The 144,179-nt window shown below is 39.9% G+C and overlaps 4 protein-coding genes and 2 long non-coding RNA genes across 7 annotated transcripts; 5 read left to right on the top strand and 1 right to left on the bottom strand.

The window, feature by feature from the left end:
• The first annotated feature begins 18,126 nt into the window (after positions 1-18,126).
• LOC146753717 (uncharacterized) lies at positions 18,127-21,838 on the top strand. Its single transcript, XM_085528746.1, has 4 exons — positions 18,127-18,840; positions 19,070-19,984; positions 20,302-20,903; positions 21,583-21,838. Exons 1-4 carry the CDS (start codon positions 18,334-18,336, stop codon positions 21,623-21,625), a joined length of 2,067 nt encoding a protein of 688 aa, XP_085384872.1. The 5' UTR covers positions 18,127-18,333; the 3' UTR covers positions 21,626-21,838.
• Positions 21,839-25,175: 3,337 nt separating this feature from the next.
• On the top strand, positions 25,176-28,777 carry LOC146753716 (uncharacterized). Its single transcript, XM_085528880.1, has 4 exons — positions 25,176-25,763; positions 25,993-26,907; positions 27,225-27,826; positions 28,506-28,777. Exons 1-4 carry the CDS (start codon positions 25,257-25,259, stop codon positions 28,546-28,548), a joined length of 2,067 nt encoding a protein of 688 aa, XP_085385006.1. The 5' UTR covers positions 25,176-25,256; the 3' UTR covers positions 28,549-28,777.
• Positions 28,778-31,141: 2,364 nt separating this feature from the next.
• On the top strand, positions 31,142-35,699 carry LOC107306616 (uncharacterized). The gene is made up of 4 exons (XM_032441454.2): positions 31,142-32,685; positions 32,915-33,829; positions 34,147-34,748; positions 35,428-35,699. The coding sequence occupies exons 1-4, from the start codon at positions 32,179-32,181 to the stop codon at positions 35,468-35,470; spliced, it is 2,067 nt and encodes a 688-aa protein (XP_032297345.2). The 5' UTR covers positions 31,142-32,178; the 3' UTR covers positions 35,471-35,699.
• A 981-nt stretch (positions 35,700-36,680) lies between these two features.
• Positions 36,681-50,264, bottom strand: LOC146753715 (uncharacterized). Of its 2 annotated transcripts, none has more exons than XR_014939847.1 (2): positions 50,075-50,264; positions 36,681-39,203 (listed from the first exon to the last, which is right to left on the bottom strand). It is a non-coding gene; the product is annotated as an uncharacterized LOC146753715 (long non-coding RNA). The 2 variants fall into 2 exon arrangements; XR_014939848.1 differs by having other exon boundaries at positions 50,078-50,264.
• Positions 50,265-95,136: 44,872 nt separating this feature from the next.
• LOC107306620 (uncharacterized) lies at positions 95,137-98,703 on the top strand. Its single transcript, XM_085528376.1, has 4 exons — positions 95,137-95,566; positions 95,876-96,004; positions 96,271-97,308; positions 97,630-98,703. Exons 1-4 carry the CDS (start codon positions 95,492-95,494, stop codon positions 98,395-98,397), a joined length of 2,010 nt encoding a protein of 669 aa, XP_085384502.1. The 5' UTR covers positions 95,137-95,491; the 3' UTR covers positions 98,398-98,703.
• Positions 98,704-100,024: 1,321 nt separating this feature from the next.
• LOC107306622 (uncharacterized) lies at positions 100,025-138,218 on the top strand. Its single transcript, XR_001552208.3, has 4 exons — positions 100,025-100,273; positions 121,143-121,240; positions 133,118-133,177; positions 137,904-138,218. It is a non-coding gene; the product is annotated as an uncharacterized LOC107306622 (long non-coding RNA).
• The last annotated feature ends 5,961 nt before the right edge of the window (positions 138,219-144,179 follow it).

Below are 144,179 nucleotides of genomic sequence, written 5' to 3'. Positions count from 1 at the left end.
GCAGCTTTCCAAATATATTTGTGTCAACTTTCATTTTTACATAAGAATCAACTCATGCATATGCACACACCACGAGCATAACACCTTCCATACAATATTATACATATGTATATTACATATGTAAACACAATTATGTATAATTAAAACAAAGATTGTAAAATTGGGGATTTGTAAGAAGGAATCATGATGACCTGACTGAAGGCTTTGTTTGAAATCAAGGCATAATTCTGTGAACTTAAAGCAGTGGTAATATTTCCCCAGTATCTCATTTTCCAGAATCCTTAGCATTTCTAGTGCTGAATGCTCTTCTAAAACAGCACAGTCCACGAAGGAAGGAAGCGATGAAAGAAAGGGCTTTTTTTGTTGTTACATTGGACCAGAACAAAACTGGAAATGTTTAATGGAGTGAATAAAATATCCTAAGAGATGACAAAATGTGACCTATTATCTTGTACGAAATCGTTCATTTCTCCCTCTTGTTAACAACAGACTTACTATAACATTGCTGGAGAACCAGAGCCAATCATTGTCTGATCTTAAATGCTAGGGCCAATTTAACTTCTTCTCAGAAACCCATGGGGGTGAAAGGTCAAGATAAAACTGCTGCCACACAGAAATTGGTGTATTATCCTCTTAGCCTCTGGGTCTACAGATACGTGAGGGGTCTTGACATAGGACTGGCTTACCATAAGGACAATAAAAAACTGCAGGTAAATTTATTTCCAACAGGACAGTCTGTGAGGCAAAGGGAAGTACAGAAAAGTGATTCTGTCTTTTCAGTCTCTTTTTTCCTTCCTGGCAAAGTACATCTCTAGTTCATAGAGTCACAACAAGAACTAAATTAGTCTATGAATTCTGTGCTTCTGGCAAACCTAATGAGGATTCCTGTGAGCAACAGCATCTCTATTTTCTCTGCTTAAAAAGCAAAGACAAACTGAAACAGAATGGGAGGTATAAAATATATTTGTCATTGAGAGAAAAATTATATATACAAATGAGATTTGTATTAATGATTGCTACTTTACAACTGGCATATATATGTACTCCAAGTTAAAGATGAAAAGAATTAAAGAAGTGCATAATCTTTACTAAATATTTCTGCTGAAGTTTATGTATGCAAACTTAGAAACGTCTGCAAAATTTGTAATGTGGCCACCACACATGGATTTAATAGTTCAAACATTCTAGCCTGTATTATTTTTTCTGCTTATATAAAGCAACTTAGCTTACCTTACTGTATGCAGTGTTAATGGATGGAAGACCTCTGAGGATTCCACAAAAAGCCAAGAACTACTTACCGAAAACTCATCAGAGTGAACCCATGTTCATGATGAATTTGTGTAAATGTGTTGCTCTTCAGTCCCACACAAAAACTTCATATCTCCTGCCTTTGGTAAAAATCAAACCTTATAGACCAAACAGACACATTCTACCAAAAGTTTCTGTTGGAAACTTCTCTCCACTTTCTTTATCCATTCCCTTCCCAATGGCCCAGATCAATATGACCGACAATTCCTGTTTCTGATAACTTTAATAGAGAAGAAGGGAATGATGAAAATACTAGGTCAGTTCTTTGTGGCTGCAAGTTAATATGCACCTTGCTTTCAGTGTAACTGGAGATGATGACTCCAGGTGCAAAGTGATGGAGAATCAGGATCAGGTGTCTAGAAGATTTGTAGATGATGGTGCAATCAGCCTGCATTTGTGAGATCATGCGATTTATTTTTGAGTGGTAATTCTTGACAAGCTCTGGGATTCATAACAATCTGACTAGCAAACTTCTGAGTGAAAATCTTGTCTTTCCCAAACAATGTGACTTATAACCCTTAGATGAAGACATGAAAAAGATCATGCAGGGAATTAGTACTATTGTTCGCATTTGATTAAGGATACAAGAAGAGGGGCAGTGAAAAGAACAAGATTTGAATTTTTTAATCTGGTACTGCATTGATTAAGAGGCCAACAGTAATAGTGACAGCAATACATGGTGAAGCATTATATGTTAAATTAAAGAGAGTTTCAGGAGATGCACCTAGTCTACATCAATAATTTTTACTACATTGTTCTTACCTGAATACAGCTGTAGTTCATGAAAAGAAAATCATTTAAATACAAGACATGATAAAAAGTAGCGAATGAATGGAGGTGGACTTAAGCATGTGTTTCTCACAGATGATTTAAGAGAATTTCTTTTTTTTTTTTTTCTCTAGCAGTATGTAAAGACAAGTTCTTTTTCCAGGTATATTTTCTGAAGAAAGTCTTAATGAAAAGTATGTTCTACATTTATGTACATATTTATGTATGTATGCATTTATTTATTTATATATTTTATCATGACAGGGAAGTCCTGGAGCCATGAGCTTTTTATATTCAAAACACTGGTTCAAATACCATCTATAAACATTCCAACAGTTGTAACTGGTGGTATTTATTCTGTAGTTTGTGCTGTAACAGTCAAGATAAATGACTTGGTCCCATAGACTTAGAAGCTGAAATTCAGACAATTCATTTTATCTATTACAAAATTGCTGACTTCAGATTTTTAGAAACAGATAAGCTAGTTTTGTCTTGTATGTCAGCCACACTGTTCACAATATTATCATGACCAATGTGATTCCTTTCTTGTCCAGTACATAACAAGATTCAGAGGAGGCCAACATGGCCTGGTTACTCAAGGATTAAATGGGTAGAAATATTCATTCCCAGTACACTGCCATTGATTCTCAGCACTGCAATGCAATGACACAATCCATCTTTATGGGAACCATTCCTATTGTCTTTATCAAGATCACCTGTTCCTCCAGATGCATAGTAGTATGTCAGTCTCATCTGCACATTAGCTCTATATCAGTTCATTTGGCAAGGTTTTCTGTATGCTTGGAGAGATAGTAGGGAGCAATTAAGGTTTCCTTGTCTCCTGTATGTCCCTTCTGCCATTGTCTAGCTGGGTTAAAATTCTGCACATCTGTAAAGATTCAGACAAGCTCCTACAGTTAATTTTTATGGCTAATAACTGGATTCTGGCATTTCCGAACAGTGCATCATAAGGTTTTTCTTATAGCCCAAAGCAAGTAACAGTACTGTATGAATGACATCCTGACTGCTGACTTAATTATGAAGAAAACTGAGGGATTGTGATATTATAATATTTCATTGGGAAAACCGAATGGGTGCCAGTGTGAGATGATGGTACAGGAGGAAGTATCATCAGTGATCATAGCAGTACTTGTCCATTTCAGGGAATCTGCAAGGTGAGTATAGTTTAAAATAAGTCATTCTCCTTCTTAGCTCCCTGCTCTGCAACACTGTCTTTCATATGCTATATTTCCCTCTGTATTTCAGTGGTTGCTGTAATTCCAAATAATCCAGCAATCCTTCACCTTCAATTTGCAACATCTGGTTTGAGCTACATAAAACCTATTAGAAAGGGAGGAAAGATCAGTCATTGCTCATTCAAAAGCACGCAGCATTGCAGATTACATATTGCTTAAAAACATGAATGTGTCTTAATTCCAGTGGGACAGAAGCTCACTCTGACTTGTAGAAAGCATCCATCACTGCAGTGTACTTAATGAAGCTTTCCGTGTCTCTTATTATCTATTGCTACAGTTAGGATTTTTATTTTATTTATTTATTTATTTTTAACTTACATTTTTAGAATAAGCAAATAAGTGTGTCTTGCCTCAAGTTTCAGAGTGTAAGAAATCTTAGAAACATGCTGTAGAAAGTTTAACATTTAACTTTGTGCTGTGCTAGATCATGGACTTGCCTGCGGGTGAGCCAGGGCTGGCCACTGTTGAAAGCAGGCTGCTGGAATCACTGGGTGCTCAGCTAACTGAATGCTACATTAATGGCACCTGAGCAGCTCAGCTTCTTGTGTTGCCCCTGAAGGTTTCTGCCTCTCTGTCAGTAGCGAACATTCATTTCTCAGTGGGCTCTGTACAATGAAGGAGAGACCCTTCTCTCTTTTTTTTTTTTTTAATTTCCTTAATGCACTTTGAAAAGTTCTGTGCATTGAGGTCATTCTTTATGTGAGCTTATAGTCATTACTCAGCCTCCACAGTGCTACATTTGTGGTTTTGAGGTTGTACAGGTAATTAGGCTTAAAAAAAAATCTAAACTGTTAATTGAATAGCACAATCCCTTCCTTCCTTCACAGACCTCAGAGACTACTCAGCAAGCCTTTATTACTGTAAAAACCTTGCAATATTTGCCTTCAGAGAAAAATAAAATTGCTGCCATTTTTCCTTTGCAAGCAAACTGAAAAGAAAATAACAACAGTCCTAATTCAGCAGCAAGACCCGATATTGCTCTTGCTTCAAAGCAATACTAAAAAATGCTCAGATTGGCAAGGGCACTCTCTAGCCCCTTTGATCCAACTCAAAGCCTCAGGTTCATAAAGAATTTCTCATACTACAGCTGTAAGTACAGAAACAACAATGAAATATCATCTGTATGTGTCTTTTTGCAAATGCTTTTAGCAGCTAAATTCCTCAGGAAGCCCACTTTAAGGATGAAAAGCAGCTTTTGTAATCCATATGGGGACCATATTTGCTATGAGCCATTAACAAAACACAATGTTGGTCTAATAAAAGTGGTTACTGCTGAGTTTTTCAAAACATTCTAAAAAATCTTCGTACATGTTTTTAATTTATTTCAGTGGATATTATCTATTATTTGCCTCGAAAACTCCAATTTATATTCAGGACTATTTTCCTAACCAACAAATTCAAATTGCTGTGAAATGTGTTAATTCCTACATCACATATGAGACAAAACAATGGGGTTTATACTGTTTTCTTCTTTTGTTCCTCAGGAAGATGTTTCAAGGCAGGCAAATATTTTATGTATTAATCCATAAACACAAGAGAAATATAAAATTGTGCCAAGAGGCAGGATTGTTAAATCCATCTATATATGCATATGAGAATTCATATAAACTCAAAATACACATTTTCTGAAATTAAATGATTTTGTAACCTTTTATTTTAAAAATGCTGAAAATAGTTTAAAACCCCAGATCTCTCATCCGTAGCTAAACTTGCCTGCTCAGTAAGGAATGACAGATTAGTTGTGCTCATAAGTCTGTCAAATGTGACCAGGCAACTGAAAAACCATCTAAAGTTTCACATGAAGAATACCTACAGTCTATTAAGAGCCATATAAAACTCTGGGCAATTCCTCTTGCCAGAAATTCCAAGAGCAATGTGACAGAGGCACAGGTATTTTAAATGGGTATTACCTGAGAAAACATTATCACCATGAATCAGCTGAACAGGCCCTTTGACTTTCCTCTGGAATTTCTAGTTGAATAGAATTAAGATAATATTTGTATGTTTTGAAAAATGTACGAGTACAGGAAGCTATGAAGCAAACAAGTCACATAGATCCTAGTCAGTCATGTGAATTACTTTGAAGTTACATTAGTTTCAGTGGCAACTTTGCTCATGTCAGACACATATATATCATTATAGAGGTGAGAATAGTGATTCTGCAGATTTATCTGAGCTGATAGGAGCAGCAGTCTCAGAGTAGAGCTATTCAGATTCTCCTGTTGAAGCTAAAAGTGCAAGTACAAGCTCTGTAGAATACTCTGTGGTCTGCCTTTGATGTAGATTTAAAATCAGAATTACAATACTTCTGTTTGGACATACAGCCATGCTGCAAAAATGCAACAATAAAAGCAGATATCATTTTATCATGTATGTGTTTGCTTGTATCCATCTTAAATTACTTTTCCCAGAAGGCTCCAGGAGGTGGTAGCTAAAACAAATACTAAACATAATTGATACTTGCTGTTAACTACTCGGTAGTGTTGTAGGATTTTAACTGGTTTCATACGGTCACAGTAACAGGTTGCTGAAATACAAAGGCAAACATTTAAAAATGCATCCATTGTGTATCAAACCAAAGGTACTTTTAAAACGTATGTTCTTCAGCATTGTAATGATGACTTTTTTTCTGAAGGAAAACGTTATACTTCTGTTTACACAGAGGTTTGTTATCAGATCCAAAATTAACAGTCGTTATGGATAGTCTCTTTTTGATTATTATAGCTGTATGGTTTCATACAGAATATCCCAAGCTGAAAGAGGCTCAAAAATCTGATTTGGAGCAATTTATAAGTTGGATGTTTTGCTCAGTTACAACAGCAGAATAACATCTGTGCTTGTAAAGGCTGTTGAGTGGACTGCCATTGTATTTAAGACCTTTTCCCTCTGGCTTGCATTTTGTGGTTGGATTGTAGACTGAGGAATAAGAAGGATTGGAGTCACTCTGTAGACAAATGCCATTAATTCATTCAGCTGGTTTCGTCCCTTTTAAGAAATATTAATTATTACAGTGTTCTGAGACTAACTCCTTTCACATCCTGTTAGGCTTGTCAACACTAGAGAAAAGTTTCTTCAAATATAATAACTACAAATTCAGATTAAAATCTTAATCTTGCCAAAATGGCTGATGTTTCAAATTAAGTTTTTGAAATAATTCTGGCTTTAATGTAAAATCATCATGGATTAAATGCTTTCAAAATAACAGTAGAAGTAGAAATGCATATGAAATCTATTAACAAATAAAAAGGCCAATTAAACTGTTATTTTCTACTCTTACTCAAAATAATAACATTTCATTCATTTTTAATTCATATATTGGTAAGATTATCTATTTTTTCTCATCATTTTATCAAGGAAAAAAGTTTTTCTTGCCATCACCACCAGACCAATTAGTGTACTAGAAACAATAAAGTTATACAGCAAAGTATAATTTGTATGATTTATTAGCAGATAAAGGCTTCACTAATAAAAAATGAAAATTATATATATAGGTCTTTTTAAAAATTCCTGTGATGAGTTTAGACTCATCTTAAACTGAGGATCTACTGGTTTGTAATAAACCTGATTTAAATAGTATTGTATTTATCAGAAGTTTAAACATACTCATCAACAACAAGAAGTGTACATGGCTTAATATTATTTTAGAGGGAGAAAAACAGAAAGAAAAATGCTTTCTTATCATTATATTGCCTGAAAGAGAGATTTGCTAAGCAAAGTATTTGCTATCATGGAGACTTCTTTGATGTCAAAATTCAACAATAGAAACTTAACATTGAATTTTAGGTATAATTTTATGTATCTATGTTAAGTATTTCATTATCACAAGTACATATTAATAGAAGTACATCTTTTTCTTACAAATGTAATTTGATAATTTTGTTGGTTTTTTCAACGTACAACAGCAATAGGCATGTTTTAATTGCAAGTTATAAGGAAATGTGGGGAAAAAAATGAAATAAATCATCTAGATAAGGGCAGAAGAAACCAGTAGCTGACTGAGCAATAATTTTGAATCACAAAAAGGACATATTTTACAATAAACACTGTTCTCTGTTGTTAACTGAATAACAATCATAAACAGCTTTTTCTGTGTCAGAGAGATATATATTACAAACAGCTCTGGGAATGGTCAAACGATGCACAGATACAGAAGGCTATATTTTAACAGTGGATTTAGATAAACCCATTCTAATAACTTCTAGCATGTACATACAAAACTAAATCTACTTCAGATCTAACTAAGTTTCACTCCATGTGAAAGTAATTAGAGGATTAGAGTTTAAGTTCTTCCTTTAGAATGTAAACATTATTACTGTCTTTTAGTTTCCTCTTTTTAACAGCCTTCTGAGAATTAAACTGTATGAGCCATTCCAGTAGCCTTAATTTGCAAAATATACAGAGTGAATTGTCTTAACTATGTAGATAATTCTTCATTTTCAACCTACATAGTGATAAAACACAATATAAAAAAGCAAATAATATTTTTAGAGATTTATAAATATCAAATCAAATTGATTAATATCCATTCCACAGAATTCCTCCTCATAGGAAGCCAAGCAGTAAGGAGTTTCAAGGTCTTTGGAGAAGACCACATAACTGTTTTGTGATTTATTTCTCATATTTTTTGATTCAGACAATGCAGTAACCCTAGAAAATGCAAGGTAAGAAACAAAGTACAGATATAATTATCTTTTTTAGTATTATTGAAGACATCACTCAGTCCACAAGGGCAAACTGTGCCTCAGGACTTGGTGAGTTAAGAGGGAAAACTAACTAATTACAGTTTATTTTAGCTTTTGGATTTTAAGCCTCTAAGGTGTTAAACTGCAAACAGAGCTAGAATTTAAAAAAGGATGCCAGTTGTTATCAATGCTTCCTTCCAAATAATACTTACATAAAATCTGGACTCTATCTCACAGAAAACATCCTTTGTGATGGATATTTTCCATTCTATTTTCACTGAAAAGGAAGGCCTGTAGTGGGAACACTATCACGATCTGTAATATGGCCTTGCTTTATTTTCTTCTGCCTCCAGGATACTTACACAGTAATTAGAAAGCAAATCAAGACAAGATTCTCATCCAAATAGAGAACTTTATCATTTGAAGTTTCTGTGCCCCATTAGCAACTATAATTACTATGATCTTATGTGTAGTCTTCACAGAATAACAGAATTGAAGGGGTTGGAAGGGACCTCCAGAGATCATCGAGTCCAATGCCCCTGCCAAAGCAGGTTCCCTGCACCAGGTCATGCAGGTAGTCTTGCCCCTATGTAGTCCAAAACTGCTCAGTCAGCATTAATACAGGTACAAAAATGCTGGAGTACACATGTAGATGTTTCCAGTAGTGGAAATCAGGAGAGTGTCTTGTTGGAGGATTAGCACTTTATTTGGATCATGTGCCTTTGCATCAACTGTAGGCACTAACCTTCTTTGTAAGAGGTTCTTGTCCTAAAGCTTGCTTGACTTCTCTGATGGTAGACAGATCTTGGGAAACAGATTTAGTTAATCCATTTAACTAAATTTTAATCAGTTTAGTTATTAAATTGAGTAGTGGCCAATACCAGAACAGGGAAATCAAGAGAGTTTCTAGTGTAGTTCCTACATTTGGATAAATGGTCTGAGATGTTAATGCTTTCCAAGTACATAGCTTTGTCCTGGAGATCCCCTGCATTTCTGAGCTGACATTCCTCTCCTTGGGGAATTTTGTTCTGCTGAGTAAAAGAAGATGTTAAAATAAATCTGCAATGTTCTAGAGTACTAACTGCACCAACCTCGTCCCCCTCCAGAAAACAGGTGGAAGAAGACACGGAATGAAAGTGACTTTATCTTCTGGTCTCAAGAGAGGCATGTCTGGTTCTTCAGCAATCTGTTACACAGGGGCTTAGGAGATAATTTATATGTATTGGCATGGGCTCAGATATATTCAGAAAGTGCTTCACCTGACATTGCTTCAAGTGCAAGATAAGAAGTATTTTTCTTACTTGCTGTTGCTGCTGTTTCAAGGATGAATAAGACCCTTTAAAGACTGTGTTATATTCCTATATTTTGTAACAACCCGAGAATCCTGTGTTTGTAGTGAAAACAGTTCTGCTTGCTGCCCAATTAAAAACTTGAAGACCTTTATAGATGCTACAAACTTCTCTGCTTGTTTCCACATTTTCAAGCAAACATGCACTGTTCGTATCTGATTGAAGCTCTACTTATGTTATCTGAAAATGTAGTTAAAAATATACAAAAAACTGATGATCTTATTCAGAAATCTTGAAACATATTCTCAAAACGTTGAAACATATTCACTAATATTCCTTTATCAAAATGGAAAGTAACTGCATATTTTTTGCTGCTCAGAGGACTGTGTTAAGTCAATGTATCAAAATGCACAAAATAATTTGCCATACCTTGAGCTTGCCATAACTTAAGTTTCATTTCAAAGCTTTGTGTGGGCTTTTTCAGACACTGAAAATTACAGAATTTTCACAGTACCACGTAAACATGCTGAATTGGCTTCTCTGGTTCTGGTAATAGCTCTGCAAAGTGTGATGACAACAAAATTCACCTGAGGCATAGTGGCTGGCTAGTTGTAATGCCTGTTTTGTGGTGTCTCTGGTGCAATCACTACCACATCTGGACTATATATGATGTCAGGTACATCTACTAGAAATTCAGGCCCGTCTTCAGATTAGTGAGGAGATGAACCCTCAATTGGTTACTATTAGTGCAGAAAGAACACACAGGGCAGAAGGATGGAAGTGTTTGTAAATTAAAAATGTTCAGAAAACTATCCTCCTACTCCAATTATCTTTGAGTAACATTCTCCAAACGATTTAATCTACATTGTGTGTTATCAAAAGATTGATGTTAACTTATGCTTAGCTAATAATCAGTATAAATTGATTCTACATTTGACAGCTCAGACTTCTGTTAGTAAACTGTTTTTTATTAACCTAACTGGTATTAAATTAGGACTTTTAGATGGAAAGAAGAAATTGAAGAAGTAATGAAAGGGAATTCCACAGGCTGAGATACAGTAGCAGGTGTCCAAGGGACACAGATTTCTTAAGTCACTGTCCACACAGACTAAAGGCTGTGCATTTCATTTTATTCAAGCAGTCTGGGACCGTGACCCCAAATTGCTAGAGAATAACGAAGGATGAAAAGTTGAATGGTCTATTAAAACCAGGTGGAAAAAGGGGATAAGGAAACACCCTCAGAAATACCAGCACCTTAGCACCTCATTCCAATCATTTATTGCCTTTTCCAAAAGAAATGCTAAGAGCTTCTGAAAATCTTTAGTGCTCATATAATGTGGATGGTATTTTTCTTGATCTTTGCTTCAGAAATAAGAATATTCCAGTAGCAGTTGGAGGGCATGAGGGGGAAAAATCTTCCCTGTGCTCCCCCTCCTATGTGCCCTAATTCCCATTACTTCTGACCCTCCTGAAGCATTGCCCCAGATAACCCTCCCTTGCTTCATCTAGCAACAGACAGCATCAGCCACAGCTGCAACAGAAGCATGACTGCTGGTGAGACAAATGTGACTATTATGTAGGCAGGGCTCACATTCTTCCCCTGAGGTCTCCTGTTGATGTGCGCTGATTTGTTACAGATTTCAGGGCCTCTCCTCTGCTTACCATTTGTATGGTTGAGTTTTTTGAAAACACGCTAATCACACAGTTGACAGTCTCCTTTATGAACTCAGTGACCGTATTATCTCTATCAAGGGCCTAATGTAGCTTAAAAGCTTTTTTTCCCTCTCTATTGTAGTTTTAATTCCTGCACCACAGGAGCTGAAGGCCTCTCTTCTTCCAGTAATAACTCATTAGCCTCAATCTTGGATTGTCCCCAAATGCTTATAACTTATTTTCCTTTCTCCCCAGTATTTCTTAAAGCCTTCTGGTACAGTTAGCACTTTGCCATCTGCTGCCTTCATGACTCTGCAGTAGGAAGAGACTGGTCTCAGTGATGTTTGCTGAACTGTGATGAAAAGCATATCTGCGTTCCCATTTCTTGCTGTGCTACTCTAACATACTCCATTCTTTCTGCTGATCTATTACTGCCTGTCTTCAGTCACTAAATGTGGTATCTTTTGGGCTAGACACTTAAGTGTACTCATCTCGTTGTCCATTCTCCACTAATTCCTCTCATCTCCATTTTCCTCTCACCAGTGAGTAATAACTTCATTTCTACCTGCTGCTTCCATTCTCTTTGGTTTATTTATCATGTTTTTTTACCATGTCTAAATTGACATATTTTGCTTCAGACCATTGCCTATTAGCATCTTGGCACTAAACCATTACCTTTACAACTTCCTCTCAACTTCTGCAAAGCATTAGAGCTCCAGAAGAGCTGTGACCCAGCAGCTGTGGAGGGGATCTGCTGTCTCTGTCTCAGTATGCAGTTACTACACTAACTTTTTCTAGATAATGCAGAGAACAATGATGGGGAAGGGTGAAGTCTACTAATACATGTGATTAATGCAGATAGTTTCAAAGTCATTTTGTCTTCCTTTGAGCATGTGATTTCTTACGTCTCAGGCAGAAGCAGACAAGGTTAAATTCTGGCTGACCTTTCTGCTCAAGACTGATCTTCACTTTAAAATGACTTGGATTTGGTAGGAGTCACAGTAAAGAAGATGTTGGGCTTGACAAGAGTGCCTTGGTCCTGTTAGTCTGCCCAGAATAATGTTAATTTCTATGACATTGTGCTGTAACATAGAAATGAACCAATTCTGGCTGCTTAGATCCCATTGCTTTCCATCCCAATGGGTGTTATAGCATAATTGTCTTGATCAGTCTCGGTCTGGGACTGTCTATGAACTCCAGACTTTCACTAAACCTAACATGTGATACCATCATCAGCTTTGCAGGTAAGAGTGGAAAAAACACTTCCAAATAAATAAATATATAAATTAGAGCTCCTCAGCTGCTAAATATGATTTAGGGAATACTCTAAGCTTTTTGAGATCTAGTTTGTAAGGCTCTAAGAAAGATAGCGTTGCAGTAGAATAATCACACTGACTTCAGTAATTATACAAAGGGCGAGTCAAGTTTTCACCTTTCCCTGATATGATCCCTCAGTATGTAAGTACTTCCAGTGACCTAACAATAAACTTAGATGTATCTGACAGAGTTATTGCTGGGTGCTGTAAGGACATGCTCATATTTAAAGTTTAAGAAGATCTACAATGTTTACTTCATCCACTGACCTTCTTCTTTCTGTTGGAAGTATTTCTGCTCTGATCAGAGGATAGAGGAAAATTACTTTGAAGATATGAATGGCAGTCTTGGTCGTGTTTTTAATGCTTTAAAGAAAGTGAGAAAGTTTCAAAAAATGGTCCTCTCAGATTGGCCTTGGTCTGTCAGCTCCAAAAGCATTCTTGTTTGTTTAGAATATATTAACTTATTTCTAAATGCAATGCTCCTGCATAGCCAGACTAACACATTTATGGCCAAATGTGCTTTGAAGTCTGAGCACACTGCAGTACATAGTTGGTCACCTTGTAAGTTTTCCTGTTGTGTACAAAGGAAAATAATTTTTATTACTTCTCCACCATTGGTAGTGGATCCAGTTCTAAAGTCATTCAGGATAAGTTACAGAACAGGAGAAGTTTTTCATCAGAAAATTCACAGTTTTTTAATCATTGAGCACAATTAGGTACAATCAGACTTTTAAATGAGTAGTGTTATTTATGATGTCTATTATGATTTTCTCTCAGAAAAGTTAGACGATAATTTCGATAAATTCTGCTTATATGTGCTACAAATATTTAAAAATTAGCAATGTTTTTCAACACCTGAGAAACTATCTTTGTCATCCTATTGAGGAGTATACATTTCTGAAAGGTGTTTTTCTTGAACTTTGCAAATGTTAACTCTTCAGCACAGTTTGTGTTACAGACTCATAAAACTCACCTAAAATATTTGTTGACTACTGTAAATGATGAGAATGTCAGAAATACATTAAAGAGCATAAAGGAGCAAATTTAAGAACATAAGTTGCAAGCAGAAGAACATTTAAGTATCAAATAGAGGCTGCTCATAAACTGAACTTGGAAGGACTTCCATCCCCAAAGAGTTCATTGGACAGTACATAACTGTAAACAACACTGTCAAGCTTAGAAATCCTCTTACAGAATATCACCTCTTTATTTACTTGTGATATTCATAGTCACATATTTGAACATGAGAAAAAATCAACAGTGAACCAATGTGCCATGGACAGGTCTACAGCATGAATTTAAAAGTTAAAAATCACTCAAGATTGACTAAGAAAAACTCCATACAATGAGCACAATCACACTTGTTCTCTAAGTTGCAGAGCATTTCTGCTGGACATCACTGCGCTCTGCTGTCAAAAAATATCTTGGAAGTGGATTTTTTACACAACTGCTGTACTTTCACCACTGCTTGCCAGTGTGGTTTCATGTAACGGAAGTGATTTTTGCTACAGAAATAATGACCATAGGAAGAAAGTTTTTCATGTCAGGATACTCCTTAGCCTTAAATATTGATTATGAATTTTTCTGAGTTACACCTGTGACTGCTAAGGGCATCATAATAGGATGCTGTTAGCATTTACCACCAAGTAAAATAAGGACTCTGAGATATCACTGTTCTCTAGGTCTGAATTTTCTTAGAATGGAGAATATGAATCTGGATCTTGTTATCAGTCTGGGAATCTTTTGACTATCCTTATAATCCTAGATACAGAATGGTGATGATCAAATGATTATGATCCTGTATTCTGTGTACCATTAGACCTGCTGAGATATTTCCAACAAAACCTTTCCATGACAAACCTAAAATTATACAGACTTAACTAAAAGACTTTTGTTTTTTTTTTTTTGACAGACTGTTCTAGATATAAATAATATTGTAAATGTTTGTGTATTTACCTTTGTATTTGAAATTTGAATTTTCCTGAGGCAAACCCGCTATTGCCTCTATATTAATAGCTACTTTAGTAGTAACAGTGCCTTAGGAAAGACTTAACATCAAGTATAGAAAGTAAATATACTTGGTGAAACATAAATTTTAAATTGAGCAAATTTGGAGTTCCAAATTTATAGAAACCTAACCTGGCAAAATCCCACATAACTGTCAGTAATTGATTGAAAGGATTATGTCTTAAATGCTAACAAGATGACATATTTAAAATAATAGAGTAGGAATAGCAGAGAATTCTTGATGGCCTGAAAGGTCTGAAGCAGTTAACAGAACTCAGCAGAGCTAAAGACCAGCCACTTTATCAAGTAAACAAAGATAATGTTTCATTTCAGTCTGAACAGAACAGAATAGAATAGTTCAGGGGGAATGGACCTACAAAGATCATCAATAGTCTTGTTCTGTTGTAACTAGGAAAAGTAAAATCTAAGTTTCTCTTTCCTTCTCCCTCATGAAGTGTCTCTGTTGTCTGATAGTAAGGTTGAGGTCACATATTATTCCTTCACTGGGCAATCGTTTATTTTCTTTTTCCTTTTTCATTCACTCAGAGGAAAGGAATCACCTTTGAGATCTTTGGCCCTCATTCAGACTTTGACTAAATGGTACTCAGGGCTGAAATAGTTCTTGCCTAAAGGCAGAATCAATGAGAACAAGAGCATCTTGGTTCTTAAAGATGAGGAAATGTACTGTGGAGCTGGAAAGGAACACTTTCCATCCTGTGGCACGTTAACCTGGTATCTATTAGGAGGGAAAAAAATTAAAAAATATTAAGAGGAAGGCAAAAAGGAACCAGTATCTATTCTTTAGGAAAAAAAAAAAAAAGAAATGTTAAAAAAAGAAAAGGTAAATGAAAGCAAGAATGCTGCACCAGGGAGAAAAGCCTTTTACCTCAGAGGCTGGACATTTCTGTAACATGCCTTTTACTGGAAAATACCAACATTTCCAAGTCAAATCCTCTGGGTGAATAGAGCTCTTTCTCAAAGGATTAACAAAAACAAAAATGATAAAAACACTACAAAAAAGAAGCAGGATTCCTGTTATATCAGTTATTTTCAGCTTCCGTCCAAGTATTCTAGTTCTACCTATTATTTCAATACTTTTTATTTCAAGTGCTTACATTGTGTTAGAATGCTTTTAAAATTTAAGAATCATCATCTTCTGCATTAATGTTGATGAAGGAGCACCTCAATTTTTCTCTTGTCCAGCCAAAATATTTTGAAACAAGAGCAGGCTTTGATGTGGGAAAATAATACTAAGTTTGACAAGCTCTGTCAAAACTTCCACAATGTTTTTTCAAGTCAACATGTGCTCCCATGTAGTTTCATTTCATTTCTCAGCAGTTAGTTCAAATATTACATCTCTTCCATTTATTTCTTTGTGTTCGTTTCCCTGAAATATAAGATATTAATGACTAAATCTTATCAGTACTGAAATATTACCCTATGGCTTTCATCTAAACAAAGTAAAGTTCTCATGGTCTGTGATTTTTTAATTTCTTTCTTTCTTTTTTTTTTTTTTTAAGCCAATACATTTTAGTGATATACAACAAATAGTGATGTGGCCATCTGTTTTCACACTGGAAAGAAGAGAAGCCATCCAGAGGGACCTGGAGAGGCTGGAGAAGTGGGTCCATCAGATCCTAATGTTTCACTGGACAGAACTTACTCTTCTAACTCCTTATTTCTGCTGCACCTTGAAAGGGGGCAGTCAATGAGGAAACTGACAGTGAAGTTGCTTGAAGCCCTCTTTGTTTCCAGCTTTGCAAATTATTTTCCAGTGAGAGTCTGCAGAGATGCATAGAACTGAATCATAGAGCTGGACAAAGGCTTTACAGTAGATGCCTTTTCTGCATTCCAAGATTTTAGCTTTAGTCAACTGGCTACATACTAGAATATAAAAGTATTTTTTCTGCTGAAATTCAGGTGCAACTGTCACGCTTTTCTGCCCTGTGGAATTTCCCAAAATGCCACGATTTTCCAAGCGGTGTCCAGGGCCCTAAAGCGACCACTTTTGTGGACATTACTGAGGCAGAGGCAGTGAGTCTGACAGCCCGTCTGAAGTGCCTCTGTACCAACGCCCGTGCGTAGTAAACAAGCAAAGGGAGTCGAAGACTGCAGTGCATTGGAGAACTTTGATTTTATTGCCATCACAGAAGCATGGTGGGATGATTTGTGTAAGAGGAATACAATCACTGAGGGCTGTCCATTTTGTAGATGGGATAGGTGAGGTAGGAGGAGCGGGGGAGTTTCCCTCTATGTTAAGGAGCGGATAGCCTGTGAGGAGCTGCCTCTGAGAAACAGTCGGGAACAGGTGAAGCACCTGTGGGTTAAACTTAGGAATGGGACAGATAAAGGACAGATGGTGGTTATGGTCTACCAGAGGCAGTACTTTGCCTAAGTCTTCACTGGCAGCCATAACATTTGCATCCCTGAACATCTATGTGGGGACTGGGGGAGCAAACTGCCCTGCACTGTAAAGGCAGAGCAAGTCTGAAACTGATGCAAGAGACAGAATGTGTACAAGTCCATGGGGATGGATGACATGCATGCCAAGGCCCCAGGGGAGCGGGCTGTTGCAGTTGCCGGGACGCTCTCCATCGTGTTTGAAGAGTCGAGGCTAACAGGAGAAGGCCATGGGGGCTGGAAAAAGGGAATACATCACTCCCATTTATAAGAAGGAGAGGAAGGAGGATGTGTGTCTCGCTCCAATTTTTAGGAGGGAGGCAAGGTTCTTTGATATGTGTATATACCTGGCGTGAGATTAAGAAGCAATGGTTCAAATGTTGATCCAACCAGTTTATTAAAGTCCGAGCCGTTTTTAGGGAGACGGGGAAGGGAAGGTAGGCAATAGGAAAAGTAGGAAATATACGCAAGGAGTCTCTGCAGAAAGCAAAAGAGATAGTCACCACCGTGGGTCCAGCGAGGTACACAGTAAGTCCGTTGACCTCAGGAACTCCTCTGATCACCACGGGGGATGGGAGACAGCCAGGGAGTTCCACAGCAAGACAGCCTCGGGGGGGGGGGGTCTTCCAACGAGGTTTTCCCCTCAGGGAATTCTCCATCAAAGGTGTCTTTGTAAAATGGTTTTAAACCAGCTTTTGTGACATTCCCGGCCCACAGATAAGCCAGCAAGGAGGGGTGCAGCACCCCTGAAGAAAACTGCTTGTCCTGCTTCTGCTTATCTTTGCAATCGCGAGCAGAAACACTATGGCACAATAACACCCACCATTCACCCTCCAAGATAGTTAGCAGTTACCAGTCAGAGTCTTATCATCAGAAAGGCCTCACGAAGCAAGCTTTGAGACAACAAAAGAGAAACAGTTCTGTCCTTTAACACATGGAGAACTGCAGGCTGGTGAGCCTCGCCTTTGTGCCTGGGAAGATCATGGGGCAGATCCTCCAACTTGCCATGCTACGGCACATACGAGATGAAGAGATGATCTGAGACAGCCAGCATGGCTTAGCCAAGGGCACATCTTGCCTGAGCAATCTGGAGGCCTTCTGTGATGGAGTGACGGCATCAGTAGAGAAAGGGAAGACAACTGATGTCATCTATCTACTGCAAGGCAGTTGATATGGTCCCCCGCCACATCCTGGCTGGCTCTATGACCAGGTGAAGGTCAGTAACAAGCAGTGTCCCCAGGGGATAGTCCTGGGTGTGGTGCACTTCAGTGTCATTATCAGTGACATAAATGGTGGCATTCAGTGCACTCTCGGCAAGTTTGCCGATGGCACCACACAGCTTTGCCAGAAGGCTTGGATCCAGTGGTCTGCAGAGGTCCCTTCCAACCCCAGAGATTCTGTGATAGTGTGAGAAGGGAGCCGTGGAGATGCTGACCATGTGGGGGGCTGCCAGGAGGGCGTGTGGGGTCTCCATGGCAACTACCGGGACTTTGTGATGCACGGGCAGCCGCACACGAAGGCCATTGTGACATGGTGGTGTCCTGGTGCCTTTAGGAACCAGAGTCCCAGTGCTGCTCACTCTCAGGCGAGTAGCTCCGTGAGGAGGTAGCTTCCCTGGGTGCTTGTAGCTTTGTCTCCGTGAGCGGATACAGAGATGGCGAAGGAGCAGGACCAGAAGGCCCACTCCCAAGCTGATAAAAGACTGCCGAGTGTGCGGGAACAGCGCCAGGTGCGGGATGTGCTGGGAGGGAGAGGGATACCACGGCACCCGAAGCACCGGGGCAGGGGGCACAGCAGCGGGTGGGGTGCCATGGCGGGCCCTGAGCACCTGTGGCCAGGGCACCGCTCCTCCTGCCCCGGGGCGTTTTCTGGGCACCAGCCGACTCCCAGGACAGCTCTGTGCCCCGAGGCAGAGAGCAGTAGGACCCAGCTCAGCAGGGCTGTCTGTGCCCAGGAACAGCCTCCTCATGGGGGCTTTGCCAGGGACGCTGGTGGTAATGCAGCCACCTGCAACCCAGGCCTCCTTCTCCCTACACAGGTGGGCCGCAGGCCGCAGCAAGCTGTGCTGCCAGGCAGACAGAGCCAGGATTTGTCTGTCCGTGGGATCCAACTGCCACCACTGCCCCACCCAGCACAAGCCTCTGGGAGCCGCCGTGCACAGGTAGGGAGCCCAAGGGAAATGGGAAGGTCTTCTCGAGTGCGGGGAGCGGCCAACCAGCAGGTGGGACCGCTCCCAGCAGGATGAGCCTGCTGCAGCCAGATGGCTGCTGGTGTGTGGTGGGGACTGATGGGGGTGCAGCCGGACTGTGACCATTCTGCTCTAGGGAACGGGGTGGCAGCGGCCGTGAGCTGGGGGCTGACTTTGGGTTTCCCCATGGCTTCTCTTTCAGGCGGACAGACCGGAGCTCAGGCAGGGACTGCCCCGCAGCAGTGGCTCTGGGGAAGGGAGACGGCCTCTGCCAGCCTTGCCGCCTCTCCCACAGGGGGCGCTGTCACTGCCAGCTGCGCCCCAGAATGCAGCCACTGCTCGGGGACAAGTTCACACCTTGTCCACACTGCCACCAATAGCCTCCAGAAGTTTTCCAAGAGGCAGAGCTGCCAGTGCTGTGAGAGCTACCACCAGCAGAGTGGCTGTCCCAGGTCTTCAGGACAACCCTCAGCCCCAGGAAACGGCAGTGAGGGCCGAGGGCTGGCAGGCAGATCTATCTGTCCCTGCACTCCCCCTCAGGCCTGCAGAGAAGACACCCGAGTCCCTCAGGCTGGCGTATCGGATGCGTCCAGCAGCCATAAGATCAGGACCCTGGCTGAAACCAGCACAACCTAGACAACGTGCACCCACCAGCACTGTAAGAACACCGGCACGAAGAACCCAGGTGCTGGCCCCCAAGGCTGGGAAAGTCACCGAGAATGAGACGCAACGTGCTGCCAGTGCTCAGGAGGACAGCGGAGATGCTCACAGGGTCTCTACATCACGCTCCCTGGCAGCAGAGCAGGCAGCAGAGAAGGAAGCAGAGCAGGCAGCAGAGCAGGCAGCAGACAATGGTGCCAAAGATGCCGAAGACAGCAAAGAGAGGGCCCGCTCTGCCAGGAGAGGGGACAGGTTCCTGCCCTGCTCTCTTTGCTGTTCCACCTACAGCGCTGTTGGCAAAGATGAGCAGGATGAGGGGAAAGACACCTCTGGGAGAGACGCTATGTCAGTGGCAGGAAAGGAGCCTGTGAGCACATCATTTCCTGGGGCAGAGGCCCTGCCTCCAGCGTCTTCAGTGCCTGGAAACCTTCAGCATGATGTGAGCAAGATGCAAGTGGTGAGCAGCAGGCATGAAGTGGATGCAGGCTCAGGAGTGTGCACACTGTGGGGAAGTGTGGCAGGCTGAGCCCTGCCACGGCCAGGCAGCTGCCGGAGTGTGTCAGGGACTGTTGCAGGGTACAACCGGGACATGAGGGCACCTCACAGCGAGCAGCTCTCTGGCAGCTTGGCATGAGGGAACAGGGCTGCAGCAAACACTGAACCAAGTGCTGCCCTCAGGCCCCATGCAGGGCCTTGCCATGTCAGCAGGGACAAGTGGGTCGTGTGGGGAAAGGAGCCAACTAACTCAGTGTTTTTGCTTTGCTTCTCTTGCAGGAGGACAGCCTGGAGATCAGGGACACATTCACCCACAGCAGCACGCCAGGGGAGGGGAGACAGCCTCTGCCAACTTGTGGACCATCCCTGTGTGTCCCTGCACCCCCTCTCAAGCCTGCACATGCCACACGCAAATCCTACAATTTGACATACAGAAGGCGTCCTGTAGCCACCAGACCTAGACCCTGCCGGAAACCAGCAAGTCCAAGGCAGAGTGCACCCACCAGCACTGAGGAAACAGCAGCACAAGCAACGCAGTTGCTGGCCCCCCAGGTTGGGAGCAGCCCCACACATCAGACACCACCTGCTCCCAGTGCTCAGGAGGGCAGTAAAGATGCTGTCAAGGCCCCTGAATCACATTCCCAGGAGGCAGAGCAGGCAGCAGAAGGTGGTGCCAGAGCTGCTGGCACTCCTCAGGACATGCTGGTTGAAAAGGATGATGAAGAAAGGGCATGTTCCAGCAAGAGAGGGGGCATGTTCCTGCCCTTCTTTCTTTGCTGCTCCACCTCCACCTCCACCAGTTCTCTGATGGATGAGGTGGAAGACGAGGAAGAGAGCGTAGACATTCCTATTTGGGAGGGATCACATAGTTATTCCTCAACGTAAGTCCGTGACAGGGGGCACAGGCACATAGCAGGGGGGTTGAAACTGGATGATCATTGTGGACCCTGTCAACTCAGGCCATTCTATTAGTCTGTGATTCACTTATAACAACTTGTGAATCACAGTTTGCAATAAATGGCTGTGGATGGTCAGTACACATATGAAACTCTGGATGACATAGCTCAGGGTCTACTTTTCATGAACTCAAAGGTTAAAACAAGTAAATGTTCCTCAGCAAATGTTTTTATTTTATCCTAATTTCTGTAGGGCTTCTTCTTGATCTTTTCTCCTGTGAAAAGTGAAAACACACTGATAGCAGTGTTTTGATATGTCTTTATTATGATGGTTACTTTATGCACGCTACTAATTAAAAGTAGCTAAAGCCTCTTAGTGAGGAAAGTGAGCAAAGATCTAACAACCTTAACTAAGGTACTCTTTGGGCTTTAGTCACATGAAACAACTGACATAGATGTGGTATTGGTGATATTGAGAAATGCCTGTAGGACTTCCCAATAACAAGAGTAAAAAAGTCAGCATTAGTTCTTGTCAAGGAAAGCAATCAAGTTTTCAGGTGTTAACAAATCAAATAGCTCATTTTCTGTTTGCTAGAATCTATGTAATATTGGAAACAGGCTTTTTCTGTGATAGTGTTTTCATTCTGTTCTCTCATTTTTCTAGACATCTTGATGACCAAGAAAACATAGAAGATAACAGGCAGTAGCATCTCTGAGCTGACTAACTGAACATCATTTCACTTCCTCCCTGTGAAGAGGTGGAGAAGCAAAAACAATACAGTGAAGTTCTTCTGCAGTAGAAAAATGTGACATCATATTGTGATTGAAAGAATCTTTGTGGCTAGTTGATAACTAAAACTTCTATGTTTATTACAAAATATGTCAAGGCTTATATGTTAATAAAATCTTGTTAAGATCTTAGTAATCTTGCTAATCTTTGTCGCGTCCTGATCCGGTGACAAATTAAGGCTGACGTGTGAAAGTACCGTGCCTCCGTGCACAGGAAACAGACGGGACTCACACACAGTGTGTAATGCCAAAAGTACAAGTTTAATGCCGTGCCACAAACCCTATATACTGGTACATGTGACCACCCCTATCAGATACTCGTGACCTTCCTGACTCCACCCCTGGTGCACGCTGGCACCACCTACCCAATACCCAAAAATCTTCATTGTTAAAATCATTAGTAAAATCTTCTCATTATTTGTCAGTGAACAACAACTAAATTCCGACGTTATCCGTTAACAGCTAGAAGTTCTAAAATCTGTATCTGCTGCTTTGAACAAATCTAAGAACAATATTATGTATCTATATGAAGTGAATTCTGTGAGGTTACACTACCTAAACACACTACAAACTTATTTCACAAAGATGAATGATTCCTTCCCGTCCTCTTTCCACATTTTCAATGTTTCTTCAAAATATCCATAAAATTGCACATAAGGTTTATAGCCATGAACCTCTTTCTTGCCTTCTTTCTTAATAACTCTTCTCAGAAATGGGCTCTTAAAAGTGCTCCCTATTTTAAAATATTTTATAAAGTATAGGTCCTCATGCAGATTTGGAATTCAAAGAATATGAGAAAGGGGAAATAAAAATGAACAAATGCATTAGTATTAAACTGTTCACGAAAATAAACCAAGGTAGAACAATTTTGCACCCATTAGTTGAACTGCAACACATCCTCATAAACTCTTCAGTCTACTTTTTAGAGAGTATGTTCTGAATATATATGTAAATATAAATGCTAACATGTTTGGGCAACATTTTTAAAGATACGTTTTTTCATTTGTATTTTTTAATTCATGGTCTTATCAGAAACAATGTTTTAGTTCTAGCAATCATAAAAAAGAAAAATTAGGCTGAATAACTATAGTCCTTAAAAATGCAACAGAAAATTCTGGCGACAGCAAGTGCATTCTGAATATGTTTATTTACAACACAACAAAGAGCTCCTGAAAATGCAACACGCTTTCACTGAATTTTCTTTCATTAAGTGATATTGACAGGAATCATCTTGAGATTAAAACAATCCCGTTTCTCTCCAGAAAGCCAACCCAATAGCAAATTATTTGTGGTGCAAATAAGCCAGAGAGGAAAGAAGCTGCATCCTCTGCAATGGTTTTCTAACCATATTCCTACAATGCAGCTCACATCTAATATTTAATTTGCAATAGTGAAATAGCTTACTTGCCTCTGCATGCTGTATTTCTGTTTGTAAAACTGTTTTACTGACAGTGGCACCCAACATCCCATAAAAGGAACCTTGTAAAATCTGCTATTCTCAGCTTGCTCTATGGGGATAGCAGCATTGTTCCTAAAAAGCAAGGGACTTATACAGAGTATCTTGTTTTGTCAAGCTCTTCTTAAAAAGCTTTTCCTTTAAAATTCCTAAAGGAGGAGTTATTGTTGTATTCCATCTACTTGATTTCCGTGTTAAGTTTTACTTTCTCATACTGTATGTTCAACCTTAGTTCTGTTTCAGCAAGTCTGTCTCTATAAAAATGTCAGCGTTGCTCTTTGAGTACCTCAGTAAAATAAGGAAGATGAAGTTATCAATTAGAATAATACTTTTCTGAAATTTAAGTTACATATTGAATTGCATACAAATGAAGTAACAGAAAGGCCTATCAGTGCTAAAGATGTGAGATTAACTACTCCCTCATACTCATTTTTAACGAAGAGTAACAATTGAGTTGACAAACGAATTCCAGGTCTCCTCATATCACTTGTCAATCAAAGTGTAACCCTTTTAATGTTTTTTAATGTGACACCAAGGTGGTAGCATGGTAAAATGGCGATTTATTGAAGCACACACGACCTTATATAACCTACGTCCACTTCGTCTACGCCTACTGTGTTACACGTAGCAAGATTCTTCCAGAATATGGCGAAAGGGCCTGTCACGTCACAGCCCAATAACATCCCCGTATTTCGCCTAATACGACAGTTCTTTGATATGTGTATATACCTGGCGTGAGATTATGAAGCAATGGTTCAAATGTTGATCCAACCAGTTTATTGAAGTCCTAGCCGTTTTTAGGGAGACGGGGAAGGGAAGGTAGGCGATAGGAAAAGTAGGAAATATACGCAAGGAGACTCTGCAGAAAGCAAAAGAGATAGTCACCACAGTGGGTCCAGCGAGGTACACAGTAGGTCCGTTGATCTCAGGAGCTTGAATGATCAACGCGGGGGATGGGAGACAGCCAGGGAGCTCCGCAGCCAACCGGCCTCGGGGGGGGGGGGGGGGGGGAAGGGGGGTTCTCCCAAGGAGGTTTTCCCCTCAGGGAATTCTCCATCAAAGGTGTCTTAAACCAGCTATTGTGACATTCCTGGCCCACAGATAAGCCAGCAAGGAGGGGTGCCTCTGTTGCCAGACCCATGCATTATCGCCTTCTGCAGTGGTCAGCTCCTTTGAGCAGCACCCCTGAAGAAAACTGCTTGTCCTGCTTCTGCTTATCTTTGCAATCGCGAGCAGAAACACTATGGCACAATAACACCCACCATTCACCCTCCAAGATAGTTAGCAGTTACCAGTCAGAGTCTTATCATCAGAAAGGCCTCACGAAGCAAGCTTTGAGACAACAAAAGAGAAACAGTTCTGTCCTTTAACACATGGAGAACTGCAGGCTGGTGAGCCTCGCCTTTGTGCCTGGGAAGATCATGGGGCAGATCCTCCAACTTGCCATGCTACGGCACATACGAGATGAAGAGATGATCTGAGACAGCCAGCATGGCTTAGCCAAGGGCACATCTTGCCTGAGCAATCTGGAGGCCTTCTGTGATGGAGTGACGGCATCAGTAGAGAAAGGGAAGACAACTGATGTCATCTATCTACTGCAAGGCAGTTGATATGGTCCCCCGCCACATCCTGGCTGGCTCTATGACCAGGTGAAGGTCAGTAACAAGCAGTGTCCCCAGGGGATAGTCCTGGGTGTGGTGCACTTCAGTGTCATTATCAGTGACATAAATGGTGGCATTCAGTGCACTCTCGGCAAGTTTGCCGATGGCACCACACAGCTTTGCCAGAAGGCTTGGATCCAGTGGTCTGCAGAGGTCCCTTCCAACCCCAGAGATTCTGTGATAGTGTGAGAAGGGAGCCGTGGAGATGCTGACCATGTGGGGGGCTGCCAGGAGGGCGTGTGGGGTCTCCATGGCAACTACCGGGACTTTGTGATGCACCGGCAGCCGCACACGAAGGCCATTGTGACATGGTGGTGTCCTGGTGCCTTTAGGAACCAGAGTCCCAGTGCTGCTCACTCTCAGGCGAGTAGCTCCGTGAGGAGGTAGCTTCCCTGGGTGCTTGTAGCTTTGTCTCCGTGAGCGGATACAGAGATGGCGAAGGAGCAGGACCAGAAGGCCCACTCCCAAGCTGATAAAAGACTGCCGAGTGTGCGGGAACAGCGCCAGGTGCGGGATGTGCTGGGAGGGAGAGGGATACCACGGCACCCGAAGCACCGGGGCAGGGGGCACAGCAGCGGGTGGGGTGCCATGGCGGGCCCTGAGCACCTGTGGCCAGGGCACCGCTCCTCCTGCCCCGGGGCGTTTTCTGGGCACCAGCCGACTCCCAGGACAGCTCTGTGCCCCGAGGCAGAGAGCAGTAGGACCCAGCTCAGCAGGGCTGTCTGTGCCCAGGAACAGCCTCCTCATGGGGGCTTTGCCAGGGACGCTGGTGGTAATGCAGCCACCTGCAACCCAGGCCTCCTTCTCCCTACACAGGTGGGCCGCAGGCCGCAGCAAGCTGTGCTGCCAGGCAGACAGAGCCAGGATTTGTCTGTCCGTGGGATCCAACTGCCACCACTGCCCCACCCAGCACAAGCCTCTGGGAGCCGCCGTGCACAGGTAGGGAGCCCAAGGGAAATGGGAAGGTCTTCCCGAGTGCGGGGAGCGGCCAACCAGCAGGTGGGACCGCTCCCAGCAGGATGAGCCTGCTGCAGCCAGATGGCTGCTGGTGTGTGGTGGGGACTGATGGGGGTGCAGCCGGACTGTGACCGTTCTGCTCTAGGGAACGGGGTGGCAGCGGCCGTGAGCTGGGTGCTGACTTTGGGTTTCCCCATGGCTTCTCTTTCAGGCGGACAGACCGGAGCTCAGGCAGGGACTGCCCCGCAGCAGTGGCTCTGGGGAAGGGAGACGGCCTCTGCCAGCCTTGCCGCCTCTCCCACAGGGGGCGCTGTCACTGCCAGCTGCGCCCCAGAATGCAGCCACTGCTCGGGGACAAGTTCACACCTTGTCCACACTGCCACCAATAGCCTCCAGAAGTTTTCCAAGAGGCAGAGCTGCCAGTGCTGTGAGAGCTACCACCAGCAGAGTGGCTGTCCCAGGTCTTCAGGACAACCCTCAGCCCCAGGAAACGGCAGTGAGGGCCGAGGGCTGGCAGGCAGATCTATCTGTCCCTGCACTCCCCCTCAGGCCTGCAGAGAAGACACCCGAGTCCCTCAGGCTGGCGTATCGGATGCGTCCAGCAGCCATAAGATCAGGACCCTGGCTGAAACCAGCACAACCTAGACAACGTGCACCCACCAGCACTGTAAGAACACCGGCACGAAGAACCCAGGTGCTGGCCCCCAAGGCTGGGAAAGTCACTGAGAATGAGACGCAACGTGCTGCCAGTGCTCAGGAGGACAGCGGAGATGCTCACAGGGTCTCTACATCACGCTCCCTGGCAGCAGAGCAGGCAGCAGAGAAGGAAGCAGAGCAGGCAGCAGAGCAGGCAGCAGACAATGGTGCCAAAGATGCCGAAGACAGCAAAGAGAGGGCCCGCTCTGCCAGGAGAGGGGACAGGTTCCTGCCCTGCTCTCTTTGCTGTTCCACCTACAGCGCTGTTGGCAAAGATGAGCAGGATGAGGGGAAAGACACCTCTGGGAGAGACGCTATGTCAGTGGCAGGAAAGGAGCCTGTGAGCACATCATTTCCTGGGGCAGAGGCCCTGCCTCCAGCGTCTTCAGTGCCTGGAAACCTTCAGCATGATGTGAGCAAGATGCAAGTGGTGAGCAGCAGGCATGAAGTGGATGCAGGCTCAGGAGTGTGCACACTGTGGGGAAGTGTGGCAGGCTGAGCCCTGCCACGGCCAGGCAGCTGCCGGAGTGTGTCAGGGACTGTTGCAGGGTACAACCGGGACATGAGGGCACCTCACAGCGAGCAGCTCTCTGGCAGCTTGGCATGAGGGAACAGGGCTGCAGCAAACACTGAACCAAGTGCTGCCCTCAGGCCCCATGCAGGGCCTTGCCATGTCAGCAGGGACAAGTGGGTCGTGTGGGGAAAGGAGCCAACTAACTCAGTGTTTTTGCTTTGCTTCTCTTGCAGGAGGACAGCCTGGAGATCAGGGACACATTCACCCACAGCAGCACGCCAGGGGAGGGGAGACAGCCTCTGCCAACTTGTGGACCATCCCTGTGTGTCCCTGCACCCCCTCTCAAGCCTGCACATGCCACACGCAAATCCTACAATTTGACATACAGAAGGCGTCCTGTAGCCACCAGACCTAGACCCTGCCGGAAACCAGCAAGTCCAAGGCAGAGTGCACCCACCAGCACTGAGGAAACAGCAGCACAAGCAACGCAGTTGCTGGCCCCCCAGGTTGGGAGCAGCCCCACACATCAGACACCACCTGCTCCCAGTGCTCAGGAGGGCAGTAAAGATGCTGTCAAGGCCCCTGAATCACATTCCCAGGAGGCAGAGCAGGCAGCAGAAGGTGGTGCCAGAGCTGCTGGCACTCCTCAGGACATGCTGGTTGAAAAGGATGATGAAGAAAGGGCATGTTCCAGCAAGAGAGGGGGCATGTTCCTGCCCTTCTTTCTTTGCTGCTCCACCTCCACCTCCACCAGTTCTCTGATGGATGAGGTGGAAGACGAGGAAGAGAGCGTAGACATTCCTATTTGGGAGGGATCACATAGTTATTCCTCAACGTAAGTCCGTGACAGGGGGCACAGGCACATAGCAGGGGGGTTGAAACTGGATGATCATTGTGGACCCTGTCAACTCAGGCCATTCTATTAGTCTGTGATTCACTTATAACAACTTGTGAATCACAGTTTGCAATAAATGGCTGTGGATGGTCAGTACACATATGAAACTCTGGATGACATAGCTCAGGGTCTACTTTTCATGAACTCAAAGGTTAAAACAAGTAAATGTTCCTCAGCAAATGTTTTTATTTTATCCTAATTTCTGTAGGGCTTCTTCTTGATCTTTTCTCCTGTGAAAAGTGAAAACACACTGATAGCAGTGTTTTGATATGTCTTTATTATGATGGTTACTTTATGCACGCTACTAATTAAAAGTAGCTAAAGCCTCTTAGTGAGGAAAGTGAGCAAAGATCTAACAACCTTAACTAAGGTACTCTTTGGGCTTTAGTCACATGAAACAACTGACATAGATGTGGTATTGGTGATATTGAGAAATGCCTGTAGGACTTCCCAATAACAAGAGTAAAAAAGTCAGCATTAGTTCTTGTCAAGGAAAGCAATCAAGTTTTCAGGTGTTAACAAATCAAATAGCTCATTTTCTGTTTGCTAGAATCTATGTAATATTGGAAACAGGCTTTTTCTGTGATAGTGTTTTCATTCTGTTCTCTCATTTTTCTAGACATCTTGATGACCAAGAAAACATAGAAGATAACAGGCAGTAGCATCTCTGAGCTGACTAACTGAACATCATTTCACTTCCTCCCTGTGAAGAGGTGGAGAAGCAAAAACAATACAGTGAAGTTCTTCTGCAGTAGAAAAATGTGACATCATATTGTGATTGAAAGAATCTTTGTGGCTAGTTGATAACTAAAACTTCTATGTTTATTACAAAATATGTCAAGGCTTATATGTTAATAAAATCTTGTTAAGATCTTAGTAATCTTGCTAATCTTTGTCGCGTCCTGATCCGGTGACAAATTAAGGCTGACGTGTGAAAGTACCGTGCCTCCGTGCACAGGAAACAGACGGGACTCACACACAGTGTGTAATGCCAAAAGTACAAGTTTAATGCCGTGCCACAAACCCTATATACTGGTACATGTGACCACCCCTATCAGATACTCGTGACCTTCCTGACTCCACCCCTGGTGCACGCTGGCACCACCTACCCAATACCCAAAAATCTTCATTGTTAAAATCATTAGTAAAATCTTCTCATTATTTGTCAGTGAACAACAACTAAATTCCGACGTTATCCGTTAACAGCTAGAAGTTCTAAAATCTGTATCTGCTGCTTTGAACAAATCTAAGAACAATATTATGTATCTATATGAAGTGAATTCTGTGAGGTTACACTACCTAAACACACTACAAACTTATTTCACAAAGATGAATGATTCCTTCCCGTCCTCTTTCCACATTTTCAATGTTTCTTCAAAATATCCATAAAATTGCACATAAGGTTTATAGCCATGAACCTCTTTCTTGCCTTCTTTCTTAATAACTCTTCTCAGAAATGGGCTCTTAAAAGTGCTCCCTATTTTAAAATATTTTATAAAGTATAGGTCCTCATGCAGATTTGGAATTCAAAGAATATGAGAAAGGGGAAATAAAAATGAACAAATGCATTAGTATTAAACTGTTCACGAAAATAAACCAAGGTAGAACAATTTTGCACCCATTAGTTGAACTGCAACACATCCTCATAAACTCTTCAGTCTACTTTTTAGAGAGTATGTTCTGAATATATATGTAAATATAAATGCTAACATGTTTGGGCAACATTTTTAAAGATACGTTTTTTCATTTGTATTTTTTAATTCATGGTCTTATCAGAAACAATGTTTTAGTTCTAGCAATCATAAAAAAGAAAAATTAGGCTGAATAACTATAGTCCTTAAAAATGCAACAGAAAATTCTGGCGACAGCAAGTGCATTCTGAATATGTTTATTTACAACACAACAAAGAGCTCCTGAAAATGCAACACGCTTTCACTGAATTTTCTTTCATTAAGTGATATTGACAGGAATCATCTTGAGATTAAAACAATCCCGTTTCTCTCCAGAAAGCCAACCCAATAGCAAATTATTTGTGGTGCAAATAAGCCAGAGAGGAAAGAAGCTGCATCCTCTGCAATGGTTTTCTAACCATATTCCTACAATGCAGCTCACATCTAATATTTAATTTGCAATAGTGAAATAGCTTACTTGCCTCTGCATGCTGTATTTCTGTTTGTAAAACTGTTTTACTGACAGTGGCACCCAACATCCCATAAAAGGAACCTTGTAAAATCTGCTATTCTCAGCTTGCTCTATGGGGATAGCAGCATTGTTCCTAAAAAGCAAGGGACTTATACAGAGTATCTTGTTTTGTCAAGCTCTTCTTAAAAAGCTTTTCCTTTAAAATTCCTAAAGGAGGAGTTATTGTTGTATTCCATCTACTTGATTTCCGTGTTAAGTTTTACTTTCTCATACTGTATGTTCAACCTTAGTTCTGTTTCAGCAAGTCTGTCTCTATAAAAATGTCAGCGTTGCTCTTTGAGTACCTCAGTAAAATAAGGAAGATGAAGTTATCAATTAGAATAATACTTTTCTGAAATTTAAGTTACATATTGAATTGCATACAAATGAAGTAACAGAAAGGCCTATCAGTGCTAAAGATGTGAGATTAACTACTCCCTCATACTCATTTTTAACGAAGAGTAACAATTGAGTTGACAAACGAATTCCAGGTCTCCTCATATCACTTGTCAATCAAAGTGTAACCCTTTTAATGTTTTTTAATGTGACACCAAGGTGGTAGCATGGTAAAATGGCGATTTATTGAAGCACACACGACCTTATATAACCTACGTCCACTTCGTCTACGCCTACTGTGTTACACGTAGCAAGATTCTTCCAGAATATGGCGAAAGGGCCTGTCACGTCACAGCCCAATAACATCCCCGTATTTCGCCTAATACGACAGTTCTTTGATATGTGTATATACCTGGCGTGAGATTATGAAGCAATGGTTCAAATGTTGATCCAACCAGTTTATTGAAGTCCTAGCCGTTTTTAGGGAGACGGGGAAGGGAAGGTAGGCGATAGGAAAAGTAGGAAATATACGCAAGGAGACTCTGCAGAAAGCAAAAGAGATAGTCACCACAGTGGGTCCAGCGAGGTACACAGTAGGTCCGTTGATCTCAGGAGCTTGAATGATCAACGCGGGGGATGGGAGACAGCCAGGGAGCTCCGCAGCCAACCGGCCTCGGGGGGGGGGGGGGGGGGAAGGGGGGTTCTCCCAAGGAGGTTTTCCCCTCAGGGAATTCTCCATCAAAGGTGTCTTAAACCAGCTATTGTGACATTCCTGGCCCACAGATAAGCCAGCAAGGAGGGGTGCCTCTGTTGCCAGACCCATGCATTATCGCCTTCTGCAGTGGTCAGCTCCTTTGAGCAGCACCCCTGAAGAAAACTGCTTGTCCTGCTTCTGCTTATCTTTGCAATCGCGAGCAGAAACACTATGGCACAATAACACCCACCATTCACCCTCCAAGATAGTTAGCAGTTACCAGTCAGAGTCTTATCATCAGAAAGGCCTCACGAAGCAAGCTTTGAGACAACAAAAGAGAAACAGTTCTGTCCTTTAACACATGGAGAACTGCAGGCTGGTGAGCCTCGCCTTTGTGCCTGGGAAGATCATGGGGCAGATCCTCCAACTTGCCATGCTACGGCACATACGAGATGAAGAGATGATCTGAGACAGCCAGCATGGCTTAGCCAAGGGCACATCTTGCCTGAGCAATCTGGAGGCCTTCTGTGATGGAGTGACGGCATCAGTAGAGAAAGGGAAGACAACTGATGTCATCTATCTACTGCAAGGCAGTTGATATGGTCCCCCGCCACATCCTGGCTGGCTCTATGACCAGGTGAAGGTCAGTAACAAGCAGTGTCCCCAGGGGATAGTCCTGGGTGTGGTGCACTTCAGTGTCATTATCAGTGACATAAATGGTGGCATTCAGTGCACTCTCGGCAAGTTTGCCGATGGCACCACACAGCTTTGCCAGAAGGCTTGGATCCAGTGGTCTGCAGAGGTCCCTTCCAACCCCAGAGATTCTGTGATAGTGTGAGAAGGGAGCCGTGGAGATGCTGACCATGTGGGGGGCTGCCAGGAGGGCGTGTGGGGTCTCCATGGCAACTACCGGGACTTTGTGATGCACGGGCAGCCGCACACGAAGGCCATTGTGACATGGTGGTGTCCTGGTGCCTTTAGGAACCAGAGTCCCAGTGCTGCTCACTCTCAGGCGAGTAGCTCCGTGAGGAGGTAGCTTCCCTGGGTGCTTGTAGCTTTGTCTCCGTGAGCGGATACAGAGATGGCGAAGGAGCAGGACCAGAAGGCCCACTCCCAAGCTGATAAAAGACTGCCGAGTGTGCGGGAACAGCGCCAGGTGCGGGATGTGCTGGGAGGGAGAGGGATACCACGGCACCCGAAGCACCGGGGCAGGGGGCACAGCAGCGGGTGGGGTGCCATGGCGGGCCCTGAGCACCTGTGGCCAGGGCACCGCTCCTCCTGCCCCGGGGCGTTTTCTGGGCACCAGCCGACTCCCAGGACAGCTCTGTGCCCCGAGGCAGAGAGCAGTAGGACCCAGCTCAGCAGGGCTGTCTGTGCCCAGGAACAGCCTCCTCATGGGGGCTTTGCCAGGGACGCTGGTGGTAATGCAGCCACCTGCAACCCAGGCCTCCTTCTCCCTACACAGGTGGGCCGCAGGCCGCAGCAAGCTGTGCTGCCAGGCAGACAGAGCCAGGATTTGTCTGTCCGTGGGATCCAACTGCCACCACTGCCCCACCCAGCACAAGCCTCTGGGAGCCGCCGTGCACAGGTAGGGAGCCCAAGGGAAATGGGAAGGTCTTCTCGAGTGCGGGGAGCGGCCAACCAGCAGGTGGGACCGCTCCCAGCAGGATGAGCCTGCTGCAGCCAGATGGCTGCTGGTGTGTGGTGGGGACTGATGGGGGTGCAGCCGGACTGTGACCGTTCTGCTCTAGGGAACGGGGTGGCAGCGGCCGTGAGCTGGGTGCTGACTTTGGGTTTCCCCATGGCTTCTCTTTCAGGCGGACAGACCGGAGCTCAGGCAGGGACTGCCCCGCAGCAGTGGCTCTGGGGAAGGGAGACGGCCTCTGCCAGCCTTGCCGCCTCTCCCACAGGGGGCGCTGTCACTGCCAGCTGCGCCCCAGAATGCAGCCACTGCTCGGGGACAAGTTCACACCTTGTCCACACTGCCACCAATAGCCTCCAGAAGTTTTCCAAGAGGCAGAGCTGCCAGTGCTGTGAGAGCTACCACCAGCAGAGTGGCTGTCCCAGGTCTTCAGGACAACCCTCAGCCCCAGGAAACGGCAGTGAGGGCCGAGGGCTGGCAGGCAGATCTATCTGTCCCTGCACTCCCCCTCAGGCCTGCAGAGAAGACACCCGAGTCCCTCAGGCTGGCGTATCGGATGCGTCCAGCAGCCATAAGATCAGGACCCTGGCTGAAACCAGCACAACCTAGACAACGTGCACCCACCAGCACTGTAAGAACACCGGCACGAAGAACCCAGGTGCTGGCCCCCAAGGCTGGGAAAGTCACCAAGAATGAGACGCAACGTGCTGCCAGTGCTCAGGAGGACAGCGGAGATGCTCACAGGGTCTCTACATCACGCTCCCTGGCAGCAGAGCAGGCAGCAGAGAAGGAAGCAGAGCAGGCAGCAGAGCAGGCAGCAGACAATGGTGCCAAAGATGCCGAAGACAGCAAAGAGAGGGCCCGCTCTGCCAGGAGAGGGGACAGGTTCCTGCCCTGCTCTCTTTGCTGTTCCACCTACAGTGCTGTTGGCAAAGATGAGCAGGATGAGGGGAAAGACACCTCTGGGAGAGACGCTATGTCAGTGGCAGGAAAGGAGCCTGTGAGCACATCATTTCCTGGGGCAGAGGCCCTGCCTCCAGCGTCTTCAGTGCCTGGAAACCTTCAGCATGATGTGAGCAAGATGCAAGTGGTGAGCAGCAGGCATGAAGTGGATGCAGGCTCAGGAGTGTGCACACTGTGGGGAAGTGTGGCAGGCTGAGCCCTGCCACGGCCAGGCAGCTGCCGGAGTGTGTCAGGGACTGTTGCAGGGTACAACCGGGACATGAGGGCACCTCACAGCGAGCAGCTCTCTGGCAGCTTGGCATGAGGGAACAGGGCTGCAGCAAACACTGAACCAAGTGCTGCCCTCAGGCCCCATGCAGGGCCTTGCCATGTCAGCAGGGACAAGTGGGTCGTGTGGGGAAAGGAGCCAACTAACTCAGTGTTTTTGCTTTGCTTCTCTTGCAGGAGGACAGCCTGGAGATCAGGGACACATTCACCCACAGCAGCACGCCAGGGGAGGGGAGACAGCCTCTGCCAACTTGTGGACCATCCCTGTGTGTCCCTGCACCCCCTCTCAAGCCTGCACATGCCACACGCAAATCCTACAATTTGACATACAGAAGGCGTCCTGTAGCCACCAGACCTAGACCCTGCCGGAAACCAGCAAGTCCAAGGCAGAGTGCACCCACCAGCACTGAGGAAACAGCAGCACAAGCAACGCAGTTGCTGGCCCCCCAGGTTGGGAGCAGCCCCACACATCAGACACCACCTGCTCCCAGTGCTCAGGAGGGCAGTAAAGATGCTGTCAAGGCCCCTGAATCACATTCCCAGGAGGCAGAGCAGGCAGCAGAAGGTGGTGCCAGAGCTGCTGGCACTCCTCAGGACATGCTGGTTGAAAAGGATGATGAAGAAAGGGCATGTTCCAGCAAGAGAGGGGGCATGTTCCTGCCCTTCTTTCTTTGCTGCTCCACCTCCACCTCCACCAGTTCTCTGATGGATGAGGTGGAAGACGAGGAAGAGAGCGTAGACATTCCTATTTGGGAGGGATCACATAGTTATTCCTCAACGTAAGTCCGTGACAGGGGGCACAGGCACATAGCAGGGGGGTTGAAACTGGATGATCATTGTGGACCCTGTCAACTCAGGCCATTCTATTAGTCTGTGATTCACTTATAACAACTTGTGAATCACAGTTTGCAATAAATGGCTGTGGATGGTCAGTACACATATGAAACTCTGGATGACATAGCTCAGGGTCTACTTTTCATGAACTCAAAGGTTAAAACAAGTAAATGTTCCTCAGCAAATGTTTTTATTTTATCCTAATTTCTGTAGGGCTTCTTCTTGATCTTTTCTCCTGTGAAAAGTGAAAACACACTGATAGCAGTGTTTTGATATGTCTTTATTATGATGGTTACTTTATGCACGCTACTAATTAAAAGTAGCTAAAGCCTCTTAGTGAGGAAAGTGAGCAAAGATCTAACAACCTTAACTAAGGTACTCTTTGGGCTTTAGTCACATGAAACAACTGACATAGATGTGGTATTGGTGATATTGAGAAATGCCTGTAGGACTTCCCAATAACAAGAGTAAAAAAGTCAGCATTAGTTCTTGTCAAGGAAAGCAATCAAGTTTTCAGGTGTTAACAAATCAAATAGCTCATTTTCTGTTTGCTAGAATCTATGTAATATTGGAAACAGGCTTTTTCTGTGATAGTGTTTTCATTCTGTTCTCTCATTTTTCTAGACATCTTGATGACCAAGAAAACATAGAAGATAACAGGCAGTAGCATCTCTGAGCTGACTAACTGAACATCATTTCACTTCCTCCCTGTGAAGAGGTGGAGAAGCAAAAACAATACAGTGAAGTTCTTCTGCAGTAGAAAAATGTGACATCATATTGTGATTGAAAGAATCTTTGTGGCTAGTTGATAACTAAAACTTCTATGTTTATTACAAAATATGTCAAGGCTTATATGTTAATAAAATCTTGTTAAGATCTTAGTAATCTTGCTAATCTTTGTCGCGTCCTGATCCGGTGACAAATTAAGGCTGACGTGTGAAAGTACCGTGCCTCCGTGCACAGGAAACAGACGGGACTCACACACAGTGTGTAATGCCAAAAGTACAAGTTTAATGCCGTGCCACAAACCCTATATACTGGTACATGTGACCACCCCTATCAGATACTCGTGACCTTCCTGACTCCACCCCTGGTGCACGCTGGCACCACCTACCCAATACCCAAAAATCTTCATTGTTAAAATCATTAGTAAAATCTTCTCATTATTTGTCAGTGAACAACAACTAAATTCCGACGTTATCCGTTAACAGCTAGAAGTTCTAAAATCTGTATCTGCTGCTTTGAACAAATCTAAGAACAATATTATGTATCTATATGAAGTGAATTCTGTGAGGTTACACTACCTAAACACACTACAAACTTATTTCACAAAGATGAATGATTCCTTCCCGTCCTCTTTCCACATTTTCAATGTTTCTTCAAAATATCCATAAAATTGCACATAAGGTTTATAGCCATGAACCTCTTTCTTGCCTTCTTTCTTAATAACTCTTCTCAGAAATGGGCTCTTAAAAGTGCTCCCTATTTTAAAATATTTTATAAAGTATAGGTCCTCATGCAGATTTGGAATTCAAAGAATATGAGAAAGGGGAAATAAAAATGAACAAATGCATTAGTATTAAACTGTTCACGAAAATAAACCAAGGTAGAACAATTTTGCACCCATTAGTTGAACTGCAACACATCCTCATAAACTCTTCAGTCTACTTTTTAGAGAGTATGTTCTGAATATATATGTAAATATAAATGCTAACATGTTTGGGCAACATTTTTAAAGATACGTTTTTTCATTTGTATTTTTTAATTCATGGTCTTATCAGAAACAATGTTTTAGTTCTAGCAATCATAAAAAAGAAAAATTAGGCTGAATAACTATAGTCCTTAAAAATGCAACAGAAAATTCTGGCGACAGCAAGTGCATTCTGAATATGTTTATTTACAACACAACAAAGAGCTCCTGAAAATGCAACACGCTTTCACTGAATTTTCTTTCATTAAGTGATATTGACAGGAATCATCTTGAGATTAAAACAATCCCGTTTCTCTCCAGAAAGCCAACCCAATAGCAAATTATTTGTGGTGCAAATAAGCCAGAGAGGAAAGAAGCTGCATCCTCTGCAATGGTTTTCTAACCATATTCCTACAATGCAGTTCATCAGGGGTAGTCTGAGGGAGTGGGAAGGAGGCTCTCTGAAGTAACAGATGGTAAAGAAGTTAGAAAGATTTGTGCCTGCTTTTGCAGCTGAGGTAATTTTAAGCATAGCTTTCTCAGAAAAAGGTCCCTCCTGGCAGAAGGCACTTAGAGAAAGCTAGGCTGAGGAAAGGATACACAAAAGATGTAGCCAAAGAGCACGTGGACTGAATTCCATGGTGGGTTTTGTTTTTTTTTTTATATTATTATTATTATTATTATTATTATTATTTAATTTCTTCATGAAAGATGTTGTAGATAGGTGGTTTTAAAAGTGGGAACATTTTCCAATTTTGGTAAGGCGAGTTGTTCAGATGTTCTGTGGCTAAATTTATTTCCTGCCTTGCATGACTGCTTACATTACTGTTAGCTGTAAAAGCAGGCAATATGGCAATGTTCCCTGCCTGTAAAGTGCCTGCAGAGCCAAGTATACAAACGGTATGGGGAGGATGTGATGGGTCATTACTGCCTGCAATGCTGTTACACTTTGCTATCTCCCCCTGTAGACACTGGAGCCATGGAGAGAATCTGGAGGAGGACCTACTGTATCTTAGCATCCTCTTATTTGTGTATGTCTGCATGCCTTGGCCATTGCCAAAAGCTTAGGGGAGGTCCACTAACACAAAGCCTTCAGGAGAACAATCCTTCAGTTCAGGACCTGATCTATATTTATGTGCATCTCACCTAGCTATCTCTGTGCTTCACTGCAGATAGGCAAAACTTATCTGGAATGAATATGAAAATGTTGATAAAAGTAGGTTTTTCCTTCAGCAGTTTGTCTTGTACTGCTTTCATTTAAAAGATTCCTGTGCTGGAACTATATCAGAGGATCAGCCATACTGAACCATATGCTATGGATGTCACAGGCCAGGTGTCTAAGATGATCTAAGCTCAAATGGCTCTGTGTTCAATGTTCCTATTGTCAGAAGAGTGTTGATGCAGATATAATACTTGTCTAAATATATTTCTGTATCATGTTCATCAGTTACTCCATAGGCTGTTTTCTATTGCAGATAATTTTATATGTGCCACCTAGACGTGACAAATGGGCTTATGGAGTGTTTTTTTTTTTTGTTTGTTTTGTTTTTTTCCTCCTACATCTGCCAAACAAAAGATATTCAGTAATCTCGTTATTCTGAAATAAATCACATAGCTCATGGTTAAAATGAGTTTAAGAAAGGTTAGGAACATTTGTGAATTTCCTATCAGTTATAGCAGTTGTCTGACACTATCTCATTTGTCATTTGTTATAAAACCCATGGAGGGACCTTGAGAGGTGAGACAGACTTTTTTTTTTAAGTTTTGCTAGTATATTTGCCATTTCTGTAATCTTTGTTAAACTTGGGGATGCTAAACACTGTGTAAATCAAAGACAAATGCTCTCTGTGTTTGTGATAGGCCATATCACAAGTCAACAGATCAGGATTTTTTTCCCTGCATATCTTTCTCACGCTTAGTTTTACATTTTCCTTGCTTGGCTTATCACAGGTGTGATTACTGTTGACTGCTGTGGAAGACACAGATATGTGTCACTGAAGAAATGAGACATTTAACTGAGTTTCAAGAGAACTGTGCTGTATTAATGGTTCAACCTCTGTATCTTCTCCAGTGTGCTTAACTAATTTTTTATTTTTTTATATTTTGAAAGGAATTCAGAAAAAAACAGCAAGTGCTTTTGTTGTATGTAATGTGACAGAACTCTTTGTCCACAGTAAGAATGCAATAACAGTTTGAACATAATAGTGATATTTCCTTACGGTGTTGTGCATGAAATTCTGAAGCTGATTTGTTAACTGCACTCTTCCATGTACATTTATTTAGATCTCTTCTACACAGAAATAAATACCAGTCAAGCAGAGACCAAATGTTTAAGTGATGTATAAGATGGATTTTCGCATTTTCTTTATAGCTAAGCACTGTGACTATTATTTTTTTTTTTGCTGTTAAAAATAAATTGACATTAATGTGTACTGTACAGCTCACAATCAAGTTATAAAAAAGGCAGTGCAGAAGCAAACAAGCAACAAAAACAAGGAGTATCCAAAAGCTGCTTCATTCCTATTTTCTTCTGACTGAAGTTGCGTGTCTGAGGAGCTATACTATGTTCTCTTGAACTGCTTGTTTCTTGAATATTCAGTCCTCAGAATCTTTCAGTAGTGTCCAAAGTGCAGTTTGGTAACAACTTATTCATTCGCTTTGTCCTCCCTCAGTTCCTCCGTCCATATAGGATATCATAGAGAAGTACTACCTAGAAGCAAAAATAAATGTCAGAGATTTTTACACATGATATATGCAGAAATAAAACTTTTAACTCAGGGTTTTTAATTCTGTAGAAGCATGCCTTGAGTCATGCAACACACAGTCTTTCAAAAATCAATAGAAAGTCTATGAAAAACAAAGAAAATGTCATGTTTAACTATAAGCATATTCATTCTTACACTGAATTTGTCTCTTAAAGAAATATATTTGTGTCACCCACCCAAAAATGCTTTCAGATGTTCATCATCGTAGTTGTGTGTTGACCTGTGAGCCACAAAGTGATGGAAATATTGCAAACCAAAATATGTCACTTAGGAAAAAAAAACTTCCTTCATCTCACTGCAGAGTTCTGGTATTTAAAAGAGGAATATAAAGAGGATGAGAATCAACTTTTTACAGGTGTAGACAGTGATAGGACAAGGGAGAATGTTTTTAAGCTCAGGGAGGGAAGGTTTACTTCGGATGTCAGGGCGAAGTTCTTCACAGACTGAGCAGTGAGGTGAGGAACAGACTGCATAGAGAGGATGTGCATGCTCCATCTTTGGAGGTGCTCAAGAGCAGGCTGGATGGGGCCCTGTACAGCCTGGGCTAGTATTAAATCTGGAAGTTGGTGGCCCTACCTGTGGCAGGAGGGTTGGAACCTGATGATCCTTGAGGTCCCTTCCAACCCAAGCCATTCTATGATTCTACAATTCTGTGATTAAATACTTCTAATATTTTACACTATCAAGCACATTACAACTGTATTATTAAAATTTGTGATAGAAGTTCCAGGAAAAAATAGAATATGGAAATTTTTTATTCAGAATTAATTTTGATGACAGTGATAATTTACTGTTCAACTGTTAGCAGTATTTGCAATGAACCTTTTAGAATTCAGATTAAGAAATAATCCATGATAGCAGGAATTGAGGCCCTGGAGTATCTCACATATGAGGAAAATCTGAAAGATCTGGGACTGATCAGTCTGGAGAAGAGAAGGTTGAGAGGTGATCTCATCACTGTTTGTAAGTATCAAAAGTGTGGGAGGCAAGTTGATGGGGACAATCTCTTTTCCATGGTATGAAGCCATAGAACAAAGGATGATAGGCAGATACTGGAACATAGTGAGTTTCATACTAACACAAGGAAGAACATATGTACTGTGAGGGTGATGTAGCACTGGGACAGGATAACCAGTGAGGTTGTGGCATCTCCTTCTATGAAGACATCCAAACTGGAAGCTTTCTTGGACAGCCTGCTGTAGGGAACATGCTTTAGCAGCATTGTTGGACTGGATGATCTCCTAAAATTCCTTCCAACCCCAATTATTATGAGATTCAACAATTCTGTAAATCATTCCAGATGCAGAAAAATCTGAAATTATGTTTAGTGCAATTCTTGTATTGATTTAACTTAAAGAACAGTAGCTGCATGTCACAAACTGTATATAGTCCCAGGGCAGGTGAGAATGCAATGTCTTCCCTGATTTGAGTTTCTTTGAAAAGGTTTGAAAGAGCTGGTCAATCTGCTGGTTTGGAAATCCCTGTTCTCTGACTATCTACTTTATGATATGTTTGTTGTTCATGGTGAGTGCTCTAAACATTAATATTTCACACTTAATTTTGACTACAAAATCGGTAAACCAGAAATGAGCTGGAGAGCTCATGAGCTTTGAAATTTGTCTGTTTTTTTCTCTTCATTCTCTTGTGACATGAAGGAAATAAGAGTTCTTAATGGACATTGTCATACACCACATATTGAAACTTGCTTGAGAACAGACAGTTTTGGCTGCTTACTTTTCACTGGTGCTCTGAAGAAATACTGAAATTTACTAATAACTTGAGTAACAAAACACAAAGCTGACTCACTGGGCTAAAACTGTGGGTGAATAAATGACAGAAATGAAAATAAGAACCACACTGTTTATTTAAATTTATTCAAACATCTCTTTTCACTGTATATCAATTCAGACTATTTAATTAGTAATTATATTGTCAATTTTTATACAAATCTTGAACATTTTTGTACTATTTCATTTCACATTTACTTAAAATTAAAAAAAAAACAACAACAAACCATTAACAAGTATTTTATGTGTAAACAGTTTTTGAAAGCTTATTTATTTGTAGGCTACAGAGAAAATGGAAGAACTGCTATGACAGAACAAGCTGGCAGAAGGATATATTGGGTAGAGACACTTTTAAAATGCATGCTGATTCATAAGTATTTAGTTCTGCAATCTGCAGGTTCAGATATAGAGGCAGCCAGGGCCATCAGTGTTGTATTCCCCACCAAGGTTGCCTGAGCAAACAGAAACAAGAAAAAAACGGGAATGTGCCATTAATTATTAACTATTCTTAATTCATAAATTAAAATACTGTGTTTTCTGCTGTGGTGGCAGGTTTGGCACCTGCAAAAAGATCATCAACTTCCTACCCAAAATCTTACAATGCTAAACTCTCTGTAAAACCCAGCTCTCTGCCTTTTGTTTTTTATAGTACAAGTACAAAGAAGTGTACTGAATCTGCAGGTCCATAGTACTTCTTCCACATGCAAATATTTGGCAACAAATTTCTGAAAGAGTGGTGAAACAGTGACTGCTAAGGTATTTAAAAGCAATTATTTTCTGGCTTCTTCCTATTTTCTCTAAGAAATCTACCAGTGCAGAGAGTAGACCACTTTAGTATCCGCATCCTTTCAGTATCTAAAGGAGAGCTATAAGATAGAAGAGGACAGACACTTTAGCAGGGTCTGTTGTGATAGGACAAGGGAAATGGTTTCAAATTTAATTGGAAGATTCAGACTAGAGATAAGAAGAAGTTTATGACAATAAGGATTTTGAAGTCCTGGAGCATGTTGCCCAGAGAGGTGGTGGATGCCCCATCGCTAGAGACATTTAAGGTCAGGCTGGACCAGGTTGTGAGCAGCCTAATCTAGCTGTATGTGTCCCTGTACACTGCAGAAGAGTTGAACCATATATCCTTTACAGGTCCCTTCCAACTCACATGATTCTATGATTCTGTGATTAGTAATCAAAGGACAGAAGCAGATCTTACTGTCAGCATCTGACTGCAAAAACACTTTGTGATGATAGTGAAATTTTCACACTAGAAATGAGTGCACATGGAGTAGGGGGAGAAACAAAATTTTTAGTTAAACTGAACTACCAAAAGCATGAATAAAATAAGCTTTAATTGTTTGAGTGCTTCAGAATGATTCAGTCCAGAACTGCAAAAATTAAAGGAACATGTTTGAAGGGTGTTGGTATTTCACATGACTGCAGAACAGTCTTACTGGATGAGTTTTGCTGACAACTTCCATAGCCAAAATGGCAAAGAATAAGGGTAGAAATGGACTGGGAAAGTATTTTCCACAAACAAAAAGATGTAACAGTATCTTCTAGTGTAGTCCTAAACTGCCTTTTAGCATCTGTCTGCATCAAGCCTAGAAGCCAGTTGCTCACTAAAATGTTGGGAAAAAGTTGCTTTCACTTTTGTGTATCATCACAGAAAATATATCAAGTTAGTAAATGGGGTAGTTGTAAAGAGAAGTAGCTATGAACTAACTTCATGACAGACCTAATGGATCTTGCTGAGGGAACAGTGGGATCATATACACCCTCAGCAAGTTTGTAGATGACACCAAGCTGAGTGGTGCAGTTGACACGCTTGAGGGAAAGGATGCCATCCAAAGGGGTCGCAGAGGACTCTGTGTTGAGAGGGAAAGATAAAACTCCTCACAAGTCATGAGACTGCTTTTTCTCTTGCTGCCTGGCAGAGTGTGGCCGTGCTCCTCAGTCTTTTCGCCTTCAATTTTAGAGTGAGGTCTTTGGTTTTGAACACAATCTCTCTCATTTTATTTGATTCGTCTGCAGTTCCAATTATATTGAATTACACTGTGTTATCTTGAATTCTGATACCATATTTTGTAAATTAACCTTCCTCCTCAGATCCTTGCCACTGTTAGGCGTTAAGGCCCATCTCCCATCTCCTTACTCTTCCTCTTTCTTCCCCTTTCCTCTTCCCTGGGGCATGGGTCCATGGGTCCCCTGCCCCATTACTCACAGTTATGATTAATAATATTATTAATAAAATAATAAAATAAATAGTAATAATAATGATAAAATAATAAATTAATAAAAAAAAATAATAAAAATTGCAGCCTGATGTCTCCTTGTCACAGATACAGATAGATCAAGAGATAACACAGACAGCGGGTCTGGACAAACTTGAGAGGTGGGCCCATGCCAACCTTGTGAAGTTCAAGACCAAGTGCAAGATTCTACACCCCGCACAGATACAAGTTGGGCAGAGAGCAGCTCATAGGAGCAGCATTTGGGGTGGCCAGTTGATAAGACTCAGTATGAGCAGACACTGTGCACTTGCAGCCCAGAAGGCCAACCATACATTGCATCTGGAGAAGTGTGACCAGCAGGCCAAGGGAGTTGATTCTGCCCCTCTACTCTGCTCTTCTGATGCCCCACCTGGAGTACTGTGTCCAGTTCTAAAACCTCCAGCACAAGAAGGATCTGGACTTGTTGGAACAGGGGAATAGCCATGGAGATCAGCAGAGGGCTGAAGCATCTATGGGGACAGGCTGAGAGAGCTGGGGCTCTTCAGCCTGGAGATGGCTTCAGGGGGATTGTATAGTGGCTTTCCAGTACATGAAAGGGGCCTGTAGGAAAACTGGGGAGGGACTTTTCATTAGGGTGTGTAGCAACAGAACAAGGGGAAATGGCTTTAAACCAGAAGAGGACAGATTTAGACTAGATATTAGGAAGAAATTGTTTACTGTGAGAATGGTGAGATACTGGAACAGGTTGCCCAGAGAGGCTGTGGATATATCCTCTCTGGAAGCCTTCAAGACCAAGCTGGATGGGGCTGTGAGCAACCTGGTCTAGAAGAAAGTATCCTTGCCTATGGCATTGGGTTGAAACTTGATGATCTTAAAGGTCCCTCTAACCCAAACCATTCTATGGCTCTAAGATGCTGTGATTCTAAATCCTTGTGGTTCAGTTTTCCCTTCCTCATGTCAGGAGGAAAATTGTACTCTGCTGCTTTCTGCTCCAGGTTTGAGCAAGACAGACAACAAAGGCAAATGATAAACCATGTAACAGCAAATGATAAACCATGTAAACAACCTCTTTAAAATACAACATTCCAACTCTTCCGATTTTTACATTGAAGAAGAACTCTGAGAATATGCAGGTTTTCTGGCAACAAGGTTGTGTGAGTCTTTCATCTACACTGTGTTTTGTGGTACATCCAGACTACATTTTAATTAAACAAAGCTTCGTATTATGATACTTCTAAATGGTAAAAGTAGCCTCTGATAAAGTTAAAAACATGACTATTTTGCCTAAAATTCACGCAACATACTAAATATCTAAAATTACTTAATTGCTATTTAATTTTGAGATGCAGTTCTTTTTAATTATTATCATTACTTATTATTATTATTATGATACAGAGTTTTATAAGTTTTTATATAATCACTATTTTCAAAGATCAAACCTCTTGTCACTCATAGCATTTTCTACAACATTAAAAATCCTCAATCAGAACAAAGGTATTGTTATTGTCAGTTCTCTATGGCGTCTAAACACATTGCATTGTATGTTTTTGTTGTTGGTGTTTTATTTCTAGTTTCTCAGCTTCTATTTTTTATTTCTAATGCTGTATTCAGGAATGTATCTTCATCACTGTACAACTGAGCTGTATCAATGATAATGTCTTTAAAGCTGGACAACCAAATTTTAAGAGAATAAGGATAGGTCTAAATTGAGGTGGCCTTATTTACAAACAAAATAGAAAATATTAATAAAAATTCAAATAACACCAGAATAAAATTCCTCCTTTCTGAGAACACGGATTTTGAAGTTCATCTTTTGTTTTAAATTATCACACATGTCACTGGTGCTGGGTATCCACTTGGCCATTGTATTTTCCCTCCTGCACTCTGATCTTAAATGTTTTTGTTGTTTTTTTTTTAGCAGCCTAGGCAGGTGTACTCATTTTGGGATGGAGTTAATTTTCTTCACAGTATCTCATGAGATGTCTGTTTTGGATCTGCAATGAGCAGATATATATGTTTATAACACACAATTTTTAGTTGCTGTTGAGCAGTTTTTATACAGGACTTAGGACAATTCAGCCCCTTGTGCTGAGTGAGGAGTTGAGGGCATGAGGAGCTGGGGGCACAGCCAGGACAGCTCAACCAAATTGGACAGAGAGATCTCCCATACCACTTGGTGTTATGCTCATCTATAGAAACTGGGGGAAAGAAGAATGGGGAAAGGGGGGATGTTTTGAGTGATGGTATTTGCCCTTTCAAGAAACTATTGCACTTTGCTTTCCTGTCTCTTCATCAGCACCAGTCACTAGTCCTTCCATGCCTCTATAACAAGGTTATGTCAATGGAGTTTCTCCAGAGCTTTCAGCAGACTTCTCTTATCTAAATCACAGCAATAGGGTCTCATCTGAGTTGACAGATCTTGAATTAGCTAAAACTGATGCATACCTACCTCTTAAACAAACAAACAAACAAAATCTTGCCAACCAAGAAAAAGTTCTGACGTTCTTCCAGTCCATCTGTGACAGATGTCACCCATGATGGGGTAATGAACAAAAAATTCTAACAATTAGTTAGTATTTTATTAGACTCTGCTCTCTCTTTTGTAAAGATATTTCATTCTTTCTCAAAGTCTTGCCTAAGTGTCTTGACAAGAGCATATAGATTAATTACTATGCAGATTTTGACATTATGGGCAACATTTTACTACAACAGATGCTTATAAATGCACTTGTCATTAAAAAAAAATTAGTATTTTGCAATCACGAACACTTCTCATGAATTAACTGTCAAGAACAAGATCTATCTTACATTTCAACAGTACAGTCAAATAAATAGTTGGCAGTGGATTTTAATGATTCAAGTCCATTTTCACTACATTAGAATGGTGACATTCATCATGTCCATAGGGACATATCCGTAGGAAACTGAGTTTTGAGTTCTTTGTGTTGTACAGTTTCTGGACTTTCCTTCCAGCTCCTGAATTTTATTGCACACTGAACTACTCAGCCAGTATCCTAAAGGAATCAGTTCATAAAGCACCATTTTGCCCTTGCCCTCTTTTTCTCCCCTTTGTACCTTTTCAATAAATCACTAGGGTGATTTATTTCTCACAGTCTTACCAACGTACAAGAGATCACATTTAGAGAGTGTGTTTTAAATTAAGTCCTCAGGATGAAAAGAAAAAAAAAAGAGTAGAGCTTAGAACGTGTTCAAGTTCCATGAAACCATGTAGTTTATTATTGTCTTTATCTTATCAGATACGACCTCTTATGGTTTGGGGCTCTGTGAGAGTGGTACATTCATGATCTGGGGCAGGAGAAAAATAGCAGTGCTGTTTACCTGTGTTACTATCCCATCAGCTGAAACTGGAGCACACTTTTGGTCATCTCTGTGCAGACTCAGCCTTACCAGAACATCTTTCTCCTTGCTACAGAGGCTGAACTTTCCAACACATCATTTACACCACTCTGTCCATGGAGACAAATTCCTCCTGGGAGCTTACCCTTGGAGAATTAGATATATATTTACCCTCAGGGCCTAAGCTGGTTGAAAGTTTCTTTATGTTTTCAGTTGTTTATTGAGATAGAGTTAAGTAGCTGACGTGGTCTTTTCACTACGCAATTGTAGTGAAATTTTTTATTGTCTTTAATTTGCATAAGAATCATAAAAATATGTTTTGTAATGTTATATCCATCCTATTCACTTAGACAAACAAACCCCCAAATAATTGTGTTAGGTAACACACTGATACAGGAGTTGTTTAAAGAAGAAAATCTATTACAAATGACTGCCTCCGTCTTACATGGATGGGCAGCTGTCAAAAGTAGAATTTCAAGGACACTGAAGGTATATCCCATATATTCACTATAACAGCTAAAATAAAAGTACACAAATAGTGTTGTCATCCTATTTTAGGCATCAAAACATGTTTCATTCTACCTATACTTGTCAGGAAGAAAAGAACCTCCACAGCTTTTTAATGCTTAATGTAACTTCTCTCTTCTTCATTGCTGTGCATGTGAACATGGCTTCTCAACAGACGTTCAGAGGAAGGAAGGATGGGAACAGTCTACAAGGGCTGCTCCAAGTTATTTTAAACTCCTCTTTGAAGTCATTGCACAATTACATACTTGAATCCACATATTTCTCTGAATAATGAGAACTCTGATACAGTTATGAGCTGAGCATAACAATAACATATCAGCTTTTGCAAGAGCTTGTTTTTGTCTTTGAACCCCCAGTTATGTATCTGAACCATAAGTTCAAGATATGTGCAAATAAATCCTTGGAAAAATATAGAGCTTTCATGGAACTTCAGTGAATTTGAAATTCTTACCAACTCTATGTCATCGCATACTAAAAAACCACCATAATCTGTTCTAGCCCTACTTTATTACTTTACTGACAAGCTTAGAAAAGTTATATTCTCCTCTCAAACTCTTATTCAAAAATATTAGTGTTGAAATCTTCAGTTCTTACAGCAGGTATATGTACTGCACACGTATATATTTTAAAAATAAGCATTCTGCTGAAAACTCAGGAAAATGAGAAAACAACAACCAAAAGAAGATTGTTATAATCAGGAGGCTTTTCTGCATCCTATCCTTGCTGCAGCAAATTCATTTTTAGTTTTGCTTTTGCATTTCAGTTTAAACAGAAATATTTCCTACCAAAGTTCAAGGACAATTGTGCTCCAATTTTGTTTGATTAAATCACATTTTAAAATACAAAGGCAGATTTTGCCACCTGAGAACTACTGAGCACACCAGCAAATGGTACTTCAAAGAAAAACACCAGAAATAAACACTTCCTGCCCTAGCAGAGCCTTTGAAATAAGGAAAGTAAAAGTTAAAAGCTCAAAACTATTGTCTGACATGACGAGGAAGGCAGAAGGAAATTTCAGAGTGAAGTTGCAAGAAATAACAGTTCAGGGAAGGTTTAGAGAATGTAGTGTTGTTTTTTGGTTGTTGCTTTGTTTGTTTTCCATTTCTTTTAAGAAATGAAGCACTAAATAAAAAGCTTAGGTATATAGTAAAAGTGGCTCCTGTATTAGTTTTCCTTCTGCATGAAAAGAGCTATTTCCTTTTGAAAGTCAAATAAGACTTTGAATATCTAGAGAGCTTTTCAAAAAATGTTAAAAAATACAAACACTACAGCTAAGTCATTCTGCAGTTTACTGGAGTATTATTAGACTCTTCAGATAGATTCTTAGGATTCATATCAGTGGGGTTTTATTCCTATGCAGACTTTATTATGACTGAAAGCTGCTCTGTGAGTAGACCAAGCAGGATGAGGCTGTACCCTTGGAGTAATATTTCAGGCACTGTTTGAGAACAGTACTGTGCTTGAGCGTGCTTTTTAAAAAGAATGCCATATCTTTTGAAAAGCCTGAAAAATACATACTTTGTTTTCTGAAGAAAACACTTTTGTGTCATGGAGACAAATCCATCCTTAGAAAAACTGTTTCTTGTAGATCTAAAAATAACTTTGGAAATAGAATTTAAGCAAACTGAATTTAAACAAAGTAATTCATTTTCACGGATTTGTTCATCATTTCACATCTATTTTCAGTGTTTTTCAGAGCTTACTCATATTTGGTTTTGTTTTAAACAAGGCAACTCAGAGATTTATATAGATAAATGCATAGGGTTCAGTAGACATGTGAGTTATTCATGTACATCATATAAGTGGACATTTATGATGCAACAGATTTACTGAAGGTTATGATAGTTCCTAGAAAACAGTAGTTTTATAATCTCAGCATCAATGAGCATTGCTGCGTGGTATTTTTAAATTTCAGCTTATGTTTTAAAAGCCATTAGCCATGTAAATCATTAAATAATTATAGAACTAATAAGCTGTACTTAAGATTAATGTTATGAACTGAAAGATTTTCAGAATGCAAAAAAATCTTTCTATGTCATTTTGTCAGCCACTCCCAGTGGCTGTGGCTGATGCTACACATTCTTAATTTATATATATAAAAAAAAGAAAAAGCAGTGTAGGCATACACAAATAGTTACCAGCATAATCTTTAACATAGAAATTTAAACAGCTCTTGCCAAATGTCTGTCACTCAAAAGTAAAGAAACGATGTTGAGAAAATGAATGAAGCTTAAAACTAACAGGAAAATGTATGCATTCATATCACTCAAGAGGCTAAAGCAGCTCAGCCAAATTTCTTTTATAGGAAAGAATCTCCATAGGTTTCTGTTTTTCACAAAGATATGCTGCCTCTTGTGCAAAATCCTTTTTCGAATTGCCAGAGCTGATTCTTCTTCAGTTTGTCCCATGAAAAGACAAAGATGATTGACTTTAGATTCACTGGACAAGCAGTAAAGTGTCCATACAGTATTTATCATGAAGAGTTTCTCAAGCTTCCTTTTAATTATTCTTATTTGATTGAAATCAACAATCCAATTTACACCTTGTTTGCCAGTGAAAACCCCATTTTTTCCTTTTCTTGTAATATGCTTTTCTTTTTAGTTTTTTTCCTCATCTCTGCAACCTTAAGTTCTGTTTTACACATCTTTTTTTTTTTTTTTTTTTTTTTCCAGATAAATTTGTGTTGCAAAGTTAATTGCTCTGTGTCAGTGTCTCACTCCAATTTACAGGAGGGAGGCAAGGTTCTTTGATATGTATATACCCGGCGTGAGATTAAGAAGCAACGGTTCAAATGTTGGTCCAACCAGTTTATTAAAGTCCTAGCCGCTTTTAGGGAGATGGGGAAGGGAAGGTAGGCGATAGGAAAAGTAGGAAATATAAGCAAGGAGTCTTTGCAGAGAACAAAAGAGATATAGTCACCACCGTGGGTCCAGCGAGGTACACAGTAGGTCCGTTGATCTCAGGAACTCGTCTGATCACCGCGGGGGATGGGAGACAGCTCCGCAGCAAGCCGGCCTCGGGGGCGGGGTGGGGGGGGGGGTTGGTTATTCCGACGAGGTTTTCCCCTCAGGGAATTCTCCGTCAAAGGTGTCTTTGGGAGTTTGTCTCCAAAGTCCCCAGTTTAGTGAGGGCCTTTTATCCTCCATTTCGGTGGGACTGTTTTTCTCTTTAGTTTAGTGTGACATACCTGGCCCAACAGATAAGCCAGAAGGGAGTGGTGCCTTTGTTGCCAGGCACAAGCATTATCACCTTTCGCAGTGGTCAGCTCCTCCAAGCCGCACCCCTGAGAAAGACTGCCTGTCCTGATTGCTCTCATGAGCAGAGGTGCTGTGTCACAACAACACCCACCATTCACTCTCCTAGATAGTTAGCAGTCGCCAGTCAGAGCCTTATCATCAGAAAGGCCTGGCAAAGCAAGCTCTGAGACAATAAAAGAAAAACAGTTCTCTCCTTTACAGTCAGAAGTTATTTGTCCCTTGCATTTCCTTTTTCTGAATTTTAATTCCTATTATTTTTCTTATTCCTTCCACTTCCCTCAGTCTTGTATGTCCAAAACTTTTCTTTATTCCTTAGTTTTGTTTTTCTTTCCCGCTCTTTCATTTTTCCTCGGGCAGCTGACTCAGAAGAAATGTAAGTCCTTCCATCTGATAGTGGTACAGAACGCACAAGAAGTGCTTTCTCAACCCAGACAAGTATCTTGATGGCAAAGTCATGCCACTAAGGACTTATATGCTGATAGGAAAACAATAACAATAATAACAAAACAACCAAAAAAAAAAAGATAACAAAGCAAAACAACAGAAAACTTAAAAACCCAACAAAACAATAAGACAAACAAACAAAAACAAAACACAAGGCCTCTGAGTAATTTCCAGATCTCCTATGGAGTAAACCTGAGTTTATTTTACTTTAAATGACCAACTTCAACAGCAGAACCTTCAGCATTATTTTGCAATAGAGACTCTGTCTCAGATTCAATATGGACCTACACATGAATTACTAAATTGAGAGAAGTCCCATATTAACCAACACCTGTTCTCTTCTAAATGAAGGTATACGTGTAGTTATTGAGATGAGTTTATAGAATGGATAACTTCATTCTTCATTCTTAATTCCTGCCTCATTTGAAAATGTCCACTGTAGATTCATACAGTGCATTTGATACCAAACCAATAGATCTCGTAACTACATATTTCAAAGTGTGAGTGGTCATGCTCTAACACAGTGAAAGCTGTAATCCTATCTTTCAGAGTCAGCGAATGACAACACAGTGTTTATTAGCACAAATTCTTTAAGTTCCTTCATTTTGGTTTTAGCAACTAGGCACATACACAGAATAATATTTACTCTTATTTATCTCAGTAGCCTGACAACAGCAAACAGACAAAAACAGACCAATAGAGGGGTGCATCAATAAATTATAAAATAATAACATAAACATTGCTGAAAGGCAAACATTTCAGAATATAGTTCCAAAACAACTCTAATCTCTGTACTTCATTTCTTACCATGCTGGGAACTACAAATGAAAGTGACAGCAATGAAGTATCTGTTTCTGACTATGACTCTTACGGAGTAAACTAACTGAATCACCATTGCACATTATCAGGGGTTTCACATTCAGTTAACTTGTTGAGATATAACCACTTTGTCTCATTTTCAGCTTGAGTTTAACTTGCTTGACATTGCATACAAGATGATTTCACTGGCTGCTGAGCTTTTCACGTGAAATTCCTCAACACTTAGCAGGCTTGTCAGGAACAATACTCTGCAGTAACCTCCATAAAATACAGGATGAGAAGGTAAAGCAGAATGATGTAACACCAAAAAACAAACAAACAAACAAAACAAAACAAAACAAATTCAAAAAAAGTTTAAAAAGTAAAAAGTCCAAAATTTAAGTTCAGGGTTATCATCCACTTCTCGACATCAACCGAACATCAGCTGTATAGAAATCACTTAAAAACAACAATAAATTTTCACACTCACTCAGACTTTCACACTCACACTCAGTACAAATTATCTTGAATTGAGTTGCTTAGGGGTGTACAGAGACCTGCAAGATGCAGTTTGTGGTTGTTTAATTTGAATAAGAGGTGGCTGAGGGAGACCTCATTGCTCTCTACAACTACCTGAAAGGAGGTTGTGATGAGGAGGGTCTTCTTTTTCTCGTGTGACAAGTGATAGGACACAAGGAAACAGTCTGAAACTGTGCTAGGTGAAGTTTAGATGGGTAATTAGGAAGAATTCCATCATGGAGAAGAAAGTCAAGCATTGGAATTGGCTGCCCATGGAAGTGGTCACTGGAGATATTCAAGGATCCTCATCCTTGGAGGCATTCAAGAAATGCATGAACACATCACATGGTTAAGTGGTGGGAACATTCATGATCTTGAAAGTCTTTTCTAAACTAAGTGAATCTGTGGCTCTAAAATAAGTTATATGTCTGTGTTTTAAAATAGTAATGCTCAGAGTTCAGTTAAGAGTAATCATTACTTGGCCCGTTTTCAATGCTTTGTTCTTAACAGCCAATATTTTCTTATTAAAAATTATTTCAGAATGGGTATTTTTTCTGTAGTCTGCATTTAATTCAACCTTGATTCAAAGACAGATAGTCCTCAATTTCAAGAAATACACACTTTATTCATCCTAAAATCACTTGACCAAAAATAACCTGTGATTAAAAAAATAAATAAAAAATCAGTCTCCCAGTATTGTGATCCCACATAAGCTTCACAACATATATTATCTTGCATAGTTGTTAACCACGAGGTGGAAATATCCAATTTTCATTTCTATTTTTATGAAAGCAAAATGTATTCATTTGTCTCTTTACATGCTGATTACTTTACTTTGTTTTGAAAATCAGCCATCTACAACATTATTCATTTCTTAGCAGGATAAAAAGCCTTTTTAAACCCAGCTGCATGGAACTATTGACTTCATCGTCAGAGAAAGAGAAAAAATAAGATGATTTTCAGTTCATTAGTACTTTCATCTCTATCAGTAGTTTTTCAGTCTCAATCGGTTATGTTAACAGCACAGATTAACTTCTCCAGCTATTTTTCAGTCATCAAACATAATCTAAACACAGGGAATTGCATACTATTACTTTGTCTTTTGTCCACTTTGTGGACTCTCTGGACCTATATTCATGAAAATGGGAAAATTTCAGCATTTCTGTACTATCCAACACTGCACTGTTGTGCCACCATACATTGTATGGTATTTGTAGGTGTTTGTACATTTAGCTTCTCTAAACCCTCGGGTATTACAGCATGCTTCCAGGAAGTGACAACTGAGAGAGACAAACATGTTGTCAGTTCAAAAACCTGACTTTTCTTCTCAGCAAATTAGTTGCCTTCCTTCCTTGTGTATATGATGCACCACAGTTTTCAGTTTACTGCTAGAAATGTTGATCATTGAGGCTGACCTATACACATCCATACGGGATGGAGGAATTTTACTACAAATGACACTGAAATTCAGATTTGATTTGGGCTTCTTCTTCACCTGAATACTATGGGCAAGAATTACAACCTAAAATGAATAAAGTCAGGATTCTCTGTTAATAATATTTCATTCGATGCTATTGATCTTACTAAACAAAAAAAGGAGGAGTTATTATTGTTGTATTCCATCTCCTTGATTTATTCATTCTAACTGAATGGTATCCTATTTTTCCTTCACTCATGTAGTCTTTGTATTACCAATAATCTTCTGCCATAATTAATCCCTACAATGAAGTAAAATATACAAGGCCTGATTGAGAATTGTTGTCTCCGTGTTAAGTTTTACTTTCTCATACTGTATGTTCAACCTTAGTTCTGTTTCAGCAAGTCTGTCTCTATAAAAATGTCAGCGTTGCTCTTTGAGTACCTCAGTAAAATAAGGAAGATGAAGTTATCAATTAGAATAATACTTTAATGAAAATTAAGTTACATATTGAATTGCATACAAATGAAGTAACAGAAAGGCCTATCAGTGCTAAAGATGTGAGATTAACTACTCCCTCATACTCATTTTTAACGAAGAGTAACAATTGAGTTGACAAACAAATTCCAGGTCTCCTCATATCACTTGTCAATCAAAGTGCAACCCTTTTAATTTTTTTTCTCTTTAATAAAATATCCAGCACTCTGTTTTGCCATCTCAAGTGCAGTGACACCTGACATTCACAAACCTAGGGAACTTTGCCAGCTGTACCTTCCATTCACATTTCACATAACTACTTCAACTTTCAGGGAGAATTAAACTTTGTACATTCATTTTATGGACATGGTTTACTTATTAAATCAGAAAGCCATATAAAAACTTCACTGATAATTAAGTCAGTAAGCAGTTTGCATTTGTTTTCATCTTGTTTACAGATTTGATGAAAAGGAAACAATGGGCTTCTCCAATTTACACATTAATTAAGGATGAAGAAAAGTCTGGCTAGGATCAGTAAAAGACAATCTGTCATTAATACAGCAGCAAATAAAATAAGAGGTGATGAGAAACTGCTGACTTTCAACTCTTTGACATGTGAATCATAGACCTTGTGCCTGTTGATGTAATTTCCAGTGTTAATTCAATGTCTCTGAAGAATATGGGTGAGACAAGGCTTTGTGAGTTATGACTTAAAGTAAGTGTTCAGAGAATATTCTAAAATTGTCTGGGTTGCACTGCTGAACTTGCTGAAGAACAATGTGATGGTAACTGATCAGGCTCTTTGTCCACACAAAGTTACACATCCTTGGAATGGTCCTCAAAAGCTGATACAAAATGCGTGACTCTGCTTTGGCCAAAATACAGAAGTACAAAATATACAGTGCTGAAGTGCTCCAGGGTTTCTAGAGTACTGCTAATTTTCTCTTTGTCAGGAAACATCTTCTATTTACATTACTTTCTCAAATGATCATCTGCTTTTCATCCCAATCTCTTGTTTTGATGTACAGACTTAACATTAACCAACCCCTTAAAGACACAATTTGCAAGAGCCATCTTAGTACCAGCCATTTGTATAAGGCTTTTCTTTTTCTTATTAGCTTTCTCTCTAACTCTTCTTTTGCTCTGCTGGTATTTTTTCATTAGAATAGTACATGCATTGAAGTGTATCACTTCATTAAATATATTTATACCCTGTATTCTATCTGAGCATTACATCAGAATTAATTTACTAAGTGCTGCTTGATTACTTGTTCTCTTGGAGAAATATTTTGACAACAGATAAAATACAAGCCCTAAAAAATTCACTAGAAAAATACAGTAGGATTTTGTTGTTGTTACTCTTCCTTGCATTATTCTCACTTTACAGCATGGCTCGCAGTTATAGAAAATAAAAAGATTGTCAAAATAAATAAACTCATTAGGTGTTGACCTGAAGACAGCACAAGTTTAGATGCAGCAGAGTATCTGTGCAGTTTGCTTTTAAAATTTTAATTCCATTACTACAAATAAAGTGAAAAACCAACAGACTTTCAAGTACACCTTATCTTCAAAATGACAGATAAAGTACTTGCAGAGTTCATTCCTTCAGCTCCATCACATCCCTATCTTGTGAGTACAATATTTCAGTACTCAACCAGTTTTACCCTTGTTTCTTTGGGCTCTTGTTTCCAATTAACTTCTAATTACATTACACTTGGTTCCCATAACTGTCATGCACACTCAGTTAGCAATGAAAGCTTGCAAGCTACAAGCTCCCAGCACCTGTGGGAGGAGAGATACCAAAGGTTGATAATCACTCAGCTTCTGCCCTACAGCTATCACTAACAGTAGACCATCTGTCATAAAACTGTGGAATACCTAAGGACTCAAAGGTTGTATCTTCCAGATGTAGCACACAAAATGGGACTGCTGTAAATTGCAGTGGTATGCTTCTCCCGCAGCACTGGAAAATGTTTCTGCTCAAGATGAAGCATTTTATTTATTTATTTTATGATTGCAATGTACATTTTCCCATAAAGGTTAGATGGCACCCAATGCATTCATTCTGTGGATGTTTTTCACTAGCATAAATCATAAGTTAGAAAGAAAAAATAAAAAGCCCTTGTTCCTTTCCGTTACTAACCCTCATCTACTCATCACCTGTTCATTTTGCTCTTTAGTAGGGAAGCAGAGATTTTGCTGTGTGTTTGCTGCATGTCTCCTTGAAATCATTATTTTTTAGAGAATTCTTTCTTATTCCCTGCTTTTCTTGTTGGCGAAATGTTGTGTTTGGTCCCTTAAGAACAGGAAGATTTTAAATGGTTACCAGAACTCTGGTGAGCCATACTTCTATGTCAGCATCTCCTGTGTCATTCCCTCTTACTGGATCAAATAATAAATATTATTTGCCTTTTTCAGTAAAAAAACAAACAAACTATTTCCTCAACTGTTGTTTTTACTTAAATTTCTGGATGCTGAGAACTAAACCAGATCTTTTAATCTAGTCATAACTAATAAACCTGTTATTCTTGTTTATATAACTTATTTCAAAGTTTACCATCAAAAAACTGGTAAGAACAGAATGGTACCATTGGAAAAAAATCAAACATTCAAGTAAATAACAGCTTTATTTACAACCTAAGCTTAAAAATACATTTTGTAGATTTTTTTCAAAGAGCAAAGAACAGTAGTGTTCACTGCCAATGTGTGGTTACTGTTATTTTATTAAACGTGTTTCAAAACTTTAGTCAGAAATTTTTGAGGACAAAGTTGTAGGGAGCTGGAGGGAAGGAAAATTGTATTCTACAGAAAACCTGAATCATAGATTTTGAGTATTTAAAGATACTAAAAAATAATGTTAAGACAGAAATTACCTTGTCTGGAAGACAGTATGGGACTAAGACATCTGTACCATCCAGAGAACAGAATGGGATGAGACCTTAACTATCATTCTGAGAACACCTTTCAGCTCAGGCATGCCCATCATCAAGAGAATAGTGAAGAGTTAGTGAAGATGTAACTACCAGAGAATGATGTGAGGCTCAGTGCTGTCCATTGAGGAGTAAATGGCATGGAGCTATTGTACTCCCTTTCAGCAGAGGACATGGAGAAACTCATAAAATTGGATCCACCAAACTACTCTGACAATGATGGCCAGAGAAGAAAATGGCATGGGAAGTGACTGTATCTGTGTCCATCAATGGATGTTGAAGAACCCATGGAAAGACAAAGAAGAATAGATGGAAGTGAGATCCATTTGCTGCAGAGATGACCTGGCACTACCCCACCATCTCTAGGCCCCACTCTCTAGGCCATCATATTGCATCAGTGGAGTCTGAAGAGCATTGACTCTGTGCCCTCCATCACCTCGAAGATGACACTTGGGACATACTGCAGGCTCATCAGAGCTCACAGCAATAGATAATCCTTCAGTTAATCATCAAGTGTGGTGTGAGCTCTCCTTTTCCATCTCCTAGTTCTGTATAGAGCTGACAGCCCTTCTGCATGGAGATCCAGAAGAGGCAGAAGAACAAGACATGTCCTTTGGCCAGCACTTGTGTCTGCTAGTGTGTGGTCCATGGAAATGTATCCTAGAGGGAACAAAGAGAGAATGGGGGGTGGGGGAAGTAGGGGGGGCAGGATGCACAGACATGCCAACTGTTCAAAGGATGATGTGGAGGCAAGTTGTTTTCACTGTCCAAGAAACATCTTGTGTCCACTTTAAAGCTAATGCTCTGTAGTAAATAATCCACCACAGTGTTCACTGTGAGGCTTAGCACTGTCCACTGAAGAGAAAATGGCATGGGGCTATTAATTCTTCATCTATCAGTCTATGTGAATGAATCCATAGAGGTGGATCCAAAAGAATACACCTTGACACCAGGAAGTGTGAAAAAAAGCATTAGTTTTCAGTTTCTTGTAGCAATGGTATAGCTTTATGACTATAGTAACTAAATGGAAATCAGTTTTTCTTTTGTATTTTTTCTCTTCACCTTTAATGAAAATGAGAAAATACAATATTAGTTGAGGCTAGAAAGATGGATTTCCTTTTGATTCTGCTTTTTATATTATTGTTTATTCTTGCTGTCATCTACGTCTTAGGAGATGCTTTAATACTCCGGAAGCATTGTACTGTAATCTTACAAGACTAGTTGATCAACTATTTTTAACCACATTAATTAAAACTACCAATGTTAAAAATGTCAATTCAGACATAAGAAAAAAAATATGTTACAATAATTTATGATGTACAATAATAGAGCTGTAACATAGCTTGGATTTGTTTCAAAATGTTTTTGATCCAAATTTAGATAAAAATAGAAACCAGCATTTCAGTTAGAAGATAAACTGTCCAGGGGGCCTTCCAGATTTATATGAAGGTCATAATAGTATGAGGATTAAATTGTTGAAGCATAAGACTGAGATGATCCCTTCTCTAAAAATCCAAGGCAATACCATGCCAGGCAGTTAGGAAAATATAACAAATTTTCAATGGGTTTTCATTAATTAATGGGTTAACTAATTATAAGAAAACTGGTCTAAGAAAGATGTTAATGTAAATATGAATATGTTATCAGAAAATATTTTAATCATCTTCTGAAATAGAGGTGGGTTTTGATGTCAGAACCGATGAAAGTTTAGAACAGCTTTCTTTCCCATCTCAGTGCTATTTCAATGTTATTTAACATTTAAGCACTGTTATATGTGATATTTCTGCTATTACAGCTTCAATGTTAATTTCCATTTCACCTCATCTTTATTCCACCTTTAATTTTCCACAATGCATTCAGCATTGTTTTTTCCTCTTGTTATCCCTGAATTAATGCTTTAATTTTTTTTTTTTTATTTTTAATTTTTTTTATTTTTAAATTCAAGCATGAGAAGGAGGGAAGGGGGTACAGACATAGAAATGAAGAATAGAAACCCCAAACTTGTTTTGAAACATTAAAAATGTCCCTGATAAATATTTAAGTTATATTGAAATAACTAGGCGTGGCAAACTTGGCCACTTGTGGTTTTCTCTCTCCCTCTCTCTCTCTCTCTCTCTCTTTTAAATGATAGTGATTCCTCAGTTATTCTGTACATGTATAAAATAAGATGTTGATGGTAAGTGTACACAACTGATTGCCATATGCTTCTTCATTACATCTAGTTTCAGGTTCTGCAGTGCAAGTTAATATAGTGTGGAATGTTGGCATCATTCTTTGGGAGGATGGCTGGGTTGATCTTTTTTATTACTTAATCTTTCTACACAGTTGCAAATACCTCCACATAAAGAGGAACATAATAATATATGTTATTAACAAACTGTAAATGTAACCAACTTGTACTACTCTCATGGTAGTGTTGCTAGTATGTAAGAGGCATTGTTTTTCATAAATACCTTTACTTTAGACAAAACTAAAGTGATATCAATGAAGGTTTGAAAGTAAATACGATGTTGAAGGAAGGAAGGAGGGAAAGGAAGCATGAAGGGAAAAACTTCGCATGCAGTCTTTGCCAACCTGAGTCAGAACCTACTACCAGATGTTGTGTTCTATACTGGTTTTCATGAAGCCTCTCTAATGAAATAAAGTCCTTTTAAGAGCATCAACTCTAAACTCTAAAGAAACCTGAAATTCATCCATCATTCCTCATCTTTCACTGATTCTCCGATTACTTAAATACTAAATTATCAATTATTCATAAGGAAACTACTCAATGTTTGGTTAATGTTGATCTAATATATTCATATCTTACTATCATTTCTCTAAAACTGCTCCAATGTAGTTCTTGCCAAACTTGGAATGAAAGTAAGCTTTGATGTATCCATTTGTTTGAAAAATAATGCAAGGGAAACCTGATACTCAGAATGTTCAAACACTTTTTAAATTCTATATTCATATGAGTAAGCGTACTTTATATTTTAATATCTTTTGATTCAAGCCTGAAAAACAGTCTGACTTCCTGCCTCTGAACTGTAGACAAATACCTGAAAAATTCTAAGTTTTCCTTACTACAAAATATATTCTTCTTTAAGTAATTTAGAAGAAAATGTTTTAAGTGTAGAGCTTGAATAAAATTTAATAAGTTAAGTTTTGCATTGCCAAAAATGAACCTGCATATTCCCTGATAGCAAATTCAATGTCATGCTGTATAAGGGCAGTTGCTCCACTTCTAAAAAGCTACAATTCAAAATACCAACTTTTTGATGTATATTTGTATACTGTGTACTATGGACAGATGGATTAGATTCAGTAATTTTGTTTTTGAATATGATTGCATTGCAGAAGTTGAGTCTTTACATGAATCCATCTTTGTGAACTTTCAACCTTTCATCTTTTAAGATTTGCTTTCCTGAGGGAGAGTCTTAACTCCTTTCAGTTAACCTCACTAATATCATGAAGGAATCCTTTAACTGAAGACATATTGTTTACCTGAGATATGCCTGAGATATGACAGTTTATACTGAAATAAAGAAATCAACAAGTGAAAATTGCTTACCTTTATCATTGACCAAACGTTTGAAGAAACAAATTAAAAATGATAGCAGAAATGAAAGTAAATTCTGGTGTGAGAAATTGTTAATGAGACTGTTTTGCTTATACTGCAAATTAAAATCAATGAAAGGAAACTATGTGCTTATATTCTACCTCTTGAAATTGCATGTGAGTTAAGACTTTGGTTGTACTGTTTGTCAGTCTTACTTTCAGTATTCAGAAGAGACGATCCAGGATATCAGAAAGTCTACCCAAGTCCATGAGTTCAGTCTTCAGTTTCCCCTGCAGTACAGGTTTCTCTTGAGACAGTGAATCTTTTCTCCATAGCTCTGGTTTTAAAATGTTGATGACAAAATTTAAAGTTTAAATAGACAAAACAATCTCATAGCAGATATATTTATTCAGATCAATTCTTAGACTGATAAGAAAGCATTCAGAGCTAAATTAATTGAACTTGAGATTTTAACCTTAAAAAAACAGTAGAAGGAAGAATGGAAAAGGTGGAAGATTGCTAGAAAGAAGCTAATACAGTAAAGTCTTTAAGGAAGAATGGAATACTTGAACACACCTGATAGTAACATCTTAAAGTAGACCTAGGTCCAAGGCATTCTACAAATTACAAAGGGTTTGAGAAAAGACAAGAGAAAGCTGTTGTGGCTTCTCATCAAGGTAAGGGATTCAAATTTAAAACAAGAAGAGATCCTTCAGAAAGTTAAAGTAGTTTACAAACAAAGAAACAGAAAGGCTAAAAATGTCTGGCAGATCAAATGTAGAAAAAAATATATATAGTTCGCTCTTTTCCATAAAAACTACAACAGATGTAAAGAACACATTAACAAAATTTGATAGAGAAAGTTTTCAGCAGTAGAACGCTATTTTTTCAACATAATCACCACCATTAGCTCTGCACTTTGCCTGTGATGAATAATAGTCTGCATGCTATGCTCAGAAGCATCTGCGCCAGCAGAAGTGACCCACTATTGATGTCACCGCTACTGAAACACACCTCTCATTGTCTCACTGTGTTGATATCCACTGTTTAGTCTCCATAAATGTATAAGTATTGATGAATGCCAGTGGGTCTCATTTTCTCCTCATGTAGAGATTTGGTTCCATACCTTAGCTCCAAATGTGCTTCCAAGTCTGACGCCATTCTGTCACACAGAAATGAAGTGTATTAGGATATTGGCAGGAAGGTTCAACCATACAACATACACTTCTGACACTGGAGACCAACATAATATATATGAGGCATTGCTTTCAGAGCATCCCTTGCATGTATGCATATAGATATACTTACATACAAAAAACTAAACTAGCAAAATTATGCCAATGCAAAATCCTTGTTCAAAAATATCATGAATAGGAACCCCATCAAAGAGCCTTTAGAGCCTATTGATTATTGGGGTATAAAAGAAACATCCAGAGAAGATAAGACCATTGCAGTAAAACTTGTATTTCTTTCATTTACTTACTTACTTACTTATTTATTTATTTATTTATTTATTTATTTATTTTTTGCATTGGAAACCTTTATTGTTGAGTCATCAAAGTCATCATATCTGTGAATGAAATGACATTAGATGTTAAGAAATGAATGACAAAATGAATAACAGTATTTTTTCACTAGAACCAGATAGTGCTGAGCTGAGCGTCCTGCAGGAGTTCAAGGAGGAAAAAACACTACTAGTACTATATAATGAAAAAGTTTAGATTTCTTTCCACAAGAGGAATAATTTAATAAGCTGAAACTCATCAGAATTAATTAAAAAAAAAAAAAAAGAAAAAAAAGAAAAAAAAGAAAAAAAAGAAAAAAAGGAAAAAAAGAAAAAAAAGAAAGAGATAACTTGCAGTAGGGAAACATGCCAGAGCTCAGCTTTCCAGTATCTCATTCAGTGTAAGAAGAGTCATACAATAAAGATAATGAGAACCAACTTCAAAACAGAAGACAGAGGAGATTTTCCGTTCTGGGGTAGTACATATGGAAAACTCACTGCCAGAGGCTGAAGATTACAAAGATTTAAATACTTAGAGAGCAAATACATTAGGGATCTTGGATTACAGAGAAGAGGAGCAGATTCCCAGAGGCTGGGAGGGTATTATGGGAGAGAACTGTGTATATCTGCTCTTACTCCTCTGAAGGTATCCAAACAGTGAAATTATTGAAGGCAGTCACTACATCAGACAGTCTGTTTGTTCTTTCTGCTCTGTAGGTATGTAGACAGCACAGTTACTGAAGCCAATCACTAGACCACGTAGTCTGATCTGGTATGGTCATTTTTTGTGATATCATGTAGATACCATAAAGAATGCTGTATCCTTTATAGAGCTGTAAAAAAGAAATGAGCTACAGGAAGAGTAATTGTCCTTAACCCCCATCTCTTCCCTAGGCTTCTGGCAAGAACTTAATGTGAAGCCATAAATGTAGGCTAATAGTGCTTGATATCATAATGGCTTGCTGGGCTTCTTCAGAGAAACACTCTATTGTGGATGTTTCAAAAATAAATAAATAAATAAATAAATAAATATTATATCTCTCTCTCTCTCTCTCTCTCTCACTCTCTCTCTCTCTATATATATATTTATTTTTTTTCCCCCAAATCCTTTAAGTTGCACCTTCAAAGCATGCATATACATTTGTATTCCTCTTTGGCTAGGAGTGGTGTTGCAGTATGACCAATATTACTGCCAGACACAATCCAAATGTATCTCTACTAAAAGTGGGCCTGAGGATGAATACATTTCAAAGCTGCAGCCAAACAAATACACTCTGGAAGAAAATTATTCAATCCTCCTTTATTTTTCTGCAGAAGACAGCACTGAAATACATAATTAAAGGAAATTAGCAAGAGAAGATTCTGTGTACATGTGAGGAGTGCAGACAGCATCATTTATTTTCCAGAAACAGCAAAACAGGCTTGACATTTTTAAATAATATATTGTAGCTGAGATGAAGGGCCTTTCAAATATGCTCCAGTGCACACCAGCCTGAGCCGACTGCGACAAACTAAGTCAATAGGACTCTCAGTGAGGGAATCGATGTGATTTGCAGTGTTCCTGGTAGAAATGTCATTCAAAATTGATGACAAGATTTCTGACCGAATGCTATTTTAGGACAGTCTTTATCATCCTCTTTCTGACACTACATCTGGTGACTTTTGACCCTCCTCAGAAATATTTCAGTTCCAGCTGAAGACTGAACTAATTTCAAGCCGACATGTGGAATTAACTTAATGAAACTGTAGGAAGATAAAAGATACTTCTGAAAGCCCTCTGTAAAATAAACGACTGTGAGCTAACAATTAGAATCTTAGCACTTCAGCTGCTACAGAAATACAGGAGATAATAGCTCCTTTTTTCAATCTTTTTTTTTTTTTTTCCTCCTCACAGATGGAAGAATCTTTAAACTTTATGTTCTAAATTACTTTGGAACCTTTATAAAAATAATCACAGATGCTACAAATACCATTTAGAATATAGTATTATTAAGCCTATTGGTTCTTGGCTGGAAAATTGCTCAGTCTGCTGTAAAAACCCACATTACTTTCCATAAGAAAGTTACTTTATTGCCACCATTGTGAGCTTTTTGCACAAGAAAATTATTTCTGCTACCTATAGATGAAAGTGAAGCTGGTGCGAAACCATTCTCCTGTACCACGGAAAACCAGCTTTTTGTGGTCTTTTACTTGGCATGTGGAAATGAATTGTTCAAAGCCCTTCTGCAGTGCATTCAGGTGGACTCTACTGCAGTTCCCACAGTGTACGTCTAGCGTCATTGCATGAAACCTTAAAAAGAGAAGACAAAGAGAATGTGCATGGTTGAGTGAGACCAGAGATATGAATATTTTACCATCTAGTTAGAAGTCAAAAATCCTTTTGGACTTCCAGATCTGATGTACACACACCCATTTGTGATATATTGCTACAATGGTCACAGAAGTACATAGCATAGAAAAGACAGTATCTAGGTGATACATGTATTAACACAGGCTGTTTATGAAAATATTCAGACCAGTAAGCTGCAATGACTGTTTTAGAGGGCACTTACTGTTGTGCGTACATTGCCTCTGCTTTGTGTTAACCAGTGCTAAAACATGGAAGATTAACTGCTTCCAATAGTCCCCTTCGGTTCATGATTTTTACAGGGAATGTAATACTTTTTACATGAAAAAGAAAAGAGAACAGGACTCAAATTCTTCATCTCTTCCAAAAACAAACAAACAAACAAACAAAAAACCCAAACAAACATGCACAACAGGAAATAGGCAATATATCAAAACCAAAGTTTCATCACATTGATAATAATAATTACCAATCAAAATAATGCAATGCTAAGCATAAATAAATAAAGTGGACTACTGCATAGTTCCCTTAATTCTGTGAGCATATTTTCTACGTACTTTAAATGGCTTTGCCTCAGACTTGCTTGGCAGCTTATATCAAGATGACAACACTGTATATACAAAAATAGCGAGCCAAGAAAATGCAGCTGAGTTTTACTGCAATACTCTGAAATTTGAAGTTGGTGGAATGGTAGCTTCTGCAAAAGACAATTTAAAAATGCCCCCAAGACAAATCAGGGACAGCTCAGGTTCCTATGTGACAAAATAATTACCTAGTACATCACTTAGGGTATTACAAGCACTTCAGGCTGAAAACAAAATAAAAAGAAATGAACAAGCAAAAAACAGTTAAAGCAACCCTAATCTTACATCACTGTGTAAAAAGTGCACAGGGGCCATATTATGCCATCTGTTTTGAAAGCAGAACATGAGATTAGCAGGGAGGTACCCTTAAAAGCCAGATGGTGCAATGTGACCTGTTATTCTTGTCAAGTCTGGAAAAAAAAAGATTGTTTCATTGCAGTGTATAAAGCTTACTTATGACCCACAGATATTTGTTTCTGTCTTTCAGGCAGCTAAATATTTTCCTTAAAGCCTTGCTGCCTGATGGAAAATAGTGAAAAACACAGATCGTGCAGCTGCAACTAATTACTTTTTGGGAAAAAGGTAAGGCATATTTTAACACTAATGCAGCAATAGTTGGAGAGTAACATGGAATAGCTGTAAAGGACAGTAATGCCATATGGATTGGTGCCATGTCTGAGACACCTCCTTGATGTCCAGTGCAGAGATGCTTTAACATCAATACTCAGTGGTTTCACATTTTTCTAGGAAAATATTTCTGGATTTATTAAATGTTTTTCATGAGGAATATAAACCTTACTTGAATTTTTAAAAAATGGTATAAAAGGCAAAGTTTGCAAAAATAAATTTATTTATTTTGTCTACTGCATATGTATGACAGCTGTGGTTTCTGAAGGGGTTCTTCTGCTTCTCGTACACAATAAAAATGTTATGCAATGAAAATTCACCTGCTGGCATAAGGCATGCTCGCAAATATCATCTGCTTTTTAGTCATAATGGAATGAATCATCTAAATATTTCTTCAGTCAAAGAGTATCTAGTCAACAGTGTTCAGTTTTCATCTGGAAATGACCTAGGCTCCCTCTTAAAGAGAAACAATCAATTCTTATTCTATCCGGTGTGCCTATCATAAGACTTTTCAGCTTTCCAAGGAACAATTATCTTAGTTATATTCAGCATTTCAGTAACTTCAATAGTTTTCTCTGCTGATTTTTATAATACATTTAGAGAGTTATTGTTTTGATCAGGAAGGTTTGCTGAGTTCATCCCAGTGCAGACACCACACAGCACCTTTAATTCTGCCTTTGACTGTAGGTCTGTTCAGGTGTTCTTGAATTTTAAGTCAATGTGTACCTGGCAGGTACCCACAGTTTGGTGTGTGTCTTGAAGCAGAATTACCCCATCCTTTCATATAATGTTATCAGTCTATCAGTCTATCGCCCATCAATGCTTCCAGCCTCTCAGAAAAACTCAGGTAGAAAACCATTAGATAATCTACTGGGAAATGTTAAAATCCAGATTTTATATGTAGAGCTGCCTAGATATTCTCCTTGCAGTAATGTTCTCAAACAATATGATGCTTTTATAGCAACAGGATTTCTTAGAAATTGTATTTTAGTGGACTATGTATTGTTCATGGAGTCCTTGCACTTCTGCCAGGACTGGCTTTAGTCAGTTCTGTACAAGAATTATTCTAGTCTGTGTCTGGTGTCCTCTGCTCTTCATGAAGTCTGTCACTTCTGAGGTTTGGCTCATCCAGACAGTTTCTCTGCTTTCCAAGGTGTGTATTCCCCTTGCTCTGCAGTGTAGTCCTGTCAGTCTCCCTTTTCTGCTATGTATGTCCTTTGAATTTTTCCATTCACAGGTTCAATTTTTCTCCCGAGAAGGAGCAGTCTTTCTATTCCTCCAGAAGGTCACAGACAATTCAATCTTTACTGTTACAGGTATATAACAGAGAAATGGGTTTCAAAAAATACAGAACACACATTACCTGTCACAGATACAGGCATGAAATCTCCAGCATCCTTGCAAAAGGGCAACTTTCAAATGTGTTTTTCTAGTCTATTGATTTTGAGTGATTTTCTAGTTGAACTTATTCTACAGCATTCTTTGCAAGTCTAGGCGAACCTTTCAGTTGTGCAACCTGGCTTTGGTTCTGTTTTTTGCTGCAAGCAAATTCCTCCTAGATGACTCTTGCCTTAAGGAAATATAAATGAGGGCAAATCTCAATGTGTATTCACTGAATTGAAGAACAAGGAGTTGTGTCAACAAGTAGCAAAATGCATCAGTAATTCTAGACATTAGTTGGACAGAGTAACTTCCTTATGCGAAGTTTTTTCTTAATACTTCTCATGTAATCAGCTCAATATAGAACATCTGCAGAGATGACAACTCTACAGATGTATTCCCATCTGTTTCTCGCAGCTCATTCCAGCTTGTGTGCCAGAAGACTTGACAAAATTGTCCTATTGAACTTAATCCATATAAAACCCAAGAACATCTTAAGTGTCTATGACACTATGTGATTTCTTTTTTTTTTTCTTACACAACTTTAAAGCAATCTGTTTTTTATTAAGCAGCTTTTCTAACTCAAAGACATACTGCTCCCCTAGTGTTTATAATAGTATAAGTGATAAAGTGTAATAAAACTAATTCTGTCTCTACTATAGATAAGAGTTTATTTTGTTAAAGGAAATAATTTTGGCAGAAGTTAGATAACATTTCTCATGAAGTTTCTGTAAGCCAATGTTCAGATGTAGGATGAACTTCATTGATAGGAGGAGTCAGTTCTGGATAGTTAAGAGATTCATTTGATGTATGTAAAGATATACTGCATTCTGAGCTTTATTTTGTCTGCCTCCCAAATAGCCTGGAAATGCCTTAGACACCTATTTGTTAAATGAGGGTCTTCAAACAACTGTTTTTTTGTTTTGTTTTTAAAAAGTACCTTTTCCTGAAGTTATAAAGGATGGAGGACACCATCTTGCATAAATGCAGTTCTGATTTTTGAGGCAAAGCTTAAAAATATACACTTAGTCAAATACAAATAAGGTCCTCATGTGAATTACAACCCACAATCTGCAAACGCTTTTCAGCTGAAAATATGTATATGCATCAGGACAGTAAAATCTCTGATGTACATACATATCACTTCAACTACTACAAGAACTGTGCACTCTTCCAGTTAATATGAATGGGTCTCAAGATTTAAATTCATACAAATAAGAGCATTGTAGCACTTTCTCGTTGAATAACACTTGATCTGGCTTTAGTTTAATATGAGAAAAAAACATGATGGTTATGTTAGAGCAATGTTGCTTAATGTCAGGAGTCATAGGTTTCCTGGGCTTTAGGATTTGCCTCTTAGCGTTGTGATTTCAGTGAGGAGAAAGGCTATGCAAGGCAATGTTTTGAACTTTTATCACAAGAAATGTTATTTTTTGAGCTTGGGATTTGGCACACATCCGGTTTCAAAGGGGCTGAATACCATTTTGGAGAACATTTTTTTCTCCTTGACTTCATCAGAGATAAAACTGTGGCTGGGGAAACAACCAAGGAAGCCTTTTAAAAACATCAAAGATGTCTTTGTAAGATGTTAGGCTTGCAATTCATCACAGAGAAAACTCAAAACAAAATATGAAGGTAAGGATATTTATTGCAGTACAGACAAAAAAAATCTTCTTAAAATGTATTAGGGAAAAGTGATAAAAACAAGATTCCATTTCAATTAAATAGCTTTAAAGAGTGTTTAGTATTCTATCATAGTTTTAGTCAATCAATATAATTTCAGTAAGGAAGCATCTTGAACGTTCTTTTCCTGCATCATTTGGTAAACTCTTAACCTATAATACAAAGAGCAAAGAAAACAGTGACTTCTAAGAAAACTATTCCTAGTGCAAAATGGAGAGAGATGAGGGTATTAACCTTTTCTAATTAGTATGGCCTACAGCTTCACTAAGACCTTAAGTTTATCTTTTAATATCTGAATACCAGACATAGTTCAGAAAAGTATCTCCCTACTAAGATATAGTCTTAACCTGCCAAATAAGTTTTTAATACCTCTTTGATCCTTTTTACTAGGGACTGTGCTATGCTCAAGATGTAAATTATACTGCTCACTAAATATCAAATTGATACATTAAAATCATTTGATAGTTTCTAGTGTAAATAGTTAAGCTTGAAGTTACAAGGCAGGTAAGAAGGGAATAATTTTGCTGTTAGTAGAGCTACATCAAAGAAATGTGGCCAGCAGGGTGAGAGAGGTCATCCTGTTCCTTTGGTCTGTGCTAGTACAACCTCACTGCATCCAGATGCGGAGTCCTCAGCACAGGAGAGACATGGATCTGTTTGAGTGTGTCCAGAGGAGGGCCACAGAAATGATCTCAGAGACTAAATACCTCTCCTACAAGGACAGGTAGAGAGACTGAGGGTGCTCAGCTCAGAAGAGAAGGCTGCAAGCTGATAACTGTTAGCAGCTTTTTGGGGAGCTACCTGAAAGAAGGGGTCAGACTCCTTATCAGGGTCTCTGGTAACAGTACAAGGGGAAATGGTTTCAAGCTAAAAGAGGGTAGGATATAAGGGTGATGTAAGGAAAAATGTATTTTAAATTGAGGGTGATGAGGCACTGGAATAGGTTGCCTAGAGGTGTAGTTGGCCCCTGGAGACTTTCAAGTTGAGGCTGGATCAAGCCCTGAGAACCCTAATCTAGCTGTGCTTGTCCCTGTTCATTGCAGGGGAACTAGCCTTCAGAGGTCCCTTCCAACTCTAAGGATTTTATGATTCCTATGCTCTAGCTTGTGGCCATTGTCTTTCACCCACCCAACATGCACTTCTGAGAAGTTGCAACTACTCCATATCCTCAGCTACATCCCATATAGCTGCAGATAGTCTCCCCTCCCCATCCTCTCTCTCACCCTCAGTTAAATCAATGCCTTCTGCTTCTCCTTGCACAACTTGATCTCCAACACTGACAGTCATGGAAACCTTCCATTGAACTAACTGCCACGCAGCACAGTCTGTCTTCCAACAGAACACCAAATTTGGGGACAGCACATTGGTATCTCTCACCAGTGCCAAGCAGTGGGTCAGGATCTTTCAGTTCTGTCTCCCAGTCACTCTTTCTTACACAGAAAAAAAAAAGAACAGTGTTATTATTTCTACATTATTTATACTTCACTTAAATAAGGAGTAGAAAATTATTTGGTTAAAAAAGAAGGCAAAAACTGGAAAATGACAGGAGTGCTTCTCTACTTGCTTTAAGCAAAACAATTCGAAAAATAAAAAATACAAACAAACAAAAACCCAACCAACCAAAGAAATCCAACAATTATCATAACTAAGATATTGGAATGCTATTTTTTTCCCCTTTTATTCTTTTTCATGAAGATCAAAGACAAGAAGAAGTTTTATTCTCACTTACATTGTCCTGAAAATTATGTTTTAAAAACGTAAGTTGAAAAGACAAAAGAAAATCCCATTTGGTCCAGAAATTAAAATTTTATTAGATAATGAATAGATATATTGGTTAACAGTATTAATAGTAAAAGTCAATGGGAATTCCTTTGTGGCCACTGCTTGCTTCAGTGAACATCAGACTAACATTTCTAAGTTTTATTAGAAGCATTTCTAATGAGCCATGCTAAAACATGCACAATTTCAGGCTTCCTTAGGCAGAAGTCAGAATTAAAAATAATCCCATTGTATGGACAATGTCAATAAATAGACATGGGTCAATGGGCACAAGCTGGAACACAAGAAGTTCTTCCTGAACATTAGCGAAAACCTTACTGTGAGGATAAGAGAGTACCGGAACAAGCTGCTCAGAGAGGCTGTGATATCTCCTTCTCTGGAGACTTTCTAAATCCACCTGGATGCTTTCCTGAGCCACCTTCCTTGGCACAGGCCAAGGACTGGATGATTTCCAGAGGCCCTTCCAACAGCAGAATCAATTTTGTGACTCCCTGATTCGTGTGATATGTATATGTCAAAACAGCAGTGTTTGAATTAACAGATGCAGGAGCATCAGGGCTGTCAGCAGGAGCAGATTGTTTTGAGTTGCAGATGAGATAATAATTCACAGATAATCATTTAATTGATGGATTCAGTTATTTCTTTCTTCTCATACAGTATTCTCTGTCTTTGTAGCTTATATTCTGAAGTCCTTATCACCACCTCTCTTTACTCAAGGATGGAAGGGCTGCAAGAATTTGGATCACATGGTGAGAAGCAGTAGGTGGAAAAAATTAAGGTAATGCTGACCTTTTAATATCTGTTTTTTTTTTTTCCTAGGCTACATAGACCTTGCCTGATTAAAATTTAGAAATGGGTTTATTGTCCTGCTAGCAAGTTGCAGTTGTGTCTCATTAGATAGCAGATTGTGTTTCAAAAGGGTCCCAGGTTGCTGGACCCTTTTGTGTGTGAGAGACTATTTCCACATGTGGTCCCAATGCTTGCCTTCTGCCAAAATATGCAATAGCAACAGAACAGAATAAAGAGATTAACAGCAGGAAAGCAACAAAGCAAACCGATCTGATGCTGTCAATTTTCCTGAAGCTTTTAATGCCCTCCCACTTCCCCTGTTAACAGACTGAGCTCCCCTTTGGCAGCACGGGCTTCTACTAATTGATGAGGAAGACGTGCATGATCATGATAGTACAAAATGAATGGTAAGAAACTGCATAAATGAAGGGGATTGTTTATTCCCTGACAGAATTGCAAAATAGATGCAGTGATTTAAACAGCAAGCAGAGGAATGAAAAGTAAAATTAATTTGGTCATTATTCCTATACATTCACAGAGAACATCAACATTAGGAGACACTGTATTGTGTGCTTTTAGAAAGGAAATGAATAAGACATTCTCAGATCTTGATTTAAATTATAGTAAAATACAGAGGAGGCATCTTTCACTGGTAGATAGAATACTTCATGAATACAGAATCCTCAAGATATTTTCTTCTTATAAAAACAAGCACCGTTCTATTCATTATGAAAGATTAATACTTAACAAATAGCTACATTCTTTCAAAATTTCTCTAAGGCAGCCTTATCACCAAAACTGAGATACGTAGAGCAGGGATTTTGTGGTTTTGTTTGAAGTTGGAGATTACCATAAGTATACTAATGTAAATATATGTGACTTCTGTTGTCTCAGTGACTTGATGATTAAAACTTGTGATTCAGTAAAATGATTAGTTTTACTGTTAAATATTGTTGTAGACAGCAAAATATATCTTTTTTTTTCCATTTCAAATTCAAAGGAGAAAGAGTTGCCTTGCTAAAGATCTATATAATGAAACTCTTAAAAGGCCAAGGTCTGTAAATCTGAGCTGAAATCTACTGAAAAACAGCAGACTGTTGAGAAATTACAACAAAATTTAAATTTCAGAGAATCATACACTTGGAAAATTGTTTGGTCCAACTGAGTGAAACTATGGGATAAGTAGGCTTTTATCACTTCTGCATTATCAGCTGCCTGGTTCTGCTGTAGCAGGAATGTCCCACTCCAGAAACACAAAGGATAGCATGACCCAGCAATATCAGGTGAGGCAGAACTGTGCCTCCTCTGTGTGTATTAAAACCACATTCATATGATTCATAATATGGTTTTAATACAATTTAAGCTAGAACTGAGATCAAAACAGTCTCATATCATAGAATGATATTGTACGGCAACCTCAGACGATATTGTGTGTCTGTAGTCATATTCATCACTAGATGTAGGGACTTAACTGAAAAATGAGAAAAGTATAAGAAAGACCAAGATTTCTAGGAGGATATAACTACTTTCTTCTGTTCTCCTCTGGAAATTTAACACCAGTGTCTGTCTGCACTTGCGATATGTTCATAATGTTCATTTTACCACCAACAAAAATTGGACAGAAGGTAAATCATGGCTTCCATCTATCTCTCTCAACCTCTCTTTTTTCGAGTCTTAAGTACAGAGTTAACAAAACAATTCCAAGCACCAGTATCATAACCACCATCTGCCTTTCTTGGCAGTATCACTGTGAGTCAGCTGAAAAATCAACTGGAGTTGATGGGCAGGTTAGTGGGTTTCTGTGTTTGACCTTTTCATAAAACTTGAAGCACAAATGTGCATTTGGTCAGTATTCACTGATTTGGATACTGCAGGTCAGTGCTGAATGAGAAGATACAGCTCCCCAGAGTCATGCTGATTGAAGAAGTTCAGCTATTTTAAACTGTGTGTGCCTGGTAGGTAATAAAGCTGCCTGCTTTCTTTACTCCTTTCCCAAGTTTGCTACCGGTTAAACATTTGGTGTCTGGGTCCTAAGAAGCAACATGGTAAGATTTTCCCTTTGAACTTCTTGTCCTTGGCTATAGATGGGGAAAACACCATATTGTAAACCAAGTTGTTGTTATTTTGGGAGTGTAAAATGAAAATAATTGTTTATTTCTTCACTCAGTTGAACTGATTCTATGCAAGTTAAGGTTCTCAAGAAAGCACACATAACAAACAAAAAAAAAGCTAATTGGGAGGCTTGCACTTCAGTTCTCTCAGTGTTCCAGAGAGCTCTTTCTTTTCAATTTTAGAAGAAATAATACTGGTTACATTAAGTGGTGAAGGAAATGGACTAGAAACAAGAGGAAAAGAATATGAAACTCATCAAGAAATAAAGAGTAGCTTGATTCTGATTATGCCATTCTTTATCAGCTGATATATCCAAGTATACATGTATATACACATACTGAATAAAGAATCATTATCAACACCATGTTTATCAATATTTTAAGTTATTCAGTGTTGGTTTGAGCCATATGCTACTGGAACAACAAGAGTACAATCATACATCATGTATGAGAAAAAATAAAAACAGATATAATTTTTTTTCCTCAATTTCTATTAAGTCCTTAGAATTTCATGAAGTATTCTTTATATTTGCCTGTAGTATTTTCAGATTTCTTTTCTTTCTTTTTTTTTTCCCCTCAGAGCAACTTCTTAGTGTTTTATCAATAATAAGCCATTATAAGATTCTACAAACTTAATGAATACTTCAGTGATCCTGATTACAAATAATTTTTGGAAATCAGAAATATTAGCATTATGCTTATAGCACATGATTATATTTGCTATTGAATGCTTAACATTGTGTTTTACTTCTCTGAGACAGGCGAGATATGTGAGCTGTTCTTCTACTGTAGTACAACTGATACTCTACATGGAAAGAAAAAAAGCCCCTTCTTCAAAACCTAAACATGGCATCATTTTGTATTCCATTGAACAAGAGACAGATAATATTCATGAGATCATTAGGGTGTGAATTAATACCTCACTGACATAAACAGTGTTTTGATTTGCCCATTACTTTTATGGTCTTCTTTTTCCCTTTCGTATATTCCATTGCTTAAATTACATAAACTAAGCATCAGCATCTCAGATGAAAATTAATTTTCTTTTGGAGACTACTGTTCCTTTTACTTCACCATTAGAAGAACTGGGAAGCAGAATCGAGTTGACAAAGAAAATGAATGCGAACACAAAGTACTGCTTGAGTCCTGTAAGTTTTCCAACGTAAGAAAGAGAGATGGTTGTGGAAATGCTCAGTGGTTTCTTAGTCTCATTAACCCTTCAACTCTCATTCACAAAATCTTTGTTACGAAGTAAAGGTTGAAGTAGGTAAAGGCAATAAAGTCAAGAAAATCACAGAATCACAAAATTGTTTAGGTACAAACCCCTTGTTCAAGCAGGGACACCTGGTGCAGGTTGTCAAGGACCACATCCAGATGTCTTTTGAGTAACTCCAAGGAAGAAGACTCCAAAACACTGGGAAATCTGTGCCAGCACTTGGTTATCCTCACAGTAAGGAAGTGTTTCCTGATATTCTGTGTTACAGTTAATGCCTCCACCTCTCAGCACAGCCAGTTCCAGCCTTACCACACTCTGATTAAAGAATTTCCTCCTAACATCTAACCTAATTGTCCTGTTCTTTTTTTTATTATTATTATTATCGTTATTATTATTATTATTATTATTATTATTATTATTATTATTATCATTATCATTATTATCATTATTATCATTATTATTTTAATTTTAAAACCACTATATTTGTCCTATCACTATCAGATCATGTGAAAAGTATGTCTCCATCTGGTTTTTAAGCTCTTCTCTAGAGTGAAAAATCCTTTCTTCATAAGAAAGTTGCTCCACCCTTTTGATGACATCCTCAGGACTCAACAGTTCCATATCTATTTTGTGCCAGGGGGCCCAAATCTGGATGAAATATTCCACACATGACCTCACAGACCTCTCCTGACTCAATGGCAATACTTTCCCTAGTGTATCCAAGACTAATATTAGCCTTTTTAGTGGCTGATGTTCAACTTGGTAGCCAACTTGGTTTCCAGCTGGATGGCTCCCACCATGTATTAACATCTGTCTGTTTGTTCCTTGTTAGGTGCATTATTTGGCATTCTCTTTTGCTGGACTCTGTGAGGTTCCTGTCAGTCAATTTCTCCAACATTTCAAGGTCCCTCTGGATGATTCTCAGTCATACTGTGCTCTTCTCTCAGTTGTGTGTTGTCTATAAACTCACTGCAGGTGGATCCAGTACTGATACTGATGGTATACGTGCCCATGGCTTCTGACTAGACATTGTACTGGTCAAGGAATTACAGAATCTCGGGGTCAAGAAGGGACTCTGGAGATCTCTAGTCCAAACCCCTACCAAAGCAGGTTCTCTAAGGCAGATTGTATGGGAAAGCGTGTAGGTGGGTTTTGAATATCCCAACTGTAAGAAACTCCACAGCATTTCTGCACAGCTTGCTTCAGTGCTCTATATGCTTCAATGTAATCATTCTTTTACTTGCGTTTGCCTGGAATTTGCTGTGTTCCAGTTTGTGCCCATTATCTCTTTTCCTCCACCCCACCCACTGACACACCCCCCAGCTAGATATTTGTAAGTGTTGATAAGATCCCCTGTTATTTTTCTCCAGGCTCAATGGTCCCTTTCTCATATGGAAGATGTACCAGGCCCACCTGCTGGCCATGCTCTTTTAATGCACACTGGGATACCATTGGCCTTCTTTGTTACAAAGGCACCCTGCTGGCTCATGGTCAATCTGCTGTCCACAAGAACACCCAGATCCTTCTCTGCAGAGCTCATTTTCAGCAGGTCAGCCCCTGACCTGCACTGATGTGTGCTACTATTCCTCTTCAGGTGTAGAACTCTACAGCTGAACATCACTGCTGAACCACCCTCTGGTTTCAGCCATTTATCTAGTTTTCAATCCACCTCACTTTCTGTCCTTTCAGCCCATATAACAATATGTTGTGTATAACTTTATTTTAGAGGAGACGGTGTCAAATGTTTTATGAAATTTCATATAACCAGTATTTGCATCTCTCTCTTCATCTATCATGTATGTCCAATTTCAGCATAGTTGCCGTTAGTAGGAAAAAAGTTTCCCACACACACCATTTTTCACCATCCAGAAAAGGTGGAAGTCAGAAGTTGCCAAATCTGAACTGTATGGTGTGTGTGGTCTTCATGGTCATGGTCTTCAAACTGTTATGGACCCTGATGCTGTCACGTGGCAAGAGACACTCCCTGGCCTAACTCAGAAAGTTCATGACTTCAGCATAGTCAGTACTGCAGTGCAATTGTCAGAGCTGTTGGTTTCTGAAGGTTCCAGGAAATTCAACCTTTTCCCATCTCCAAAGACAGTGAATATCACTTTACCCACTGACAGCTGCATCTTGAGCCTCTTATTTGATGGGGAATTCAAATTTCACCACTCCATGGATGGCTCTTTTGACTGTGGCTCACAGTGGTGACACCACATATCCTCACCAGTAATAATGCAATCCAGAATACTGTCACCTTCAGCCTCATATAGGTTCATATTGGTTCAGTGCAACAAACTTGCACATGATGTTCCTTCTGTTCCTGTGTAAGCATTTGTGGGATCCACCTGGTGCCAACTTTGTGATATCCTGACATTGCCACAATTATTTCCAATGCACTGAAGACAATACCCAGCTCTGTATACAGTTCCCTGGCCATAATCTGCCAATTTGTGCAGATTAGCCAATCCAGAGGCATTTAATTTCATGGTGCAGCAGCTGTGAATGCCCAACTGTAACATGGCTTGTCTTTCTGTTGATGATGATGATGCTGATGAATCTTTCATCACTGTTGATGCTGCTTAAGTGCACCACCCACTGCTTCACTATGCTCACATCTACTGTGTGTTCTATATAAATGTTCGGCAAGTATCAGTGAATATCAATGTGTTCAATTGTTTGTTTGTTTGTTTGTTTAATTCAGTGACATATCTTCTCTTCATTTGCACTTCTATGTCAGATGCCATCCTGTCAGACTGCCCCTCTGCTGCCATCTGTCACATGGCAGCAAAAAGGAATAGAATACTGGTGGAAAGGTTCAAACCTCCCTTGCCTTACCACAAACATAATAAAACAGGAGGCATTACTTTCAGAGCAGCCCTTGTAGAATTCCAGCCTGTGTTCATTGTTTTAGAGTCTGCAAGTTGTGTTACATTTTGGAGAACTACATCTGACACATTTAAACTCGGAGGATATCAAACTTTATTTTTCTTGACAGCAAGAGTAATTGCTATGATGTACAATAAAACTGATAGAGAAGTTCAGATCTGTTTGCTTAACCCGTTTTATAGCACAATCTTTCCTGCAGATGAATGTTTTGACAGGTAAACACAAAAAAGAGGACTTTATTTTTCTGGGATAAACACATATGGAGGGATCTTATTTCAGTTAAACTGATGTAAATCTGCCCCAACTGCAGTAAAGTCAGGCCATTTACTTTGGAATGAGAATGTAGCCTCTTATGTGAGAAGATAAATAATTCAGGGCTGCTTACAAAGTTATCTTTGTTCCCAACTTTGCATATTTTTCAAGAAATTTACATGTCCCTTTTCAAGATGAAAAATCTATTAAATAAATATGCGTCCCTTCTTCTTAAAGTGTTTGATAACACACTCATCTTACATTTTGAGCAAATCCTTCATAATGAAATATCAAAGGCAGCTTTGTCCTTAAGGTCAAAGATGTTTGTTCTTCTCCACTGCTGCTCTCTATATATCATATATACCACTGGTCAGTCCAGCTTTACTTATTGCTGAGGAATGAGAAATACAAACCATGTATTTCTGCAGAAAGAGCAAAAAAACACATCACAAAACATAGTCAAAATGCATCAGTTTATATCCATTCTTCATAGCTGTTTGCATTATCATTAAGAGCACGGGGCAGAATCGGGGGAACACACGTTCATTATTCCCACTGATTATTTTTTTTCTGGCTACAGCTGGCAAGTAATTGCTGACAGTATTGATTTCACAGAAGACCAATAGCACTATCTGTGTTTCCTGAATCTTTTCCTAACCTTGCCTTGCTCTACCTTGCCTCATTTCTTCTCTTTTCCTTTTTAATTAGGGTTACTTTTGTTAGTTTTATTGTGCTTTGCCTCTAATATATATAATTTTTTCATGGTGGTAATCTGACACAATAATAGTTTTCAGATGCTCATTTCTTAAATGGTTATTAAAAATTTTGTGCCAAAGGAGGAGTATCCAGCCACTCTTAGTGCAGAAACAACCTACAAAGTGCCATATAAACAAAAATTATGTTATGTGGCATCAAGATTTTCTTATGTGTAATGCAAAATTACACATTTAAGGTAAAATAAAAGAAAAATAAAAGCAAAAATGATATGATACAACTTATTTTTTATTTTTTTTCTTATTATTATTTTTAGCAGGACTGTCACTAATGCAATCTATATGGATGATGGAGCTAAAAAGTTAGAGACAAAAACTAATAAATCCACATATCCAGTTAGTTCTGTCCTGACTACTAATTATAATGTCATCAGACTATGCTGTTAGTAATTACTATGCTCAGGATAGTGCTGAAAAGCTTTCCATATGAAACTTCAGTGGTGAATGAACCTCTAAGAAAGGTTTAATTTTCATAACCATAAAAGTTTATCCCAACTATGTGAACCAGGCTGGAAGGGGTGAAAGCTTCTCACCCTCATGACTTGCTAAAATAAAGGTGTGGTAAAGATTACTTCTTTCAATACTAGACATAAAGTATGACTTACAAATAATTCTTTTTCTAACTATCACTTATCTCACACTTTCATCTCCTGACAGGGACTGCTGTCTTCATTGAATAGAAGTACAGGTAACTGCAGAAGCCTGTGAGGTGGGAAGAAAAACCTATTCTCATGCTTTCACAAGAGGACTGACTGCTTTTAAAGGATGAAGCAAATAAATATAGAAATTACCACAGGAAATGTCACCTGAAAATTTATGGTTGAATTCTATGTCCAGGTAGCAATGAACAAGTCTTATTAAAGTACTTTAATTATACTTTACTTCCATTCTCTGATAAGTGAGAACAGCCTACTTTCTAAAACGTCACAATCAGTCCCACAACTGAGCATTTTCAGTCTGCTGATGACCCCCACAGTACAAAGGAAATTGCTAAGACTCATTCTACTTACCTTTTATTTTATTATTATTATTGTCTTGGAGTTGACATCTTACGTTTCAATGGGAAAAAATGAATGGAATGTTGAACAGTTTAGTGCAAGTTCATTTCCCTTTATTTTCTTAATTGATCCAACAAATGTGTTTTGTCTGGGTGACTATGGTGGATATGATGGCTGGACACAATACCTCAGTACCTGAAAAAAAATGACATGATAATGAATACTGACAAGATCATTCCAATGTTTTAAATAAATGATAAGGAACAAAAGCAGAGATGGCTTTTTCAAAAATGAACCTCTACCCAGCTGAAGTAAGGTGTTTCCAACAAATCTAAATCATTCCACTAATGGGCATGTTACCTGGAAGTAAGGAGTGAAAACACCAGAAAAAACAGCAAAAAAAAAAAAAAAAAAAAAAGTTAATAATTTTATGAGCTATCTATTTCTCTTTATAGTATTGTATATTTTTTGCTATTTTATTTTAACATACAAACTAACAGTTTCATTTATTTAACAGATGATCAATGAATCTACTCACCTGAAACTACAACAAGTCTTTGGAGTCCTTCCTTTAATTAAAACCTCTGAAATTTTCCAAGTTTATTTTCTAGTTAAAAAGTGATTGTTGTGTATGGTAACAAGAATTATGTATTTTTTCTGGAGTGCTTTGAACTGGCTTGATTTCCTCTGAAGAAATTTCTTTAACTCTTTAACTCCATATAAGTCCCAACATCAGAATTACCAAAACTCCTCCTTTACAGTTCTGGATAGCTGTAAATGAAGTCACTGGACTTCATCACATCCATATTCATTGTGTTGTTTCATTTACTGTCCGAGATCTTCATAAGAAAAAAATAATAATAATAATAATAATAAATCTGGTGATTCAGGTCTTAAGTTACAGCTGAAACATTTTTCTTCTCTTCTAGGTATGCTTCAGAGCAGGCACAGGATTCTGTATTGGGCAAATCCATTTGGTATGAAATACTTCAGACTAGAATTGTAACTGCTAGCCTTGTATTAGCTATTAACCTTTAAATTTTCAAAATTAAAAATAACAAATGCCAACTATACAAAAAACATACACAAAACGAAACCTTTGAATTCTAACCAAATGAAACCCTCAACAACTGAAGCTGCTCAGATTCTCTTCTGAATCTGCAGAATACTCTTCCCTTCTTGTTTCCTTTCTTACATACACAATGAACAGATTATTCCTTCCAAAAATACAGTTTCCACAAGCATTTAAGTAAAAGTTACTGTATGGAACTGGAAAACTCTTACAAAATATGAGACATTTGTTTTTCTGTTTCCACATCACCTTCATTTTTCCTGTTTGAAGAATGGAGTGACTGAATGATGAGTGAAGATCTTTGGGGGGAAAAAAAAAGATGTATCTCAGATTTATCCCCCTTAAACGATTGTTGAAAACATCACATGAACAATGCAAAGTGCAACATTCAGGTCTTTCCCCAAGGAATAATAAAATAGAACAAATTTGTTCACAGCAAATTAACTGGGTAAAGGGAACTAAGAGGCATTTCTGTCTTGTGAAATAAAGTCATTCCCCAAGGCTCCAAACTACTGTGATCTCAATTTACTTAAAGTTCCAAAATAACGGTTAGAGTAATTTTGTTGTAGAATATCTTATATTAGACAATGTTTGTGTTTTCAAAATATTTGAGAAGAGTGTCCTTTTTGGTACAGATATTCCTAAATTTCTTACAAAGAGGTTGTATCTGGCTTCATTACAGTATAGTTTTTAAGTCATCCCAATTTCGTCTGCAGGATCGTAGTACCCTATCTGCAAAAAACATGTTTTCCTGACCCTATTTATCTTAGTCGCCACCAGATAGCACATGCTGTGTGTTGTCAGCTTGAAAATAGCCTAAGCACCTACATGTCAGTGGGCTGCCCCAAAGAGGAGGAAGGAAATCACTGTAATTCAACTGTTGCTAGGATTTATTGGTTCAGAAAATGATTGCAGCACATGTCACTGATCTGGATGTACTAAACAAACAACAGCACTTTAACAGGCTCATGTTTTTTTTAACCAGATGGCAATAAACAAAGCCTCAAGTTTGATGTATACTCCCCAACCTACCTCAAGCAAAGGGTTTTATCTTCATTGACTTTTACAAATAACACAGTTTTGCCTCCCCTAATGTAGACACAACTGACTGATAAAATAATAAAAAAGTGCCATGGATATGTAGTAATATGTGGTTGAAAGAGTTAATTTCTTCAGTTGCTGCAGTTGTTTACAAGGTAAATATATGTCAGCATCTTCAGAGAAATCCCAGAGATACTCCATAGTGTAGTGATTGTAGGGCATCCTGTTGATGTTCTGACAAGCAGACCATATCAAGGTCAACCCTTAGTTCTGAAAAATGAGAAGATTATAATATACTGAGCACTTCTACTCGCAAATGGAATGGATAACAAGGTTTCTGCTGCAGCAATAGTCAAACAGGCCAAAAATAACACGACAAGCAGTGCTAAGAGGCTTTTTCACCAAGGTCCTACACCTGGATGATGACGACACCAGTTACAGAGCTTGCATGTCTTGGCTCTTGCCCACAACCAAGTCTGAAGTATTGTCCATGAAGAAGGACATGCTGATAATGAAAACAGGAAATTCCTCAATACTCTCTTTCTGTTCATCATTATATCAAGCTTATATTAAAGGCAGAATCGATATATCTGAATCTTTATAAAAAATGCTACAGCTTAATAAGTTGAGTTCCCTTTTTAGCTGTATTCCTGTTATCACTCTTTGGAGTCTGGATGTGCAATGACAATGCCATTATTTTTATCACTGTTCTTTATCATCTGAAGGACATTAGAGATAAAGCAGTGCAAAACTTCTCTGACAAATTCCAAAAACTGTGGTTAGGTCACCTAACTTCAGATCTCACTTAAAAAAAAAAAAAAAGGAAGTTCTGCTGCTCCTGTTTTAAATTGTTTGGTTTTTTAAATTATTATTATTTTTAACTTAATCTTTTTAATACTTTTGAGGAATTGGACTTCTTCTGGTTAGATTTTTCTCTAAACTGCAACATTTCTCCGCAAGTAGTCCTTGTGACCTTTCATTCTTACTTTCTTACTTACCATTCCTTCTGCCTATTTTTCCTGTCTGTCCTTGATCCCTTGCCCAGGTGCCCTCTGTGAATTACTCCCCTCCTTCAGCTCTTCAGCCACTTCATTCTCCTTCCCTTCTGTTCGCATTCATTCATGGCTGCACATCACAGTTTACTTAAGGTTATGATTTACTGTTTCCTGTCATCTAATTCCTAACTTCCATCATAAAAATGCAGTGGTGTTCAAATAAAACAAAAGTGTATTAAAAAGTTGTCAATCACAGTTTTCTACGTAGCAAAGAAAATAAGTTTTCCTCTCAAGAGTGGTCTTGAAAAATGATCTTTGTAAACAACTGTGTTTTATTTTTTCTTTCTGGCTTCTAGCAGAAATGTGCTTGTTTTGTGCTCAGAAGGACACATGCACAAATAAAATATCTTTATATATACCACACAACTCCAGCTTTAATTCTATGTAAGAGAATAGAGTCTGAAAATGAGGCATTTCAAAATAGTCATAAGAATAATGGATTTGCTTTAGTCTTTTTGTAGCCTGCAAATACTTCTGGAAAACCTCTTTGGTCTTCAAAACTATTCCAAGAAAAGGCCAGCATAATGCAGATCTTATTCAGATGTGCTACTGAGAATGCTTGGAAATAATTATACAAAGTTATCATAAGAACTCTTTGATTTCCATCACAGTTGATACAAATCTGAGTTCTCCAAGAAGAAGGAAAATAATACCCTGTTTCGTGATCTAAAGAGGCAGGTGATCCATGAACTTTAAATACGGAATGGAGAATTACTCAACTTTCACAAATACTGTAACGTGAACCACTGAAAAAGGTGTGCTATATTGTGTATAGCAAATTATACATGATACACTACTATGTATAGCAAAAATACCTTTCTTCTCCATGATTCTTGGTCTTTCTTGAGTTCTCTTCCTGCCCTAAGTAATCCCCCGTGTCTGACCTCAAGTGATGTCTGGATCAAGTTTTTAACATAGTTGTTTAACAATTCACATCCTGGTTCTTGGAAAAAAGTTGTATTTTGGTCTTGTTCACAAGGACTAAGTGATACTTCGATACCTTTAGTGATTTGCTGACACACTTGAGATGTGGGTTTTGCTTTGCATTTACAAGCATATTTTTACTGCTGTAGGGAATATGCCAGTGAGTTGAAGTCTACCGAGAAGCTCTTTGGAAAAGTTAAGATGAAGACTAGAGAATTCTAGTTTTTAGAGAAATCCTCTAGATCTTCTCACACTCTTGCAAATAAATCTCAATAAATCTCGGGGCCATACTGCACTATAGCCTACTCTCAGATGCTCTTCAATAAAAAGTAAAGTATTCAGAAGCAAATTAACCCAGCTCCACTGAGTTTCAGAGAACATCGCAGATGTTTTTGCATGGGATCTTTTTTTCAGCTCTCACTGAACTAAGTTATTATTTACCTATATAGGTATCCTGAGGCAGGACATTTCCTTCAAAATCATGTGAGAACTCATGAGAACTCATTATTTATGAGTAAAATGTAATAAAAATTAAACTAAAACTGTGAATTTGGTATGAGAAAATAGTCTGGAAAATTGTTTATCTTCCTAATTTTTGCTGGGCTGTGATACACACTCTGGCTGACATCTATGCTGTACTTTGCCAAACTGCCATTACAAACAGTCCTTCTTGGTGCGAATACAAATATGAATAAGCTGCAAATAAAATTTAATCTGAGATAATTCCTTTTTATCTCTGTACTTTTTACTGAAAATAGAAATCCACGCAATTTTATTCTTATTTCATTATTTCAAGCTGTTAATAGAAATGCATATAGAAATCTAACCAAACTGAAATAACCTACAGGAAGATTATACTTGCAGAGTCAACACCAAATTCTCTAAATAGAAATTGCACCAGTCCTTGCTGAAAAGATAATGATCCTGTAAGTGTATAAGTTTGGGTGTTTATTTTTCTTTTATTGGTTTTCCAGTGTGCAACATGGTGGGAGTAGGTAAATGTCAGTAGTGAAGCATAAAAAACCCTCAGTGTTGAACAAATAGCTTAGATGTTTGTCAAGCCAGGGATTGAATATTTCCAAGCACAGAAACTCCACAGCCACTCAGCCAGCTCAGCAGATAGATTTTGTTTCTGTAATTACCATGCTAGAATTCCTAAATAGTAAAGTCACTTCTATATATAACTGTTTTCTCACCAAAGAAATTGAATAAAATTAAGTGCTCATGTTAAGAAAAGTCAAATTATAAAAAGAAAAATACTGCCAGATTCCAAATTTGAACAGCATTTAGGAACTGATTAAACACTTTGATATCTTTAAGTCACCCTTTGCTTTTCCTCTGCTAGAAAACAGCTTTAATTTTAATCAGTGTGAATGAGCAGATCAGTTTTCTCACTGTGGCCACTTCTGTTGTTACAGAATTCTGCTCAAATAATGCATTTAATAAAATGCCCCTTTTCAGTTCAATCAGATCATCAGTTCCCCACTTTTTGCCTCATTTAGCTTCAATCTATATATTACTTCATTAATTTTTCTCACTATAAACCCAAGTTTCTCTGATATTTTCAAATCTCTCTGCCTTCATTTTGATGCTTTTCCTTTAGTCTCCTGTCTGAGCAAGCTTTGTTTTAATTTCAGAGTTTTCTTCATACACCAACACTCTCAGAACAGCTTCCCAGCTAATCTTCATTTTTCTCCCACTCATTTGTTCTTGTAAACACTTACAGAAGCCTCCTTATTCTGGGAAAAACCTTCAGTTATGGTGTAAGCATTATAGCAAAGTTAATGTTTCAGAATAGTATTTGTCAATGTTGTCAATGTTCATCTTAGCACTTGAATGAACTTGCATAAACTATTAGATGCTCCTTTTGTAATTATGATGCACAAGTATTCTTGCAGAATAAATCAGCAAATAAGCATTTTCTAAATCAGTGAATTTAATCATACAATAAGCTTCAAAGTGCTTCATTCTTATATATAGGTACACTACTGAAATATTTCACAGTTTTAAACACATGAATCTTTACATAAAAATGTAATAACTCTGAGGTTAGGAAGTTTTATCCCTACTTTATTCTTAGGAAACTGAAACACATTAGTTAAATCTGTGCTCCTAAGCGTGTAAGAATTGAGGACTGTTTACTGTCTGTGAAGATGCTAGATGGGAAGGCCATGTAGACACAAACTGATGGTCTCTTCTCTTTCTCTTCCTCTTTCTTCTCCCTTTTTCCTTTTCCTTTTCCTTTTCCTTTTCCTTTTCCTTTTCCTTTTCCTTTTCCTTTTCCTTTTCCTTTTCCTTTCCCTTTCACTTTCCCTTTCCCTTTCCCTTTACCTTTCCCTTTTTTCTCTCCTCTCCTCTCCTCTCCTCTCCTCTCCTCTCCTCTCCTCTCCTCTCCTCTCCTCTCCTCTCCTCTCCTCTCCTCTCCTCTCCTCTCCTCTCCTCTCCTCTCCTCTCCTCTCCTCTCCTCTCCTCTCCTCTCCTCTCCTCTCCTCTCCTCTCCTCTCCTTTTTCTTCTTCTTGTTTCTTCCTCTTCCTCTTTCTCTTTTTCTCATCTTTGTTTTTAAAACAGTGTGAGGCCATCCAGCAGTTCCTCAAAGTACTATAAAATGAGAATGTTTTGCATTTTATGGGTGTCACATGAACATGTGAAGAGGCATGCAAGCTTCCCGGATTAATACTGCAGGATGTCCCATGGTGGAACAAGTCAAAATGGATTAGTAGTACTCCATTCTGAATGAACAGTTGTTCTGTGATATTATTCTACTTATATTAATAAAAGAGCAAAATACAGGTAATATATCCATGGAAGGTCTGCATCTAGGTTCTCCAAATCAGAACAGTTGTCTTATAGATGTCCTTAAAATACCTTCTTAAGTTTAAAAGCTGGCTCTTGATTTTGAGATGTCATGGAACAGACTCACGTGCAAAAGACACTTAAACCACTTCACTCAGGAGTCCAAGGAGAAGTGCTTTGACTTCCAGTCTGTATTTAAAATTGCTAGGGGGAAAATTACCTCAGTTCATGGTGCAAAATAAACAAATCATAGTAAATCCACACCATTTCCTTTGGGTAACTGATAAGTAAAACCAACCCTCTCATGAAGAAAATAGGAAACCACTAGATGCACAATCAAGGTATGCAGTAACAGCATAGAATACAATGGTTTGGAAATGGACTACATGAGTTTGCATAAGAATAGTTATTTTTTTATATATGTACATATATATACATGCACACCCCTTAAATAGAGAGAACTCATGTATATTTGACACAAGAGATCAAACACTTCATGAGATTTCAGAAAGCAAAGTGTTCTGCTGCTGCTGCTTCTTTTTTATTCCCGCCCCCCTCCCCCTTCCGCCAAAGAAATTTGTCATTCTTCAAGAGGTAATGATTCTGTGGGTGATTAATAGAAAAGAAGATTTTTTCATCCAGTGGCTTCTGAATGATTAACTGGTAGGTAGTAACAACAAATACATTAGAGATTCATTTTGCAAACAGAGCAACATGTTCCTTTTGCAGTCATTACACAGCAGAAGAATTCTGGTTATGTATGCAAGTAATTAGAAAAAAACAAAATTACTTCTGGCAGGTATTAGCAAAGAGTTACTATGTTAAGCACTCACATGATGCTAGGATTTCACTTTGCACTGTATTAGAGGATAGCATCTGACTAGTTCCTACAAGTCTTCTCAGAGTTCCTAAACAAACCACTCTCAAGAGTGACATCAATTTTGTTCCAGGTTTTAACAGCTAAGTATACATTCATACAGAAAACAAAACAAAAAAAAAAAAAAACAGAAAAAAAAAAAAAATTACTTGGTTTACAAAACCAAAAGTTTAAATCTCCAGAAATGAATGAAATGATGTCCCATGCTCTTCCTGTCAATTCTTATAGTTAAAATTGGATCATGGATTAAGGTAGTGCTGCTATCACCAAAATGAAAGAAATACACCCTTATATAATGTACTCTTAAATTTAAACAGGTTCCCAGTATTTCTTGGAAGTTTTTGACTCCAAATGTTATGCCATGGTCAGACAGTGAGACCATTTTACTTTGAACTCCTTACTAATAGGAGGGAAGGGCAGGGGCTGCTCTTGATGATCCTTGAGGTCCAGTCCAACCCAAGCCATTCTATGATTCTACGATTCAGGAGGAAGTCTGTCTTTTCACAGAGGTTGATGAGACCTCATATGCTAACAGAAGGAGTCCTGTAGGCCAGATGCCAGAATACCATGTGTCCATACAAATCATGTGCACCCTTGCCCTAATGAATGATAGTAGGCACCTGTCAACAATTTTCCAACAATTTTCTTTTCAATGAGGAGATGAGAATGAAGAATGGAAAACGTACGTCTTGGAGATTATGCTTGTGGAAGAGAAGTTAGTTAGACAGAAGAAAACAATAATATCCAAATATAATAAGAAAATGCCTTTCTGAGGTCCTTGAAGATGGTTTTGTTTAGAAAAAAAAAATGGCTATTGTCATCATACAGTACACATCTTTAATGCCTTTCTGCCTTTTTCTCTAAGTCCTGGTGTAGGACTCTTTCTGTGTAGCAACAGTCTCACTAGTATTGATCAATATAGCTAATTATGCTATTTTGGAAACCCTGTAGTCACCTGTCTGTATTCATACAACTCTCTACTATGCTGTGAACAATCAGATGGTATCAACATAAAATGTAGAATAGCTAAACAGTCATAAAAACTGGAATGTAAGCAGATATTATCTCCCTTTGTCTAAGTAAGGAAACTTAAGTTTATACCTCATGTCTTCAACTTTAAAGACAAAAGCAAACATTAAAAGTTGAAGGCAATTTTAAAGGAGCTTGGCCTTTCCATCCTTACTGCTCATATCCATCCTTTACTAGGTGTGCAGGGAACTGGACCACTGAGGACAAAAAAAAAAAAAAAAAAAAAAAAAAAAAAAAAAAAAAAAAAGGCTGAGGTTCTCAGTGACTTCTATCTTTACCTCTGCCTTTAAAAGTCAGTCAGGCCAGTTATCCCTGGGGCACTCTACCCTCTGATCTGGAAGTCTTGAATGTGGAGCAGAATAAGCCCCATAAAATTGCAGCAAAGGGACAATGATCAATATTTCAACGTATACAAAATTCAAGTGAGAAAAAAATATTTCACAGTTGAAAAAAATGTCTACTTTCTTTGTTAGTAGGTCTATGCACTCACAAGAAAGATAAGTGCTGTATTAGCACACCAAACAGGTAGCATGTTTTCAGTGAGTGCTATTTTTGTATTACTGAGAAAAGGGCTTTCAAATGCATCTAAATTCAGAAGGCTGGAGCACTTGTTGACAACATTGCCTTTTTCCAACTTGGTAGTAAGCAAAGCTCTTTATTACACTGCTTTTGAACTGCTAAACAATTGAGTATGGAAATCCTAACTTACTGTTTTGCATAAGAAACAGACCACTTTTCAACATTTCATAGTCATGACACAGAAAGCAATAATTAACCAACCTCGTTATTGTCTTACAAATTATGAGGGAAATCACAGAAAGTTTCATGTGAGGAATAACTTAGAACAAACCTGGCTCAATTTAAATATAAATACCAGGACCACATAGTCACACAGAAAAATTCAAGGATTTTCTCTTCCTTCCTTTCTTTTCACCCTTCCTTCCTTCCTTTCTCCCTTCCTCCCCTTCTTTTCCTTCCTTTCCGTTCTTCCTTTCTTTCTCTCTCTTTCTCCCTCCCTTTCTCCCTCCTTCTCCTTCCCCTTCCCTTTCATCTTTTCCTTCCTTTTTCTTCTTCCTCTTCCTTCATCTTCCTTCCTCTTCCTTCCTCTTCCTCCCTCCATTCACTCTTCACTCAAAACTTTGGTTTGTTATTCATTCTTAAAAGGTTTCCTCTGGTTTGATTGAAGCTCTGGTCTTGCTACCCATTACAATGGAAGATCTCAGGAAATAGATGAGTCATAAATAAGATTAATTCTTCTACGGTTTTCATCTTATCTCTTGTGTGGTGTTTGTTTTGCTTTTTTGTTTGTTCTTCATTTTTGTGGGTGTTTTGTTCTATTTTATAGTTATTTGGAGGACAGGGTGTTACAGTTGCATTTACTTTTAAAGGAAAAACACAAGTTCAGAATAGTTGCTACCCACCTAAATAACTTGTTCAAAAGCAAGTTATCAATACTTAAAAGTCTGTATTTTAAGTAACATTACTTTTCACTAATTCATATTTGTCCAAGTCCCACTATTTGAGAACAGCTTCATAGTTGGGGAAGAAGAAATGCCGTTTCACTGGAAGCTCTAAGCTCCTATCAGTTTATCTGCTTCCAAAAATGTTTACAACTGAGTACTAACTTTCCCGACTACTATAGAATAAAACTAACACCAGCAATCCAGCAGGAAATTTTCCCTGGGATTTACTGCAAAAGGATGACAAGCCTTTATTATCAATGGCTCCTTGAAAGAAAATATTTGGCAATTATTTAATAACTTAATAATTTTGTTTTCCTCTTAAGATTCTGTCTGTCCAAGATCAACCTATTCCTTCGATTATGAAGGAAAGATATGGATTATCTTGTCCTATGTCCTTATGTCAGGAGTAATAACTCATTCTTAATCACAAACAAACCACTGTTTTACATATAAACTTTACACTTCTGTAATATGAAGGTGGTTGAGCACAAGTAGTATTTTTCTAGAGCAGACACCAACAGAACAGTTTATTTCCTGGGAAGCCTGTACCTAATACATTGGAGTGGTTTCCAACAATTATCTGTTTCCAAGCAACTGCCAGAACTACCCTCTGTCCAGTCTTCATTCCAGATGGTTTCCTGAAGTTATAATGCATATAATCTGCATCATTTTGGCTTGCAAACACTGACTTAAGGACATGCGTCCCATGTAAAATTTTAAAGGACAAATTTCCGAATGTATCTGGAATACTGCTTTCTATTAGAGGGAGCTTAAAATCATTGATCAACACTGAAGAAGTCATACATACTCAAAGTAAATCATGGCCTGTGCTACTTTTGGTCACTGTCTATCCACGACACAGAATAATCACTCAGAATCAAAATGCAAATAGGTTTGACTCTCTGTATAGGTGATGATGTTCTTTCTTGAGTGGGAATCTTGAAAATCTGAGGCAATGAACAGCCTGAGGCTTGGCTAGCTCTAACCTGAATATTTTGTGTTTCAGAAAATTAGAGTCTAATCCTTTCACTGTGATAAAGATAGAAGGACAGAGTTGAAATGTTCTTGTTTTATAGAGTTAGTATTTAGGACAATTTATGTTTTACACCACAGGCTTTTAGGATTTAATTACATGCAAAATGAGGGATCTTGTTTTAACAGACAAGGGTGTTGTGATAACTGAAAAAACTGCCAAAGTGATTCACTGATAATGTGAAGAACCCTGACTTGGACTCACATCTGTGCATATGAAAGCCATGCATAATTTCCTAACAAGCTAGTCTCTCATGTTTTCATTAAATATTACTTGTAACTCAATTTTCTTCACACAAAGGGTGGGAAACGTCTTATGAAAGATAGCAGAAATCTTGTCTGTAGTTTTTATTGGAGTAGACCTACATGCACAGACATGGATTCAAGGCTACCTTAAATGTGATAGTAAACAAAGGGGAAGAACTGAATTGTTCTGGTCATTTTTTTATTTTATTTTTTTCCCCTTTGAGGGTGCATGTAAAATGTTTTCCTCAAGTGAGCCTGTTATTGTCAATCAGTTGTTGGCAAAAGCTGCAAGTAAACAGAAAGATTGAGAGAGGAATATATAGAATTATAGAATCACCAATGTTGGAAAAGACTTCTGAGATAATCCAGTCCAACCATCCACCTAGCAATGTTCCCCCACTAAACTGTGTCCCCTAGTACAACAGCTAAATGTTTCCTGAACACCACCAGGGACAGTGTCTCAACCACCTCCCCATGCAGCCTGTTACAACACCTGATTGTTCTTCTGGAGAATAAATTTTTCATGACATCCAGCCTGAACATCCCTTAGTGCAACTCTCATACTATTGCTAGTTACATGAGAGAAGACGCTGACCACCACCTCACCACAGCTTCCTTTCAGGGAGTTGTAGAGATTGATAAGGTCTCCCCTGAGCCTTCTCCAGAGGAAACAATGTTCTGTTTCCTGTAAGGTTTGCGTTCCAGACCCCTCATCAGCTTCATTGCCTTTCTCTGGACACAGTCCAGGGCCTCATTCTTTCTTCTACTGAGGGGCCCAAATCTGAACACCTATGTATGCATAACCTTTGTCTCAGTGCTGGCTCTGTCTTAACAGAGCCTAGTTTGAAAATTTCTGAGCCATCTACCACACCACTTTCAGCTCCTATATTCCAGTCTCAAAAACCAGTCCAGGACAATTACCCTAGGTCTTTGCTGGAATGACTGGTCTCAGTCCATCAATTCAGTGGCTGTATATGGGTGTGCAGTAATATGCATTGTAGTTTGGTAGGGAAAGCCATTCTTCAGGTGGCACTTCCATATGTTTTTCTTGGATGTTTTTGAGGTTGTTTGGGATTTACTTTTATTTATTTATTTATTTATTTTGAGTGACACTTGTCCAGATTTCTAGAGATTCCAGTTCCACCAAGGACTCTAGTTCAGGTTTTTTAGAATTCTCCCTTCCAGTCTTGTCAGGGCCATAGGGGTCTACTTGCTTAGGGTGTCCTTTGTTTTTGAGAGATAAGGCCTCGATGTACTGTAATGTGTTAGTCTGGGTAGGTTTGCCTTATACTACAGCAATCCTATGTTCTAGCTGACAAGCCTGTAGTTCCTTTAATCCTCTTTACAACCCTTGTATATTGGAGTCACATTGGCAAGCTCTTAGCCCTCTGACACTCTGGCTGACCAGGAACACTGATAAATGGTGAAAAGTTTCTTGGCAGTCACCTCTGCCAGCTTCCTCAGCATCCTCAAATGGATCTCATCCAGCCCTGTGGACTTGTGGAAGTTCTGGTGCAGTTGTACATCTCTGTTTCCATCTGAATTCTGGGGGACTTACCTTGCTCCCATCCAAGACTCTCAGGTCAGGCAACAGTGTACTCTGAGGATAACTGGTCTGAACTTGATGATAGAGGTAAAGAAGGCAATGAGAACCTCAACCTTTTCCTTGAGTTTCCTCTGAGTTCAAGCTGGGCTTTTGCCTTTCTAATTTTCTCACTGCAGCATCCTTGCACTCTTTCCTAGTTGTCTGTCCCTTCTCCCGGACAATGCAGTCTATCTTTTTCTCATGGAGTTTCAGGAAATATTTCCTGTCCATCCACACTGATCTTTCCCACTGGCTCATCTTACAGCACAAGGGGACAATCTGCTCCTACAACTTCAAGACTTCCTTCTCGAGGAGTGCTCAGTCTTCTGGGACCCCCTTTCTGTTCAAAACTGAATTCCATGGGACACTCCCAAACAGGGTCCTGAATAGTATAAAATGCTAAGAGAATATGCTAACAACAGTAGAATTGAGGAGAATCATGCTTAGCACCATTGAGAAGTTCTTCTATCATAGATGTGGACTGTGATCAGGTTTGCAGTTCATTCAGTGGGAAAACTGCTTTTCACATGGAAGAAAATTTACGATTGAAATGAGTGGACATAATGCTTGGGTAATGATAGATGCAGTAAATATATCAAAAAAGTCGAATTCTATTACAATTAATAGTCTCTCAGCGGTAAATAACTTCATTTGCTTATACAGATTAGTTAATTATTCCTTTTGTGACAAGTGTTTTGGCTAGAATGGGTTTGAATTGATCATTTTGATTTTTAATGATGGTTGATTTTTTTGTCTGCTGCTCTGGTAAGTTGATTTTATTCCAAGGCAAAGTAATACAAATGAAAGAAAGAAACAGCAATCAGCAGAATTATTAAGAAGCTTCCAACTGCAACTCCAAGAGGAGCTGAATTCATCAAAATTTCGCAACTATCAAAGGCATTTAGGAGGAAGAGAGGAAATGGTTTTTCTGGCCTCCTGAGAAGGATGTACCCAACGCTATGTGGACTTCATTTAAAACTGTCTGGATTTTATTCAGCAACAATTCAAGTTTCATACCATTCCAATTAGAAAAGAAAAACTAAATGGTGGAAGAAGTCTATGCCACTATTCCATACTCTCCAAAGAAACCTAACCATTTTTTTCTTCCTTACCAATATAGCAAATTTCTTAGATGCTTAACTGCTGGAATTTACACAGCCAACAGAGAGAAGGAGGCTGCTAGAGAAAGACAGGAAGAGTATCTTATCTCACAGATAGTTCTGCTTTTTCAATTTTAGTGAAAAAGAAATACCAAGGAAAGAAGGAAGGAAGGAATACCAAAGGCAAGATACTAAGATGCATCAAGGTCAGCTGCTTTGTGCTGCCATTATTTTTTCCATTTATTGTTCTGTCCAGGTTAGTGGTCTGAATATACTTTCTAAATATTGAAACATTTAGGAACACCATGAAAAACTGTAATTAGGATATCTAGAATTTTGGTAGATAATTTAGTTCTCTCTTACTAGTTTAAAATAGTAACAGAAGACTTAGATTAAGATAAGTCATACCAATCACCAAATTAATAAAAACCAGAAATCTGTGTTTGGTGGACAATTTTGACATTTCAACAGACAGAAAATTTAATATATATATTTTTTCTCCGTCATGAAGAATTCCAAATATTTCTAACATGATGGCTACTTAGTGGTAGACCCTGTTCTGTGCAACAGAAAAAATATTTTATATCCTTGATTTTCTTAGGCTTAGTGGATACCTTTCCCCTGTGTTTTTCACCTTATTATGTCTGTATCAATTTTATTACTTACATATATATATATATACTATTATTACATTATTTTTTTTCATGAATTGCACATTTCCAAAGAACTCTGGGGACCAATAACCTAGAAACTCTTGTGACAAGAATGAGATGTTATCAATTTGTCATATTTAATCCTGTGATGTAAAATGAGCTACCTCCTCTGGAATCCAGTAGCTACTAATTATGCCTCCCTCACACTTTTAACACTCTTAGGGGTAGCTGAGAGACATACACTGTATAACACAGAAATAAGGCTGGAAAAAATTAAACTCCAAATCTATTCTGAAGCACTTCTTTAGACTTCAAATTAACTTTCACGTTGACTTGGGCATATTATTACCCTTTTTGTTCCAGTGTGGTACAGGATTTTGATAAAGTATGCAACTCACCTGGAACGATGGAGCAGCTATGAGAGGATTTAGCTAAGTACAGGCTGGTTATCAGTAGATATCTGAGTTATCAGACCATACAATGGAGTCTTCCTCCCTCCTTCTCTTTCCTTTCCTTAATGTCTTCCTCTACTCCCTTGCTTACTTTCTTTCCACCATTCCTTCCTTCCTGCCTCCCTCCCTTCCTGCTTCCCTCCCTTCCTTCCTCACTGTGTCCGTCTATCAAACCCTCCCTTTCTTTGTCACCTCTCTTCTTCCTCTCCTTTCTTTCATTCCATAAGAAAGAAAAAAGAAACATAGTGGCTTTTTTTTTTTTTTTTTTCCAGTTTATGACTCAAGTTTTGACAACAACGCTGTACCATGACAAGATTTGAACAATTTCAACTTTGAAAATTATACCTAATTAAAGGATCGTCCATGTAGAATCAGTGTTCTAAAAAGCTATCACTAAAGCTGCCAGTTCTGCCAGGCAGCTTAATCTTCTTAATCACTTCTACTCTGGCAGAAAGCTTGGATCCAGTGGTCTGCTGAGGTCTCTTCCAACCCCAGAGATTCTGTGATAGTGTGAGAAGGGATCCATGAAGATGCTGAGTGTGGGGTCTCCATAGCAACTACTGGGATTCTGTGATGCACAGGCAGCCACACCCAAAGGCCATTGTGACATGGTGGTGTCCTGGTGCCTTTAGGGGTCAGCAGTTCCATGAGGAGGTAGCAGCTTCCCTGGGTGCCTGTCTCTGTGAGCGGATACAGAGATGGCAAAGGAGCAGGACCAGAAGGCCCACTCCCAGGCCGAGAAAGGACTGCCGAGCGTGCGGGAACAGCGCCAGGTGCGGGATGTGCTGGGAGGGAGAGGGATGCCAGGGCAACCTAAACACCAAGGCAGGGGGCACAGCAGCGGGTGGGGTGCCATGGCGGGCCCTGAGCACCTGTGGCCAGGGCACCGCTCCTCCTGCCCTGGGGCGTTTCCTGGGCACCAGCCAACACCCAGGACAGCTCTGCGCCCCGAGGCAGAGAGCAGTAGGACCCAGCTCAGCAGGGCTGTCTGTGCCCAGGAACAGCCTCCTCATGGGGGCTTTGCCAGGGATGCTGGTGGTAATGCAGCCACCTGCAACCCAGACCTCCTTCTCCCTACACAGGTGGGCCGCAGGCCGCAGCAAGCTGTGCTGCCAGGCAGCCAGAGCCAGGATTCGGTTGTCCGTGGGATCCAACTGCCACCAGTGCCCCACCCGGAGAGATCACAAGCCTCTGGGAGCCGCCGTGCACAGGTAGGAAGCCCAAGGGAAATGGGAAGGTCTTCCTGAGGATGAGCCTGCTGCAGCCAGATGGCTGCTGGCATGTGGTGGGGACTGCTGGGAGTGCAGCCTGACTGTGACCATTCTGCTCTAGGGAACGGGGTGGCAGTGGCCGTGAACTGGGTGCTGCCCTTTGGCTGCTCCTCAGGGCCTTGCGGGAGCCATTCTGACAGTGACTGTTGCGGCGTGAGAGGAAAGGACCTCACTAACTTCGGGTTTCCCCGTGGCTTCTTTTGCAGGCGGACAGACCAGAGCTCAACCAGGGACTACCCAATGGCAATGGCTCTGGAGAAGGGAGACAGCCTCTGCCAGCCTTGCCACCTCTCCCACGGCGGGCACTGTCACTGCCAGCTGCACCCCAGAATGCAGCCACTGCTCGGGGACGAGTTCAAACATTGTCCACATTGCCACCAATAGCCTCCAGAAGTTTTCCAAGAGGCAGAGCTGCCAGTGCTGTGGGAGCTACCACCAGCAGAGTGGCTGTCCCAGGTCTTCAGGACAACCCTCAGCACCAGAGTACAGCAGCGAGGGCCAAGGGCTGGCAGGCAGATCTATCTGTCCCTGCACTCCCCCTCAGGCCTGCAGAGAAGACGCCCAAGTCCCTCAGGCTGGCATATCGAATTCGTCCAGCAGCCAGAAGATCAGGACCCTGGCTGAAACCAGCACAACATAGACAACGTGCACCCACCAGCACTGTAAGAACACCGGCACGAAGAACCCAGGTGCTGGCCCCCAAGGCTAGGAAAGTCCCCGAGAATGAGACACGACCTGATGCCAGTGCTCAGGAGGACAGCGGAGATGCTGACAGGGTCTCTACATCACGCTCCCTGGAAGCAGAGCAGTCAGCAGAGAAGGAAGCAGAGCAGGCAGCACAGAAGGAAGCAGAGCAGGCAGCAGAGAAGGCAGCAGAGAAGGCAGCAGAGCAGGCAGCAGTGAAGGAAGCAGTGAAGGAAGCAGAGCAGGCAGCAGAGCAGGCAGCGGATGATGGTGCCAAAGGTGCTGGCACTTCTCATGCCATGCTGGATGCCGAAGACAGCAAAGAGAGGGCCCGCTCAGCCAAGAGAAGGGACAGGTTCCTGCCCTGCTGTCTTTGCTGTTCCATCTGCAGTTCTGTTGGGAAAGATGAGAAAGAGGAAGGGAAAGACACCGCTGGGAGAGACACTGTGGCAGTGGCAGGCAAGGAGCCTGTGAGCACATCATTTCCTGGGGTAGAGGCCCTGCCTCCAGCGTCTTCAGTGCCTGGAAACCTTCAGCATGATGTGAGCAAGATGCAAGTGGTGAGCAGCAGGCATGAAATAAGTGGAGGCAGGCTCAGGAGTGTGCACACTGTGAGGAAGTGTGGCAAGTTGAGCCCTGTCACAGCCAGGCAGCTGCCGGAGTGTGTCAGGGACTGTTGCAGGGGACAACTGGGGCACGAGGGTGCCTCACAGCGAGCAGCTCTCTGGCAGCTTGGCATGAGGGAACAGGGCTGCAGCAAACACTGAACCAAGTGCTGCCCTCAGGCCCCATGCAGGGCCTTGCCATGTCAGCAGGGACAAGTGGGTCGTGCGGGGAAAGGAGCCAACTAACTCAGTGTTTTTGCTTTGCTTCTCTTGCAGGAGGACAGCCTGGAGATCAGGGACACAGTCAGCCACAGCAGCATCTCAGGGGAGGGGAGACAGCCTGTGCCAACTTGTGGACCATCCCTGTGTGTCCTTGCATGCCCACTCAAGCCTGCACATGCCACACGCAAATTCTACAACTTGACATACAGAAGGCGTCCTGTAGCCACCAGACCTAGATCCTACCAGAAACCAGCAGGTCCAAGGCAGTGTGCACCCACCAGCACTGAGGAAACACCAGCACAAGCAACACAGGTGCTGGCCCCCCAGGTTTGGAGCAGCCTCACACATCAGACACCACCTGCTCCCAGTGCTCAGGAGGGCAGCAAAGATGCTGTCAAGGCCCCTGAATCACATTCCCAGGAGGCAGAGCAGGCAGCAGCAGGCAGAAGAGCTGCTGGCACTCCTCAGGACATGCTGGATGACAAGGATGATGAAGAAAGGGCATGGTCCAACAAAAGAGGGGGCAAGTTCCTGCCCTGCTGTCTTTGCTGCTCCACCTGCAGCGGTTTTCTGATGGATGAGGAGGAAGAGGAGGAAGACAGCCCTGTGGCAGAGGCTGCAGGAGGCCTGTTGAGCACAACATCCAGGGAGGCACAGACCTGGTCTCCAGCTTCTCCTGTGTCTGCAGGTGCCAGGCGTGAGGGGCACTTCATTCCTAGCTCTGCCTTGTCACCAGAGGATACTCTGTCTTTGGAAACTGAAGGCTTTTTTCTGCGGGACTGGTGGGGACATGACCCTGAGCAAAGGAAGAAGCAGAAGTAGCCAACATTGCAGTGACTGTGCCTGGAGCCCCTTCTTCATCACTGCATCATTTACGTTTAGCGAGATAAGAAGAGAGAGATCTGTGCTTGAGGGGAAGCTTTGCTTTCCTGTTTGTGTACAAATTGCTTCTCACCTAGCATTTAGAAGACCATTCAGTACAGGGATTCCTAATTTGGCTAAATCTGGCTTTTTAATCTGGAACTGAAAAAGCAGTACGTATTCTCTACAGCAGAGATAATATACTTTGCTTTCTCTGTTTTGATTTCGGTTTCCAAAAGTACAATAAAAGTATTTAGTTTCATTTTACTTTTTCTGTCTCATGTGATCAACTTTTTGCCTTTTCCAAAAGCGTCAGCATTCTTGTAACAGCAACATGTGGCTTATCGTCATCACTGGATTTCAAAGGAACGAATCTAAGTATTGCTTCTGATTCCTATTTGGGTGGTGTCACGGGGTTAAACTAGATCCCCCCTGTAGGTGACTGGGGACACAGGCCATGGGAAAAGCAAAACAAGAAGGAGAGACAGGAGCGGGGAAAGGAAAATGAAGGCGTTTACCGTGGGACCCGGCCGGCCCCGGGCCACGCGCTCCGAGGGAGGGGGTAGGGCAGAGAGCGAGCAGATCGTTCTAACAGAGAGCAAACACGAGGGCAGCGATCTGAGGAGGAACGGTGATTTACTACATGGAACCAAATGAAGCAAAGCGAGAGGGACGAGAGTAGGAGTCGAACCACGACGGTGCGAGGGAAGCACGCGCTTTGCTCCGCGGCCAGCCGAGACGGCCCGAGGCAGAGAGCGGCTGGGGTCCGGTGCGGAGTCCCACCCCGCTTCCTCTCCGCGCCGAGTCCGACGGGGATGCCGCCCGTCCCCTCCGCTCCGGGAAGCCCAGATGCCCCAAACGGCGGTAACACGGAATAGGAATGTGAACTCTTTAACTGCCGTGATGTTCTGATGTGGAACACCGGCTACAGAAATCACGAAATCACAAAAACACAACGTGCGGGAAAGTACATCTTCTGATTATGCCAGTTCTCAGACCGGTTACAACCTTTTTCTTTCTTTCTTCTTTTTTTTGTTTTTGTTTTTGTTTTGTTTTTGTTTGCTTTTTTTTTTTTTTTTTTTTTTTTTTTCCCTTTCTCATGTCGTGGGTCGGTGGGTCCCCTGCCCCATTTGTCACAGAACCGGGCCGAACCGGGCTTTTGGACCTGCTGTCCCCGTCAGGGACACAGTCAGATCCAGAGCAGATCCGCTTCTAAGCAGAAGCTCACGACGATGAGCCGTTATTAGAGGATGCAAATCGTGGCAAAAAAAAAACAACAACAAAAACAACAAAAAACCAACCAACCAAACAACAACAACAACAACAAAAACACCGGTATCTAAGAAGCTCCAAGAAGTCCTTACAGTTTGAGGGAGAGCGAAGGACACCCCTCCCCCTCGCCCTTTTCCCCCCGCCTCGCCCTTCGCACCCCGCCCCTCCTATCCCCCCCCTCCGGCTCCCGGCAGCCCGGCGGCTCTGACATATGTGGGCAGAGCGAGGAGTTTTGTTGCCGACCCTTCCCCGTGCTAGTAACGGCGGAGTGCTGCGAGTGCAGCCAGCGGCAACGGCAAACGGCACGGCACGGCACGGCAGTTTGCACTGCGAGCGAGCAGGCAGGGCAAGGAATGACACCTTGCCATAGACGAGGAGGCTTAACTAGTCATTTAACAGGTAGATGCTCTCTGGATGCCCCACCGTACAACCACGTCTCCACACGGCAGCTAGCTGCTACTAAAAGTAATTTGGAGACTCAAACTGAAAGCATGTACTCTCATGCTGCAGTTCAGTTCCCTGACTGCGGAGAATACAGGTCAGCATGGATACCTCTTGTGAACAGGTGGGTGATCTCCTTAGCAATGGTGGTAGAGCTAAAGGAGGAAGCTGGAAGGTTGAGGAGCATTTGGGATTGTGAGAGTCACAAGCAGGCTGAGAGCTTGTGGGTTAAATCAAGCATCAGTCCAGTAATGGGCACGCAGTGGATGTGGTAGCAGTGGGTTGTAAGTGACCATGCCCAGGTGGAGTTGGTGACCTGGAGGAACTCAGGCATGGCAAAAAGCAGAGTCAGGACCATGAGCTTCAGGAGAGCAAACTTTGGGCTGCTCAAGGAACTGCTGGATGGGATTCCCTGGGAAACTGTCCCTAAGGTCATGGGCACAGAACAGCTGGCAGCTCTTTAAGGACATCCTTCTGAGAGCACAAGAGCTGCCAATCACCCTGAAGAAGAAGCTGAGCAGGGGAGGCAGGCAACTGACACAGCTGAGCAAGGACCGGCAACTCAAACTGAAGGAAAAGGGAAATGAACAGGAAGGGGAAGCAGGGTTGTGTGTCCTGGGAGAAATACAGGGCTGTTGTCTGTGTGTATAGAGATAGGATTAGGAAAGCCAAGGCGCAGACAGAGCTGAACTTGGAGAGGGATGGGAATGATAACAAGAAGGGGTTCTATAGGTACACAGGCAAGAGGACGCAGGCCAAGGAGGGTGTTCCCCCTCTGATGAAAGGTAATGGGGAGTAGGCTTCCTCAGACATAGAAAAAACTGAAGTACTCAATTGGGCTGGCGAAGTGGGCCCATGAGAGCCTAATGAGGTTCAGCAAGACCAAGTGCAGGGTGTTGCACTCAGGCGGGGCAGTCTCAGGCATTAATACAAACTGGAGGAAGATCTCATTTAGTGAAGTTGTATGTAGAAGGACTTCTTCCTGCTAGACGTGAATCTGGACATGAGCCCACAGTGTGTACTTGCAGCCCAGAAGTTTAACTATGTTCTGGGCTGCATTAAAAGAGGGGTGGTCAGCAGGGAGAGGGAGGTGATTTTCCCCCTCTACTCAGCTCTTGTGAGGCCCCATCTGAAGTACTGCATCCAGGCCTGGGGCAGACAGCACAGGAAAGGCATGGAGCTCTTGAATTGGGTCCAGAGAAGAGCCACTAAGGTAATCAGAGGGCTGGAGCACCTCTTCTACGAGGAAAGATTGATGGAACTGGGCTTGTTTAGCTTGGAGGCTGCTCTGGGGGGACCTCGTTGTGTCCTTCCAATACTCGATGGGAGCACGTGAAACAGGAGGGGAAATGGCTGTTTACAAGGGTGGATAGTGACAGGACAAGGGGGAACTGTTCTGAGACAGAGGAGGTGTAGGTTAGATATTAGGAGGAGGTTTTTCACACAGAGGGTGGTGATGCACTGGAGCAGGTTGCCCAAGGAGGTTGTGGATGCCCCATCCCTGGAGACATTCAAGGCCAGGCTGGACGTGGCTCTGGGCAGCCCAGTTTGGTAGCTGGTGGTCCTGCACATAGCAGGGGCATTGAAACAATTTGGTTATTATGGTCTGTCTCAACCCAGGCCTTCCTGTGATTCTGTGATTCTTTAAATGTGTATAACCTTAAGGACTTAAGCATTGGAGTTTTCTGTTTCACCGGACAGAACTTACTCTTCTAACTCATTAATTCAGCTGCACCTCTCTGTGTGGGAAAAACCATCCTCTAATTATTCCAATTATCAGAGTGGCTACAATCCACAAGGATCACTGAATCCAACTCAGCTCCATTCAGTACTATGCAAACCCAATTCCCGTGCCGTAGAGCAATGCCCAAATGCTCCTTGAGCTTCATCTGCTCATCACTGCCCTTTGGGGTAGAGCCTTTCTCTAACAACCCACCCTCCCCTGAAACAGTCCTGTGCTGTTCCCCCAGGCCCAATTGCTTTCACCAGAGAGCAGAGCTCTGCATCTTTCGCCCACTTTTTCAACAAACCTTGTCTCCTTTTTGTCTCTGTTTGCCTCCAGGGCTAGACAAAATGCTTAGGAAAAAAAAAAAAAAAAGGGAGAAAAAAAAGAGGAAAAAAATGCTCTTGTGATGTAAGGATGCAAATTATTAATTTCTTGGCTAAAAAAAAAGAAAAGAAATCACTGTATTTGAATACATGCTGCTGATTTTTAGTTTTTTAAACCACTGCTAAATCTCATTTTGCTGGTTTCTGCTTAGAGATGATTATGTGTTCTTTTCAGTTCCAAACAACAGTAGAGCATCCCCTGAGAGGGTGTAGCTTCCATCCTCAGCAGGAAGCCTACCCTTGAGAGCACAATGGGAGAGCACAAAACATGAGTAACATTTTTTTTTTTTTTTTCAAAGCACACCCTTCAAACTGCTGTGTACAGTGATTTAATTCTTTGCTTTAAAAGCACATTCTTTTCTATAGTGTAAATCATTTCCACTTACAGAGAATATTTTTCCATTGTTACCCATTCTTGCACTACAGTATTTCCTCTAGTATTATTCACAGAATCTCAGAATAACTGAAGTCTACTGCTGGCTTTGTTGAACCAGACTTTCTCCTGGTTATTCAAAAGTAAACTGGCAACCTGTGATACAGGCTGGTTTAGCAATAGGGAACAGTCTATTAGCTTAAGGACCAATATATTGGCTTAGCAAAAGGAATTCATGAGTTCCAATTTTAAAACTTTCCACTTCAGCTTTGCTTGTTGTATGAACAGCCTTGATTTTCCAGCTTCACAAAAGAACTGAAGTCACAATAGAATACTTTTATCTTTTTATCCACCAGGTGCAAGGACTTTTTTCTTGGATTTCACTTTTATTACACTGAGTTACAGTACAGATAGAAAGTTTCTCGTTTTGGCCTAACAAGCTATGGAAATTTGCCAAATTGGGGAACAAATTGGCAAAAGTCACTGTGATGAAGCTGCTAATGGAAAAATGAGAAGGAAGGAAGTGGGCTAAGACCATCGTAGACCCCTAACACACATGCCTAGAAGGACATTCATGATTTATTGGAAAAGAATGAATATATATGCCAATGCATTGCATATGCATGTCTTAACTGCTTAAATGCAGACTTTGAACTCTGAAAGCACACATTTGATTTATCACATTGTCTAGGAAGTATCATTAGGGAATAAAGGAAAGATGTTTTCTAACACCACATTGAAGTTAGAGAGTATTCTTCTTGGATTTTGGGTGATACCTGCAACAGAATATGTTTTAACACCCTCCTCTGGGAAGACAGTCTCTCTGTGAAAAATTTGCAGGGCCTAACTTTTCCTAATTATAACCAGGGAGTCCAAATTTAGTGAACACTCTAAAAACAGAATTAAATTGCAGAATTACCAAGGAAAGACTCTACAGGTAAAGAACACATTTTTTTTTCTGTCACTGAACTAAATCCCTCCACAGCAGAGGTTTTCAGTGTGACCAAGTTCTGTGCTTAAAGAATCACCTGTGCCAAGAAAAGCAATTTCACAGAGATGGCCTTTTCATGCCTGCACTTTGGATGCCTTTTGCTAAATCTAATCTTCTAATTAGGCTCTGCATGACAATGAGGTATCTCTGCAAGGCTCTAACACAACTGCTTTTTGATCTTGTCTGTAACACACTGTTGCCTTGAACTCTCAGCTGCCAAAATCAGTGGGCTTAACCAGGAAGAATAAATGTTAAAAAATCCATTATTCTCAGATAGAGGAGCTAAAGGTTGCAGGAGGTACTCCTGTGTGTCCTCTTTTCATTTTGAAAAAGTACCTTTGAGACATCATAATGATAAAAGCTATGCATTCTACTGTCTTATGCAACCATCAAAAGCACAAATTCGTCCCAGTCTTCTTATATAGCATAGATATTTTTTCCTCATCCTCAACCCTTGAAAATTACATACAGAAAATTTTGATAAATCAAGCTCGACATCTCCATCTGATTCACTGAAAAATTCATATTTCTGATTTATTTTTTCTCCTAATGATTAATGTTTTATAATCACATAGCACTATGAAAATTAATGAGAAAACAGATGTATCTTAGATTTATAGTACATTCCTTCCTATATTTAGAATTACTGCAAAGAAGACACAATTACCACAGATTTCACTGGGTTTCTGAAATTTTCCTGTTCTGACTATTTTGAAATACTGGCTTTTGTAGTACTTCTGCTAGTAAACTGGTTTAGTAAAAAGAAGAAAAATTCAAAGTGTTCATACTTTATAATTGCAATCCGAAAAGAACAGTAAGCAAAAAACAATCCTTCCTTAACTAGTTGAACATAAAAAAGACAAGGAATTTAGGACTCAGTAATCAGCTGCAACTCTCTTCTTTCCTCCCCAGTTACTTCTCAAAGGCTCTAGTTTACACTATGAAAACAAAAATTAATGACTGCACGCACTCACGCCATCATAGATTACCATATTTTAAAGCATTTAAAATGCACAAATTTATAACAGTTACATGAAAATTCTCATTGGCCTAAAAATTATAAATTAAATTCTAAAAAAAAAAAAAAAAAAGGGGGGGAGGGGTGGGGAAAGAAATATAATGAACAAATAATAGGCCAAGTGTACATTTTACTAGACCTATCAAGACATATTTTTTGGAAGCCTTTTCAAGGATAGCTTAATGTAGCTGTTCAAAAGATGTTTAGCCACTTACTAGTATTTATGTTAAATAAGTTTGTAAATTAATTGCCTAGAACTACTAAGTTTCTACAACAGTAAGGATCTTTCTAAAGCTTTTTAGGAATCTAGGGGAATAGTTTTCTGTTGTAACCTTTTGGATCCCATCTGAAATTTTTTTTTTCCCACATTCCTGAGTCAAGAAGAAGTTTGGTAAAAGGGGGGGACAGAAGATTAGAAAAGGAAAGAGGATGATTTTTATTATTTTTTAGAATTATGTTATTATTTTTCCTTAAGTTGTCATCAGAGTGCAATGAAAGAATGAATGGTGCACTGGAATTCTTACTTATCATCAGCCGCTTAGGGTAAATAACTGCTTTCACAGTTTTTCAGCTATAATCCTTCTAAAGTACAGCAAAATAAATTTTTCCTAAAGGAGCCTGTGGGAGACCATGATTTAATTTGATGATTTTTATATTCTACATACACTTGAGGACTTCAGTAAATTTCATTTTAAATTGTGCTAAGGAATAGAGGGTGGTGTGACCAGATTCTCAAATCCTATTAATTCAATTATGGTGAAACAAAACTTAAGGTCATAACATAATCCTAGAATCACAGAATCCTTGGAGTTGGAAAGGATCTTTAAAGATCTTGACTTCAGCTCCCCTGCAATGAACATCACAGCTAGGTCAGGTTGCTCAGGGCTTGAACCAGCATCACCTTGAAAGCTTCCAGGGACAGGGCATCTACCACCTCTTTGGGCAACCTGTGCCAGTGCCTCACCCCCCTCACCATTAAAGACATCTTCCTTATGTCCAACCTTAATCCCCTCTCTTTAAATTTGAAACTATTTTCCCTGGTTCTGTGAACAGACCTTGCTGGTCGGTCCCCTTCTTTCCTGTAGCTCCCCTTTAGATACGGAAAGGCTGCTATCAGGTCACCATGCAGACTTCTCCAGGCTGAACAGCCTCAGCTCTTTCATAATGTCAGTTGACAATTTTAATGAGACTCTCTGTGCTATAAATTAATCTCCATCATATTTGAGAAGTTGTGGCTGTCGGGTGAGGTCCCAGATGACTTGAAGAAGGGTCACGTCACTCCCATATACAAAAAGGGGAGCAGGGAGAACTCGGGGAACCACAGGCCAGTGAGTCTCACCTCTGTGCCCAGGAAGATAATGGAACAGATCCTCCTGGATGATATGCTCAATCACATGAGGAATGAGCATGTGATCCAAGACAGCCAGCATGGCTTCACCAGGGGAAGGTCAGTCTTAACCAATTTTGTGGCCTTCTATGATGGAGTGAGAGCATTGGTTGATGAAGGGAAGGCGACCGATGTCATTTATCTGGACTTGAGTAAGTCCTTTGACATGGTCCCCCATCACATCCTCATCTCCAAATTGGAGGGATGTGAATTTGATGAGAGGACCACTTGATGGATAAGCAATTGGTTGAAAGGCCGCAAACAGAGGGTGGTGGTCAGTGGCTCTACGTCCAGGTGGAGGTCGGTAATGAGTGGTGTCCCTCAAGGGTCTGTCTTGGGACTGGTGCTCTTTAACATCTTTATCAGTGACATTGATGATGGAATCGAGTGCACCCTCAGCAGGTTTGCTGATGACCCAAGCTGAGCGGTGCAGTTGACACGGAGGAAGGAAGGGATGCCATTCAGAGGGACCTTGATAGGCTTTAGAGGTGGGCCTGGGTAAACCTAATGAGGTTCAGCACGGCAAAGTGCAAGGTTTTGTAGTTGGGCTGGAAGAACCCCAGGCACCTGTACGGAGTGGGAGTAGTCCTTGAGAGTAGCTCAGCAGAGAAGGACCTGAGGGTCCTGATGGATGAGAAACTTAACATGAGCCAGCAGCATGCTCTTGCAGCTCAGAAAGCAAATGGTATTCTGGGTTTCATCAGGAGAGGGGTGGCCAGCAGGGATAGGGAGGTGATTGTCCCTCTCTACTCTGCTCTTGTGAGGCCCCATCTGGAGTACTGTGTCATAGAGCTGTTGGAAAGAGTCTAGAGGAGGGCGATGAAGATGATCAGGGGGCTGGAGAACCTCCCCTATGAAGACAGACAGAGGGAGCTGGGCTTGTTCAGCCTGGAGAAAAGAGGGCTGCGGGATGACCTCATTGCAGCCTTTCAGTATCTGAAAGGTACCTATAATCAGGAGGGGAGTAAACTCTGTGAATGGGCCAATAATAGTAGGACAAAGGGAAATGGTTTTAAGTTGAAAGAGGGAAGATTTAAGTTGGATGTTAGGGGGAAGTTCTTTACTAGGAGAGTGGTTAGGCCTTGGAACAGGCTGCCCAGGGAGGTTGTGGATGCCCCATCCATGGAGGTGTTCAGGGTCAGGTTGGATGGGGCCCTGGCCAACCTGATCTAGTATACGTGGAAGTTTGGTGGCTCTGCCAGGCAGGGGGGTTGGAACTTCATGAGGTCCCTTCCAACCCGGGCCATTCTCTGATTCTGTGGCACTCTCACAATTATAACTATCTAAGCTGTGTCTAAATGATATCACATTATAATAAATTGAAGCAAACCTCTTGTTACTTAATGACTTTAAGAGTTAAAAAGAAGAAAAGAAAGAGAAAAAGGGTGGGGGAGAGACAGACAGATAAGGCAACCACCATTCCGAGTTCCAGTTACAGACAATAGGGAGCTCTTCAGATGAGTGAGATCACTCTTTCAGAAGTTCTGAAGTCCTTAAGGTACTCTGACCTTCTCTCAGGCACCCTTTTATGGTTGCTTGATTTACAGAGTTTGCTGTCAAGAAGTTTGCCATTAACAGTTCCATTGTCAAGAAATTCATCACCAACAAGTTCTCAGTCAAAAGTCTCCCCAGAACTCTCTCCTCCAACCATGTCATCAGCCACTGGCCTGTATACTCAGTGATGGCTTCATTTTGTCATTATATGAGATCGTTCCAGACATACCACATTTTCATACCATCAGATTTATCTTTCTCAGGTACATGGCTAGTTGTGCAGACATGAAGTATGGATCAGTTTGTGAGTTCAAATGAACAGGACTGTATCTATGTGTTGTATGTAACTTCCACTTAACATTTTCATTGATGCAATATATAAACTACAAGATGACATGTCAGTGAGCAGCAAGTCTGAATCACTGAATCAGGGAATGGTTTGGATTGGAAGGGATGTTTACAATCACTTAGTCCCAACTCCCTGCTATAGGTAGAGACACCTTCCTCTAGACTGGGTTGTTCACAGTCCCATCCAGCCTGTCCTTGAATGCTTCTGGGGGGCGGGGGAGGGGGGAAAGAATCCATAACATCTCTGGGCAACCTGTTCCAGTGTGGGACCCCCCCACACAATAAACGATTTTGCATTGCATTGCTTGCATGACCTTTGCTTGACAAACTGTTCTTTTCAATTTATCAAACATAAATAAACAAACAGACAAAATAACAAACAAACAAACAAAACCACCAGCAACAAAATGATGACAACAAAACCTGAATAGTTAAATAAAAGATCTCTTGGCAGAGACATTACCAATTGCAGTATTTTATGCAAGACTGTATGGAAGAGCCTTTCACTGTATTTCCTTTCATCTTAGAGTGAAGATCTTCAAGGAATATGCCAGACTTGCAGGTTCACAGTTTTAAGTCTTACATTCACAAGCACACAGTCCTCCAGATTTCGATGAGCATTCTCACAGCTCATCACTGTTTTTGCCTTCAAATCTTGTTTCAACTTCTATCAATCAGCCATGCCAAATCCTGCAGAATAATCCTTTTCCCCACTCTGAGAAAGGAACATCCCACCAGGTACTAGCAGGCCTGTTGTTAACCAATCTATGATGGGCTTATGCTATGATCAAGAAAGCCAAAACATTGCCAGTGGCACCAGTCCTTGAGCCACATATTGATTAGTCCTTTCAGCACTGTTCCTTGCTCTCGAAGGATAGAGGAAAACAATACCTGCAACCTTGATCACCCTGAAGCCCTGAAGGCCCTTTGGTTGCCCTTGGACTTCTTTTTGTAACCTCATCAATTATCAGTGCAAAACCCAGTAAGAGGTAATGGATGGTGTTAAAAAAGTTCTTCCCACTGCAGGGCCATTACTGGTGTAATAATTTCAACACAGCTATCTGGTTGTGTTTCTGTAGTTACATCTCTCTCCTGCTCTCCCATATAGCCTCACAAACTTAGTTCCAGTTTTCAGAGTGAAAGTATAAACCTTATCTGTGTACATGAAAAGCATCAAGGAGTCCTTGGTATGTTCTTTCAATACTGACTACACTACACTGTGTTCCCTCCTGAAATGGAAACGTTTGGTAACTTTGTAAATGAAGCTCATAGACTTCCTCTAGATAATTTTACCGTGTTTCAAACACAGTCTCTACCAGATGATGGGCTTGTCTCAAGAAGACTGTGGGGACCCAGATGGAGAGCCCGCTCAGAAATGTGGTGGTTCAGGACTCTGGCTGCAGGGAGTGCTGGATCCTGCTGCTGCTGGGGGAGGATGGGAAGGATGCCACTTGTGTGAGATGTGAGCAGGTGGATGAGCTGCTCAGTCTGGTGGTGGAGCTTAGAGAGGAGTTAGAGAGATTAAGGACCATATGAGGGTATGAGTGTGAGACTGACTGGTGGTGTAACTCTCTGTGAGAAAGGCATAGAGATTGCACCCCCAGACTGTGGTGGACCCTCTCCCTTGCCATAGTCAAACTGAGAGCGCCAACTTGAGAGGAGAGGAGGAATGGCAGTGGATCCCAGCTCGGCTATGTGGGCAACCCCCATCCTGACCTATGTCTGTTCCCCAGGTGTCTCTGTGTAATAGGTTTGAAGCCCTAAAAATGGAGGGTGGAGTGGCTGAGAATGAAGTGGGAGGGCTGCCACCTCCAAACTTTTCTAAGAAGAAGCAGTCATCTCCATGCTTAAAGGCTGCCTCCTCTGGTAAAGAAAAGAGGGTGATAGTCATTGGTGACTCCCTTCTGAGAAGAACCGAGGGCCCAGTATGTTGGCCTGCCCTTACCCTTAGGGAGGTGTGCTGCCTCCCTGGGGCCTGGGTCAAGGATATTCCTAGGAGACTTCCTACTCTGATCCGCCACTCTGATTATTACCCCTTATTGATAGTTCAGGCTGGCAGTGAAGAATTCACTGCAAAAAGCCTGAGGACTATCAAGAAAGACTTCAGGAGACTGGGGCAGGTAGTTGAAGGCACAGGTGTGCAGGTGTTTTTTGCTTCTTTACCTTCAGTGGCAGGGAGGGATACTGAGAGGATCCAGAAAAACAAAAAAACAAAAAAACCAAAACCCAAAACCAAAAACAAACAAACAAACAAAAAAAAACCCACCTCATAAATAAATGGCTTAGGAATTGGTGCAAACACAGGAATTTTGGTGGGTTTTTTTTTGTTTTTTTTTTTTTTTTTGACCACGTGGCAATTTATTCAGAACCTGGCATAATGGCTGCAGATGGGAATGGCCTGTCTCCAAAAGTAAGAGGATCCTAGCCAAGGAACTGGTGGGACTTATTGACAGGTCTTTAAACTAGGTATGAAGGGGGAATGGGACAAAATGAGGGCCAGTGGGGTTGAGGGGGTAGTTTGAGGCTCAAAACAGAGCTTGATGAGTGAGGAGGGTGGAGTTCAAAGGGATGGAGAGGGGTGGGGGGATGCTGCTTCCCTAAAGTGTCTGTACACTAATGCATGCAGCATGGGAAATAAACAGAAAGATCTGGAGATCTGCACGTGGTTGTGTCTGGGAAATTGGTAATCACAGCCTGAACCTCTGATTAATCATCTGAGGCAAGTGTTGGGTCAGCTGTGGGAACACAGGTGAGAGTAATTTATCTGCCCTTCCAGAAGGGGTGGAGCTTGACTCCACCTCCTCTAGACCTCATTTAAGGGCTGACCACCACTAAGGAAGCATCTCTTGGAGATCACTCCTTAGAGGTGATTTTCTCAGTTTTTCAAGTAGATGGTCCTTGTGGTGTGTTGAAGGTGATGTTCTAATGTAGGGGGTGGAGGAACTGATGAGGGGAGGGGTGTTACTGGACTTTATTCTTGCTAACAAGGAAGGACTTATTAAGGAAGTAAAGGCTGGGGGCAGCTTGGGTTGTAGTGACCATGAGATAGTGGAGTTGAAGATTCTGAGTGGAAGAAGCAAAGCAAAAATTAGCAGAAGTCTGGGGTACCCTGGACTTTAGGAGAGCTAATCTTGATCTCTTCTGGGACCTACTTAGAGCTATCCCATAGGCTAGGGTGTTAGAAGGTAATGTGAGAGTATGGTAAGGGGCTTGTGAGAGCTGGTCAGCATTTAAACAGCTCTTTTTCCAAGCTCAGGATCAGTGCATCCTTGTGAGCAAGAAATCAGGAAAGGGTGTGGATGAGCAAGGAGCTCATGCGCACATTTAAAGGGAAGAAGGTCCATGAAATGTGAAAAAGTGGTATGACCACTTTGGAAGAATATAGAAATGTTGTCAGGGCCTGCAGGGATGCAATGAGGAAGGCTAAAGCCCGTCTGGAATTGAATCTGGCAAAAGTGATAAAGAATAATAAAAAAAGCTTTTTAAAGTGTGTTAACAGTAAAAGAATGAGAGAAGACTAGGGAGAATATGGGTCACCTACTAAGTGAGGAGGGTATCCTGGTAATACGGGATGCTGAGAAGGTGGAGATACTGAATGCCGTCTTTGTTTCTGTCTTCAGTGGAAAAGCTCTCCCTCAGGAATCCCAGACCCTGGAAGTTAGTGAGAGCATCTGGGCAATGAAAGACTTCCCTTCAGTCAGGGAAGAGGTGGTCTGTGAGCAACTAGGCAACACCAATGTTCATAAACCCATGTGACCTGTTGGGTTGCATCCACGGGTGCTGAGGGAGCTGGCGAAGGTGATTGCTGACCTACTCTCTAACATCTTTGGGAGTTCTTGGAGAATAGGGGAGATGCCTGAAGTCTGGAGGATAGCCAATGTCACTCTGGCCTTCAAAAAGGGCAATAAGGAAAATCCAGGTAATTACAGGCCAGACAGCCTCACCTGGATTACTGCATCCAGTTCTGGGTTCCCCTGTACAAAAAAGACAGGGATCTCTTGGAAAGAGTTCAGTGGAGGACCACAGAGATGGTGAAGGTCCTGGAGCATCTTCCCTATGAAGAAAGGCTGAGTGAACTGGGTCTGTTTAGCTTTGAGAAAAGTAGACTGAGAGGTGACCTGATCCAGTACTATAAATATCCAAGGTGTGGGGGGCAAAGTGTTGGGACCAGATTCTTTTCAGCAGTGTGTAGAGACAGGACAAGGTAAAACGGCCACAAACTGGAGCATAGGAAGTTCCTCTTGAATGTGCACAATAACTTCTTTATGGTGAAGGTGACAGAGCACTGGAACAGTCTGCCCAGGGGGGTTGTGGAGTCTCCTTCTCTGGAGATATTCAAGACCCACCTGCACACCAAGCTGTGTGACGTGGTGTAGGGAACCTGCTTTGGCAGGGGGATTGGTCCCTTCCTACCCCTACTATTCTGTTATTCTATTTTTCACATTCTACAATACCATCACTTGGAATCACACATGATCAGTCACAGACTATGTTGTGCATTACAGTTTACTGGTAGTGCTTTAAAAAAATTACTTACTAAGATACTTCTAATAAACTGTTTTCTTTGTTACACAGGATGAGAATGTACACAAATTAAATCTCTTCCATTTCTATTCAGAATTTAAGTTTAATTTGTATACATATAAATACCCATACACAGTTTTCTGTTACTTTTCTGGAGTCTGTTTGTAACTGGATATCTTAAATACATCATCAGAATCTCACTGTTTCAGACATGCAGCACAGTTTCCAGCAGGAAACCACAAGGCAGTTCTGATTCTACAATATTGGGATTACTGCTAACATTGGAGACTTATGTTTATTCCTCTTATGTGAGAGAATCCCTAAAGCTCTTTGCACAGAATAGGCTGTGTCCAGAAAAATGAGAGGAGTAAATCTTCATGCTTTCCTGTCAGCTCTAGACTAAGCAAAACCATTTCTGTGAGTTCTCAGATCAGCCTTGTGGCTCCATTCTGGACCTTCTCTAACATATCCATGTTTCTCTTGTCCAGGAGCTACGTGCAGTATTCCAAATGAATATCAAGAGATTAGATGGGGGAATCACCTCCTTTGACTTGCTACCTATACTACCTTTGTTGCAGTCCAGGGTACAATTGACTTTCTGGTCTGTAAGTGCATGCTGCCAGCTCACATCCAATTTCTCATCCACCTTGCACTTGACCTTCTTGAACTTCACAAAGTTCATGTGGGCCCACCTCTCAAACCTGTCTAGGTTTCTCTGTATGGCACCCATCCCTCTATCAACTGTCCCACTCAGCCTGGTTGCATTTGCAAACTTGCTGTGTATGTGCTCAGTCCCACTACCTGTCATTAATGATGATATTAAATAGTTTATTTGCCCACAATTACGTCTTAGCACTTCTGTGCTTTGTGTAAGAGTGTGCTGTTACAGAATGAGACATTATAGTGTGTCAAGGCCAAGGACCTCTCTTGTTCCATGCCTCATCTTCAGCTGTGAAGGGACATTCCAAGATTAGGATGGTAATATTCTCAAGTAAAATGCAATGCTCACTCCTTTAGTATGCTGATCTTTGCAATTTAAGTAGATTCAGGAGTCCTAGTTGTGTCATTTACACATGTCTGTGCTTCTGGTTTCCTTCCAGATTTGTTACTTCATAAAGGTGAAATATTTCTTAATTTTCTAGATTTTGTCTCAATCCTACCTTGAAATAGTGGTCTTCACATATGGGGACATTCTGTGTTTATACGATTTCCAAAAAGGTGGTTCTACCATACTCAATCACAGCTGCCGAGTTTGTGAAAGCAGAGGAGTATTTGCATTTCTGGGGCATGTACTGGTAGGAGACATGAAACAATATGCAAAATCAGACATCTACAGAAGAGTTAAAACGCTTTGTACTGAAAATGAAATGTTTGTAAGGTGATTATTCTTCATTATAATTTTTAAATCACAGTGCCTGAGCCACTGTCTACAGGACGCTTGCCTATATGCATGAAGTACTGTTCAGGGTCATCTTCTTCATTTAGGCAGAAATATGTGCTTCTTTTGTATTATCTTGATAATTTTCCAAATTGCAAAATTGACAAAAGATAACTCCATACTAATTTGCTATCCAAATTATGCACAGCTTTCATCAGTATATAAACAAAGGAGGCTTTATGTAGATGTTACATTTAATATGACAATTGCATAAAAGGTTAAAATTTGTATAATTCCTGACATTATAGGGAGATAAATGAGCATACCTTTTAAATTATGTCACGGGTTACTTAGATTTACCTATGCCCGTGACAGGGGAAGCCACCCCACGCCCCCCCCGGGGCCCGGAAAGGAGGGGGAAAAGGGGAGTGGGATAAAACAGCGACAATCTAAGGAGGAAAAACTTATTTTACTAAATATGATATCGAAATACAAGATAACACAATATAATATAATTAAGGCTAACAAAATCGAACGAAACAGAGAGAGAGAGTCTCCGAAAACCGAGAGGCCTACTGTGAACTCTAGGCGACACGGCTGGAACGCTTCCCACTCTCCGAGAAGTTCGAGAGAAGAAGGAGGGCACTCCAGCCTGGGAACGAGATTATACAGCGTCCTGGTCCCGTGACTTATTGTTACTCCTGTTGTTCTCTGGGATATGTAGTCTTCTTCTGTGGACTGCACATTCAATAGAAGTATCCATACTTTACATGATGTTATGATGTGGAATACTGATAGCAAAATTACAAAATTACAAAACCATGACATTCCACCCCTTATTCTACATTATTACATCATGGTTAATATATACATATATATACATATATATACACGTATGTAAAATTGTGATAGCTAAATAGTAGAATTGCATGTAACATAACTAAATGTACAACTATAATAACTAAAATACACTACACATGCAAACATATATATATATATAGAGATACATAAAATTATTGACTGCATTCCCCCAGCATCAAATTCCCTTGTGGCACACATTGAACATCCCCATCCTTCTGCATTACCCACCAAGTGCACCCAGGTCCCTGGGCAAAGACAGTTCCACGGATAGGTTTGCCCTTTCCAGAAGCTGGAAGGACCCAAACAGCTTTTCCCAACATGTTCTTTACATGTATAACAGGGACCTTATCTCCTTCTACAGTGTGTAGGGGGCTAGATTGACTAGGACCATCACGATTGACAGATCCTCTAGTATTGACCAACCAAGTGGCTTCTGCCAGATTCTTCTCCCAGTGCTTAAATGTTCCACCACCCATTGCTTTCAACATAGTTTTCAACAACCCATTATATCGTTCAATTTTACCAGAAGCTGGTGCATGGTAGGGAATATGATAAATCCACTCAATGCCATGATCTTTGGCCCAAGTATTTATAAGAGAATTTTTGAAATGTGTCCCATTATCAGATTCAATTCTTTCTGGGGTGCCATGTCGCCATAGGACTTGTTTCTCAAGACCTAATATGGTGTTTCGAGCAGTTGCATGGGGTACTGCGTATGTTTCAAGCCACCCAGTGGTTGCCTCTACCATAGTGAGTACATAACACTTACCACTGCGAGATCGTGGCAAGGTGATATAATCAACCTGCCACGCCTCCCCATATTTATACTTTTGCCATCGCCCTTCCTCCCAGAGAGGTTTCATCCTTCTGGCTTGTTTAATTATGGCACATGTTTCACAATCATGAATAATCTGCGCAATAGCGTCCATGGTTAAGTCCACCCCTCGGTCTCTGGCCCACTTATATGTCGCGTCTCTTCCTTGATGACCTGAGGTCTCATGAGCCCATCGAGCTAGAAATAATTCACCCTTATTCTGCCAGTCCAAGTCAATTTGAGCCACCTCAATTTTGGCAGCTTTATCTACCTGATGGTTGTTTTGTTGTTCTTCAGTAGCCCGACTTTTGGGCACATGTGCATCCACATGACGCACCTTTACAACCATATTCTTTGTTCGGGAAGCAATGTCCTTCCATAGTTCAGCGGCCCAAACAGATTTTCCCCTCCGTTGCCAGTTATTTTGTTCCCACCTCTGTAACCACCCCCATAAGGCATTTGCCACCATCCATGAGTCAGTATAAAGATACAGCATTGGCCACCTCTCCCGTTCAGCAACATCTAAGGCCAGCTGGACAGCTTTTACCTCTGCAAACTGACTTGATTCTCCCTTACCTTCAGTGGCCTCTGCAACCTGTCGTGTGGGGCTCCACACAGCAGCTTTCCATTTGCGATGCTTCCCTACAATGCGACATGATCCGTCAGTGAATAGGGCATATTTCTTTTCATTTTCTGGTAATTCGTTGTATGGTGGGGCCTCTTTAGCACGTGATACCTCTTCTGCTGGTGATGTTCCAAACTTTTTATCTTCAGGCCAGTCCATGATTACCTCTAGGATTCCTGGACGATTGAGGTTTCCCATTCGCGCTCGCTGTGTAATCAGCGTAATCCACTTGCTCCAGGTGACATCGGTAGCATGATGGGTGGAGGGAACCTGTCCTTTGAACATCCAGTTCAGCACTGGCAGTCGAGGTGCCAAAAGGAGCTGTGTTTCAGTCCCGACTACTTCGGAAGCAGCCCGAACCCCCTCATACGCGGCTAAGATCTCCTTCTCAGTTGGAGTGTAGCACTCTTCAGACCCCTTATATGATCGACTCCAGAATCCCAGGGGTCGGCCTCGGGTCTCTCCTGAGGCTCTTTGCCACAAACTCCAAGTGGGGCCTTTCTCTCCAGCAGCAGTATAGAGGATGTTCTTTACATCCTGTCCAGTCCGTACTGGCCCCAGGGCTACAGCACGGGCTATCTCTTGTTTAATCTGTTCAAAAGCCTGCTGCTGCTCAGGGCCCCATGCAAAATCATTCTTCTTCCGCGTTACCTGATAAAGGGGGCTTACAATGAGGCTGTAGTTTGGAATGTGCATCCTCCAAAAGCCCACTGCACCCAGGAAAGATTGTGTCTCTTTCTTGCTAGTTGGTGGAGACATGGCAGTGATTTTGTCGATCACATCTGCTGGGATGTGACGACGTCCATCCTGCCACTTTATACCTAAGAACTGAATTTCCTGGGCAGGTCCTTTTACTTTGCTTCGCTTAATAGCAAAGCCAGCTTGTAGAAGAATCCGGATTATCTGCTCTCCTTTTGTGAAAACTTCTTCTGCTGTATCACCCCACACAACAATGTCATCAATGTACTGCAGGTGTTCAGGAGCACCACCCTGTTCCAGTACAGTTTGGACCAACCCATGGCAAATGGTTGGGCTGTGTTTCCACCCCTGGGGCAAACGGTTCCAAGTATACTGAATGCCCCTCCAGGTGAAGGCAAACTGTGGCTTGCATTCTGCGGCCAAAGGAATAGAGAAGAAGGCATTGGCAATGTCAATGGTGGCATACCATTTGGCTGCTTTTGACTCCAGCTCGTACTGGAGTTCCAACATGTCCGGCACAGCAGCGCTCAATGGGGGTGTGACCTCATTCAGGCCACGGTAGTCTACTGTCAGCCTCCATTCTCCACTGGCTTTACGCACTGGCCATATGGGACTGTTAAAAGGTGAGTGAGTTTTACTGATCACTCCCTGATTCTCCAACTGGCGAATCAAATCATGAATGGGGAGCAAGGAATCCCTGTTGGTGCGATACTGCCGTCTGTGCACTGTCTTTGTAGCAATCGGTACCTGCTGCTCTTTTACTCGTAGCAGCCCCACAACAGACGGGTCCTCTGACAGGCCAGGCAAAACAGACAGCTGCTTAATGTTGTCCATGTCTACAGCAGCTATTCCAAAGGCCCATCGATACCCCTTAGGATCCTTGAAATGCCCCCTTCTGAGGTAATCAATACCCAGTATACATGGAGCCCCTGGGCCAGTCACAATAGGATGTTTTTGCCAGTCTTTGCCAGTGAGGCTTATTTCAGCCTCCAGCACAGTCAATTCTTGAGAGCCCCCAGTCACTCCAGAAATATGGATTGATTCTGTCCCTTCATGACTGGAGGGCATTAGGGTGCACTGTGCACCGGTATCCACCAGCGCCTTATATTCCTGTGGTTCTGATGTGCCAGGCCATCGAATCCACACAGTCCAATAAACTCTATTATCCCTTTCCCTCCCCTGACTGAGGGCAGGGCCCCTCTATTGGTTACCTGTGATGACTGGAGCAACTCCACTGGTGGTTGGTATGTCTAGTAGTTCTTTCACCCGTGCTCGTAGTGCAGACGTGGGCTGATCATGCCACTTCCTCATGTCTTCTCCACGGTCACGTAGGTAGCGCCACATGGAAACACGCGGTGCAATCGTACTGTTGTTCTTTGCTCGAGCTGGGAAGCGTGTGCGTTTAACAGCTGAGACTTTTGATGATGCAGGTGGGGAGTAGGACTGGACTAGTTTGATCAGATCCTTCATTAGACCTGGTGGCCCGTACGAGGATTGACCTTCATCAGTTGTTTCTGATACTGTTACGGGATCATTACAATTAGTTGATGGAAACAATTTCTTGCACATTTCATCTACTCGGTTTTCTAGCCGTGAGATGGCAGAAACTGCGGCATGCAGTTGGGGGAGCTGCTGATCGGTGGTTTGAAGCATTATAATCAGCTCAACAACTCGGGGCCATCTGTCCACGAATCCTTTAGATCCTGATACCAATGACTGTGCAATTCTCTCTGGTGCTGTACTTGTGATTTTCTGCCACATGTCAGGATCGGCCCTCACTCTCTCTGGGTCAAGTTCGCTTGGATCAGGGCTGTACAACATTTTCGCCATGGCCAATTCCCTCAGGCGCTGAATACCTTTTTGGACGGTATTCCAACTATCAAATTTAGGCTTCAAAGCATCCTTATAGGGGTACCTTTCTCTCACGGCTTCTAACAGCCGCAACCAGAGAGTAGCAGCTCCATCCGAACATCTGCTAATCCCTCTATCGATACCTGCATCTTGGGCAATGCTTCCTAGTTGGCGAGCTTCATTACCATCTAGAGACAAGCTGTTGGCCCCGTTGTCCCAGCAGCGAAGCAACCAAGCAAGGATACCTTCATCTTGACGCCGTGTGAACTCCTTTCTTGAGCCTTGGATTTCAGTCAGCTTCAGAGGTCGACAATAGGTGATTTCCTCCTCATCATCAGTCTCTTCTTCATGCCTCTTGGTTTTTGCCTTTGCTTTTTTCGGTACTGCTCCATGCCCGGCACCTGGGTCTTCTGCTGCCCCCCCCTGTGCTTCTCCTTCTTTTCGTTCTAGACGCATGGACACCCGTTTCCATTTCTTGCCTTCCACAGGGGCAACTGATATTGCTACTGATGCCTCCTGTGACTGATCAGAATTAACTTGGGCTTGAATCTCAGATCGGAAACTCTCTCTCTCCAGAATAGTATGATACAAAGCACGGTATGCATAAGCCAAACCCCACATAAGGTTTACCTCCTTAGATCTCTGACCCAAATACTCACTTAATTTCTTAGGGTCCCTTAGGTGTTCAAGAGTGAAATCCCATGACACTGCGGGTCCCCATGCTTCTAAGACTTTTCCTAAACCTTTCCATATTCCCTGCCAGTCATCATTCTCTGGTTCTGGAGGAGACTTCCGCATAGAACGAATGCATAGGAACATATATGCATGCATTGATAGTGATAACATGAATGCAAGTATGAACCCTATCTCAGTTATTGAAAAGCGTGTGGAAATCTGAGAGTACAACCTAAATAAAAAGGGTTTTTTTAGCCTGTACAATGAATTAAACATGGTGGTGTTTGTAAAATTGCCTGTTCCATCTGGGATGCAAGTATTTGTAAAATTGCCTGTTCCATCTGGGATGCAAGTGTTTGTAAGATTCACAATTCCATCTGGGGTGTAGATGCCAAAATTCTGACCATACCACATCTCGTAAAAGTACCAGGCAGGTGTCTCCATCAGTATCCACCTTATTAGGCTATATATCTGCACAATTCCACAACACCAAATTATGGTGTTAATAGTTGACCAATACTTTAAGAAGATCATAATTGCTTTCAATCCCTTAAACAGAGCAACTGGGATGAAGAGTGGATTCATAGCTGGCAGGCTCTGTAAAAGTCAGAGCTAGCTAGCTTTGCTCTAAGGGAGAAAGAAATCCCTTTGTTTTCTACACAAAAGTTAGATAGCAGTGCTGAGAATGTGCAGCAGCCCTTAATGTTGACAATTTGTCTGGTATTTCAAGGTCACGTTCTCCGTGAGCAGCTACGGAAAGATAACACTCCCAACACTCCCGTAACGAAGCTCTTTAAGAGCAAAGAGAGAGTTGTTCTAAAAGCTAAAAAGCTCTATGCCCGCATTCTCCACCAAAAAATCTGTCACGGGTTACTTAGATTTACCTATGCCCGTGACAGGGGAAGCCACCCCACGCCCCCCCCGGGGCCCGGAAAGGAGGGGGAAAAGGGGAGTGGGATAAAACAGCGACAATCTAAGGAGGAAAAACTTATTTTACTAAATATGATATCGAAATACAAGATAACACAATATAATATAATTAAGGCTAACAAAATCGAACGAAACAGAGAGAGAGAGTCTCCGAAAACCGAGAGGCCTACTGTGAACTCTAGGCGACACGGCTGGAACGCTTCCCACTCTCCGAGAAGTTCGAGAGAAGAAGGAGGGCACTCCAGCCTGGGAACGAGATTATACAGCGTCCTGGTCCCGTGACTTATTGTTACTCCTGTTGTTCTCTGGGATATGTAGTCTTCTTCTGTGGACTGCACATTCAATAGAAGTATCCATACTTTACATGATGTTATGATGTGGAATACTGATAGCAAAATTACAAAATTACAAAACCATGACAAATTATCACACTGGAATCTAAAATACGCTTTCTATTATGTCTTTATCTGTGTTTCATTTATCTCTGAATGATAGATGGGAAAGGCTTCTGCAGCTAAGAGGAGATTTCTGTTGTATATCTGTATCAATTTGCCCCCTGGGAGACAGTGGTTTTAATCTCTCTGTGGGTCTCCCTCCTGAACCAAACCCCTAGAGGTAAAGTGGAAGAGGAGGTGCAAGATCAGAAGCATTCCTGAATGTAAATTATATGCTTTTGTGAACTCTTAATCCATGCTAAGACATTGTTCTGTTTTGCATAAAAGACCAACTGGGAGGGAACACTGCTCAGCCTTTTTCTGCGGTAGACTTTCTCACAGCATCCAGCATCTGATTTCTTTTTTTAATCACTTTTGACATTGTTAGTCAGCAGGTTTGCTGACACCCAGTAACTTGATAGGGGAGTATTTTTGAATATCAAACAGTGTCATCCTTTTGACTATTTTTTCCTCTATTGAAGAGAAGAATGAATTTGGTGAGAACCCTGGAGAAGCACTAACATTTTGGCAGAAGGAAGGTCTATACTATACAGTGCTGGTGGAAGGAAACACTTTCCTAGTAGGTATCTCTTGAAGTCTATTGTTCATACCTGGTCTCCATGTTAAAAGCTTTTTAATTAAAAATTTTTTAATGTCCTGTAACTCTTTTTCTTTCTAAACATATTTATTAATAATTGAGGGCTTAACTCTTTACTTCCAACAGCACAAAAATGGATGACCTACAGCAGAATCTTTACAGGATGGACTGCTGAACTCTTGCTTGAATTAGTTCTTCTGTTTTGGAATCCGCAGAACATTTCCTTTCATTTTGCTGTCTATACCTTTTGCATGAACTATGTTAATAGAGTATTAATTTGATCTCTGTTTTAGCTAATTTGAAGTGTTGTGTGTCAACATCTGAGACTGTAGGATGACCACTGTAAGCTTCTAAACTTTCTCTGTGAGAGTTTTTGCAAAGGAGTATCCTACATTTAACAGAAGCTTGCTACTGCCATTTTTTAAAGCTTTTTGCATTCATCCAAGTAGGCAAATACATTTGGTGTTGTTAGTTTTTCCGTTGCAACCTCCATTTAGAGACATTCATTTATACTTCACTGTCACAGAAAAAAATCCATTAGACAAATATATACCCTTCCATTCAGCTTAAGTATCTTTGCTCTTCATCATGATTTTTCTGCTATACTCCTATAAAACTATGCTGTTTCACCCGAATGTCTCATTCTTTAGTCATGTCCTCACAGACAAGTTTCGTCTGCCTTATTTGTTCTGACTTCCATCTATTTTGGGCAGATAACCTTTACTTGTTTTTTGGCACAAAGGTAGATTTATTTCAAGAAAGGATGCACACAGATATTTGAAAGTATTCCAAAGCTTCGTTTCTTCAGCTCTTTTTTGCAAAAGGTAACCTATGAGTGACAATAATTTATATGACAAGTCTAACTCCTAGTGCTTTGTTTTCTTTCTTTTCCTTTTTTCTTTCTTTTTTTTTTTTTTCTTCTGGTGTTGGTAATTTTTCAGTTACATGCCCCAGAATTAAAGTCATAAAAGTTTAGTTGCTTGAGTAATAATTTGGAAGATATTTTTAATTCATGTAACCTCAGCTTTAATATTGCAAAGCTTATCTCATTTAAGAGAATGTTATCTTCTGACAGTTAGCAATTGTCTATCAATTGTAACAGTCGTTATGCTCTGTTACGCTCATACCATGAATTAGAAATCATTGCCATTAATGAACTTTTTAATTGTAGTCTGAGTAGTCAGACTAGACAGGATATTAAATATAAATCATGGCACATGTTTTCTGTAAGTATTCTTTATAAGAAAGAAGTCATTTTTCACTGTTAAAACTTTTTCATGCACTGACATGACAAGAATAGTCATTCATTCTATGCTGTGCCAGTAAGAGTGACTAGAGACAAGTGCACAGTTTCATACCAGCAGAGCAGCAGCAGAGAAATCCTATAAAGATATTTTCTTACTAAATCCTCAACAACTGGGGAAAAAAGAAAAAAAATTTCACACACAAATGCACACAAAAAAGTCAAGTTTCTGCTGCTCAGAAGGGATAAATTGAAGATTTAGGTTGGTTGTTTGGGGGGAGTTCTTTACTAGAAGAGTAGTGACGTTGTGAAACAGGCAGCCCAGGGAGGCTGTGGATGCCCCATCCCTGGAGTGCTGGATGGGGCTCTGGGCAACCTGATCTAGTAAATGTGGAAGTTTGGTGGCCCTGTCAGGCAGGGGGGTTGGAGCTGCATGATCCTTGAGGTCCCTTCCAATACGGGTCATTCTGTGATTCAGTAATTGGAGTTGTTTGGGACATTTAAATCATAGTTTTGAAATAGATCTTACATAAAAATAATCTTTAAAAATGTATCACTGGATGTAAGAGTTTCTTATTTCCTGTTGGTTTTTTTTTTTGTTGTTGTTTTGTTTTGGTAGAGAAATTGTCTTAAAATGTGGAACAAAATAGAGGAGCTTACAAATTGAAAGAAAAAGAAAGTGAGTGGTCACAACTCAGAGAGATAAATACAGAGAAATAAACATAGTCTCCAAAACTTCAGTGCTCCTTATTGAGGTTAAAAAAAAAAAATAAAATAAAAAAGTTAAAAGAATAGTAAAAATTAATGTATTTCTGAAAGAGAGAAATTGGAAAACTCTAGGCCTGTCTTCTTAATTCTAGTTCCCAGTATCAAACTTTTAGTTATATGCTAAAACCTGCAAATAAAACCATACTCTAAGCAGAATGGGAAAAGAAGGAATGACAAGCAACATGGTGCCACAAAGAACAAGTTACGTGAGATGAATCTGATTTCCTTTTGTAGGTAGGAGAGAAAGAGAGGATGTCATATCTTAACTTGTGTCAGGATTTCAGTTCTTTTAGGCTCAGCATTCTGACAGATTGCTTTGGAGAGCACAGTGCAGAATACATTATGTATAAGACTGACTACAAAACCTGTTTGCAGAGATTAATTATTAGTGGCTTGTAATCAAAATGGAAGAGTGTAGCAAATACTGATATTCAATATTTTTCATTAGTGCTGTGAAAGATGAATTTCAGATTGTTCGTTAAATTCACAAATAAAGCTAAAGTGGGAGAGTTTACAAGCCCAGGCAGAGCTTCAGGCTCTGGCTGTTACCAAATTAAAAAGTGTTACTTGAGTGAACACTTAACTGTAGTCTGGGGCAGAAGCTGGTAATACCAGTTCTGTAGAGGTCATATGAGACATTTTAATACAAACTGAAACAGAGGATGTGTGTTGTTGCAAAGCAGCTGTTCCTATAAGTGACTTATGGAAATGACTACTCGCTCACTAAGACACACTAAGCTAAATTTTTGCCTTATGGTACTCTGTAATTTGTGCTGAAGTACTGTATGCAGTCTGTATACTGCAGCTTTAGAGGTATGCTAAGTAATTATAGAACATCCAGAGGAAACACTGAGATTTAAACAATGAGTTTTCTTAGCTTAAGAAATCTGGTAATTACCATAAATATAATGGATGGCTGCAAAAGAGCAGTTCATTGTAATCTGGGATCTCAGATGAAAAAGTGAATGCTCTTTCCTACCATCTCACATGGTTTATGCAAGAAATACAGTAATATAAAGGCAATTAAAACTTCATATAGCTTATTTGATGAGCAGGAAGACCAACATGATTTAGACTTAAACATTTTAGATCTAAGCATGTTTTGGAAAAGAAACATACATTGATGAAATTAATATTAAATTATATATATATATATTTCCAGATGAAAAGAGAAATAGGAATGATAAATTTCCTTTCATTTTAATGAGATCTTTACTCTGATTTTCACTCTGAGTTACTTTTCTTTTGACTACAGTTATAAGATTGTACTGGTTGCACAGAAATACAGTGCATTTTCACAGATGTTTAGAGCATTGTTAATTCTGTGCAACTGTGGTTCATAAGATATATATATATCTATTTTACCATCATGATCAATGAGCATCCTACTATGTGTATGAAATAAACTTGTGTAAAGGAAGTGATGAGCCCTTGGAAGTAGTGTCCTCCACTCTAGAAGAGAAAATCATGCGTGCCATATCACTGTTATTAAAACCAGGATTAACAAGAGAAAACTGAGTGGTAAGGAACTCTACCTATTCACTAGTATTGATAAATTTTGGAAATTAAGTTTCGATGAGAGAGGAAATAAAGATATCAGTGAATGATAGAATGTTATAGCCTGGGACGAATCTCTGGAGTTCATCTAGCCTAATTCTACACTGTCTGCCTTCTCCAGATTAGCTGAATCTCGTCCCAATAAGTTTTATATACTTTCTCCTATGTACGTGACTGATTCATGGCTGATTCATCATCTAGCAGGATCACAGGTCCTTTTCTTTAAAAACTGCTCATTTACGCATCCTAGATTGGGATGTGGGGGAATTCTGTCCCACTGCTGTAACATTATATTATTCATTTCAGCCTTCAGAGCAGAGTGCCTCAGAAAATACTCTGACCTTGACAAAGGTCCGAGCTATTAATTAAGTCTGTAAGCAGTACTGATCACGGCAACCACAGAAGGATGCTACTAGAAATAATGCTCCTTAGCAGTATTTGATTTTGATTATTCAACCACTTTCCTATTCTTACCATCCATTTATGCATTCCATATCTCCCCAGTTTTGATGTGGGAATGCTATGGTCACCATTCTGTTTATCTTGTTAAAACAAATTGAGCAAGATCCAGTATCTTCCCTCGTTTACTAAGCAAGTAATTTCACTATGGAATTCTGCCAGTGTCTTCGGGCAGCAAACTTCTGGTCATTATAAGGCCTGGATGTAGCTTTTGGGAGAATTTGTTCCACAGTCATCCCAAGCACTGAGATGAAACAGACTGGTTGGTAGTTTCCCAGTGCTCCTTGAAAGTGAACATGACATTTACTGCTTTCCCATCATTGGTACCCTCTTACAATTACATTTCTGTTTTGGAGATGATAGAGATTGGCCTTGCAAAGTTATCAGTCATTTCCCTTTTTTTTTTTTTTTTTTTTTTTTTTAATGGGAAGATCTTTCAGCTTCATTGGCTGCTTATATCTAATTTAATTATGTGGTTCCTATCTCAATTCTTCTGCAGTCTTGGTAATACTTTCTAGCTGTCAAAGGTGGAAAACAGCTTAAAACTGTAAACAGTGATAGATAGTAGATAACTGAAGGGAGAGGGAGGAGTATCACTGAGCATCTGAATGTTAACATTTGAATTCTCAAAGTAGAAGACTGTTGCTTGCTAGCTCTAACCAGTACAAGATGGTGGAAAACTGTGATAACATCTGGACTAAACAATTATGGCACATCCAGAGTGATCCAAATGATAAAAAGAGGCAGAAAAAGCAACTGAAAGGCCAATCATGCACTTTACTTCTGCATAATGAGCAACAATACTGTGAAATGGGGAGCTTAAATAAGGGTATCCAGAAAGGGAGAAAGGTCTGGAAAGAAAGTGAAATTGAAGAGGGGGTGTTTTGGACAGAGGGAGGAAAATGCCCTTGGCTGGAGGAAAGATGTTAAAAGTCAGGTCTGCTAACAGCAGCTCTATCCAGATTTATATTTTAAAACTCACATGTTCATTTAGATTTACTGACTATTTGACTTTGTCCAGAAAATGTTTTTCTAGCAAACAAAAACTGCGCATTAATTTATCTTTTCAGGAAGATCTAAGTTCAGTTGGATATAGTACTTTATGTACTCTTGGAATAAATTAGGGGAAAAAACGTTAATCTGTTTTAGTATATCTTGTTATCACATGTCATATACCATTGCAAGCAGAATTTAGAATGCATGGTACTTAAAACGTGACCAAGGGAGGTAAGAAAAATCTCTAATAATATTAAAGAATGAGTTTGAATTACTCTGAGATTGAAGCAAAGTTCAGATTTCTTATGAAGTTCTCACTCAGCAGCACATTGTGGTGGGGGGCATTTGGGGTAAGGTTTGCAGTTTTTCAAGGTTTCTTAATCAAAACAAAAATGATTTCTTATTTCAGAGTCTTTCAGTTCACTCAAGACAGTTTTAGTACATTATGAAATACATCAGCCCACAGGAAATCACTGGTGAATTTGGACTGATGAAACTCCAAACATAGGTGTTGTAAATGGAGTCCCCCAAAATTAGTATTTCATATATTTCAGCACATCTTGTTTGTGTGCACAAATGTGCATGCATATGTTTAAAAATGAGAAGGTAAGAAATGGTTTTTATTATTATTATGATCTTCTAAACTCATGCAGTCTTGCTTTTACACTTTCTTACAAGTGCTTGTTGAAAGTGATTAAATGTGTTCTGTGAAAAACTTCATGTATTTGGGTATGGATAATATGAACTCTTAAAATAGTCTTAGCATCATGATTAGACAAAAAGTAAATCTTTGGATCAGCAAGAAAAGTTATTCAAATAAGAGAAAATACACAAGAACCAACCACAGCAAATACAAAGTTTCAAAATGCTTTTTTTTACCCCTTTATTTCAAAAAACAAGTACTTCTACTGATATGCTTCTACAAGTCAATTTTTCACTTTCTGTTTTATTTTGTTGTACTCTGAAGCACAGAATTTTTTACTTATCTACCATAAATTTAGGAAGCAGTCTGTTCTATTACATCTGCTCTGGAAGTTACCAGAACATCATTTAGATAAGGTCAGAACAAAAGCAGTCTATAACTGTTGCTGCAGGAAAAAGCACAGAGCAAGAGCAGCAAACAGTCTTTTCTTATGTGATTTCTGTCCAAACTGGGCAGTTTCAGTGTTTGTATACTATCTGGTAATACCTCTGTTTACTTACAAAACTGTGCCAGGCAGGTAGGATGTGGTAAATAATGACAGTAACTGAAATACTTCTGATAAGGACACTAGAAAGGTCATCCTTTTACAATGAACCCACTACTTGATAATTAATTTGTGTTGACATAAAACCATGACTGAAAAAATTTCTTATTTTGTGAGATCAGTTAAGTAACAGCCTATGCAGCCTATGAGGTACTAAGTATTTTGCTTCCACATGTCATTTTGTAGTATCTTCAATGCATTTAAAATACTTATTTAAATTCAGTTAAACTTACTAAATCACAGTACTTTGTTCTTCAGAAGGATTTAGGAGAAGAAGGAAATTTCAGGACAGATAGGTGCTAATGAGCTATCTGAACCTGTAACTTTAATATTTGAGGGCTGCTCCAGAATGAATGTCTCTTACTTTATTGTGTTTTGGCCCATGACATCAAAGGCAGATGTTGGTGGTATGGCAGTAGAAGCTGAACCTTCCCATCAATATTCCAGTCCAGATAACAGATGACAACAGAGGGGCAGTCTGAAGTAATTGTGTGTCAGGGAAACATGGATGAAGCACAGGGTTGTCACTGAATTCCTCCATGCAAGATTTCACCCACTGACATTCACTGACATTTGCTGAACATTTATGGAGACCAACAGTGAATGTGAGCACAGTGAGGTTTTGGGTGATGTGTTTAAGCACTGGTGGCAGCAATAGTGGTCATCTCCATTGATGCAGACTTTTATTAGCATGGCATGCAGTCTCTTGTTCACCACTAGTGAAAATGCCTAGCTAATAGTCATGACTTTATTGAAAAATAATGTTTTGAAGATGAGAATTTGCTCTATTCAACAATGTCATTTTGCCTTTTGTATTAGTTGTTGTTTCCATGGAAATAAATAGGAGGCATTACTTCTGGAACAACCTACATACCTTTAATCGTCATATATGCAGATCATCCATTCATGTTTGCAAGATTTTATTTGCTTGTTAGTTGGTATGGTCATTAGACAATTCAGAACATCCAAGGATATTCCATCTTCTTGGTATTCAGCTTTTTTTAATGGCAATGTTGTTTCTGCAGATAAATTTGAAGCACAGGTGATGCAAAGGTCATGATCTGTATGGAGTTATCACTTTTATACAGATCTGTAGATAAAATTATATTTTAACTATATTTCTGGTATTCTCAGGAGACTTTTTTTCCCTTGCCTGATTATCCAGTCTGTGTTTTGTTTGACTGTTTTTTCTTTTGCTGTTCCCTCTTCCTCTATACTGATAGTGTTAAACCTTAATTAGGCACTGAATTCATACTTTTCATTATGTTACATTTTTGACCCAATTTCTGAGGAAATACTCTGATGTGGATCATGTATATACTCACATACATAGAAATATATTTACATTTGGAAAAGCAATTAGAAGCCTGCACCTGCTTGAAGTGAACAACTCTCTAGTTTTGAAGTAGTTGAAGGACTGTTTCCTTTGTACCTGACTAGCACATGTCATTGAGAGAAGAACTGAGGAAGTGTAAAATGAAAGGCAAGCTTCATATACTATTCACTAGGAAAAGCAAAACCAAGTACCGTAGTCAAAATATATAGGTGTTAATCCCAGGTATCTTTCAGTACTGCTTTGCGGAAAATATGTTTCTCTGGGTAATCTTCATCTAAGCAACTTAATGCTGCTAGAAACCTCAGTGATGCTCTGCTTTTGTCCCAGTAAGTACATATAATAACAGTTACATTAGGTTTTGAGGACAAAACCCTAACATGATAAAAAATTGATTTAAATAGTGGATCTGGGTTAAACCCCCCTCAAATGTGAGTCAGCTGTACTGGGCTTTAAATTAAGTGTGCAGCCATTTAGATAAATAATACGCAGAAACTGTTAAATATGAATATTTACTGTGAAACTGATAATTGGTAACTACAGCTACGACAAGTTGGAAGCCTTCTGTTCCAGTCAACATAGTAATACCTGTGAGGATAACTGACCACATATTAAAGGATAATCACTATCCTTTAAAGTCTCTGCTAGAAAAGTGCATTATGTTATTATGTTCCCTACTTATTACTTTGGCTTTTTTTTTTTTTTTTTTTTTTTTCATTTTTGTAATTCTCTTCTGCCATTTTTACATGCACGTTTATCACTTTTTGAAGATGAACAAAAAATGTTTTTCACTCCGCAGTGATAATGATTAAGAAATCGAACAAAAATTATAAAAGGTTGACAGGGCTGACATAAGATCTTCTTAACGAGTGACTGAGGAGAGACACCTGGGAATTCCACTACTATCTGCTGAAATAATTCTCTAATGTCACAGTGATACCTCTGAGGGTAAACCATAATAAAAATTATTTAAATTATCTAAATTTTATTTGAACCAAGAAGCTCTTTCAAGTCAATTAGTGACTGCAATGCTATTTTACCATAAATGCAAACAAAAACAAACAAACAAACAAAAAAAGCTAAATATTAGAAACATTTTCACTTTTAAGGGATCTCTTAGTTTCTTTCATATCTGCTATCCACAACAGTACTGAAACTCTGGGATACTACTGAGGCCACTTGTTAATGTGATTAAAGTGATTGTAGGTTCAGGTAATGACTGCAGGCTGATGAGAGATGACAGCTTCTGATTTAAACATTTCCTTTCATTGAATTTTAAGTTTATTCTCTACTACATTCAAGTAAACACAGAAAATGATCTGAGAGCTGAAGTGTTCCACGTAACAGTAAACAAAGTTCTCTTTTCCCTCCTACAATTAGTCCATCATATTTTTATTATTTTTTAAATAAGAAAACACCGTCTTCTTGGTCTTTCAGGAGTGTTACACATGCAAAGTCTTTCTTAAAGCCATGAATTTTCAAAAATACATGTCTGATAATTCACATAACGTGTAAAATAAAACTGAGTAAAATTTGGTCAGCATCAGTATGATTCTCCCTGTTTTATCTTAATTGGTGTCATTAGTATTTCTGTCTGGTAGTAGGATTACCCCCAAAAGTCTGACTGTGTAAATGTAAGCCATGGTGAATTAATCAATGGTTCACGTGTTGTTTCCAATACCACATAGCAGAGAGTATATAGAGAAAAATCAAGAAGTCTGGGGTGTGCAAAGAACAATTTTGTTATTGACATAGCCTGCCTCAGCTTTTTCAGACTAAGGCTTAGGGACTCCTTCCCATCAACTCCATCAAGAGAATTGCATATAATGATTCTACCTTTCATGATCATGCCTAATTCCTTTTCTGAAATATATATATATATATATGGTACCTACGTCATTGTATTACAGTTGGCTTTACAGCATATGTATGTGTTACAGTCAAATATTCTCATCTGCTTTTCCTCAGATGATTACATACAATGATTTCAGTTTCTTCTTTTGCCTTCCAATGAGCAAATTTAAGAGGGATTTTTAGTTATCAAGATGGTATTCATCAGCGTTTAGCAAACTGATAAAGATACAGTACAGTATTGCTTGTCTGAAAATAAAACATACTAGCCATTACAATTTTAAAGGCAGAATGGTTGTAGCACTGTAGGAGAGATTGTCACAGTACACCACTATGTATAGTATACTACATTCTTTGCTCTAAGTATGTAAACATTGTGAAGACTGCCATACAACAATCATGCATTTTTAAAGAGGCTGGAAGTATGAATAGGAAAACACTTCCCTTCAAAATCCAGCACTTTTTTCTCAACTCAGCTGATATGTGAAAAGACTCAAAAAACTCCTGAACCATAATCATAACGACTGACTCCTGAAAATTTAGAAAGGGTCCAGGAGAGAAGACCTATGTAGTCACTGAATAGTAACTAATGGCTGCTGTGGTTCTACCAGCAGAACAGTTACATCATCTTTAGTTACTTTGGGAAGACACAGTGATTTCACTACTGAACAAAATCTCCTCATGTCTAACATACTGCCACCCAAACACAAAGCTTAATTTTACAACATGCAGTCATATGATAACTGACTACTTTCTAGCAGATACCACCATCAGCACACTTGTCTTCACATTGGTTAAGATTAGATTTTAGATTTTCAGATTTTTGCAAAGATTTTCCTATGCATTTTCTAAACTAAGTAGTATGTACTTAAAAAGAAAGAAAACTCAGAAGGCAAATATGGAAAAAATGAATAGCATGACTGCATATGTAAGATTTTTGTGATCCATGACAAAACAGTTGCCAGTCTTTTCCTTATTTTAACAGAGAACACAATCAAGCTTTCAGAAGTGATTTCAGTTCTCATGCGGAGTCCACTGTGGACTACCTGTCTCTTCACTCAATAAATGGCTCAGACAGGCATCGTAGCTAATAAGCTGGCACTGAGTAATGGCCATGTTGCTATTAGATAGAGTAAACATCAACTCAAATGCCCCCCCTTTTTTTTTCCTTATCTCTTTTTCAAGCTTCAACCTCTTCAGAAATTTCATTTCACAAAGTAAAACAGGAACTGCCATATCTATGAATCTCAGACAGAGAAATCAAATGATAGACTTTTTAGATATTTGTAATTGATTAGCCATTTTCCTCCTCTACAAAACAAAACCAAAACAAAAAAAAAAAAAACAACACTAAAATGTGTTACATTTTAAGACTTATATATTTTTCATCTGAGAACATCTGTGAGGTGCATGAAACACTTTTTTCAAGATGATTTGCTACCTGTAAGTATTGGGAATGAAAATTTACTCAGACTGATGAAAGAAATTCATCATTCCTACATGGAACAAATCTATCATAAAGACACTGTGAGGTGAAGCTAATAGAAGAAGTTATTTTAATTAATGTGTGACCTTTCTGTTTTCCTAGGTAACAAGAAAAATTCATTACAGGCTGGCTTGGCAACACCCTGAATATACAAAGCAATACAATAATAAATTATCACATAAATCAGGACTCTATAATTAACAGCATAATAATTAATCTATTATTATTATTATATCTTCTTTCTTTTGCTTTGTTTCTCCTTGTATGCCCAGCTCCTTTTGTATTTGTAGGAATAAGGGACAATTACTTGTATATTCCAGGGATACTGTAAAAGTAATTTAAAAATTCTTTGTTAATATTTATCCAACTAAGCAATAACAAAGCTATTACAACATGTTGATGACAGTTATCATTGTTTAGAGGAAGTAATTTTAAAGAATAATTGTCAAGTATAACAGAATCACAGAATCACAGAATTGTAGTGGTTGGAAGGGACCTCTAGAGATCATCGAGTCCAACCCCCCTGCCAAAGCAGGTTCCCTACACCATGTCACACAGGAAGGCGTCCAGTCGGGTCTTAAATATCTCCAGAGAAATAGACTCCACCACCTCCCTGGGCAGCCTGTTCCAGTGCTCCGTCACCCTCACTGTAAAGATGTTCTTCCGCACATACATGCGGAACAACACGCATAACAACTGCATAACAACTGTGCATAACAACTGACCAAAACATACATCTGACATGTGCTTACCCAATCATGTAGAAAAAACAGACCTCTGTGCCTCAAAAGGTTTTCTCTAAGCCGTGGCAGTTGGTAAAAGAACATAGAAATCAATATTAATTCCATCTGCAACTAAGTGGGAAGTAAACTTGCGGCTTATTTTTGTCTATCTGAACTTGACCCATATCTCTTTGCAGGTATAGAAAAAAGCATTAAAGGTGAAAATTGGACAGCACAGAGTTGCTGTGAAGTATATAGTGAGTAACAACTTCTTTCTGCGTTCACTTTTGGTATTTGAAATTGATGCCCAGGTAAATGCAAATTGAAATGGCAGCAGGTGGGGAGAGAGTGAAAGGAAATTCCCCCTGCTTTCCTCTATGGGAACTGCAATTGCACTACTTGTAAAGTGGGTGAGTTTTTTGTTTGTTTTTTTGTGCATTTTTTTTTGTTTCAATTATATAACTTAAAGAACCTATGTTATTAAAAGCCTTGAATCACTGATAGTTGAAGGAATTTGGTATTCAGAGACTAAGTGCAATAAGGATTGTTTTAGAGTAAATATGTGTGGTTCAAATGGGTTTCATGCTGCGCATTGGTACTCTTTATCATGTTTCTAAAATGTATGTTGTTGTATGACTAAAAATAACCAGAAAAGCTTTATATTTTCAAATTATCCTCTCTTCATTTTACACCTATCTTTAACTGTGGAATATTACAATTAGTCAAGTAGTTATTATTGCTTTATTTTTGTAATAATATTTTCATTGAGCTGTTGTGCAGAAATTTTGAAGATGCAAATTATATCACATATTACTAAGGTTGCCTCTACTATTTTAAATTAAAACTGAAATAATTTAAGAAAACATTCACTGTAACTATCAGCGCTGACTGGTAACACACTGTGTCTCACTCACTTTGGCTTTTGAGGCTGTGATTCATTGTCACAATATGTTAAAACAAATGTTCAAGGCTTCTGTTGTTCTACAAGCTCTGCATAAACATACTATCCCAAAACCCAATGTGTCTGTCTGAGTCTAGTGCACACATGATTATGAGTTGATTGTGAAATCAATGAGTAGATTTTTACAGCAGATGAATGATCAGTTGCTCAGCAGCTTAATTTTATATATATATATACACCTCCTTTATATAAGTATATATATATAAGTATATATATAAAGTATATATAAGCTTACATTTTAAATTAGATTTCTTGGCCATGCCAATTTTAAAATTTCTAAAAATATGTTGTGCTGATAGTCTTTATGACTTTTCTTCAAACTACCAATGTATCCAAAAGGTAAAAATAGTCACTGATGTGATTGCTAAGTTACTCCATTAGATAGACAAGGAAGTATCTGAGGAAAAATGTTATGCAGATCATTTGCAAAGTTATAACTATATAAATTTGTCTTACAAAAATAGCAAATACTGCTCAGAATATCAAAGTAACCATCTGGTTTTCAGGAAAAAACACGTTAGCATTCTAAACATCAAAGAGAGAAGATATGAGTGAGTGGGGAAGGAAAGTGCAGATTAGTAGTTTAGTGTCCTAAAATAAATATATAGACAGAGTCAGGCTTGCTACACAAAAAAAAAAAGATACAAGATACAAAATATTTTTACTTAATAGCATGAAGTGCTATCAGTGTCTTTTAAAGAGCATCATATTATTGTCATAAGGTATCCACAAGAGAGGGAAAGAACTGCATTCTTTCTTCATGGTTCCTACTGTTCTGAAAATACACTTCTCTCAATAAAAAAAAAAACAAATCTAGAATTTTAAAGCTACCTAAAGTGAATGTACCTCGGCACCAAAACTATTTTCAAGGTTCTCTATTCCAAAGAAGTTAACCAGATCTGTAGCAGTCCGGATCTAGTAGAGATCTTCAAATGGTAGAACAGTAGGATGCATGAAATACCATTACATTCATCTTTTGTTCTCCACAATCCTCTTTCTCCTTCTTTTTGTATTTTTAAAAGAATATTCTCAAAAAGGAAAAATGAACAAAAAAATCAACTTCTTTGAAGAAAGAGAAGATAAAAAGGGTTTAAAGGAGAAATAAAATCCTCAGACATTTTAAAATAGAGTTAAAAAATCATGTGAATTAAGGGATATTTTTCATGAATCAGTAATATTTAGACATAAAATTGGATATTTTCCTCAAGAAATATTACAAGTTATTTTTTTATTTCCCTTATTTCCCTGCATAAGCTGACTTCCAAGATCAAATTAATCCAGTTGAAGTTATTTAGTTAACAGCATCTTGTGTGAATAAGCTTCTTTGTATTCTAGCAAACTACAGAGGGAATGGAAGAATTATTTCATGAAGACTGATAGCAAAGACTGCAACTACATCCTGGTTATACAAACTGAAAGTTCACACTCCTTTTATTTGTGGATTATCTTACAGTGAAATTTATCTCAATCACTGTCCTATTTTAGATATGTAATATCTAATTCCTTTGTATGGCATGTAAGATCAGTCACTGAATACTCTATGAAAAGATAAAATGTATATCTATCATTTATAAAGTTAACCATACACAGTTTATCAAAATGCAGATGCAGATGCACAGTTTAATGATAGTTGAGTTGAAAGACCTAAGTTTATTTTGAGGAGAGCAATAGAAACAACATCATTCTTCACAGAATGCAAACAAATGTTAGAACATACTGGAGTCATTTAACTGGATTTGAGGAGGTTAATTTATTCACTCTAAGTGCTGTTAGATGGAATTCCACTTCCAAAGGCTCCCCTGCACCTAACTGTTCAAAAATGTGAAATTAACTTCTCTTCACAGGAACAGTGGTTATTTTCTCCAACTACTTGACAGTGCCTGTCTCATTCATAATGTTACAGACAGGAACCACTGTACCATATCTTGTAAAGAAATGATGGTCTCAGAGTAATAACTGAATGGCTGTCAGTCTGCAGGACAGTCTGTTAATCTGTTGTCTTTATAAACCTCAGGGTATTCAAATTGAATAAACAACTTATTATAAGTTATTATTAAATAACCTGCCTTCTCCTTCTGACCTGTTCTGACTACTCATGGTTGGTGGCACAATCTCTTCCATTCTGTGAGCTCAGTGCTAGTGGATATGGAAGAGATGCACATGTCTTTTTTCACCAGGACCCTCCACTGTTTAAATTTTTAGAGGCTTGGATGTGACAGAAGCCATAGTTCTTCTCCTTGCTGACTCTTTTTTATAAACTCTGTTTCCTGAATACAGTTCTGACAAGTCTTACCTGGTTGAAATTGATTTGTTGCAATCTTTGAAATTACTAGTATGAGAAACTCTTGATGTCAAAATTTTTGAGTGAGACAAGGATCTTAGTGATAGCAGCAAAGTTTATTCATTATTGCAATAATAGGCACACGTCCACTGTTGGTAAGGGAGAAATTGTGCACCTATCACTAAAATCCATCCTGTTATATACTCCAAACCCGATGCAGGTAATGCTCTCCAGGTGCTTGCTCTTTGGTTGAGAGTCTCAGGCTCACAATCTCCTCAACGCTGTGGCTGTGCTACCTTTCTATACAAAGTGGTTACCAGCATGTTGATGTATTTTACCATGAAACAGGTGGGCAATTTTTCTTAAATCATGTTCACTTTGTTCTTCTTCTACTAGTGGTGCATTTTAACATGAGTAGGACTGAGTACAGGAAAAAGATAAGGCAGGTTTGCAGTGAGAATGGAGATCTTAGTACAGAATAATCTGCCCCTGTCAGTGTGCACTGAGCTAGTGGAAGAACGACTCACCTCACTGTTTCACTGTTTCATGAGAGGGTTCAGTAAAGGCCTAACTACATACAGAAATTGTTTGTCCACAAGAATGGCCTACTCTACATATAAGAAGCACTTGCTTCACTGCAAAAGCACAGTCTACCTCCCACACTAGCACAGCAGCATAAAGATGTTAAGTAAATATGTTAAAATGCTTTACTCTTCTTTCTGTGGAAAGTGATTTATTTAAACCTTGTTCTTGGTTTTGTGCATTCATGTTTTGTGTGTTTAACAAGGTTTATCTAAGTGATATCATAGTGAAAACTCACAACACTGGTCTGCTTAGCAAGATAAAACATTACAGTAACTTCTGTCTGTCCTATTACAACTATAACATTGTCAGGGTAATTTTGAGATCCACATGCCCTTACTTTGTGATCAAAGCCATAGAAAATGGTTTTCCCAATATAGGAAATGAAGGGTGAGATTCAAAGAAACATGAAGAACTAATAAATAGTGAAGGATTTGTGTGTATAATCACATAAATTTGAAGGTAGTCCTTGTTTTGGAAAAATGCCACCATGACCAAAGGAACCAAATTACCACAAAAATGTTCATTTGACAGGTATGTTTGTAGGTATATTGAAAGTCAACAGTAAAGAGGAAAAGAGGGAAAAAAAAATGTAGGCAAAAAATTTTAAGAGATTCTAGAAGAAATTTCATTTTAGAACTGTAAAGAGAAATCCTTCCCTTCCCTTCCCTTCCCTTCCCTTCCCTTCCCTTCCCTTCCCTTCCCTTCCCTTCCCTTCCCTTCCCTTCCCTTCCCTTCCCTTCCCTTCCCTTCCCTTCCCTTCCCTTCCCTTCCCTTCCCTTCCCTTCCCTTCCCTTCCCTTCCCTTCCCTTCCCTTCCCTTCCCTTCCTATGCTGTAGGACATATTTTCAGTACTTCCTCACTCAAAGTTTGCATCAATTAAAACAGCCCTATGTAGGAAGAGGCAAAGTAGCAGCATAGTAGCATAGGAGACATGCAACTGACTTAAACTGTTTGAATGTGAGCACATTTCATGACTTCAAGTAAAGCCTTCTCTTCTTCAGTATTTTCACACATTTCTCCCTTTTTTGGTCATTGTTTGATTCAGGAAAAATGAAACTACTATTAAATGAAAAGCTTTTCAGACACAGAAATAGTGTACGAATACGGGCTTACATCTGTTTTGGAGAGTTACATTTCTTTCTTTTTCTTTTGTCAGATTGCAGTCTGTGCTGCACACTCAACAGAATTAACTCTGGGAATCAGCTATGTTTACCTTCTGCAAGCTTTCAGTGATAACAAAAGCTGAAGACTGAGAAGTTGTTTCAGGTGACTAACCTTTCTACTTTCAGTGTCTGGCCAATTTGTGTATTTTCTACTGACGATAAGTATCAGCAGCCTCTTCTGATTCATTTTCCTCCCTAGAAATCCAAATCCATAAATTTGTCTTGAATGTAGTCTGAACAACTTCAGAGTACATCCTGAGCACAAGGAGTTACTTTTTTAATTCAGCAGAAGGTAGTGTGCAATAAAGAGAAACACAAAAATAATTAAACCATATGGCTCTTTCTGAAATGACAGTCTTCAAACATATTGTTGCAATCTTTTGATTTCTTTTCCTGAGCTTCTGTCTTCTGTATTTTGACTAAAACTTTTTATGAGAATTTCTTTTTTATAGCAAAAGTTTTTATTTTATGTGGAATGAAATGGCTTAGCTGCAAAAACCTACTGTATGTTTTTCATGAAGTTAACTGTTAATGAAGAGTGAACCTGGAGCTCTATTGGAGTACATATAAAACTTATTAGCAAGTGTGTCATACAATAACATACATGTTGGACTATTGTATTCACTCAAGTTCTGTATATTCAACCACTAATTACCTTAAGTATAAATATGAATGCATACTGAAATAACAGAAAACACTAAGGTAAAATTTATAATAAGTTAAAACATGGAGGAGAATTATGGGAGGGAGAAAAAAAAGAAAAGGTCACTGCATACTTGCTTCAAAAATGTTCTTAACTCATAACAGATCAGAGCTCTAAACTGTGAAATAGAAGATGGCTAATGACACAATATTGCTGAATCTTGCATTACTAAAAGTTAAGTTTCTATTTTCTAACTCTTCTTTTGCTGTCAACTCATGAATGTAACAGAATATTTACTTAAGAATTAAGAAACCAGGATCTGAGAATTGACTCATTTTCTCTGGTTTTGGTAGATTTTCTGAAGTTTCAATGCATCTACTTTTATCATGAGTTAAAATGTTGTAATATGTGTACAACAGCTGTTCACAAGGGTGGATATTGACAGGACAAGGGAATGGTTTTAAACTGAGACAGGTGAGGTGTAGGTTAGATATTATGAGGATGTTTTTCACACAGACAGTAGTGATGCACTGGAAAAGGCTGGAGGCTGTGCATGCCCCATCCCTGGAGGCATTCAAGGCCAGGCTGGATGTGGCTCTGAGCAGCCTGGTTTGGTGGTTGGTGACCCTGCACATAGCAGGGGGTTTAAAACTGGATTATCACTCTGGTCCCTTTCAACCCTGGCCATTCAATGATTCTATGAATGATTTCTAGCATATTCAAGCTTTTTATAAGAAATGTACCTATAGTATTAGATATAAAGTATTAGCACACATTGTGTTGAGTGTATCCACTTATATAATACAGAAGGCCTAAATATTACTAGAATTATAGAATCAAAGAATGGTTCAAGCTGGAAAAGACCACAGAGACGTAGTTCCACATCTCCTGCAAGGGGCAGGATATCTTTAGAAAATCATCAGTACATTACCTGGCTATGATTGTGAGCTGTTTCCTTTCGGATACAGAAATGTTACTTTGACAAAACTCTGTTTGCAGTCTTCCTGTGTAAGTGCCCTGTGTTGGCATAACTCAGTTGCCATGATTGTGATTCATATTATATCTTGTTTATACTGTAAGTACTGAGGTTACATCTGATTAGATTGGAAATGATTATTTTCTTTTACTCTGATGCTTTAAAGTGAAAGGATTTTTCACTCCAGAGTGTCACTCCATCGCAGATAAATAATTTCACAGCTAGAAGCAGTGCTAATATGAGCCAATTATGAGTTCATTGACCTGTCTTGGCATTAATTTACTTCATACAATGTGAGCCACAAAAATATAGCTTTCCTGCACATCTCATTTGGGGAAGTCATTTCTGCATAAATCTTTGAGCAGTGATCAATCAGATGTGATGATCTATCAGAAGGGAGACGGGAGAAAGTTTCCCCAATCAATCTATTTAACATAATTTCATTATGTCAGGTAAGCTTATTTTCTGAGGGAAATTAAAAAAAATCAAGTAAAAAATACAAAATACAAAATATTAATGTCAGAAAATTATGAATGAAAATTATCAGTTCAATTTAAACATGTACTGCCAAGACAACTGCAGTTGTCTTGATAGGACAAACACTTCCTTCTGCCTTTATGCATGTCAATCAATGGGAGTGAAAAAAAAACCAAGGTAAGACTATTGGATGATAATAGTGGAAACAGGAAGGTTGGGTTGATCACAGATACTGGTTTTACTGTTCTTATTACAGAAGTCTGTGCAAGGAAAAGTTATTACCAGAAAGACTCCAAATACTTAATTTGGAGACAAAAGTATAAACAATATACAACCCCTGAAGGGGGGTTATGATGAGGAGGGGCTTGGCCTCTTATCACAGGCAACAAACAGGACCCAAGGAAATGGCCACAAGTTGTACCAGAAGAGGTTTAGATTAGACATAAGGAAAAACTTTTGTTTTTTGGTGTGGTCAGGCACCAGAATGGCTGCCCAGGGAGGTGGTGGAGTTGACGTCTCTGGCAGTGTTCAAGAGGTGTCTGGGTGAGGAGCTACAAGATCTGGTTTAGTGGCTTGTGGTAGCAATTGTGATGGGAGGACAGTTGGACTTGGATCATCTTGTAGGTCCTTCCCAACGTTGTGAGTCTATGATTCTATGATACTATTGCTTACCCTTTTTTTGCATGTTTAATAGGGTTCTGGATGCACATGAATCAGCTTGCAGAACTTTAAAGTGACTTTTGTTAGGAGGGATAATTTTTCAGTAGGTTTAATTTGAATTACAAAACAAAAACAAACAAACAAACAAACAGTCCATTTTTTCAGACTAGGTTCATAATTATTTATTCAAAAGCTTATTTTCTGCATATTTTTCTCCTAAAATGACCACCCCACACAGAACTTCTGACTAACACAATTCTCAAAAGGCAGCAAAATGAAGAATTTTGAATAAAATGCTGTTGTCAATATAAAGTATTTAACAGAAAGTACTGAATCTGTGCCATAAATTTTATTTGTTGTATATGCTCATAAGGGAACACTTGTTTACAACTAAAATAAGACATTACTGTGCTTTTATGTATAAGCCTGGACTTATTCTTTTCTTCTGGTTATGAATAACAGCATGAAGTTTCAGTCTTCAAAGTTCAAATCAGTTGTACTGACTATCGTGCATTTTGAATCAGTTGCACAATTTACATTTGCAAATAACTTGGAATGGTGGCAGATTAGCTGCCAGTGATATGAACAATGCTGTGATTGTGAGGATGTTTTGGTCTAGTTGAGAATGAGGTTCTGTCTACAATGCAAGGAAGATAGCTGGCAACACCAGTTCTAGTTTCCATCCTACAGGAGCACATCTCAGTTAGTTCTTCACTACACAGTGAAGTACCTGCGTGCTGTATAACCACTGTAAAGGATGTTTGGTTGCTCATCACTGTTTTTCTACTGCCAGCAAACCTAATACTTTGTTTAATAAAGATGCCCTGTTGTCTCGCTCCAATTAGGAGGGAGGCTAAGGTTCTTTTGATATGTTTTGCCCGGCATGAGATTAAGAAGAAAAACATTCAAATGTTGATCCAACCAGTTATTAGAAATAACAGACAACTGAGGGGACGGGGAAGGGAGAGAGGCAAATATCAAAATTAGGATGATGGAGACGGGAAAGTGGGCAATAGAAAAGGTAGAAAAGAGCAAGAATTACGTAAAAGCAGGGATAGTCACCTCCTGGATGCAGCAGCGTCCTGTAGCATGTTGTTACGTTGGTCTGGGGCAAAATAAGCGTATGGGAGAGCAGCAACAGAGTGGCAGGCCGCAAGCAGTAGATCAGTGCAGCGCAGAGCAGGTGGTAGAGAGAACAGCGAGGTCGCACAGAGTAGTGAGGTCTCAAGAAGCAGAGTCTCGAGCAGCGAGGTCTCAAGAAGCAGAGACTTGAGCAGCGAGGTCTCACGGAGCAGAGTCTCGAGCAGCAAGCCCAGGAGAGACAGTTGGCAGCAGCAGGACGACGGTGGAGGAATCTGAGGTCAGATACCTGATTCCATGGTTTGTCCGTGCCCTTTTTATCCTACTTCTTCCCAGCCTTCGTGACATTTCTGGAAGGCTCAGGTCAGAGTCATGTGAATTCCTTGGAAATGGCCATCTTCCTTGAGATAGGCCCACACAAAAAGACCACCTTAGGCCATTAATCTGCATCTTATCTCCCTTTCGTAGCTCCCAGACTTGTCCATCTCTTAAACAAAGAGATTTCTCAAACCTTGTTTCCTGTGTGTCTCAGACAAAGGGAATTCTGGAACCTCGGCCAGGACTTGCCTGAACTTTGTCCATTTCAGCAAACTTTGAGACAGTAATGTAAAAAGCATGGCCTCTTAAATCTATGCTAACAGTTACCTACCTTTGCTTTTCATTTCCTCTTCATGGAATCACAGAATCAAATAATGGCTTGGGTTGTAAGGGACCTCAAGGATCATCTAACCCCCAGGGCCACCAACCTCCATACCTCATACAAGAACAGGCTGCCCAGGCCCTCTTCCAGATCTACATTTTCCAAAATTCTTAGATCCCTTGAGTATGCCTGTCTTCTTTGCCAAATAGATTACTTTAGCCTTTTCTAAACCTCTTCTTAGCCTGATACTGTAGAAGAATGTATTTACCAAAAGCTACTAAAATATGTTTAGGTGTAGGTAGATACACATAGGTGAATTTTGTTGTGTATATTTGTATATGTGTGTGGTAACAGTGTTAATTGGCGATGGGATTCTGAAAACAAATGTCTCAAATTAAAATGGAATATTCTTCATTTGCATTTCATTCTTGTTTTCCTTTTGGAACTTTTGAACAATTACATGTAACAAAGAAACTAAAGTAGAAGTATTACAGTTTATCAGTATGTGATGAGACAAATAATATTAAAACATTAATTACCTTGTTGAAATTTTTTGCAGATTTATTGGGTTGAATCCAGAAAACACTCTGAAGTACAAGATTTTGTATCAAACAGTTTTCTTCAGAGTGTTTTCACCTCCCATAGGTTATATGCTACCTTTGCTCTAAAACAAAGTTTGGGCACAGTGTCCAGAATCCCAAAAGTCAATTAAAATAGACTTCAGAGTCCTGCAGAGGAATTGATCATGCCCCACTGATTTCTGATGGTTCCAGCTTACCTGATGTGGCAGCCAAAGCCACTGACTTTATCTCATTCAGCTGTACACCTGTACGACGTTCTCCTCCTGCTCCCTGCCCAGCAGCACGTGTCATCTGCTGTGTGAGGTTACCTGGTGTTTGCTGCCCCACACAAGTCTCAGAAAATGTACACAGATATCATTCTGCTGTCAGCAAAACAGCCGTGGGCAGAAAACTGAGACAGTGTGGTGCCAAGAACAGGAAAATGACAAGGTATTCTGGACTGTGCCATACAGAAGAATTCTGTTTATCCACCACCATTTGCCATGGGGCAACATTTTCTAGTAAAGTTTAAAAAAATATAAAGGCAATACACACACGCAAAATAAATTTGCTAGGGTGTAACCATTGAAATCACCACTGGTTCTAAGAGAGCACATTCAGCTTGTTTTGGAGCCTCTACTAGGTTCTTTATTGTCACAAAGTTTTCTACTGCTTTATCAATATTGCTCTCGCTGGTTTAAAACTACCCTGTGTATACACCTGTCATCCTCATTACTTTTTTCAGTAAGAATGCCTTTGTGTAAGAAATCAGAAGCATCTATGAATTTTCACACTATGGAATTACCTTTGTGAAGCCATAGAATAACTTCAGACTGTAGAAACCCCTGGTGGTCCCTTCTCTACAAAGCTGTAATACGTCAGGTTGCTCAGGACAGTCAAGTTTCCTGTCTCTCTGAAGATGTAGAACCCATAGCCTCTCTGAGAAACATATTCATTACTTCCTACTTAATTTTCTTCCTCACAGAAAAGTTAAAGAGAGAGAGTTGTTGTTATTTGTTCGCTTTATACCCTTTTTACCTGAACACACTGTACATTTTTCAGTGACCTGGGTAACCTGATTAGCAGTCAGTCTTGAAAAACAAGAGAGGTAATAATAGAGTATTTTGTCCTCTTTTCCCTGAAGAGAAATATTCTGTTTTTTGCATATGAGCTTTTTATTATAACAGCAACCCCAAATGTCCCATTCCTGGTCATATACCTATAGTTAGTAAT

This window comes from Coturnix japonica, chromosome Z (assembly GCF_054131305.1).
Source record: "Coturnix japonica strain WE chromosome Z, WE-NBRP24, whole genome shotgun sequence".
NCBI classification, from domain to species: Eukaryota; Metazoa; Chordata; class Aves; order Galliformes; family Phasianidae; genus Coturnix; species Coturnix japonica.
The sequence above is the reverse complement of the archived record's forward strand: the minus strand, read 5'-3'. Positions and strand labels throughout refer to the sequence as shown.

Excerpts from the sequence above, each read along its gene's own strand:
- LOC146753716 (XM_085528880.1), top strand. The coding sequence starts at position 25,257 with ATGGCGAAGGAGCAGGACCAGAAGGCCCACTCCCAAGCTGATAAAAGA. Across the intron at positions 25,764-25,992 it reads CTGGGAGCCGCCGTGCACAG|GCGGACAGACCGGAGCTCAG; the intron begins GTAGGGAGCCCA and ends CTTCTCTTTCAG. Across the intron at positions 27,827-28,505 it reads TCACATAGTTATTCCTCAAC|ACATCTTGATGACCAAGAAA; the intron begins GTAAGTCCGTGA and ends TCATTTTTCTAG.
- LOC146753717 (XM_085528746.1), top strand. The coding sequence starts at position 18,334 with ATGGCGAAGGAGCAGGACCAGAAGGCCCACTCCCAAGCTGATAAAAGA. Across the intron at positions 19,985-20,301 it reads ATGTGAGCAAGATGCAAGTG|GAGGACAGCCTGGAGATCAG; the intron begins GTGAGCAGCAGG and ends CTTCTCTTGCAG. Across the intron at positions 20,904-21,582 it reads TCACATAGTTATTCCTCAAC|ACATCTTGATGACCAAGAAA; the intron begins GTAAGTCCGTGA and ends TCATTTTTCTAG.
- LOC107306620 (XM_085528376.1), top strand. The coding sequence starts at position 95,492 with ATGGCAAAGGAGCAGGACCAGAAGGCCCACTCCCAGGCCGAGAAAGGA. Across the intron at positions 95,567-95,875 it reads GCGTGCGGGAACAGCGCCAG|GTGGGCCGCAGGCCGCAGCA; the intron begins GTGCGGGATGTG and ends CTCCCTACACAG. Across the intron at positions 96,005-96,270 it reads CTGGGAGCCGCCGTGCACAG|GCGGACAGACCAGAGCTCAA; the intron begins GTAGGAAGCCCA and ends CTTCTTTTGCAG.
- LOC107306616 (XM_032441454.2), top strand. The coding sequence starts at position 32,179 with ATGGCGAAGGAGCAGGACCAGAAGGCCCACTCCCAAGCTGATAAAAGA. Across the intron at positions 32,686-32,914 it reads CTGGGAGCCGCCGTGCACAG|GCGGACAGACCGGAGCTCAG; the intron begins GTAGGGAGCCCA and ends CTTCTCTTTCAG. Across the intron at positions 33,830-34,146 it reads ATGTGAGCAAGATGCAAGTG|GAGGACAGCCTGGAGATCAG; the intron begins GTGAGCAGCAGG and ends CTTCTCTTGCAG.